Source organism: Sinohyriopsis cumingii, chromosome 14, assembly GCF_028554795.1.
Source record: "Sinohyriopsis cumingii isolate HCF-2022 chromosome 14, ASM2855479v2, whole genome shotgun sequence".
Lineage (NCBI taxonomy): Eukaryota > Metazoa > Mollusca > Bivalvia > Unionida > Unionidae > Sinohyriopsis > Sinohyriopsis cumingii.
In genome coordinates, this window is record NC_142974.1 from 6,117,295 (window position 1) to 6,261,473 (window position 144,179).

At 35.4% G+C, this 144,179-nt stretch overlaps 1 protein-coding gene and 2 long non-coding RNA genes across 3 annotated transcripts; 2 read left to right on the forward strand and 1 right to left on the reverse strand.

Moving 5' to 3' along the window:
* Nucleotides 1-3,376: 3,376 nt before the first annotated feature.
* Nucleotides 3,377-70,132, forward strand: LOC149783140 (tyrosine-protein kinase receptor torso-like). The gene is made up of 21 exons (XM_089931368.1): nt 3,377-3,456; nt 5,271-5,321; nt 7,035-7,101; nt 12,919-13,139; nt 29,298-29,427; nt 30,138-30,236; nt 34,271-34,338; nt 35,392-35,560; nt 39,593-39,807; nt 44,863-44,977; nt 45,825-45,884; nt 48,308-48,447; nt 50,138-50,345; nt 52,118-52,299; nt 54,152-54,251; nt 55,682-55,765; nt 56,464-56,549; nt 59,346-59,560; nt 61,051-61,188; nt 68,511-68,672; nt 69,096-70,132. The coding sequence occupies exons 3-21, from the start codon at nt 7,074-7,076 to the stop codon at nt 69,691-69,693; spliced, it is 3,018 nt and encodes a 1,005-aa protein (XP_089787494.1). The 5' UTR covers nt 3,377-3,456; nt 5,271-5,321; nt 7,035-7,073; the 3' UTR covers nt 69,694-70,132.
* An 8,001-nt stretch (nt 70,133-78,133) lies between these two features.
* On the forward strand, nt 78,134-82,589 carry LOC149783141 (uncharacterized). The gene is made up of 2 exons (XR_016413996.1): nt 78,134-78,519; nt 81,892-82,589. It is a non-coding gene; the product is annotated as an uncharacterized LOC149783141 (long non-coding RNA).
* A 6,677-nt stretch (nt 82,590-89,266) lies between these two features.
* Nucleotides 89,267-111,190, reverse strand: LOC149783142 (uncharacterized). Its single transcript, XR_016413997.1, has 5 exons — nt 110,801-111,190; nt 110,154-110,275; nt 99,311-99,425; nt 89,830-89,936; nt 89,267-89,377 (listed from the first exon to the last, which is right to left on the reverse strand). It is a non-coding gene; the product is annotated as an uncharacterized LOC149783142 (long non-coding RNA).
* Between the last annotated feature and the right edge of the window lie 32,989 nt (nt 111,191-144,179).

Sequence of the window (144,179 nt, forward strand, 5' to 3'; positions counted from 1 at the left end):
GCGTAGCAGTTCGAGTGCGACACTTAACACAATATGAATCCATAATATTCTAATAACATGAATGTAATTGATTTTTCAGCCACGAAAAAACGCGAGCAAGTAAAACACGTCGACGCACTACCAAATTCGATTAGAATGATAATCATCGGACCATCCGGTTCTGGAAAAACTCAGTTATTGCTAAATTTGATAATGAGATGGCTAAAATGGGACAAATTGTATTTAGTTGCGCCGTCCGTAGATGATCAGCGATGTTATAAGGTACTAAAGGAATTTAGCGATAATACTGAAGATGGCACAATAGAATTTATAACGGATATCAATGAAACTCCATCAGTAGAAAGTTTAGATGGCGATACTAATAATCTTGTTGTTTTCGACGATGTGATGCTGGATAAGCAAACTAATCCGGCCAGGATATTCTCGCGCGGCCGACACAAAAACACCGATGTGATTTACGTGACGCAGCGATATACGCAAATTCCGAAGGTTATTAGAGATAATTGTAATATTTTATCGGTATTTAATGGCGTTGATACTCACACGCTAAGGAATATACATCAAACTTGGTGCAATGGCGATATGGACATAAATAAGTTCAAAATTTTCTTTAGTCACGCTCAGGCGACACCGCACGGATTTGTCACGATTAATCTTCATGATCCGCGTAGTAGATATCGAATCGGTCTTGATCAAATTTACTCATAAAATTACAACCCCCATAATGAAATTATGGTCAATTACGGCAAATAAATTTTACAATATCCCCCCCCAAAAAAGCTGCCATTTTTTTTGTGTCCAAAAATGCAAATTTGGGGGGAATTTTTCAGATTATTTCGCGTAGGAGGCTTTATTTTTGAATTCTGAGGGTTCTACGGAAATTATTTGTCTAGAAGGGTTAATTTCGTCTGTGCCACCTGGTCTGTAGAACTTCCCTGCTGCTACCTGTAACCCAGAAAATTCGATTTACTATGCATCTTTTAGAATAATACAAATAAATACATTATATAAAAAATGGAAATGTGTACCTTAAAACAAAACTGTATTTTAATCCATGTTTCCAATTTTGCAAGAAGTTGTCCCACACGTACAAAATCGTCTGCTATCCAACGTGTCTACTTGCCGCTATAACATAAATTATCAACACATTCCTCTGCGTATAGTCTGTTTCTGAATTCTGTAGTAATTTTTCCCCATCAACAAGAAGTTGTAATCACATTACATCCTATTCATTGTTGTTTCTCTTCCACGTAATAGCTTATTTTTCATAAAATGTTGAACTTTACTAACTGTTTTACAACATCGGTTTAGTTTGCTTAATACCTCTAGCCATTTATTTGCATTTTTACGTTGAATTTTGTAAAACTAGCTATAAACCTGACCTAATTACTCAACTGAACTGCTGACAGAAGCAGTCCAAAGTAATATATTTCATTTCTGTAGCCCAAATGGATAAACGTGACATCTATTCAAAGCTATGCGCAGAATAGGCCGACATATCGCGAGTAAGGAAAACAGGGGGGTGGTATCCTCTGTGTCCAAAATTAATATTATTTTGAACAGAATATTCTGGTGACCATTGCATTGTTTCAAATGGTAAGCATTGCTGTGTTTTATTTTTGTCAATCGCTCGAATTCCGTATGCGTTTTGCTTCAGTATTGGAAACGAAAACCTTAGGTGCGCAGAAATGCCCGACAGCAGTGTATGTCACCAGCATATGTATCATCGCTACAGGAGGAACGAAACAAAAGCATCAACAAAAAGAACAAATCAAATCACTTTATTTCAATAACATCAGCCTCCGGCCCATAATACAACATTCTGTTTATGATATACACATTTGGAACGCATCATTTTCTTTAATACCGGAGACATATAAATGTGTGGTTTATTTCTACGCTTGTTTCTACACTTATTTCCAAATAGTAACAGTGTAACATAATTTTATTTTAATGGAGTTAATATAGCCTCTCTCGTGGCAAATGATCTATACAAGTAGTGTGATACATGAGCTACATAGTCATAATATTTTGAAGAATCAGTAATAGACTCTGACCAATTTTGAAAAGCAGTGTTTCAAATCCTTTGGGTGAACATCGAAATAAAAAATTTTCATCGTCAACATCATATGTTATCAGTATATATACAAAGCCATATTTTGATATGACATATCTTTACTCTTCGCCGCCCACGTGACTCTACTAACTTCGTTAGAGGTTTTCAAGACAATATAGCAGGCATGTAGATAACTATCATCCGATAATCGCATAATTTTAATCCAGTATTTTATACAGCTTACCATATATAATGCATACATACCGCATTCCATATTTCTAACTTCTAATAATGCGATTCGATCGGTTCATCTATTTTAAACAGCTCTTAAAATATTTTCTCAGGAAGCAAACTTAAATATGATTAAATACGAAAAGAACATGTGCTACAGCTGAGGTATTACACACACACACACACACACACAGATCAAACCATAATGTGTTGCTATGTGACAGACACAAGAACCTACACGTCCATTATTTCTGCACAACTTTGTATTGTTATATCTCTTGTTTTAAATTGCCCCTAATGATTCTGGAGACAAAAACTTTTCGTGCATTGTGTTTTAAGTGATTTGTTTTGGCTATGCAAGCTGCCTTTTTTCCCCAATAGCCCAAAACGATGGGAAACCGTTTTGAATTTGCGCCGTTCTCCCCCCCCCCCCTAAATATGTGTGTATGTGTGTGTGTGTGTGTGTGTGTGTGTCCACTAATTATCATGCGTATTATATAAATCGCTTTATTTATTTCATTATTTATAGGTCATAAGCTTGCCCCCCAAAATATGAAGGAAATAAAATCTACGTCAATACTTTTAAGTACTAAAATCACATTTTCTTTAATAATAATAATAATAATAATAATAATAATAATAATAATAATTATTATTATTATTATTATTATTATTATTATCATTATTATCATTATTATTATTATTATTATTATTCTTGTAACATACTCCGCCGACCCAGATGACATATAATTATGAACAAATAGGGTACAACCCCGAAAATAGACATTGTAGAATTGACGTACTGACTCTAGCAAAATTATATTAATCTTAAAATAATGATTTTTTGCATAAAGTTATAAGTCTTTCAGTGATATGCGTTACAATGCACGTACGATGGTAAATAGGCATTTCTCAAATTATCACGCAGAGGACACTCAATAGCAAAGCCAAATTCATCTTCTATATCGGCGCAAAAATGGCCGTCTTTTAACAAAAACTATTAATATTATTATTATTATTATTATTATTATTATTATTATTATTATTATTATAGTCATGGTCTGTGTGTTTTAATGTCTTTGTAGTACGGTACCCCGCCTACGGATCGGAGCATATCATTATATCGCCTATACAAACATTATCTCTGCGATTCCGCCTCATGTTCACAGGTAAGCATTTTGTTATCTTGAACATGGAAAGAGAATAGGAAATCGCAAATGTTGCCATGAACTGCAAACAAAATAATAAATATTGTTAACAAATCTTATGCAGCCGCTGGCTGTTGAATACAATTTTCTGAAAGCTATGAAATCTTTTTCCTTGTAGCTACGCATATATATGAAGCGGTTTTGGAATTCGATTTTTAAGTTAGACATCTGGAAACTTGACAAAAAGCAGACTTCCGTTTGTCCTCGAGCTCAAGGTCTTCCGCCTCGGAGTTAAACTGTTCTCTCCAAAAGAAACGTAACTAATCTTTCACTAAATCCGTGCAGTCCATTTGGCCTTCGATAATCATAAAGAACGCAGCAAAATAAGGGTTACCATATTTTAACTTTCAAAACTTATGACACTAAAATCTATGCAACCATAAAGTCTCATGAATCCTATGCATCATGACGTCTGCTAAAAATTACTAATTATTAGGTTTGACAAATATTTTTCGAACGCAGACTCCCCTATAATTAACAAACTGTTACTAAAATCTAACAATGCTCTAAAGCGAAGCTTAGGTTCAAATATATATCCAAGGTTTATTGCACTATCAACACGATGAAATTGTAATTGAAACTGTAGTCCATGTCACCAAAGATACTATTTTACGTCCCCGTGTTCACGTAAACTGATATATGGTCGATGATCCTAAGGTACTCATTGAAAATGGGGGTAGATGAAAATAACTAGACTGGTTGTGTGATTGTCAATTACTTTAAGTGCAAAGGGTTCTTTTCAATTCCAATGCATATTAACATGTTCAGAACCAAGACAGTTCCAATCCAGTCTAAACAGCATAAAAAGTTGTTTCCGTAGCCTTGCATCATAGGAAAAGTCGTGATGTCATACTTTTTGGAATATTTCCGACAGTTCGTCGTGGAGATTACTGCTGAAAATATTGACGTTCGATGAATGAGATCTACTGATATGTTTCAATTTAAAATTAGCTAGAAAGAAGCATCCTTGATTGAAACTACTTGCAAACGAATATCATCATTATTCAAACATATAGCCTCTCGAAGAAATGAAATCTGGAACGAAAGTTGGCATAATTAACACTTTAAATTGTGTTTGCTCAGTTGATGATTATGATGATGATGATCATCATGATGATGACGATTGAAGTCTTTGACTCGAACAGATCGCTTTTAAAATATGTAATATTGCATTTTCGTTTACTTTATAATTATTGGTCTTTCGCACATCGGAGATTAGAAAAGAAATTTGTAGCATGAAGAACCTAAAATATCCACGTGACATAATTATAACATATTACTATCTGCACTACACGAATCAGTGTACATGTCAATGAAATAACATTCTTGTAAGCAGTTAATGTATATAAAAACGTACCAGAGGGCTTCATAATCATCGCCATTCTGAAGATTTAGGTTCCGTATATTTTTTATTGCTTTTTTGTATGCGTAAGATTTTAATTTTCTATCAAACTTGCGAACGTGGTACATTATTATTATTATTATTAATTATTATTATTGCTATTGTTGTTATTATTATCATTATTGTTATTATTATTATTGTTATTGTTATTGTCATTGTTATTATTATTATCACTATTGTTATTGCTATTGTTATTATTATTATTATTGCTGTTATTATTATTATTATTATTGCTATTATTATTATTATTATTATTATTATTATTATTATTATTATTATTGCTATTGTTGTTGTTATCATTATTATTATTATTATCATTATTATTATTATTATTATTATTATTATTATTATTATTATTATTATTCCATTTCAGTGTCTGTCTGCATGCGAAATTGGTTCTGGTAACAGATGTGAAGAAATCTGTGTAAGCATAAACCAAAAGCGAACGATCAATTTATTAGAATATGACAGAAATAAATCAACAAAAGAAACAGACATACCAATAAACGAACAATAACTCAGATTTCTACAGAATAAGGTAGCATAGGGGTAAGCGTGCCGGACGTACAATCACTGGCTTAAAGTTCAGTGTTGCTCTGTCCAGTCAGAGTTGTCAGCTGTTATATCTTTCCGAGCGTGCCGGACGTACAGTCACTGGCTTAAAGTTCAATGTTGCTCTGTCCAGTTAGAGTTGTCAGCCGTTATATCTTTCCGAGCGTGACGAATGTACAATCACTGGCTTAGGGGGCAGGGTCCAGTTTTTATGTACAAATTTAATGCCGCAATCAGCGACCTATTATAAAAAATCATAAAAAATCAAATACACAAGTGAGGTCAAAAAGGTCCATATTTTTATATACCTATATTAAAACAAAGCATAAGAATAGTATTCACTTGACCAGAGAAGTCAATGGTAGTTCACAGCAGAAGAGGTTTATGCACCCCAACCCCTATTTTATACCTGCATTTTTCACATCCAAATGCCATTTTTTGACAGCATGTGGTGCTCACAGTGCAAACGCAAGCCCTTTCCCTGGATGAAAATTTTGAAAAACATTGTCTACTAAATAGTTTGATGCAATTCAGAATAGTTGTCATCCAAGCCGTTTTTGAGATACTCTAGTTGCCTTGAACCCACGTGTCTACTGCTATGGGAGGCTAGCTCTTCTTCCTAGCCAACTATTGGTATTTCACTATCAACATACTGCAGAGCAACTATGGAAGGTGTACATGCCTGACATCAATTTCAAGAACAACACAATCCCAAAACACCTAGTTCACAAATATATCCATATCTATAAATACTAAACAATAATAGCTGAAAAAGTCACACCATAGCCTTAAGTTAAGAAATTTGCCAGGGGCCAATTTATGAAACTGGACCCTGCCACCTTAAAGTTCAATGTTGCTCTGTCCAGTTAGAGTTGTCAGCCGTTATATCTTTTCGAGCAAAGCGATTAAGTTCCGGTGTCACATCATTTTAGAGTCCCTCATGTGTCGATGTGCCGTTAAATACCATCCAGTAACCCACCAACTATATATAATAAAGTATATGTAAACTAGAAGGTAATAGAGGATTGCATCACATTATATATGCTTTTCAGATATTCAATGAGCATTACATTAAAACGCATTCCAAAATACACAAAACTATAGTAAGTTGCTCATCACAGGAGATTGTTATTTTAACAGTACACAAAGTCTCGTTTCGAAACATGTAAGCAAAATGTTTAGAAACCTCCTTCTAAAAAAAATGTCTGAATGATTCTGTGGCATGCAGTTTTATCCGAAAGAGAGTGAAACTAGATCCGGGAGGACGCATTTTGAACGGCACGACGTGTATAATAAATTAGAGGATTTACAAGTATTAAGAAAGTAATGGTATTTAAAGCTAATACGTACTTCCTCGACCTCTGCCGTAAATAGTTCGCTATCGATTGCATATAGTTATTACCAATAAACAGCAAAAGGACAAAAATAATAGAATTCGATTATGATTTATATTGTCTCGTTATTAATATCCTTCTACTTCATACTGTACATGCATTCTCAACATTTCTTTGCTTAATACCTGACATAACAATTTTGTTTTAGGTTTTTTATTTGTTTACTTTCATGCTAAAATATATTTTGACAGACATCAAACATCTGCAGTGACAGTTGTTCCTTTCTGATAATGCAACGTAGCAGGTACCAAAACAGCGGTAAGTAGAAACATGTCTTCTTGACAATTGTTGCTGCCAATATATCGTCCGGACAATAATACTTTCTGTTGAAATAGTTTTAATATCTGTTTATTAAGTGCTGTGCAATAATTAAGTCATGATGCTCTCTCTCTCTCTCTCTCTCTCTCTCAATATGTGCTTGGTGTCCAAACCTGCTGCATTTCTGCATGCTCTATTTTGTGACTTGCCTTGGTTTTACAGTTTAGTTCCATTTTTTTAAACAGGGCAGATTTGTTTGTGCAAAATACTGTGGATTCACTATTTTACGTTGGCGACCAATTTTCGTTGATTTCGGGATTGCTACAAAACATTCCTTCAGACACCCAACAAATAATGTCCATTTAGCATAAACTCTCTGATGCTTAGCCAATTCCACTGACTTAATTGCTCGCAAAATGTATTTCTTTTGGGATAATTACAAAAACTGACATCTTTGAAAGAGTGTTTACAATAAATGATTTTGAGTCATTATTACAAGCATAGGATGGAGTGAGCGTAACAGTGCTCAGACATGACTAATGCTTCAAACCTAACAAGTTCTCGCTAATTTCACTTTGTACATTAATAAATAAGGACACATCATTCCATAATAAATTTGTTGTTGCTTATGTCTTTCTCCGAAACAGAATCTACGTCTGACCTCGGCATTCTAGAGCAGTCGAATATAAGATAACATGTAGGGCATAAGGTACAAAACGTAAAGAGCACTGAACTACAAAAACTAAACTTGGCATACGAATCCATAAGAAAGTCAAGAAATTTATTGGACCAACGTTTCATCTGCGTCGAATGAAAAATTAATAGCATCGATCACGTGTGTTGGCAGCAAGGTCCATTGTTTATTACGGGCGTCTTTTAGGCGCAAGCATTAACAACACGAAAAGAATGGCATAAGGACATTTAATGATGATCTGGTTTTGTTTGTTCGCTCTAGTTCCAATGACATGTTCTCCAGAATTTGTATTCGACATTGTCCTGCCGTTCAGAATCGCTTGAACGATGCAACAAGGCTAAGCTCCCAGATGTTCCGCATTTTTATTCTCTTTTTCTCCAGGTCCATAGGTGGGTTGGATTTTGAACGTGAGAAGACTGTTCGCGAACATTGCGTTAGAATGATACATTTCACGAGAACTTTAACTTGTCAATGGTTGCATAGCTTTTAATTTAATTTGAAATGTGATATGAATGCAAAGACAATCTGACTGCTTATTTGTTCTTCTGACATTCTTTTTCGCTGATAGACTGAATAGAACAAGGGTGGTTCTTTTCTTCCAAATAAACTGGACCCAATATTTCAGGTTCATTTACCATTGCTGAAGTTATGTTTAGTATTTCTTGATCAGAATTAGAAAATCACATCCATTTTGAGCTATTTCATTTGGAAAAGAGTTTGATTTATCCATTCCAAATGAGGAAATCATTTATAATGCATTAATTGGAGGTCCTAATCTGGTCACGTGTGAGGCGTATATTGAATATTTGGTTTCGATGGCATCAGATTATAAAAATTATTATTTCCAGCCGTATAAATGTCTTCTTTAATTGGTAATCAATATACAAATGTGTTTATACCATTCATTTCTATTCTAATGTATGTATTCCATCGTTAGGGCAACTAATATAGGTATGCCAATGTTAGGTTTGTGTACGCCACTGTTAGTAATCCAATGTTAGTTACCGGTCTATACAGCATTTTATTTGTGGGAATGGTCTGTGGATATCAAATCTTCTCATTTTTCCTGTTAGGTGCGCACATGTTATATACTTTATTTAGACCTACTTGCTGAGAGATCAAAAGTACCGTCTTCAACTTTGGGGTGGAGCACACCTTATTTTCAAAGCAACAACCAGGGTAGTGATTGGCCGAAAAAAAAGTGATTTATTTTTTACAAAAATAGGTTAAGCATAAACTGTAGTATAAAATTGTTCTTTAAAGATTGAAATAATTATTTATTAGTAGAATTGTAATCTACCTGGCTCAAACACATACAGGAACTTTAATTTGTTATTAGTATAGTAAGTGTGTACTTGCATTTTGACATAACATTTGTCATCTATGACATAACATTTGTCACCATAGACCGCTGTCATCTAAGAAAAATTGTACTATGAACCATACCACACAGGAGCATAAGCGACCACACTTCACAGTTATGTTTTAATGTTATGATAGATACGGCCAGCTCAAATTCATTAAATAAATGTAACTTTGTGATTCTTTGAGGTAATACTAAACTAATGAGTTTAGCTGTTAATTGCATCGCATTGTGTCCATAAGTCATTTATATTTGTTCTCTGACACTTCCAGGAGATTTGCTGACCAGTGAAGCATGTTCTTAATATTCAATAGAAAAGCTGTATATGGCCTAAACAGAAAATAACAGTTTCACTTAGTTCAGCAGCTTTTGCATAGTATTATAAAGCAAACAGGCAGACGTGGAGCGGTTCCGGAGTTGTTACGTTCACTAAATAGTTTAGTCATTTTATTGAAATGCAAATATTATCAGAAAATGTAAACTAATTTAACCTAATTTTAGTAATATATGGGCCCAGGTTGGTGCATTACAATGAAATAATGTCTTGGGCATTTGAGCTTGAAACTAATGCACTTAATTACATAAAAGATGAAAAATTGAAACATAAAGAAAGTAATTATTGTAGTGAAGCCTTGAATACACTCTCGGGATATTTTGCAGTGATAGTTATTCGTTCATGCGCTCAAATGCCAATAAACACGGTAGAATACAACGGCATATTCCGCTATCATGGTCTTCCTTTACTCCAGCTCCAGCGGTTGTGTGTGATTCCAGTCCAAGAATAATGTTGTGGACAATGGGCTTTTTAATGTCGTGGCTAGAATTTTCACATGAACATTGTTCGCTTCTCACTGGACAACAAATTTTTACAAAAGTCATGTTACTGAAATAAAATTAGTCAATTCTTATCAATTTTTATGTGCTGAACACGAATATGACAGTCAAATTGCAAAATTGGCTCTAGTTTTTTTGTAATCTGCAAGAAATTAATGTTTACATAACGAAATGCATTCCAATAGTAAAAGGTCAACTGTAATAGCCTACCTATAAAAAATCAAGTCATTGACTACATCTTAGATTTCTTCGCCTGTCTCTTGTACAGCTGTTCGGGAGCATCTCTGAGGAGTGTCCAGCAGTAGTCAGCCAGCATTGTAGTGGACCATTTTCCCTGGTATCTTTGTTCCATTGTTGCGATATCTTGATGAAAACGTTCGCCGTGTTCATCACTAACAATACCACAGTTGCTAGGAAAGAAATCCAAATGGGAATGAAGGAAGTGAATCTTTAGAGACATATTGCAGCCAAGTTTCTTATACTTCATCAACATGTCTTCTACTAGTTCCTTATAGTTTTCTGCCCTAACATTTCCGAGGAAGTTTGTAGAAACTAGGCGAAAAGCATTCCATGCTTGTTTCGCGTCACCTTCCAGCAAGTTGTTGAACCGGTCATCTTTGAAAAGCTCTCGAATCTGAGGACCCACAAAAACTCCCTCTTTAATCTTTGCTTCGCTGAGTCGAGGGAATTTTTCATGCAGGTATCGGAATGCTGGCAAAGTCCGGTCAATGGCTTTCACGAAGTTCTTCATCAAACCTAGTTTGATGTGAAGGGGTGGTAGCAAGATTTTCTGAGCCTCAACCAGAGCTGGGTGTTGGATATTCTTCTCTCCAATGGCTACATTCTGCCTGTGAGTCCATTCCTTCCTCATGTAGTGCATTTCCCTTGCTCGGCTATCCCACTTGCATAAGAAACACATGTATTTTGTATATCCTTGCTGCAGTCCCATTAAAAGGGCAACTACCTTCAAATCACCACAGAGGTGCCAGCTGTACTTGTTATACTCAATGGAATTCAGTAGCTGCCTTAAGTTATCGTATGTCTCTTTCATGTGGACAGCATACGCTACTGGAATAGATGGAAGAATGTTTCCATTGTGCAAAAGCACAGCCTTGAGACTCAGTTTCGAAGAGTCCACAAATAGTCTCCATTCTTGTGGGTCATGAGTGATTTTTAAAGCATTCATGAGGCCCTCAATATCGGAACAGAATATCAGATTACTTTCCTTTCTGAAGAAAGGCTCCAATTGCTGGTGGCGCTTTCGATATGCAGTAATTGTGACATCTTCTTCTAGAAGATTCCATTGTTGGAGTCTTGATCCTAGCAATTCTGCCTTGTTCTTTGATAAGTCCAAATCACGAATCAGGTCATTTAGTTCTTCCTGTGTTATTCTGTGTGGGGTTGATGATGCACCACAGTGAAAATCTGGATCACTGCATGCTGATGGACCAGGAGAAGAACAGGTCGACTCACCTTTGTCTTCGTCAGATGAATCAAGAGAATATTCTGCTGGAGGTTCTGGAATAGGAAGTCCCTCACCATGTGGAACTGGTCTCAATGCAGACGGAATGTTTGGGTAGACTATTCTCGACTTCTTTCGCTTCGTTATTCCGCTGGAAAGAGGAGGAACCAAGCAGAAGTAACAGTCATTTAGGTGGTTGCTTGGCTCTCTCCACACCATTGGGACTGCAAACGGCATTGATGACCTTTTGCAATTCAACCACTGTGAAAGCTGTGTTGTACATGTAGCACAGCATATATGCGGAGCCCAAGGCTTGTCTTGGTCACCAACCTTGCATCCGAAGTAAAGATGATATGCCTTCTTCACTTGAGAATTGATACTTTTCTTCTGGTTGGCAAATGTCACTTCCCCACAAATATAGCAAAAATTGTCCGCGGTATTAACACACTTTCGAGGCATTACTGTTCTTTATTGTACGTAAATGGATAAAATAATAAGTTTTATGTAACAGTAGCTTGAACTGTCTCGCACAACGTCTAAAATATTTTAAATGCTGAACCTATCTGATTGGGCTTTATATAGTACACTGCTTACGTCAGCTTCAGCAGCCGCCTGGCATTAGTATAATAGGCCTACACATGTATAGTACACTGCTGACGTCAACTTACTTCAGCAGCCGCATGGCATTAGTATTGCATTGCATCAGAAAATGATGCAATCAACTGTGGATGATGTGAGCATGATGGTATTATGCAATGTTACATCATTATTCCGGATGTTGCTGCAGTCCTACTGGAGAAATTTACACAGTGAAACATAGAAAATGAGGTATATGAATATCTTCAAAACGAGAGCCAATACAAATTTTTCACGGTTATATTCGTGTTCGGCACACCAAAATACTACAGATTAGGGCCTTTTCAAGTCAGTAATGATTTCACTGTTGACCAGTGTTATCAACAATCGAAGCGTTCAAAGACGCTTTCGTGGACCCACCCGACTGGGCCAGTGGTGTCTAAAGCGCTAGCCGTTACCAATCACTGTCATTTTACCTCTGTCCGCTTAAAAAAAATACAAGAACAACAACTAAGACGCTCTTAGTGTATTTCTTAACTCTGAGGAGTACCGTTCGCGAATGTTGTTATCGGCTAGGGATCTCACACTACCTCTGATGCGGGAATGAATAAGGGTTAAGACTGCAGAGGAAGAAGAACGTTCAATATTTGCTGACGATTTTTGGGGTAAGTTTCTCGCATTTCAAACCTGAAATCTAAACGCATCTGCAGCTGCAGCAAACGAATCTTAAAAATGTTGCTCTCTTGCCTCCTTGTATGTGAGGTGACGAGAGGAAAAGATATTATCCAGTTCTCGCCAATGACTTTGACTTTGGCATCGGTTATTTTAACATTTCATTAAGAAAAGGTCTTTTAAGGCGCCTTATAGTCAGTTGAATTTCAATTGCAGATGTTCCGAAAGCCATGACTGAGCACGAAATATCCGATCCACACGTTGTCTGCAAGCACACACCACAGACATATTTAGGTAGTAGTGTCAGTAATTCCACGGTTTACCTAACTTGGTACCTCATTAATGATGAAGGTGAGCTGTCACCTCCACTTGTCTTTGTGGTCAGTCTAAAGGAACATTTAAAGGGAAACAAGGAAATATGGACACCCGTACGAAAGGTAAACTTTATTGTGAATTAACTACATTGTGTTGTCTCATCGCTCTTCCATCAGCTTACCTTATTGCCCCAATACTTGTATACATTTAATTAGTTACCCATTCTGATCTACTTCTATATTTGCATGCACCTACGCAGATATATATATATATATATATATATATATATATATATATATATATATATATATATATATATATATACTCAAATACCTGAGTAGTTGCATGCAAATATATATATATATATATATATATATATATATATATATATATATATATATATATATATATATATATATATATATATATATATATATTCTCTTTATTGTATTAATACAGTTTAGCAATCTCTTTAATAGTGATATTATATGTATATCGCATGGTATGTATGTATGTATGTATGTATGTATGTGTGTGTGTGTGTGTGTGTGTGCGTGCGTGCGTGCATGCATGTATGTATGCATGCATGTATGTATGTATATATATATGTATGTTAGCAGCAGGGAAGGTGTACAGACTTTTTCGTCATTTTTCGACAAAAACCATCATTTTTCAGGGGGGGGGTCGGGGGGGGGTATCTCAATATTGTAACCTCCGTGACACAAAAATAATCCTCGACAAGGGAAGTTCTACAGACCAGACGGTTCCGCCAAAATAAAGCCTCCTACGCAAACTTTCTCCGTAGAAGCCTCGGATTTCAAAAATAAAGCTTCCCACGAAAAACAATTTGCGTAAATTCGATCCCGAGTGCAATTTTTGTGTGCAAAATATATCATTCTGGACAAGGAAAAAATACAACTTTTCGGGGGTGGGGGGTGGGAAAAAGATCGGGTGTCGATGAAGTTTGCAAGGAAAAGGCTGCGGATCCTAATTTTACCTCGCATTAAAACAATATAGTTGAAAATAAGATGAGTCGGAAAGCTAGTAGAGTTGGAGAGCCTCATTCTGCTAGATTAGCGCGAGAAGAATTAGCGGCAGTAAGGAAGCTCATTCCGACAAAACGATTATTTAAGAAAAAAGTTCGTGAGTACGATGATTCTCAATATCATATCGGTGAGGTATCGTCGAAATGGCTGAGTCCAGTCACCGGAGCAATCGAACAAGTAGCATTTGGCAAACAAAAGAAAGATAAGGAACTTATGGATATCGGGTTTATTCCTATGATGAGAGATATCGAACAACATACTCGAATGGTTCCGGATAAGTTGGATCAAATTCGTCTGGAACAAATACGATCGCGGCAAGAACAACCACAATTACCTCAAGAACAAGCGCAGGAAGAAGAACAAGCGCAGGAAGAAGAACAAGCGCAGGAAGAAGAAAAAAAAGAAGAAGAAGAAGGAAAGAAAGAACCTCGGGATATAATAAAAGAAAAATTTACCGAGGGGGGTTGGAAAACAATGGAAAATAAATTTGAAGAGTTTGGTAAAAACATTGAATTATTTGCTGTATTTGTCGAAGATGTTTTTGATAATAGAAAGGCGTTTTTAACGGAGGAGGGATTGAAAAAAATTAAAACACGAGATAGTTGGTATAATAATTTATTTCGAGCTAAATTTAATTTGCCCGAGGTGAGAAAAACCAACGCTGTTTATGCTAAATTTCTGGAATTTGCAAATGAAAGAAAAGATAGTAAAAAAACGGGGGTACCACAACAAACAACTCAACAGAAAACTGCGAAGTCCGAATACGAAGGTCTTCATAGAACTATCGAATATATTTTTAACAAAGATACGCATGAACAAATCGCAAGGGGAAGAAATTTAATAGATATTGCCGCGGATTATGATAATATAGACAAATATACAAATCCAAATATTCATGGAAAATACGTCGATAAAGAAAAATGGCTCGAATGGATATATTTTGCTAGTAAAAAACCTCCCTACGAACGCGATGATGTATTTTACAAATTTAAGGAAAAAGTAGAACAAAAAGAAAAAGAAAAAGAAGAAGAGTACGAGGATGTGGCGTCGGAGTGGTTTCGTGAGCCATCAACACCAAAAACAGGAAGTGGATATACCGTTTGTCCCGATAGCGTTATCAACGACGTATCTCGCCTCGAAGTGTTAATCGGAGGAAAACGAGCTGGAAATAACTCTCGCGAAATAATCAACGAAGCATCAGATATTTGTCAGCGATTATTCCGTGGTGGTGTAATTGATTCTTACATTTACAAAGAACTTGTCGATGAGCTCATCGATTAAAACAACAACAATTGAAATAACATGATTGTTCACAAACATCAACGCAGACCCAAGCAGGTCCGCGTAGTTAACTCTCGATTGCCCGTATACAAATATATCCACGGCAATGGACTTGGCGATATTGTTGGAAGTCTCGTTACGCGAGTAATACCTAAAATCGGACCCGTAGCTAAACAAATCGTATCAAAGGCAATGGGAAAAATTGGCGAGACTGCTGTTATTTCTGGTATCAAAAAAATGGCCAGCAAAGGCTATGATTTTGTCAGAGAAAAAATATCAAATTTAATGCGTAAAAGAGAACCAGTCAAATTGCCCATCACCAGTGAAATGCCATCCGAAATCAGCAAAATCATAAATGACGCAGCAAATAAAAAAATAAACGACCTAACGCAAGAGGTTGCTAACACAGAACTAGCACACGAAGTAGCAAAGAAAATCGTTAAAACAAATCTAGCAAATGAAATTGCTAACACGAGCTTCATTTCTGGTAGCGGTCTTCGTTTTAGATGATATTCTTAATAATAAATGTTCGCACAAGTGTCAAACGAAGTGTTCGACATGGACGAACCAGTAGGCAGAGATACATCGGTACGAGATTTCCAGTATTTCTCATATTTTGCGGTTGACCCAAATACGAGTACTCGCTTGGAAATTCAAGTTCACGATACAACAAGATATTTTCTTCCATCCGAGGCATATATCGAAGTTGTTGGGGAAATTATTAAAACAAATAATGTCGTCTATGATGAAAATTTTAAAGTCGGATTTGTCAACAATGGCATTATGGCATTATTCAAAGGCGCCACTTACATGATTGACGGAAGAGAGATTGAGTCAATTACGGATAATGTTGATTTAGCAACAACGATAATAGGCCTAGCGAGATACTCGGATGATTTTACTAGATCAGCCGGCCCTAGTATGATGTTCGCTAAGGATAACTCTGATAACGCTGATCATAACCAGTATATCGTCAGGAGACCGAAAAATAACGCTGCTAATGCTGACGCTGATGTCGAAAATATGATTATTAATACTAATGACAATTACAATCTTGGATTTGCTACGCGAAAATCTATGTTAATAACAAATCGAAGAAGATTTTCCTGCGCTATTCCGTTATCTCACATATTTGGATTTTGTAGGCATTTTAGGAAAGTTATATACGGGGCAAAGCATACCGTATCGTTTGTCAAAAAGGCGGATAGCAATGATGCTATCTGGCGAGAAGGTAGGATTGATCCCGCTACTAATTTACCGCATGTCGATGATGTCACAGATAATGGTGGCAAAGTAAATTTACTAAAATTTACCTTGTGGATGCCAGCGATAACTCCATCAATAATCGAAGAAGAAAAATTATTATCATTCATGAATCAAGGTGGTAAATCTATCATGTCATGGCTGACGACAACAACAGATTCCACGACTACTACTATTAACGGTGATTACACCTGGCGCATTGCATCGCAGCAAGGTACCTCCGCGCCAAGGCATATCTTTATTGCTTTCTTGCGTTCCGATAGATATCATCAAATGAGAAGTCACATGATATTTGATAAAATTGATGCAACAAACGTATCATTGAGAATAAACGGCCAACAAGAACCATCCGAGGAAATATCCATTGATTTTGCCAACTATTCGACGGCACGCGCGTATCATCGTCTGCTAAGTTTCATGGGTCGCGATCAAAATATCGATACCGGATTACAAATATCACAGTTGGATTTTAATAAGCTTTATCCTATCTACTATTTTTCTTTGGAACATCTTGACTTAATAAAGCAATCGGTTGTCGATATTCATTTCAAGGCTAGAATTCGCACAGCAAATATTAGTCACAAGGTAGTTGCGGTGCTCCTCAGTGATAGAACAATGATCCTGGAAGGCATTAGTGGTAGAATGAGAATCATCGATGCTCCCGTCGAACGAATGTGAGAAATTCCAAATTTAGATGAAGCGATTATTAATATGCCGTACGATCACGTCAGTGTAACTCTGACTCCGGGTCAGATAAAAAAGCTTCAATCAGCAACAACAGCACGAAGAGGTTTAAAATTAACCTTGAAAAATGATCAACTTCACGGTGGGCCTAACAAACTATCGTTAACTAGAGGTCAACATGAAAGATTTACCAAAGCCAAATCGGCGAATTCCAGTGTTCATCTAAATCTTTCCATAGGCGCAATCAAAGATATGGTAAAAATAGGAGGATTCCTCCCTTTTCTACTACCATTAATAGCACCATTAATAACAGGCGCATTATCAGCAGCGGCTGGATTCGGGACTAAAAAATTATTAGAAAAAGTCACAGGAGGACGATATGGTAAAAAAAAGAGAGGAGGAGATATCCCGGGTATGGAGGAGGGGGTGAAAAGTTTTATACAAAAAACAGGAGCATTTCCTCCCGCCCTTCTCGCTCTTCCACTGATCATGAAAGCGATGCAGCGACGACAACAAGGATCCGGCCTAAGGTTAGGAAGACCGCCACCAATATACGGGTCCGGCCTAAGATTATCACGCCCTTATCGAATTTAGATCTAATCGACGAAGCAAAGAAAAAGAAAATAAAATTTTTCAGAGGCGTGTTTATGCGAGATCAACTACCGGACAAACCAAACCCTACCGAAACAGGAATAATAAATCTCGATGAAAATTCCGGCCCTGGCACGCACTGGGTTACCTACGCGATTAATCCTCGCGAAGTTATTTACTTTGACTCGTATGGATTAGCTCCACCAAATGAATTTATCAAGTACGTGTCAAAATTAAATATTCCAGTTTGGTATTCGACACTTCCAACACAAACATTAACGGATCCACCAATATGCGGTCCAGAATCAATAAATGTCCTTGATGCAATTTCAAAATCATCCAACCCTTATCGCAAAATTTTATTTGAATATACCGTAGATAAATATCATGGTTGACATTTATGGTAGATCCCTCTATAGGAAGAAGAAGAAAAAAGAAATAGAAGGCGTCGATATATCAAAATTCGCAACCAAGAGTGATATTAACGATCTCCTATCGCTGTCAGAGATAGATCCTGGCGAGGTTGCTATTTTTCAAAATACCGAAGGGCGATTACAAACTAGCAACATCAAAATAACTGATATAATCAAACGGGATGAATATAACGAGCGTATTAATCAATTTACTCAATTATCGGATTCGGTAACAAAATCCATCGCTGACGTCGCCAATCTTGTCGCAAAATTACCATCGAAGGCCGATATCGCGGATGTAGAAAAATCCGACAAGGAACTATCAGCAACATTGCTGCTAAAGGTCGATAAAGCAGCCTATGATGATGTTCAAGACAAATTATCAAAGAGACTCAACAAACTAAATAACGATCTTAAAAAACTCGATGATGCTTTGGGTAAACTTAGCAAAAAAGTTGACGAAAATATAAAAAAATCAGCTGATACCTCATTTGCCGCAGATCAGTTAGTAAAGAAAAAGGTTGATCAGGAATTACATGACGACCTCAGCGATAAAGTAGGAAAAATCAACGAGGATATCGCTAAGATCATCGCCGACGTTACCGAAATAAAAACCACAATGGAACAAAAAGGCGATAAAATATTATACGACGATCTCAGCGAGAAAACAAAATCCATCAACGATAATATTGCCCAAATCAACAAAGATATCGAAGCGGTTCGTGGATTAGCGAGTCAAGGTGCCAACGATGATCTCACCGAGAAAACAAAAAAACTCAACGAGGATATCAACCAAATCAACAAAGATATTAACGCGATTCGTATATTAACGAATCAGAAGATCGAGGAGAAAACAAAGAAAATCGGCGAGGATATTACTAAAATCAACGATGATATTAACGCGGTACGCCAAATCGCAAATGAAAAAGTCGATAAAACATCACACGATGACCTCCACGAGAAAACAAAGAAAATCAACGAGGATATTACTAAAGTCAACGATGATATTAACGCGGTACGTCAAATCGCAAATGAAAAAGTCGATAAAACATCACACGATGAAAAAACAAAATCCATCATCGATGATATTTCCACGATACGCCAAATCGCAAATGAAAAAGTCGATAAATCATCACACGATGATCTCCACGAGAAAACAAAGAAAATCAGCGATGATGTTACTGGTATTCTCGCGGATGTTACCAAGATAAATACCGCAATAGGAGAAAAAATCGATAAAAAAATCATCGATGATCTCAACGAGAAAATAAAATCCATCAACGAGGAAATTACCAAGATAAATACAGCGGTAGATGAAAAACTCGATACATCAGATCTTCATGACACCGCTTTAAATATCAACACGCGGATTGATGATCTTTCGACAAAAATTGATCTAAAAGTCGACATATCATTGTATGACAGAGAGATTCAAGGCATCAACACAAAACTATCATCGTTGAATATTCCTGCGTTGGCGCGTATTTCGATACCTGATCAGGTGGTAACAAAAAACTTATCTTGCCATGTGCCGTTTGTGTTACAGATGACTATTCTTGTATGGTCTATCACAAATAACGGATTTGATTTCACCCCACCGATTCCTGGTGTATATCGAATACATGTGATTTGTTATGTAAAATTTAATGTAAAATCCAAACAACTTCGTAAAGGTAGTATCTATCAAAATTCCGGATTTATTATTGTACCATTAGATGAGGGTATTAAAATAACATTCGAACTAGAACCACCAGACAGAACCACCACAGAGCCAGAGAGTTATTTTCTAATTATCGAATATTTATCGGGGTGGAGTGAATTTGGTAATCCGCAATTGGCTAGATAAATTAATAATAAATGACCGCATCAGATTACCGTTATAATCAGGCGCGATCATGGCAAGATTCGTTAAAAAAACTCCTCGACGATTATCAGATAAAAATAAAGAAATATCAACGAAGGTTAGTTACCATTGACGTTGCTGTTTACGCGGTTTCCGCGGTAGTCGCTGGCGCAGGAATAATTTTATCCGCGGTAACAACAATCGCGCCAATCGTAGCAACAATAATAATCTCATCAACAACAACAATCGCTGGCGTTCTCAATATCATCGCGAAGAAAATCTCATCATGCACGAGTGAGAAATTATCATCGTACAAAAACAAACTAACCAAGATCAACGACGCGTATTCGAAATTATCATCGTTACTCTCGGAGAGTCTCAACGACGGCGTTATTTCTGATCTAGAATTTTCTTCGATGATTAGCATCTACTCGGAGATTGAACAAATGAATATTAATAATGTCCGAGCTAGCCCAGATCGCGACAAACACAACGCCGCCGACAACAACGCTAATATCGCTAAGTTCAACGAAACCGGAATTTAGCATTAGTTTTCCAACACCAATCGAAGTTAATGAAATTGCGCTAACACTATTGCGCGTCTACAACAGCTGGCCTAATATCAGATCGAAATCATTTGGCAGATTATTGTCAAACAACTCGCTTGTCATCGCTAATAAAAGACGCGCCGATGGAACACCCGATTGGATTCCCATTAGCATACCAACAGGCAGTTACGAAATTGAGCAGATCGATGCGGAATTCGCATACAGAATAACAAATATAACCGGCGATGCTACTCCGGGAATAAAAATATTAGCACACGAACCATCAATGTCGTCTATCATCGAGGTATCATCGCCGTATATGGTAGATATATACCATTCGTCAATTAGGACCGTGCTGGGTTGGCCTGAAATTAACCCGGCAAAACCAGAAAAACCAGCGGTGTTTATTCCCGGCTGGCACGAGGAGGTTTTAGATCCACCTGAACCAAAAAAATCTGATTTTATCACCAATGAAGGATCTTACGAAACAGCAATCAAACACAAAGATCTTGTCGAAGATGCCATCATTCTCATGAATAATCATAAATCCAACGCGCTGTTTTTTGCTTTCACTGTCCAAGATAAATCTTTTTCATGGTTGCCTCTTCCAAAGGTCCCTTCGAATGTTGTTGAGGTAAATGTTTTACAACCAAGACGAGCAAAACCAATAGATGGTATCTTGGTGAAAAAAACAATCGATGATTTTAACCAAGAACATAAATTACAATTAATCTTGCTAAAAAAAATCTTTCAAGATTGTATCTTGGAAGAATCAGAATCATGCTATAACCTTATCATCGAACGAATAAAAATACTTAACCAACTCGCATTCGACGTTGAATATTATCATAGCATGTTTATTCTATCGATAGACGATGATATATCAGTCGCTGATTATGAATTTCCCGCGAGTAGTTTTCGGTTGATCAGGAATTCGGGAGAAAAGCAGAAATTTATGGCATTATTCGGATTGACCGAGGAAACACTACTAAATTATAAACTTCCCGATTATAATGTTGATGAAATGAGAAAATCCGTCACTGATGCCATTGATGATTTATTTCCAAAATTGTACAACGCGTGGCTAGCTAACAAAATAAAAACAAGATCGATTCTTCAGCATGATAATAACGAAGTTGGCCAAGGGCGACATCGCTCGCCGGGTATCGTTAATATAACGGAGGTTATCGCGATTTATCTTCACGCGGATATTGTTGATGGCAGTTACAGTGTTGATCAGGATGTGTCGAAACAAGCGCAACAGGGATATGTCTTGTATTCGTTTTCACCTACCGTTTCTCCTGGTTATTTGATAATAAAAGAGCCGGTTAATCCGTTTTATCTTCGATGCTACAATCGGTTATTATCAAATATAAATTTTAGACTAACAGATCAAAATGAGAATTTACTTGATATACGCGGAGAAACATTAAATATTAGCCTGTTGGTAAAATCGTTAAAAAAAATCAGAGATTGTTAAATCTGTCCACGGGAAAAAACAGGCCAAAAAAATAAATAAAAATCAGGGAAATTTTCAAAATTAATATATTTTTTTGTTTTTTTTTTGTGAAATCAGGAATCGGAAGATTCCCTAACTTTGTTTTCATCGACAAGTTTTTTCAACTGCCTGACACGCGAACTTGTAATTTTTCGTGACTCATACGCGTCTGATAAGGTCAATCTAGCTTTTTCTACCAGCGTAGATAATTTAACGAAATCTTCGATTTGACCATCGCTGACTGTAGCTAGCGACTGATACATCGCGATTTGAATTTTCTTTATTAGTTTGTATTCGGATGGCAGCGTATATTTATATTCAAGTTTCCCCTGAATAATCGCCTCGAACTCGGATCGAATTTTATTTATATCTAGATCCGATGGAAGATTTATTTTTTTCTTCAGATCATCGATAGCTCCAATGATATCGTTTATAGTTTGTTCGTCCATTATATAATTTTTGTAATATTTAATTATTCTTCATCACTCCCCGAATCAAATACCATTGGTACATAAATGAATTTGAGCCATGCACTGAGATTATATGAAAAAGTCGCATTGATTTTCCCCTCAACCGCTCGTTGTATTGTGGCGGAATTAATATTATAATATTTCGCAGCAGCAGTCATCGACTCAAAATACATCTTATCGCCTGTTGATTGATTTATCGATTCGACGGCCTTGGCATATTTCGGATGTCTACCAGAATTACCAGCCCTTGAATTTTCACTCGGAGTTACTGCGCGAAGATTGGATATTTCGTTATTGAGTTTATTTCCGTCAATGTGATCGATGACAAATCCAATCTCTATTGGTCCCTTGTGACATTCATATACAAATCTGTGATTGAGATAATTTATTTTTCTTTCTTTTTTGTTTTGGCTGACGGTAAACATAAAATAACCCGAATTATTAACCTTACCAAAGGGATATTTTGTTCTGGCATTTCTGACGGTACCATCGGTAGATGCTTCGTAACCCTTGATGGTTGGGTGTGATTTATATTCGTGCGTGATTTTCATTGCAGGAATCGTTGATTTGTGATTCATATACAATATTTTGTTTGTTTAAATCGTAATTTGCCTTGAATCGATTAATATAATCTTCTTCACAAGATATCACTGACGAGGATCTTTTTTCATAATATCGTCGTAATTCCCGATAATTTTTCCCTCCACAGGAGAAACACAATCGTGTCTTTCCTCGAATGCCAACTTGACAAACCAAACATCGCTGTGGTCCTTTACTGCCTCGTCGAATTGCGTATATGTGAGCTCCACAATATTCGCCTCTACAGGATTTATCACATGATTTTGTTGATCCAACCGTTATCCATTTGCATTGATTCATTATAATTTAGATATTTGTCTAAAATATAATAATGGATGCATTTGATCTTGATGAGGCAGAATATATCATTCCTGAAGTTGATCGTGCGAAGAAGGAATTTTTCGATGATGGAGCGATTCATGTTTGGTCGACATGGAAAACTAACTCCGTTGATGCTACGATGAATCAGGAACGAGCCAAGAAGATAATCGAACATATAAAAATCGAACACAAGGAAGAACGATTCATCTTTGGAATAAAATTTATTGCACAAATGCCCGATGATACTTGGGTCATTCGTGATAAACGAGATCCCGTGCGCGGTGGTAAGAAAAATGTTGTTCTTGATAAAAATTCGAAGCCAGGATTATTACTGGGAATTGATGGTCCTTATTATGCTAGAGCTTATCCTTCTAGTGCTGTTGTTTATGGAATTTATCGGCTGAATAATAATCCTGATGTGAAAAATCTACCTGCAATGAAAGAATCACCGATGATAAACTGCGTGGCTGAGCGCGTTATCGAGCATATGAAAAACGCTCGTCGTGGATCTGGCTTGACTCAATTAAGGTTGGATAAAATTAACTCATGGGCGAAGACAGTTGTTGATGGTGCATCGATTGACGATGTTGCTGCATTGAGCAAAAAACTTAAATTTCCTATCACGGTGAAAACACTATCAGGAGAAATATTATATTCGTCTCCGTACAAATCTCGAGGAGTACCAATCGAAATTGTTGATCATAATTCGCATGCGTGGTCGCAGTCGGTAATGATATTTCCTCGGGATCGCGCTGTTAAATTTTATCCTGTGGAATCCACGGCAGATACCACAGATGCCATGTTCAGGTATATCAAAATATTAGCCGCGTCTGATCCAATATCGGTCTGGTTATTTTCGAGTGAAGAAAAGTATGATCAGTTTATCTTGCCGCGGGGAGATATTTATCGAGATGAAAAATTACACGAATCAATGAAAAATATCGCGGTGAAATATTCGTCAAATCCTGATCAGTTATTAACGAACTGCTTTACGGTTCCATCTGTTGCTGCTCATGCTGCCAGAGAGAGAAACTCGTGGAAACCTACGAGGAATGAATATCTCGCTGATATTCAACTTAGTTGTATCAAATACGGCCATGGAGGATTGTGGAATACCAAATATTATTTCGAAGATATGATTTCCGTTGACATGAGCGCATGCTATCCTGGAAGTTTCCTTGGATATGGCGATTGTGCAGATTATTTTGCTAAATTTGGCCATCCCACCAGCGAGATGACGAGAGTTGCGATTAACGGACCATTACCTGATTTTGTCATGACAGGATTCGCTTATGTAACTTCATTCGAGTTTGCTGAAAATTTACATAAAATTTGCTATATTTGGTTTGGTCGGCATTTATCTCAGCGAAGATGGGTCCCTACGGTTTTGTTAAGATATATGCTGGATTCGTCGATGTTAATATCGTTGACGGTAAGCGAGGCGATTATATCGTATAGGAAACAAATCGAAGTGTGGCTGCCGACAGATTGTGAAAATGCGAAAGATATCGGAAGAAAAATAATTGGCAAATTTACTCAAGGAGGATCAGTTGATCATAAACATCGCCACGCTAGGTTGTTTATTAATGATGCCGAGATGGATTTTATTATCGCCGATACAGTGTCGAGAGGAATATTCTGCAACAGAGAAAATATTATTATTGATGGAGAAAAATTGGGTACCGTAATCAGTTACCTCGATGGAGAATCAGCGCAATATACGCATCTGAGATCGTCGATGCTAGCTTATGTAAGTATCAATTTGCTATCGATGATAAATAAATTTTCTGATATCGCGGCAAGGGTTGCAACTGACTCGTTTTATATTGATAAGAAATATCAGTGTAGGTTGGAAAATTTAATCACCGATGGTTCCTGGGGGACTTGGAGAATAAAAAACGAGGATATTCTAGATTATTGTGAGGACGCCGATGTTGAAGATTGCGATAAATTTCATCGAGATAAATGCGAGGAAATATCAACAGCTGCATCCGCATTCGATCCAATTTCACGAAGTAAATTCGTCTACATGAACGGTCCTGGCGGTAGTGGCAAAACAACACGAGCGATAAATTTATTTTCAAATTCTGATATGGTCGTACTGACTCCAACTCATAGATTAGCGCGAGAAATAAGACAACGCGGCGTTGATTCTGGCACATATCATAGTTATTTCAAATACAGCGGTGGATTGTGGGATTCAGCTCGCATGGGAAACAAATATATCAACAAAATTATAATATTTGATGAAATTTGCACGGTAAATTTAATCACGCTAAAATCATTCCTGGTTTGGCTTGAGGGAAAAAATACCGCCGTGATAATGTGCGGCGATCATGGCCAGCCTGATCCTATTGATGGCGAATCTCCTCATGAGTGGCTCAGGGATTTCGTTGATTATTATGAAGAAATCGACGCTGATTATAGATCCGATGATAATTTACTAACCGAATTTAAGAAAATAATTCGATTACAACCGAATAAGTTTCAATGTGACGTGATGAGAAGAATAATCGACGAAACTCCGATGGATATTTTTCTAAATTTGTGGCGTCCAGATCATTTGATTGTTGCTAGCAGGAAAATTGTTCGTGATGTTATTCAGGAAATGTTATTCAAGTTGCATTGTGAGAAATTTCCAACATTACAGGTGCCGTTGTGTTACAGGCCCGCTGATACCAGGAAACAAAATATCAGTGTTACTTTGCCATGCGGAGAAGAAAAAATATTAGTTTTGAACGATATTATTTTCGTTGATATTAATCTTGTCAATGATGCGATAAACGCAGAAAGATCACCATGGAAACTTGGATATGCAACAACGATACACTCATCGCAAGGATTAACCGTAGACGGCCAAGTTTGGATCGTCGATGATAGAATTTCCTGGTCAAATTTAGTTTATCTAGCCGTGTCTCGAGTAAGAAAATTATCTCAGTTAGGTAGAATTAGATTTTACATTAATGATGCTGGCGGTAGTTGAGTATCTTTCGGTATTATTTGTAATTCCTCCTTGGTAAATCCTCGTTGTGGCGCTAGCGAATCTAGAAAATAAATTGCTGGTCTTCCTGATGATCTTGTTACGGCTGATATTTTATGTGTCGTAACGCTCCAAGTTGGATCGGTTGCTCTTTTTCTTCCTCCTTCGGCTTCTCCTTCCTTATATAAATATCGGACCATGACGCTACCTAGCACAGGCGGAATAGTAGAATCTCGCTTTAGTGGTATATTTGTTTTTGTAATTGCAATTGCGGGTTTCATCGATATTGTTCGTGTTACTTCGTTATTTAGCGCGTTAATCACATGAGGCAATCTTGTTACCCAATCGTGAGATCGATTATCTTGGATGAATTCTCTCGCGTACTGATATCCAAATAATCGTTCCGCTAGTGTTTTGTTGAATCTTTCAACGATAGCCTGATTACGATGAACACCAACTATGCCACGTCGGATTTTAACATTATTCTTCTTCATCAATGAAGTAACCGCACCGAGGAATTCTCGTCCTGGATCAATCTGGAGAAGCTTCGGCCATGTTAACGGAGATCGTGAGTAAATTTTCTCAAATGCCTTTGCAATTTCCGTTGCTGTTTTATTTGATAATGGTTCTGCTTCCTTATATCTGCTTGCAATATCAACAATGGTAAGGACATATTTGTATGTAACTCCGTCAACGGTATCATGAGGAAGAAACATTAAATCAGCCTGATGAACTTCGTTGGGTACGCTGACGGAAAAACTCGCATATGGTATTTTTTTAGGTGGAGGAAGATATATTTGCCAGATTGCCTGTTTCGATAGCCATGATGCAGCGATAGATTGTTTTACTTTTGCTGCCTTGGCAAGTTTGGCTATTGCTGATTTTCCTCGCCAAAAACCTCGCGGAGAATAATATATTTGTTCCATTATAATCTACCAGCGCCGAATACTAATTTACCTTTCATCCCTAATTTTACCGCCAAGGCTGCTGCTTTTTCTCTGATATTTTTATTGGGTATCGCGTCTATTGCGTGAATTAACCTGACATCAGCAAGATGCCGTTGTTGTAAATCAGCGTTACGATACGCAAGATCGTGATAGTAGCATGCTTTATCGATGGCATTTACTGGATTTTCATTTTGTTTGGGTTGATTATTTTCATCGAGTCTGATGTCGAGCCTTGTTCCGGGTCCGCAGTAATTGTATCCTGGCAGATGTTTTTCTCCGGGATATTTTGCCCAGGGCAACCCTGGTAACTTTGATAAGAGGGATGCGATGTCTCCTCCGATTCTTCTACTTTTTTTTTTACAAATTTGAACTTGCGAGTCTTGCAAACTGCGCATTCGCCCTTGATTGCGTTCCTGTTATTGCGTGTGACGATTTCGATTGGATTTAGCGTAGCCGTGCGCGTGCGACACTTAACACAATATAGATCCATGTATTCTAGTAACATGAATGTAATTGATTTTTCCGCCACGAAGAAACGCGAGCAAATAAAACACACCGCGGCGTTACCAAATTCGATAAGAATGATAATCATTGGCCCGTCTGGATCTGGAAAAACACAATTGTTATTAAATTTGATAATGCGATGGCTGAAATGGGATAAATTGTATTTGGTTGCGCCATCCGTTGATGATCAGCGATGTTATCAAGTATTAAAAGAATTTAGCGACAATACCGACGAAGGCACGATAGAATTTATCACAGACATTAATGAAGCTCCATCCGTGGAAAATTTAGATGGCGATGTTAATAATCTCGTCGTTTTCGATGATGTCATGCTAGATAAGCAGACCAACCCGGCTAGGATATTTTCGCGCGGCAGACACAAGAACACCGATGTGATTTACGTGACGCAGCGATATACACAGATTCCGAAAGTTATTAGGGACAATTGTAATATTTTATCAGTATTCAATGGCGTTGATACTCACACGCTGAGAAATATTCATCAGACTTGGTGTAACGGCGACATGGACATAAATAAATTTAAAAATTTCTTCAGCCACGCTCAGGCAACACCGCACGGTTTCATCACGATTAATCTTCATGATCCGCGTAGTAGATATCGAATCGGTCTTGATCAAATTTACTCATGAAATTGCAGCCTTTTCCTTGCAAACTTCATCGACACCCGATCTTTTTCCCACCCCCACCCCGAAAAGTTGTATTTTTTCCTTGTCCAGAATGATATATTTTGCACACAAAAATTGCACTCGGGATCGAATTTACGCAAATTGTTTTTCGTGGGAAGCTTTATTTTTGAAATCCGAGGCTTCTACGGAGAAAGTTTGCGTAGGAGGCTTTATTTTGGCGGAACCGTCTGGTCTGTAGAACTTCCCTTGTCGAGGATTATTTTTGTGTCACGGAGGTTACAATATTGAGATACCCCCCCCCCCCCCTGACCGCCCCCCCTGAAAAATGATGGTTTTTGTCGAAAAATGACGAAAAAGTCTGTACACCTTCCCTGCTGCTGTATGTTTGTATGTATGTATATATGTATGTATGTATGTATGGATGGATGGATGTGTGATTACCTCAGCATACTTTTTCACAGCTAAATGCCATTTACTCTGGTTGATAACCCTTGTTTGGTTTTACCTAGTACATGTGCATGAATCGAGAAAATTAAATACATGCAGGTATTTGAAATTTCCAGAAAAATACTGTATTTCCACCTACTGTGGCAAACAGTTTCATTTTTAAATTTCACCTTTATAGAGTACTAGGGTTTTGCCAATAATTATTTATTGCAATTAAGGTAACTTCCTCGTTGGAACCTATTTACATGTTGAAAGAACAAACCACATATCAGTTCCGCGTGACAACTGTGACGTCAACTGGACTCGTCAATATGCCAAAAGTAACACCATGGACAACAACTTTCGACGGTAATAAAATTAAGGCACGAGAGTCTTTTCTGTCACAATAAATATTTAATTACACGAGGAGGGTTTACATTAATCACTCATAAACTCGCATACTTTGTTTTTTATTTACAAAATATGCCACTTACAGAACAAATATTCAACATGCTGGCGATAGTAGTCGAAGAAACATTAATTCATGCAACCAATGACTGTTTTCTGAAAAATAGTCTTAAGCAAAGCATGCATGAAATGTGATATCTCCCAAATAGACATCATATCGCCTGATAATCATATTTTCATTATCCCAATGTATTTAACCATCATAAGCTAATAAATTCTTTATGGGTGCGATTTATTATTTTTGGTAATGATTTATATAACAAACAATATCAGCTATATTTGTTTTACATATATGATTACCATTGCAAAGTAAATCCAGTTAACATAGATCATGACGCTATTTTGGCTCTCAAAATTTCTTAAAATTAGTTGTGAATTAATTGAATTAATTACTTCTTGGAGTTTTTACGCTGCGACAATTAATAAATATATCATTCAAAATTAGAAAAATAAAAGACAAAATGTTGGTTGATTGCGATTGTTTGAAAGAGGCGTGTTTAGTCATACAATTCAAAATAAAAGGCCAAGTGATTTGATTGTATTTCAATCTAGTCTAACTTGTCAGTCTGTTGTGGGTTTTGTCATTACTGTCTTGATATATTTTTTGTTAGAACACGTTCCACTACAGACACCACGTTATGCTCGTATCGAAAAGCAAGGCTTCTTGGACATGAAACCAACCGCAACCATCAGCTGGGATCCAGGAGAGGGTAAAATGTGAAGCAGATCCCTTTTCAAAATATTCATACCACGTTTCTGTATCTTCCTTTTTTGTCTTTTTATTATTACACACTTCTTTATGAAACAGTCTTCATGAAAAACTGTTCCAGAAAAATAGTCTGAGGAATACAAGTCTTCACCGTACATGTAATCCATGGAAAAGATTTATTTCTTTCCGTTAATTAAATGGTCGAGACTTAGCATACCTAATATCTTAGTAGGGAAAACAATTTATCCTGGTCGGCATAAACTTTGACCTTTGACCCCAACCTCTGACCTTCATCCTGGACCAGTGGCTTCAACATTTGACAACTCTGAACCACTTGACCTTTGCATAGGTTCTGACCAACCTAACGTCTAAGCTGTATTGAAAGTGACTAACCTTAAACACATAGACCACTGCTCAACAAAATAACTGAACCAGTAACCTGATAATATTTACATAAAATCATAGGCTACTGGTATTAAGTACAGTTGTTATAAACAAATCCTCAAACCATTGGATTTCGTCCTAGGCCACTTAACACATTAACCCCTGGTGACGAGTGTACGTGTCAGGAGGCAGTAGCCTACTGCAGAGTTCTGTAGCGTCAAGGTCATGTATGATACACTAAAGTGGGTGGTATTATAGAAAGGTAGACAGATGTAGCTCTATAATGATACCAAATAATCTGGAATTTCTCGTTGCACTACAAAATAGAGAGTGGAAAACCTCATTTTTTGGAAACGATTTTTTTCTACCCTAAATTCGCCCGTGGTTGGAATCCGATTTTGTGTCCGGATTTTAGACTTTTTTGGTCTCGGATCTAGGGCAGACCGGTATGAACTGCAAACAGACAGATGAACCTTTGCAAAAAGTAGGATAATATGGGCATTTTGGAATAAAGATTGGTCTCGATACGAAAATAATGGGTTCGTTAAGCAAAAACAAAAAAATAATAAAGAAAAAAATAAAAGAACTCCAACTTTTACCCTTCTGCTCATTCGCGAGATAAAGATAAATAGCCAATGAAAAACTATGTTTCTAACACAACTAGGCAGTATGTTATTGGAAGATCACCTGAAGTTGGCATTTTAGGATGTATTCAGAAATAGCTTTAGAAATGTCTTTTCTACTCGAATTTCAGACGAAAAAGACAAAAACCTCCAGGGGTTAATGTGTTAACGTCTGACTTGGAAACTAACCGTTGACTTTTAAAAACAGTTTTATGAAAACAAGTCAGGGCCAAACGTCGTCTAAATAGTTGTTAGAAAATAAAAGCATAAAATGATACGCCAGCACCTATCGGCCATTTTTTAAAACTAAATAATTAATCCAGTTACCACTACCACATGTGTATCTTACAATTATGAGAATGACCAATTAAATTAAAAACAAATCAGCATTATCTTTAGGCAATATTTTTAACTAATATGTGTGGACCAAGTGGACCATTATGTTGGGGTCTTTAAGTTTCACTACTTACATCTTGATATTCAGTTGGTCTTTTATGCCCTTTTGACACAAACCAGCCGATCATTTGTGCAAGCCATATAAAAATCTTCTTCTTTTCTATTTTTTAAACACATCATTCATCATATTCGCACAAAACGTAGTATGTAAGGGACATCTCCAACTGTTTGAATTGAAAAACCATGATGTTGTGAATAAGAATTAACATTGTATATGGTTTTCAAAATTCCCACCTTACTGCCTAAGACCTGTCAGCTGTGGAGAGAAAAAAACCCAACTATTTTCTTACAGAGGAATGACCACAATTGTTTGTATATCGTTTTCCAAGTTTTCCACAATCGAAATGTTGTTCTCCTTTGTGCGTGCATCATTAATCATACTCATGCAGTTTGTCCTTTTTTTTATTTTATTTTGTTTTAATTTCGGGCTTTCTATTTCTGTGGAGCTATTTGTGTATATTTCATGTAGCTAACTTTAAGCAGTTTGGTGGCACTCGTCTTTATATCCAACATATTTTAGGCGGATACCGAGGTTAAAAAGTGTGACACCTGGGCTATTAACCATTTATCATATGTTGCTCATTTGTTATTGCTATAATTTCGAGTATAAGTGAAAACTAGATACTACTGTTAGCTAGCGTAGATAAATAGGTTTTCTAAAAAACTAATTTCTACATTAAATCAGTCCAGTTCCGGAATATAGTTTTATACGGTGTATTTGTCTAAGCATTATACATATATGCAGGTAGTTTATGTATTTACTTATACAGCCAAGAAATGAAACTTACCCACAGTGCATGCATTGTGTGCAACTCAGCGTCATTTTGACAAGTGCAAACTTTCTTACCGATTCATTTCAGTTGGTAAAGTCATCTACATTACAAACTCCTGTCAAAAGATATTGACAAATAGATAGGTATTATTCAGGAAGCAGCCCCTAGTTCTCTCTCGTTCTTTATATCAGAATGGTTATCGGATTTCATTTTCTAGATCATAAAAGTATCTTTCATAAAACAAGGTATAAAATACAGTGTGAACAAACATTATGTCGAGACAGGTTTTACATTCTGTCAAGACACGTCTTCAAAATTTTATTTTATCGGGACATTCGCGCTAATGATTTTATACGAGATTTTTGTACAAAACAGTTTGAAAGCCATCAAACATATATATATATATATATATATATATATATATATATATATATATATATATATATATATATATATATATATGTCTCTGTGTGTGTTTAAAATAAGCATAGACTAGGTCTGTAAAAGCGAATAAATATGACATACATACAGATTTTGAGATGAACCAGACATAACTGAGTTACAATAGTCCAGTCTTGAAAGTACTAATGAACACACAAGTATTTTAGTGGCATCAGCTGAAAGATATTTGCGAATTGAGCTAATGCGTCTAAGCTCAAGATATGCAGCCTTATTAGATCTAACGGTATTAAATCCAACCAATTTAGAACTGTAATATCTTATATCGTCCATGTATTACTCGAATATACTAAAACTACAAGACTCATTCTACAAGAAACACTTACCATGACAATCCTCTGAAAAATTGATATACTTAAATGCTGTTTTGTACTTTTATCTTAAATCTCGATAACACTCCATCGCATGAACTAAATTATTCTTAATTTCGCCAGGTTTTTTCAACCAGAAATTAATTCCAGAACGATATGTAATGCATCTATCATTTACATTCAATACCTCACATCTTTATTATTTTCTCTGGTGCTATTTCTTGCTCTCTAAGGCACTCGATAGTAAACTATCGCAATATTTTAACAAATATGCATCTGACAATAACTTTGATATTTTACTAATCTAGCATTTACAAAACTTTCATATGCTTTTCTCGTTTGTCTTAAATTTATTTTACCCAACTCCTTATCGATGAAATGTCTCGCATATATTTACTTGAATGTTCCATTTTCTATAATAAATCTTAATTCCTGTTTGCAGGATTTTTTTAATTCCATTTAAATTTGTAGTGATGCCACTAATATTTTGTTCACAATTTAGTAACCTTAATTATTTCAAGTTGATTTAGAAGTATTTAAATGGTATACAATGGCGATAGGTGGCATTATAACATATTTAAAACAAAACGAGCGTCGAGAGTGTGTTCCTTGACCTATCTATGCACCAATCAAATTAGAGCTTTCATGTTTACACAAAGGGAAAGGTTTGTACTGTACAAATCGTTTCTAACTCTCCTTACCATGAAATATAACGCTTTATCTGATTGGGTTACTAAAGTGAGTCGACTGGGAAGTCCTATGGACGGCAGAACATAACGCTTTATCGGTGCCCCAAAGGTTCTACTATTATGAGTAAATCTTGATGCTCAGAATGGATTTCTTTTTAAGCATGTTTTGAAATTTACGAAGCTGGAAGATAATTAATGGGGCATGAGAAATAACTTTTATTCGATACTTGACTTAAAGGAATATATAATGAATATCACTGTAATTATAAAGCCAATGTCTTTTATTCTCAAGGTGATGCAATAATTATACAAGTTTATAGATAATCTTGCATTTTCACAGAGCCACAATGTTTCTTCAAACTTTTCTGGATGACGTCGTATGGCAGGCTTGGCGTCGAGGAGATACAGGTAAAGTACTACAAGCTAAAAGAATGCCAACATTTACTCTCTCTCTCTCTCTCTCTCTCTCTCTCTCTCTCTCTCTCTCTCTATATATATATATATATATATATATATATATATATATATATATATATATATATATATATATATTTGTATTGTATAGATTGCAGTGCTCTAATTTCGTCATTACAACAATCTCTCCCGTTTAAATCATACGTGTCTTATATTTATTTAATCAGTATGTATGAAAACAAAAGCTCATAAAGAAAACATGCAACTTATCAATTTGCAAAGGGGATTGTGCATACTCATAAAATGCACAGAATTACATTTTGTAGCGGTCACACTTGGCAGGTATGTAATGAATTCATTCACTCGGTCAACACAATACTACCTGTAGTCAATCTTATCTCCGTTTAAAGACAAGTATGTATATTTGTCTGTGATATAAATAAATTATATGCATAGAATGTACGCTGTATCTTTGATACGCCACTAGTGGCATCAATTTTAATGAACATGTAACTCCGCAATCCTTTCATTGAAAAAAAAATATATGTATTAAATTCGATTGACTAAAATAAACCGATAATACTGTAGAGGTAACATAATTCCTTGGTTAAGTAAAATAAGCACCATTTACAGCAAACCTCCTCGGATTTATTACAATTAGGTATCATAAATTGAGAGTGAACTCTCGTGATACGATTGCTAAAACGTGAATATTGCAATGTGCCGGTTCATGTATAAAAAGCTTGTGCTAAGTCAGCAAGATAACAGGAATATAATTGGAACTGATTGAGTGGGTAAATGTAGCGAACATTTCCATTGGTCACAACGTATTAATCATGTGATTAGGTTGAGCTGCATTTATTTATGTATAAACTCTACGGAGAGTTATTTTTTGCCAACTTCTATAATGATCACGTGGAAGGAAACTATATATATCATAATTTCATTTTCCTTCAGCGACTTCGCATGGATTTTGGGTTTTGTAGAAGGCGGGGCAGAGTGTGCCGTTTCATTTTTATGATCTACTCCTTTATCTGTATGTTTCAGGCACCACCAGAATTCAAGTATACAATGAAGTCTCTGGAGTTTGGAAGCAAATATACCGTCCGAATTCATGCATACGATGAAATGTTTCGGCACAGCAGCACTGCCTTTTCCTTAACCTTTGTCACGCCAGAATGCCTAGAGGCAACTCAGTTCAACTACAGCCTCTGTGGTATGTTCACAAAAAAAATATTTTCGTTACATTCTTTTTGCGACTGATATTACATGACTACGTGCTATAAAAGCTTGAGAGAATGATTTAACTCTTGTTCATGATTTTTAAGACCTATCTATTAAGTGAATATGCATTTTTTAGCTTGTGCTCAACGGGACTCATTCCCGCTCTTGTTTATTTAACATGCAGGGAAAACAACAACAATTTTGTTAATTGTATCTTTATCTATCAAAGACATTCAGTATAACTTCACGGTCAATGATCAGTAGTATGCATAGTATAATATCAGGACCATACTTAATTATAAAACTCTTTCTCTTCACCAGCTGCGCGCAATAAAATAAATTAATACATAATTAGTGCGTGAATTTAAGAGCTCCCCAATTATATACTTCCCTATACTAGACTAATTGTACTCAACTGTTTCGTCTCACAAACTTTCAAAAAGCATATGGTAACTAGTTATAGGTAGAAGTTGTAGCAGAGTAAACAATATGAATGGCAAGTTAAGCATAACTGTGTGATAATTTATACGATTTAATGGATTGACAAAACTATTGAATGTAAAAAAAAAATGGCTAATTAACATCATACATGCATATTTCTCGAGAAATCAATAGAATAATTTCATAATCACCTGGATAAACAGTGAAGCAATTGTCTGATAACTATGGCAACTGATACAAATTTATTTCGACAACGGTGGATTCCTTTTGCATTTTCTCTTTCAAAATACTCACAGGCTCAAAAGGTAGCCGCACGAAGCAAGATAGCATACCATGTGCTTTTAGATCATATAAATCTTTGAAGAGCCACAACGGATACAGTTTAATAAACGAAAGAGGTTTACAACCTCAAATATATGAATTTGCAAGACAAGGATAGCATTTTTCTGCTTACTGAGACAAACCTACTGGAAGATTTTTAAAGAAACATAAGAAGAGAAAAACAAAATGGGTTGAAGTTTCACCAAACTTAATTCATGTATTCCATAATAACCATCACAGAGGACAAAATATGACTATATTCAAGCAGGCAAGGAAGATAATAAATTAAAATATAGATGCATTTATTTGGTTACGCGACAGCTGATATTTACATAGAACCTAAATTTAAACTCGATGAAACAGACATAATTTCAAAATATAAAACAATTTTGAGGAAGGTTTCTTTATTCCTAATGTTCCCAAGGAATGTTTCAAAACAAATTTTAGTTTGGATTCGTTTGTTTTTTTCAGCGTTTAAGATTATATTGTTGCAAGGCGAGAAAAGGTTCTTGCCTATGACGTGTGACGAACCCTCTGATTCAGACTTTTCATAAAGGAATCGAACTCCCACCATTCTTTCCACAAACTGAATGAAGAAATAGCTAATGTAATTGTTGATCTTTTGTTGTGTAGACAGTTTTATGCAACATTAATAGGATTTGCGGTAACATTTTGAAGGAAAACTTTGTATGTACTATGTATATAGTAATTTAGGCATATTATAATCCCAATGGGATCAACGTGACAGAAAGACATTTTAGTCAGCCAAGACATTGAATGCTTCGATCATCATTTGGATCATCAACGTGACAAAAAGACATTACAGTCAGCCAAGACATAGAATGTTTCGATCATTATTTGGATCATCAACGTGACAAAAAGACATTACTGTCAGCCAAGACATTGAATGATTCGATCATTATTTGGATCATCGACGTGACAAAAAGACATTACTGTCAGCCAAGACACTGAATGATTCAATCATTATTTGGATCATCAACGTGACAAAAAGACGTTACTGTCAGCCAAGATATTGAATGTTTCGATCACTATTTGGATCATCAACGTGACAAAAAGACATTACAGTCAGCCAAGACATTGAATGTTTCGATCTTTATTTGGATCATCAACGTGACAAACAGACATTACTGTCAGCCAAGATATTGAAGGATTGAACAAACAAATTGAAAGGAGGAAATCAAATTTGAAGATATAATTACACAATGCGTTGGAAAGAAGTTCTATTTTACGGAAGCATACAGCAAAAAAGGTTACAAGTAGAGAAGATAATTCGACGGAGGGATCATGTGCCTTCGGAACAACTCTCGAATATTTTAATTTGGAAATCTATATTACAGTGAACAACGCATCTCAACCAAACAAAGATTTTCTCACCGAAAACACCCAGAAATTAGTAACGTACGCGTTATCAACGTTCACACTAAGAAACAGTGTCTAGGTTGATAAGATAACATAAAATGTTAGCAGAGTACATGGTAGTGATGATGAATCAGCTTCTTTGCAGCACGGTAATTTACCTATAAATCAGCACAAAAATTGTTAGATGTCAAGGAAATGTATATTAATTTTGTTTTGGTCATGAACGAAGAAGTTAATCAGATCCAAATGTAATTCATTTAGATTCTCCTGATAAGTACAAGCTGCTAGTCTCGCCGTTAGACATTTCCTCTATCACGCTAACATATTCACAGGGTAATGCATTTGTTTCATCAGTCAAATCACGCTAACATATTCACAGGGTAATGCATTTGTTGCATCAGTCAAATTACGCTAACATATTCACGGGGTAATGCATTTGTTTCATGTCAAATCACGCTAACATATTCACCGGGTAATGCATTTGTTTCATGTCAAATCACGCTAACATATTCACAGGGTAATGCACTTGTTTCATGTCAAATCACGCTAACATATTCACAAGGTAATGCATTTGTTTCAGCAGTCAAATCACGCTAACATATTCACAGGGTAATGCATTTGTTTCATGTCAAATCACGCTAACATATTCACCGGGTAATGCATTTGTTTCATGTCAAATTACGCTAACATATTCACAGGGTAATGCATTTGTTTCATGTCAAATCACGCTAACATATTCACAAGGTAATGCATTTTTTTCATGTCAAATCACGCTAACATATTCACCGGGTAATGCATTTGTTTCATGTCAAATCACGCTAACATATTCACAGGGTAATGCATTTGTTTCATGTCAAATCACGCTAACATATTCACAGGGTAATGCATTTGTTTCATCAGTCAAATCACGCTCACATATTCACAGGGTAGTGCATTTGTTTCATCAGTCAAAACAATCTTGTCATCATAAAAATTCAGTGCTAGTTTATTCATTTTGATGCTCCAAATTTCATCATTCTAGGATCTGAGTACATTGATTTTATGATAATTTTGACATTTCGAATTTGATTTTCTCACATAATTTCATTTCATGATTTGTCGTTGTGTTCTCACAGGCGTCTCAGTCTTTAATGTGTCTGCTGCAAAACAACAATAAAAATAGGAATACCGTGCAATGTATCTTTTAAAGACCACCAACTTTCTTCTTCATGTGTGGTATACCAAACGCTATTTTGGTAGACACTAGTGTAAAAAAAAACTTGATGTTGTTTCACATATCTATATAAACTTTTTCTGTAACAGCAAGAAAATAAAAATATTATGTGTCAAGCATAAATACGCTCATTGTGTCACAACTTTTTCAGTTTGTGGGTCTATTCATGGATTCGCCACTTAATTAATTCATTGGCTGTAACGATCTCTGTAAACTGATGCTTTTTGTTCTCAAAAATGACTAGCTTATGTATTAAGACATTATAGTGCAACCGGGACCGTTATGCACGACTTCCACTAACATGATACAATACTAAAAAGTTGATTGGACGAGGGAGCCTTCATGTGACTGTTACAGAACTACGAAGAACCTAATGAGACGTGTAGGATCTACACAAAATTATACGTAAAACAGAAGGCGTAGTCCCATAATGCACATTAGAGATAGCTATCCAGGAAATCATACACTCATAGCTTGACACGGAGATTTTGATTTTGATTTTGATTTTGATTTCGTTTTTACCAATCGAAAAAGTCCTCTCTTTTAAAAGTTCGTTTTTGATAGGCTAATAGTGAAACCTCAATTTCAGACTCAGGCTCAGGGTTTTGTTTTCTCTTGGTGCACTTTTAACGAGAGCAAATTCGTTATTTTCCCAATATTTATTTGCAGCACCTGAACCGCCGACTAACATCAGCTGGACCAACTTGGGAGTTTTTCAGGAAGGTCAATCTTTATTCAACAATATCACTATAACATGGGATCCACCGGCACACGCGAGTTCCATTAACATGATACAGTACTACAAGGTTGATTGGATGAAGAAGCCTTCAATACAGTACACAGCGAATGAATTACCGCATTACGGCACGGTCACACTTGACAGAGTATGTAATTATGAGTAGTATCTAAATATAGTAGTATATAAAGAACAATTAAAACAAAGAATCAATTATATATATATATATATATATATATATATATATATATATATATATATATATATATATATATATATATATATATATATATCCGTTTTCTACCCAAGAAAGAGCCATAACCTTACCGTCAAATCCCAAAAAGAAGGAAAACAATCCAGTCGTTTTCTGATCTTCGGTGTTTCTCGGTTACAACTGAAAAAGTGTGAACAACTCTGCCATAGTCTCATTTGATATACAACACAAATGAGTAGCATTCTCTTTGAAACAAATCTACATCCTCGAATTCCAACAATCTCTTCAATCCCGCTTTAAATAACAGTCCTATTAATGATGTATTTGCCCATTGCTAAGTCTCTATCCGGGACTCTAACAATGCTTAGTCAGAAAAAACTGGTGATATTTTCCATGATGCAGAATTTGACAAGTGCATTAAACATTAATTTTACATATATGGGTCTGATAACCCCACGCATCGAAAAACTTGTGTTATTAATAATGACAGTAGCGAATATTAGTGACCTTTTTTCTAACGCACACTTCATACAAGAATCCGGATCATAACGTGATGCTTCTATTCGCGTCTCGTTATAACTGGATTTTCTGATGCTTACAAATGAACGCGATCTAGTAATCTATATATATAACTTTACGCATCAACCAACTCTAGTGGGGTCAGCAGAACCAAAATTATTCACAATTACTAGCACATCGTAATTGATTAGGTCGCATCAACCTACTTGCGTGGAAATATATGACAACGCCAATAACATCATAAAACTGATTATACTTGCAACAACCTACTCGGATACGACAAGACATAGATACAACTAAAATGTAATTAGCACAAAAATACAAAGAACAGAAAAGTAATAATTGAAAAATTATTTTCATTATGAATAATTGCACAAAGCTACATTGTTTTAAAGTCGCAATTTTCAAGGAGGTCACTTCTTTGAAAACTTTTTCTGTCCTTGTTTCTATCAAAAACATATTTCAAAAGTTCAACATGAAAGAATAAATGTATTAATTTGTGTTTCACAAAAGATTAAGATATGCATTGCCATGAAATATATTAAATCAACCTTGTTTTAAACTTTATCATCTTCTTCGATTCAGTATCAGTACTACAGTCACTAAACAAAGAAAGTTGGAAAATCCATTATTGGCCATCATTCTCATCAAGTATACTGAGCTGTGTACCTCTCACAATATAGTATACTGTTGGTTACCTAGCCATGTTGGTATTAGAGGTAATGAAAGAGCAGACAGCGCGCCTAAAATAGTCTTATCTCTACAACCATCTGATTATAAAACTCCATACACTGATTTTAAACCTAATATGAAAATCCTTATTTAGTAAGTGGCAGGTGTCCTCTAATTATACTGTCAATAACAAGCTCCTTATTTAGTAAGTGGCGGACCTGTTGTAATTATACTGTCAATAACAAGCTCCTTATTTAGTAAGTGGCGGACCTGTTGTAATTATACTGTCAATAACAAGCTCCTTATTTAGTAAGTGGCAGGTGTCCTGTAATTATACTGTCAATAACGAGCTCCTTATTTAGTAAGTGACAGGCTTTCTCTAATTATAGTGTCAATAACAAGCTCCTTATTTAGTAAGTGGCGGACCTATTGTAATTATACTGTCAATAACAAGCTCCTTATTTAGTAAGTGGCGGACCTATTGTAATTATACTGTCAATAACAAGCTCCTTATTTAGTAAGTGGCGGACCTATTGTAATTATACTGTCAATAACAAGCTCCTTATTTAGTAAGTGGCAGTTGTCCTGTAATTATTATGTCAATAACAAGCTCCTTATTTAGTAAGTGACGGAATTATACTGTCAATAACAAGCTCCTTATTTAGTAAGTAGCGGACCTATTGTAATTATACGGTCAATAACAAGCTCCTTATTTAGTAAGTGGCAGACGTATTGTAATTATACTGTCAATAACAAGCTCCTTATTTAGCAAGAGGCGGACCTAAAATAATTATACTGTCAATAACAAGCTCCTTATTTAGTAAGTGGCGGACCTATTGTAATTATACTGTCAATAACGAGCTCCTTATTTAGTAAGTGGCAGGTGTCCTGTAATTATTATGTCAATAACAAGCTCCTTATTTAGTAAGTGGCGGACCTATTGTAATTATACTGTCAATAACAAGCTCCTTATTTAGTAAGTGGCGGACCTATTGTAATTATACTCTCAATAACAAGCTCCTTATTTAGTAAGTGGCGGACCTATTGTAATTATACTGTCAATAACAAGCTCCTTATTTAGTAAGTGGCAGACCTATTGCAATTATACTGTCAATAACAAGCTCCTTATTTAGCAAGTGGCAGGTGTCCTGTAATTATACTGTCAATAACAAGCTCCTTATTTAGTAAGTGGCGGACCTATTGCAATTATACTGTCAATAACAAGCTCCTTATTTAGCAAGTGGCAGGTGTCCTGTAATTATACTGTCAATAACAAGCTCCTTATTTAGTAAGTGGCGGACCTATTGTAATTATACTGTCAATGACAAGCTATTTATTTAGTAAGTGGCAGGTGTGCTGTAATTATACTGTCAATAACAAGCTCCTTATTTATAAAGTGTCAGACGTATTGTAATTATACTGTCAATAACAAACTTTTTATTTAGTAAGTGGCGGACCTATTGTAATTATACTGTCAATAACAAGCTCCTTATTTAGTAAGTGGCGGACCTATTGTAATTATACTGTCAATATTAAGCGCCTTATTTAGTAAGTGGCGGACCTATTGCAATTATACTGTCAATAACAAGCTCCTTATTTAGCAAGTGGCAGGTGTCCTGTAATTATGCTGTCAATAACAAGCTCCTTATTTAGTAAGTGGCAGGTGTCCTGTAATTATACTGTCAATAACAAGCTCCTTATTTAGTAAGTGGCAGGTGTCCTGTAATTATACTGTCAATAACAAGCTCCTTATTTAGTAAGTGGCGGATCTATTGTAATTATACTGTCAATAACAAGCTCCTTATTTAGTAAGTGGAGGACCTATTGTAATTATACTGTCAATGACAAGCTATTTATTTAGTAAGTCGCAGGTGTCCTGTACTTATACTGTCAATAACAAGCTCCTTAATTAGTAAGTGTCAGACGTATTGTAATTATACTGTCAATAACAATCTTCTTATTTAGTAAGTGGCGGACCTATTGTAATTATACTGTCAATAACAAGCTCCTTATTTAGTAAGTGGCAGACCTATTGTAATTATACTGTCAATAACAAGCTCCTTATTTAGTAAGTGGCAGACCTATTGTAATTATACTGTCAATAACAAGCTCCTTATTTAGTAAGTGGCAGGTGTCCTGTAATTATACTGTCAATAACAAGCTCCTTATTTAGTAAGTGGCAGACCTATTGTAATTATACTGTCAATAACAAGCTCCTTATTTAGTAAGTGGCAGGTGTCCTGTAATTATACTGTCAATAACAAGCTCCTTATTTAGTAAGTGGAGGACCTATTGTAATTATACTGTCAATGACAAGCTATTTATTTAGTAAGTGGCAGGTGTCCTGTAATTATACTGTCAATAACAAGCTCCTTATTTAGTAAGTGGCGGACCTATTGTAATTATGCTGTCAATAACAAGCTCCTTATTTAGTAAGTGGAGGACCTATTGTAATTATACTGTCAATGACAAGCTATTTATTTAGTAAGTCGCAGGTGTCCTGTAATTATACTGTCAATAACAAGCTCCTTAATTAGTAAGTGTCAGACGTATTGTAATTATACTGTCAATAACAATCTTCTTATTTAGTAAGTGGCGGACCTATTGTAATTATACTGTCAATATCAAGCGCCTTTTTTAGTAAGTGGCAGACCTATTGTAATTATACTGTCAATAACAAGCTCCTTATTTAGTAAGTGGCAGGTGTCCTGTAATTATACTGTCAATAACAAGCTTCTTATTTAGTAAGTGGCAGACGTATTGTAATTATACTGTCAATAACAAGCTCCTTATTTAGTAAGTGGCGGACCTATTGTAATTATACTGTCAATAACGAGCTCCTTATTTAGTAAGTGGCGGACCTGTTGTAATTATGCTGTCAATAACAAGCTCCTTATTTAATAAGTGGCGGACTTATTGTAATTATACTGTCAATAACAAGCTCCTTATTTAGTAAGTGGCAGGTGTCCTGTAATTATGCTGTCAATAACAAGTTGCATGTGAGCAAACCTACCTTAGGTGAATGTATTGATTCCCGCTGAACCATCCGTAAAAACGAGGTCGTCATTGCAAGAGTTAAAATTCGTCATACTTTTATAACCCACTCGTAGATATTAAAGGGTGAAGACCCACCTGAGTACTTTGTTGCAATACACCCTTCTCCGTAAAGCACTTTCTAATATATTGTTTTGATCTCCAGCCTACACGCGGCCATCACTGTAATGTTCAGCGCATGTGCCATGTATTCTGAATTTATTTAATTAAGTTCGCATGTACTTTCACATATAGCGTGTGTGGAACTCTATTTCGCTGGACCTTTCATTATCTAATGACCTTCTATATACACAATGTATATTTTCAATTGATAGGAAATATTCGCATATTATCCTCACCATCTTACCGTAATGTTTGAGTATGTCTTTTGCTCGATGGCAATAAACCTTTTTGATACATAAATCTTTATATAAAAAAGCCCTTATTCTATCGCAATATAGCCTCACAGTTCTGGTGCGCCGTAAAATCCACGACCAACCAACTAAAACACTGACCTGAGATTCTCGCTGAATTCCATTCTTGAACTGTTGTCGAGGGCATATGCTTACAGACAAGACAACGTCTATATTTTCAATATGATGCGTGCCCAATTCTGTACTAATGGAGTTCTTCTAAGTATTTCTGTATTATATATGTAACCAATGGTTGTCTGAAAAAAAGTTTGAAGATATCATAAGAAGCAAATATTTATATCCAGGCGATTGATGGGTTTTATGATAATTTCATTCTTTACATCTTCTTCAGAACGTCTCCTCAGTGAACCTTACAATGCTCCATCATAAGAACATCTACATTCTTGGTCTTTCGGCGGAATCAGAAGGAGGCAATAGTCGCAGAGAACAATTTTCCATTAGACTTGGTAATTTATTTGACTTGGTAATTAGATTAGACTTGGTGATTCCATCAGACTTGGTAATTATACATTTTAAGTATTAGAAATCCAAATATATTGCAGTATTTTCTAGATACGGTAAACGTTAGGTAAAGTAAACACCAATAACTCGAATATCCGAATTCACTTTAAACAAGAGTTCAGTCTATGTATAATATATTTCATGTCGCCTTATTTCCCAGGACCGCAGTACAACAGCTGTTGCCAGCTATTTTACCAGTAAGATTTCGCTGATGAATTAGTGACCACACATAACGAAACCTTAATTTCACACAGACAATCCTTTTCTCTTGCATGAATTATTAGTAGGTCTTTTCGTGCCGCATATTAGCATTTCACGCCATGCAATACAAAACACGAACAAACACATAATACAAAAATGTATTCAGATCTCTATACACCTATAAAGAAAACTGACCAGAAAATTCCTTTTGTTAAGGAATTAGAGAGAGTCAATTTCACAATGCCAATCCATGATGTCAAACGTCTCGTGTACATTATGACGTCAGCTCCTAGAAATTGGCAAATTACTCATGCTGAGAAATTTCTTCCCAGGACCGACTCCCGTTAATAAACAAATAGGCGCTAAAATATAACAACGCTACAAAAAATGGAGACATAAATACAAATAGCACCTGCCCTAAGTTTACTACAGTATATATGTACGTATGCATGATTTTATAACTATATCGAACAGCATAATTAATTCCGTGCGAACTTCTTTTAAAGCTCGACTTCGCTCATTAAAGTATGGATTTTTCACTTGAATATAAAATGTCCTTAACTACTCTTGTCAATATTTTGTCATTTATAGAGGACCCTGAGTATGCTAACTACTCGATGAATGATCTAGGATATCTCAGTAAACTTAATGGTAAGTAAATTCATGATATATATATATATATATATATATATATATATATATATATATATATATATATATATATATATTTGCGCCAAGAATTGTCATTGTCACTTTTTTAGTTGAATCATCCTACAAATTATTGTACTCACCCGAAATTTGAATTGCTAGCATAACATTTTTGAATTATTTTTAAACAATTACGAAAAGCATATATATCTAGACAGGATTGAATTATGTAGATATTACATCAGTTGACTCGTATAAACGGTACAATGACCTTTAAAGCAATTCAAATATTCACACACACACACACACACATCCACACAATGTGTAATTGTAAGCAATGATTAAATAGTCATCAATAAATACTTGAAGATAATTTTTCTTTTGACGAAAATGGGTTCACTTTTGTTGGCAATACGCAGAAAGACGTACAAGAAATGTACCAATTAAGCAGCAAGTTAACTTTGCCCTGACGTGTTGTTTACTGTTTCGAAATGAACGCAGGTCGAAGCACTGATCGTGTACGTTTCGTTCCCATTGTCAATATATATACAAATAATATTATTATACAGGTAAGAGAATTTTTAATTCGTAGTCTACGGAAATTCGAACCGAGGTTCGCGGATAAACGGCACCCATCGCCTTGCCTGCACACACGAGCCAATATTCCCTCACGACTAAGCACACATCACCAAAAAATGATGGTACTCAGTCGATTGTATGTGCACTCGTGTGTAACAGACACACTCGCATGACGATCTAGTAATTGATTCTCATATATCTACAAAGTCATTCTGGATTCATATGAAAGAAATCAAGAGATATAAAATGAATTATAGAAAACTTATAAATATACACCAGACAGAACGGAAAGTGCCATCCCTTGATTCCTATAGAAGCATGATTGATAATAGTAGGCAGATTTAATATATATATATATATATATATATATATATATATATATATATATATATATATATATATATATATATGGTTACTATTTAATTCACAGAGTTTGCAGTCCAAACGTCCAGAAGAAAATGACCTGAATACACAGTATGCTTACGATTACTGCGCTCTAATATTAACCTTCTCATTAACAGAACAGAATTAAAATAATTAGGTGTATGCAGAAAAGCACATAGTCAGTATAATACATAATTCGGATACAATTCGCTGCTGCAGACATGAACGAATAAATGAGTTGATAATAGCGGTAAAAACCTGTTTTCACATAGATACTTGGGGAGGGGGATGGGAGCGGGAGAGGGAGAAGATAATCGAACGTTAATTGCATTGTGCACATATTTGCCTCATTGTTGTGAGGTTATTAAATAATAACATCATCATTATGATGTCATTAAATAATAATAACAACCTTTCATTATCATGAGGTCATTAAATAATAACAACCGCATCATTTTGAGGTCATTAAATAATAGCAACCGCATCATTTTGAGGTCATTAAATAATAGCAACCGCATCATTTTAAGGTCATTAAATAATAGCAACCGCATCATTTTGAGGTCATTAAATAATAGCAACCTCATCATTTTGAGGTCATTAAATAATAGCAACCGTATCATTTTGAGGTCATTAAATAATAGCAACCGCATCATTTTGAGGTCATTAAATAATAGCAACATCATCATTTTGAGGTCATTAAATAACAGCAACCGCATCATTTTGAGTTCATTAAATAACAGCAACCTCATCATTTTAAGGTCATTAAATAATAGCAACCGCATCATTTTGAGGTCAGTTAATAATAGCAACCTCATCATTTTCAGGTCATTAAATAATAGCAATCGCATCATTTTGAGGTCATTAAATAATAGCAACCTCATCATTTTGAGGTCATTAAATAACAATAATAATCTCATCGTTATGAGGCTATTAAAATGATACTGCAATACTATTTTATATTTAAACAATAACCTGAAAAATATTTACATCTATTCAGAATTTTAAAAAATTCTTAACTTTAAGGCTGCTAAAGAAAATAACATTAAATCTCAGGAATTCGTTCCATTTCTTAACTGCTCGCAACTGTTTCCTAGAAGATCCTACCACGACTTTCAATGACAAAGTGGCACTAAGACCACATTGACACTGACATTGCATTAATGTTCATGCTTAAACGATATTGATATACCTGAGAATGAAGGAATACATTGTATGTGAGACCTTTATGTCACGATTACGAAAGTGAACAAGCTTCTTTTATTAACTGAACGGACTGGGGGTTAGGGTAAGTTGAAATTTTCTTCTTCTCCTCATTCTTCTTCATCTTCATCTTCTTCTTCTTCTTCTTCTTCTTATTATTATTATTATTATTATTATTATTATTATTATTATCATCATCATTATTATCATTATTATTATTATTATTATTATTATTATTATTATTATTTACCTTCCCTATTCAGGAACTCTGACGGTGGCAGAAATAACGACCATTATTCTTGTGCCATGTGTTTTTCTTTCGACTCTTCTGATTATCATTTGTCTAATCAGCAAAAAATCCAGGTGCAAGCACATCACGGAAAAGCCCAAAGTCAAGCATATGGTATTATTATTATTATTATTATTATTATTATTATTATTATTATTATTATTATTATAATTAATAATAATAATAATAATAATTATTATTATTATTATTATTATTATTATTATTATTATTATTATTATTAAATAAGCATCATGAAGTAATAACATACGAAGTTATCACGCTGAACTAAATAATAAACATTTTATATTTGTGTTAGAAATTATTAAAATGAGCTGCGTGGGGATACATAACTTGCACAAAATCTAGAAATATGTTAGAAACGTCTAAAACAGTTTTTGCAAAGTGCATTTCAAAATGTAAGAGCCAGATTGACACCGAATCGCTGGCAATAAGACCCACAGGGTTCGATTCTGAGAATAAAATAGCTTATAGCAACAACAGGCAATGAAGATAAAATACTTTCGCCAGAGCACGGCAACTAAAGACGGGTATGTCTGGGTAGGTTTCTTACCCACAACTTGTTTATTCTGAGCCTAGCATGTTGACCATTGAGCAGGCGTAACTCCCACATATCAACAGACACGTTCATGAACGGTTAATTACTGTACAGGAACACTATGAATCTGTTAAAGAACACCATGGTAATGTTAAAGAACACTATGAATCTGTTAAAGAACACCATGAATATGTTAAAGAACACCATGATAATGTTAAAGAACACCGTGATAATGTTAAAGAACATCATGAATCTGTTAAAGAACACCATGAAACTGTTAAAGAACACTATGAATATGTTAAAGAACACCATGAATATGTTAAAGAACACTATGAATATGTTAAAGAACACCATGAATATGTTGAAGAACACTATGAAACTGTTAAAGAACACCATGATAATGTTAAAGAACATCATGAATCTGTTAAAGAACATCATGAAACTGTTAAAGAACACCATCAATCGGTTTAAATAACACTACGAAACTGTTGAAGAACACTATGAAACTGTTAAAGGACACCATGAAACTGTTAAAGGACATCATGAAACTGTTAAAGAACACCATCAAACTGTTAAAGAACACAATTAAACTGCTAGAGAACGCAATGAATCTGTTAGAGAACACCATGAAACTGTTAGAGAACATCATGAATCTGTTAGAGAACACTATGAATATGTACAAGAGCACCAATACACTGTTAAAGAAAAACATGAAACTGTTGATGAACACCATGAAACTATTGAAGAACACTATAAAACTGTATAAGAGCACCAATACACTGTTAAAGAACGACATGAAACTGTTGATGAACACCATGAAACTGTTGAAGAACACCATGAAACCGTTAAAGAACACTATACAATTTATTTATCTTGCTCTCTATTAATTTCACAATTTGGGGTACTGGTTACTTTTAATTTATGCATTAACTTCTTTATTGCTGGTAAGCTATGACTGCCAAAGTGCTTGAAAAGAAAATGAAAATCGTGAAATATTTGTACGGTCTTTCAACAAAGAAATGACTTTGTTCTATTCAGCTGAGGCGTTTTCTTACAACTGCCGTAGCCTAACGAACACACTAGTTTTAGGACAAACCTGTCACAAAATCATTTTAAACTTAAATATCCCAAATAAATCCTATCGTCAGCATTTATTTAAACTCGAGTATTTATGCCATCTAGTTAATCCAAATTACTCCCATTAATTCCAGACTGTCCATAATATCTGAATCATTTTCGGTCAAACAGGAGTGGTCTCCCATCTATGACGAGTTGTCACAGCACATTAATGTTCATGAAGATGTATACAACGACACTATGCAAATTGAATTCGATCAGCTTCAGTTCCGAGAAGAGCTTGGAGAAGGCACTTTCGGCAAAGTGGTAAAAGCAGAGTTAAGGAATAATACTGACGGGGCAGCAACGATGAATGTTATTGCTGTGAAAACGTTGAAAGGTCAAGTATTATTAATACAGATATTTTAAAATCGACTTTAAATGTCATATATCATTCGGCTATGAAAAATGTGTGTTGCGACAGTAACCTTCTTGTGCAAGCAAAATTTCCAATTTATTCAAACTACATGCATGCATACACACACACACACACACACACACACACACACACACACACACATACATACATACATACATATAATTCAAGGAAACATATATGTCAGTCAAATTATTTGGTTATCCACTATTCTATCACTAACAGGTTTAATACCAACCAGATATACTTGCATTTGATGAAAATATATGTATAGTATGTACGCAGTATCAATGATATACTGCTCGGTGCATACATGTTTCATTAAAAGGAAACTCTGCAAGCCTCATTTCTTTAAAATGAAAAATGTATGCATCTCGTGGTATATATATATATATATATATATATATATATATATATATATATATATATATATATATATATATATATATATATATATATATGTGTGTGTGTGTGTGTGTGTGTGTGTGTGTGTGTGTGTGTGTGTGTGTGATTATCCCTTAATGTTATACTCATACTCAGATTTGAGTGGTAAATCCCAATTAACAATATGATGACAGTTATTTATACATTACTTATGAAAAGCCTGGGTGTGATTGATGATAATGAATTACCATTTTTTGAAGGGAATCATTCATAAACATCAGTCAGGATTATTAACATTAGGGACATGATTGCTAACATTAGAGTCAGGATTGTTAACATTAGGGACAGGATTGTTAACATCAGAGTCAGGATTGCTAACATTAGATACAGGACTGTTAACATTAGGGACAGAAATGTTAACATTACAGTCAGGATTGTTAACATTAGGGACAGGATTGTTAACATTAGAGTCAGGATTGCTAACATTAGGGACAGAATTGTTAACATTAGAGTCAGGATTGTTAACATTAGTGACGGGATTGTTAACATTAGGGACAGGATTGCTAACAATAGAGTCAGTATTGTTTAAATTAGAGTCAGGATTGTTAACATTAGGGACAGGATTGTTTAAATTAGAGTCAGGATTGTTAACATTAGAGACAGGATTGTTAACATTAGGGACAGGATTGTTAACATTAGGGACAGGATTGTTTACATTAGGGACAGGATTGTTAACATTAGTGACAGGATTGTTTACATTAGGGACAGGATTGTTTACATTAGGGACAGGATTGTTTACATTGGGACAAGATTGTTAACATTAGGGACAGGATTTTTTACATTAGGGACAGGATTGTTAACATTAGGGACAGGATTGTTTACATTAAGGACAGGATATTTATCATTATGGATAGGATTGTTAACATTAGGACAGGATTGTTAACATTAGGGACAGGATTGTTAACATTAGGGACAGGATTGTTTACATTAGTCAGCACTGTAAGTATTTTATTGATAATTGCTTGACATTATATAAATCCAGGACATTTCTCAGAACCTCTGTCAAGCATAGGTGATAGAGAGAAAAGGGAATCAATATGATTATCATATACCTCCACAGCTACAATACATCAAATTGTAAAGACAGCAATTCTGACAATGCATCCCACAAAACTTGCAATTTGTATATCTTTATGTGGCATGAAGCATGGATGATTTATGAGGTGTGGTTTCTAATGTCAGATAATTGCATATGCTACACTAAATCAAGCAAAGTAAGTGAGAAGAAATATTCGTGTGATATTTAACAACTTAAACGTTCAAATGTGTTTAGTAATTATTTGCATTCATAGATATGGCGACTGAGGAAGAACATCGAAGCTTGCTAAGGGAGATTGAGGCAATGAAAGCAATAGGGAGTCATCCCAACATTGTCACCATAATCGGATATTGCACATGTCCCACTGTATGTCTAGTGATGGACTACTGTCCTTTTGGAGACCTTAGAAATTACCTGATAAAGTATAGAGAAAAGGTATTATATAATAAAATGTATTTATATGGCTGAATGGTGAAGTTATGTACTCCTATCACAAACATACAATTGTGCGCGCATATATATATATATATATATATATATATATATATATATATATATATATATATATATATATATATGTGTGTGTGTGTGTGTGTGTGTGTGTGTGTGTGTGTGTGTGTGTGTGTGTGTGTGTTTACTTGAATCACAGCTGGCCTAATTATGAGGTTTCTTACAATAGGGAAAGATTAAGTAATGATGCTGATTTTTTGTCAAGTTGATATTTGAATTATGACACTTTTTGCAGGATACATGTGTGTCTTTGTGTTGAATTTACACATTGAAGCTTTACATGTGTGTATTTGTGTTGAATTTACACATCGAAGCTTTACTTGTGTGTATTTGTGTTGAATTTACACATTGAAGCTTTACTTGAAGCCAAATAATAAATTACAATATCAGTAGCATATAAAACTCTTATTAATACAATGGGAAACTATTATCTATTATATTATCTTGGAATTTCTTTATCGCAAGCATAGGTTTACATCAACGCTTTTTAGCTGCGAGTCAACTAACCACAACAAAATTACAAATCTAAACAATTAACCACCCATCCTCAATTAACAGTTATGTTTTATGTGCAACTTTTTAAATCTTTTTCAGAGTTTGACTATATATATATATATATATATATATATATATATATATATATATATATATATATATATATATATATATATATATATATATATCTGTGTGTGTGTGTGTATTTTACATGCTTTTTAATTTCTTGTGTTGAAACATCAAAATGAATAAGCATATGACAACTGGCTTGAAGTGAAATGAGAAATAGATTTCCTAGCTGTAAAGCTGCTCATCGTGATCTGTCTTAAGAAAAAATGACAGTGCAAACAATGGGCTATTAAAATACTCATGCTTTATCCGATAAGAAAACAAATTATATATAACAAGCAGTGAATACGCGCAATAGTCATTGCTTGGGGAAAATAAATTTCTGAAATTTTGTTTTCGATGCTATTTAATATCACGGATATGATCTCTTTCGAACTCAACGAAAATAAATATTATTCATACGACTCTATAGTCTTAAAATGTAGTATAGGGACAGAAAAGGCAAAACCAACAAGTTTTTGTAAACTACAGATAATTCAGCTCTCCAAGTTATGAATTGAAAATTTAAGAGGACCTTATAGTATTAAGTTCCATCACAATTCCGAACGTATATTGTGTTTTGAATGAATTCCAGTATTGAATGTGATGATGTGCCAATAGTCTTGGATGAGCTGACATGCCATCATCCTCGAAGCATCACAACTTTATAATCCAAAATGTCCTTAAATAAATTCACAATAATCCCTAAATAGTGATTTAATCTGATATGTTAAACTCAATTTGCAACTGACTACAACGAAAAGAGTGATATATCAAAATAAGAATGAATAATTATGATTTAACAACCTAACATAAAACCTAACACAAACCTGGATGATCAGGATGTGGGTCATTTCCCCATAAAATTCGTACACACGTGTCTTTCTAGAACATGCTAAGGTCAAAAAAGGCCATGTAAACACGTGTATAAATATTATCTTAAAGTATAAACCCACAATCATGGACAAAAGTTGACTATGCAATATGTTACTTATAAATGATCACTACAACCTATAAAGCATGGATGAAAACTAAACACATAATACAGATATACATAACACTGTGTTTTAAATGCATTTTTTTACAAATCCTATCTTTACCTCATTTCACTTATTGTACTGGCAAAGACTGAATTACAATGTTCACATTAGCTTGTTGCAGTAACTGATTTCAGGTCCATGGAAAAACTTTCACGCCAGTGAGATATTTACACACCCATCTGAATATGTCTGGTTGCCTTGAGAGTGGAATAAGTCAAGCAAGTGAATCTACAGGTAAACTGTCAGAACAATTTTCACCAATATAAAAAATGGGAATTGTCATGTTCTCGTTTCTTGTTATGATACCCTTGTTTGAACAAGCGGGAAATGTACAGGCTTAACATTGTCAACCGCTTTTGCACCTGTATGTTCTTCCTATTCAGGCTGTAATCACTATATTATCACATTTATTTACATCGATCTTGCACTGCAAATGCATTTAGGTATAAAATTTCGTCTGGCACCACAAACTGTGTCGCTGTGATCAACCTTTAATGAATTATTAGAGCTAGTTTAAAAAGTCAATTCCTGGCTTCATTTGCAAAACCTTTTGCATATAATGCCAACACATTGACAATGGGAAGACTTTAATGGATAACGATGTGTCGCAATTTAAACTTGGTCATAGTAAATAAGCTTCCAGGAGTTATTAAAACATGCTTAAAAGCCATGTTTGTGTTCACAACTCCAGTTTAAGCTGCATTGGCATAAATATTTCAATGAAGGTGAGCCACACGCCACAAATGAGCAGTTGTATCCTAATTTACAGGATGTATTCAGTGTTATTTTCAAGCTTTGTCCTAATGTCAATACCATTTTTACCTTCATCACCAATTTTGCAATGCACTACATCTTAGGAATAATGTGTCACACACCAAACCACAGTTGTTGTAACCTTCTACTGAAGTTTCTTCCAAAATATATCTATTGAAACTCAGGTCTTAAATTTGTAAGTAATTGTCTTTAAAATTTATTTAACCTTATGCAAGAAAACTTGGGTTATCGTGTGAGTGCTTGTTCAATGTCAACTCTAGTAACTCAGCTTGTAATTGTATCTTCCATGATTCTGGTACAATTAGCATTGTTTCATTTGTTATCTATTCTGCTATGATATAATGTTGGGTTTCATATTACGTGGAATTCAATTTTGTGACGTACCGTAGCTCAGAGCCATGTAATTTCGCTATGTTTAATCAACAACCCCTCTGTTTGAGGATGTGACTTCAGGGGAGATCTTTGTTAACATTAAACTTGATGACAAAAAATTATCATACCGTGCGTAATTATCTTACCGTTTTATTTTCACAAAAATACGTCATTACAGTTCGGAAAACTGGACATATACTCAACAAAGAAACGAAAAACTTGAGTACTGCGAGCACATGACCTTGAGCCCACACATAAAAATATGAACTACTACAATTAAAGTTTTGATGCAAGAAGCGTTTATATTTCGCAGATTGTGATATAATTTTAACATGCTTGAATAGTATATGTATTTATGGAGTCCGGTTATGGTATCGTACTGTACGTTGTCAAAGACCTGACATTTTTTGGTTGAAAATAACAAAAATCTAAAACTTAGGTTGAATATACCTGCAAAGGGAACATTAATTCGTCACATATATTTTTTCTTGGTGGCGTCATATAACTGTATTTTGCAGATAATGCTTCTTCTGTGAATACATCTATGGACATAACAGCAAATCTTCCCTCAGTGAATGTGCCGGTGAAAACAACAGATAATGGTGCGTTTCAATTTTGATCTCTGTTTAACATGCTTTTTATTTATATACTCTATTCCAGTGTTATAAATATGTTACCTCATCAATAGGTTTCATCATGACGTTATGTATGTATGCATGTATGTATGTATGTATGTATGTATGTATGTATGTATGTATGTATGTAACATTTTTTAAACAAAGTAGCAAGAACTTGGATGTTGGTTTAGTATCGTTCAAACTGTAAGCGTCGTCGATATTTTTATTCTGAATGGGACAGAACCCTGGTTCCGGTTGATAACAATGTTCTTAACTCAGTGTCAATTTATCGATTAGAGTTGAAATTTTAACTCCCATTTTGATTATTCTCAAATAAGAAATAAGATGAAAATAGTCTGGGAATTAATAATGTAATGCTGTCAGAATTAATGATTTTCCAAAACCAAAAACACGTCACAGCATTAAGGATTCCTGCTACTGTAAAATGGCATTATGTGGAAAAAGTGATGAAAATATATCTACAAAATATAATTGCCAGTTCTTGAAATTAAACAAATCCATTTTATAGTAGATCCACCAAAGTTCATAGCTACGATAAAGTTTGACATATGGAAACCGCGCACTTTTGCGAATAAAAATATGTTTACAACATTGTTGTTGTCTATGTGGTTCACATCTGCTGTCATTGACAATAAAAGTGACAATCGATATTTGTGTTTCAGATGACGCATCAACAGATACGGAGACTAAAGATGTGATTGACGAAGTACAACTTTTGTCTTTTGCAAGGCAAATAGCAACTGGAATGGTATACTACTACTACTACTACTACTACTACTAATAATAATAATAATAATAATAATAATAAAGATATTCCCTTTGACATGAAACATATCGCTACAGTTACTACAAGCATCGCATCGCTGAAATATGTTTTGCCTTTCAACAGAACCTAAACCAGGGCCTACTCTGCTGGAGTAAAATATACAAGTGTGCATGCAATACTTGTGTAAAACTAGAATGCACAAGATTATTTCACAGGACTACAATAAGACTCCGGTAAACTAGACATGTACAAGATTATTTCACTGGACTACAATAAGACTCTGGTAAACTAGACATGCACAAGATTATTTCACAGGACTACATACAAACTCCGGTAAACTAGACATGCACAAGATTATTTCACTGGACTACAATAAGACTCTGGTAAACTAGACATGCACAAGATTATTTCACAGGACTACATACAAACTCCGGTAAACTAGACATGCACAAGATTATTTCACTGGACTACAATAAGACTCTGGTAAACTAGACATGCACAAGATTATTTCACAGGACTACATACAAACTCCGGTAAACTAGACATGCACAAGATTATTTCACTGGACTACAATAAGACTCTGGTAAACTAGACATGCACAAGATTATTTCACAGGACTGCATACAAACTCTGGTAAACTAGACATGCACAAGATTTTTTCAAAGGACTACATGCAAACTCCGGTAAACTAGACATGCACAAGATTATTTCACGGAACTAAAATAAGACTCTGGTAAACTAGACATGCACAAGACTGTTTCACAGGACTACGTACAAACTCCGGTAAACTAGACATGCACAAGACTATTTCACCACGTGCAAAGTGCGGAACACTAGAAATGAACAAGATGATTTTACAGGACAACGCTTGCATGCCAATATCTGGCTTTAAGCCCTCTTGTGGAGCTACGTTTTTCATCGGAATGAATATTTAATTTCTGACGTCATCTATCAGTTGATATTTGTGTGGAACAGTATGATAGGGAATGTTCTTCCGCCTACGTAAATCGTATTTTCAGTATCACAATTTGTGTTATCAGACATCTGTACGCTTATTTTACCAAATAATGTATTTATTATTTTATTAATAATGTCTATATTATTATTACATCTGTTATCTAAGTGGGTATATATAGAATTTTGGAATTTGGAAAACCCATGCTTAGGGTATAGGTGAATCGCGCCAGTTTAAAAGCTAAATCTTATAGGTGCAAAACTCAGCATTCATTTTTTTTTAATGTCACGTGGTTTAAAATCAAGCAGAGTCGAATTATAACCTACAAAAACTCAGAATGTATTTGGATGTAATGATCTAAATTTTCTAAATATATCAGAACTGGTTAATTATTTTTAATCTTGAATTCAAAGTATTATGTCAAACATTCAGAGCACATAATTCCTGACGATGCTTTAGCTCGAATTCGACGTGTTATACCAAACATCCAGAACAAATAACTCATGACGGTGATTTAGCTCGAATTCGATGTGTTATACCAAACTTTCAGAGCACATAACTCGTGACGGTGATTTAGCTCGAATTCGACGTATTATACCAAACATTCAGAGCAGATACCTCATGATGGCAATTTAGCTCGAATTCGAAGTGTTATGTCAAATGATCAAAAAATAAGCAGCTTTGAATAAATGTTTTTTTTTTTATATAAAATTCTAGACAACATTAAGTGCTACTGGGATATCTCCCTAATGATGTGTTCTGTCGTGGATCTCGTAGATTGTCTTCTTTTATGAAATTATTCAGCGGGAGGGGGCGCCAGGGCAATTCTACTTGAAATAAAACCTGTATGTATGTATGTATGTGTGTGTGTGTGTGTGTGTGTGTATGTATTGTTTTGTATTGTATATATATATGTGTGTGTGTGTATGTATGTATGTATTTATGTAGATATTTAATGGCACATAAACGCATTATTCATAGCTAAATAGTGCCGAGTAAGTTTAGGTAGCCACATAAAGGTATACAAAGAAAGATAAAGGCAAATATGGATAAAATATACAGAAAACATTCTATGTTTTTTTTTTTTTAAATAATGAAACGCACTCGCTTGAAAGTCCAAGACCTTCTCAGCTGGATGATCATCACGGGACGCATCCAGGGCAAATGGTTGCCTTTCATTAGTCGAGTCTTAGAAGACTCAGGAAAGTACATCAGATCCATTCAACATCAAATAACTGCAGGATTCCATTCCTAAGCAAAAACCTTAAACAAGTCAATAGGTCCACACAAAAAGGTGCAAACTACTTAATTTAATGTACCAAGTGCTCTTGTTTTTAGAAGCTAGTGATTTACAATTTTAATATGCGTAAATATTACATTTGTTGCCTTAGTCCGGTTTTGATGTGTTGCGATCTATAGTTCCGGTATAATGTTTACAATCCGTTTCCGATGTCTGCAGTCCGGTTATGATGTTTATAGTGTCCAGTTATCATGTTTATATATTTCGTTTAATATATTCATTGAGTTGATTTATGTTGTTTTGACATACGTTGTCATAATCGGAGCATTTCAAAAAAATAAAAATATGACTGCGAGATAGTTGAAAATGCCGCAGATAATCACTTATTTTCGCATGATACGGTCATACAAATTTGTTAATCCTTTCACTACATATATGGCCATCACAGATAATGGCGACTTGCAATCTGATCTGTGTTTAGCATGGTATATATATATATATATATATATATATATATATATATATATATATATATATATATATATATATATATTAATTTATGTATGTTCCTAATGACTTCCAGGAATATTTAGCCTCCACAGGGTTTGTACACAGAGATCTTGCGGCTAGGAATATTTTGGTCAGTCACAAGAATCACGTGAAAATATCCGATTTCGGACTGACACGTGACATCTCCGATCGCGGTTGTTACCAACCTACATCTGGTAGACGGGTGCCTTACAAGTGGATGGCTATCGAAGCACTGTCCCACCAATATTTCACAGTTAAAAGTGATGTGTAAGTCCTAATAAATTTGCTTCCCTTGCCCAGATACATACAGATAAAAGGTTCTATTTAGTTAAAATGTTGTCTCGTTTTTTTAAATTTATTTTGGTTGTCTGCTTGAAATCCATTTATGTATATAATACAGTTCTACGCTCTAAGTTAAATTAAAGCAGGTTTTTTTTTTAGTTTTGTGCTTTCACACTTTGAGGAATGCTTCAAGTCAGAGTCTTTTAGTCCAATATTCCGGTATTCATAATGTAATTCGAGCTTGAATATCCAGACTGGCTATATAAAGTACTGAGTATGATTTCTCTAAACTGTCATTTTGCCTAAAAGCCAGATTTCATGATTAAGAAACACATCAAAATAGTACAGCCATCTCTCTTAGCCTGAGATTAAATACCTTGTAATGTTTCAAATGACGCCCGGTATTAAAGAAATGAGTATATCGAGTTTTATTTGCAATACACGTTATAATTTAAAAAATGTATTAAATTTGTACACTTTATCATATTCCATCTGTAGGTACCATACACCTTATGACCTGAGACTGATTGCGCATGCCATTCTTAGCTTTATATTTTCATTATGACATGGCACAAATCTCAAGCTAAAAGTCTTGGATTTACTGTCCCTGTCCCAGTTTCACCGATGTATGTCTTCCAAAATTAGTCTGAAGCTATTTGATTGGTCATTTTTAAACCTTATTTACATTTCAGCCAAACAGGTTAAAAGACTCTAGACATAAGTCAACGTCATGGTCATTTAAGCTTATATTACGTTCCACAGATTTTGCAAATATTCACTTCTTCGTACGTATGTCGTCTCCTTGAGCTGCAGGCTTTGTCTTTAAAGATGCTATATAATGGAATGTGACATCTTTCATCTTTTATAGTCCACAACGAAATACTCTGTTAGAATATCTGGTGGTTTTACCGCATTTCATTTCAAGACGGACTTATTATTCGCCCGTTGAAGTCCAACTCGTAGAATAGCCAATTGCTTCAAAATTAGCCGCAATTTTGTATGTTTCCCGGGCCACTGTTCTGACAAAAGAAGTTACGTATGTCTTTAATGATATGTCAGATTTACTATTCTTTCTTCTTCTTTGTCTTGCCAAAGTTTAATGCAAAACCTAACGGGTTACATTTGTTTAATTTCGTCCCTAAATTTGATATGTATTTACGTTCAAAAACTGTGAATTTGCTCTGTGAGCAGTGTCGCATTTTACTACCGAATGACTAAATAAAACTGAATCTTTTCAACATAACGTTTCTGAAATCTTATATTACACTGTCGGATCCCATAATTGTAAATGTTGTAGCTAACATTATATTTAGTAATTAAAACCTGTACAAAATGCGAAGCTGTGTAGCGGACTTATGTTGTCATAAACCAATAAAAGCACTGGTTTATAGCGCATTGATTAAAGCTAAAGTAATAAGTTTCCAAAGAAAATCGACAAAATGCAGCTATCTATCAGTATTATGTTTCATCCCAAGGTGGTCCTTTGGGGTTGTCGTCTGGGAGATCATGACCTTCGGAGGCTCGCCCTACCCGAGTGTTCCCAATAAGGACCTTCTAAAACTCATGTTGACTGGTTACCGAATGGAAAAGCCTGAAAACTGCACTCCAGAACTGTAGGTATTTTTAAAAAAATTTGTTTACTGGTTGGTTGGTTTGTTTATCTGTTTGCTCTTTGTTCATTTTATGAAGGATATTTAGTACCGAATTAATTGGAGTAAAGTGTCTTGTCTATAGGCAATGAATTTATCGTAGTAAAGTGTCTTGTCTGTAAGCATCTAATTTATCGGAGCAAAGTGTCTTGTCTGTATGCACCGAATTTATCGGAGGGAGGTGTCTTGTTTATAGACATCGACTTTATCGGAGTGAAGTGTCTTTGTCTATCTGCATCAAATTTATCGGGGTAGAGTTTCTTGTCTATGGGCAACGATTTTATCGGAGTGAAGTGTCTTGTCTGCAGGCATCAACTTTATCGGAGTAAATTATCTTGTTTATGGCATCGACTTTATTGGAGTGAAGTGTCTTGTCTATTGGCATCGACTTTATCGGAGTAAAGTGTCTTGTCAATAGGCATTGACTTTATCCGAGTAAAGTATGTTGACTATAAGCGTCGACTTTATCGGAGTGAAGTGTCTTGTCTATGGGCATCGACTTCATCGGAGTAAAGTGTCTCGCTATGGGTATTAAATTTATCGAAGTAGAGTGTCTTGTCGATAGGCAACGATTTTATGGGAGTAAAGTGTCTTGTCGATATGCATGGACTTTATCGGAGTAAAGTATCTTGTCTACAGACATGCCTTGGCGGCTTCTCTGAACATGATTCCAAACCGCAACCCACTCTTTGCAACTCAGGCGTTCTAACCGCAAACCCCTTCCAGGTATTACTGCATTAGTTGATGGCAGATATTTATTGCTTCGTAATGTAGTCTATATAAAGAAAACCATTTAACGTGTTTTCTTTGAATTTTCTTGGAGATTTGCTGACCAACGATAAATGTTCCTTGCATTCGACATAAAGTAGTAATTGAGCTTCAACAATAACTGTAACGTCCTTATTTTCAGGGTTGACCAAAGTTTGTACGTCTTGTCCGCAATTAAACACGAATCCAGGTTTAAAAAAAAACAAGCGTACGGACACTGTTTGACTCCGTTACAAGGAAAAAATGTCATCCCCAAAAATCTAATGTCGCCGTAATAATTTTCTACATCTTCTCGTAAAATCATCTCCTAAACAATAAAATGGGAAAATATTTAATTTCCAATTGTCTAGCTACATTTTGAAAGTTGATTTAGGTCTTAACCAAAGCGAATACAACTCCGCAAAAACAGATCATTCAATACACTCAATACACTCAATACATTCAATACACTCAATACACTCAATACACGCAATACACGCAATACACGCAATACATTCAATACACTCAATACACTCAATACACGCAATACACGCAATACAAGCAATACACTCAATACATTCAATACACTCAATACACTCAATACATTCAATACACTCAATACACTCAATACACGCAATACACGCAATACACTCAATACACGCAATACACTCAATACACGCAATACATTCAATGCACTCAATACACTCAATACACGCAATACACTCAATACACTCAATACACCCAATACACTTCTAAAGATATTATCGACACGATATGTGCATGGTCACTAAACATAATTAGGACGACATCGTTGATTTCTTTGAAATACGTTTAACAAAAACATTAGAGCACACCACACACAAAAAAAAATCTGCGCTCGTTCAATGATAAGGGTTTGATCTGACGGCGATGGCCCCGTTGTATGCTAAAGTATCTATTTCCGTGTTATGAGCGGTGGTTGGTTATCTTTTAGACGAAGCCTTTCGGGACAATGAAAAGGATCGTTCATTCTAGAAGGACGTCAATACTGCTTCACTTGTCCGTATGAAAGGTCGAAAATTGACGTCATTCCAATCCAAGAGGTGGATGAAACTCCACTGTTAGTATGGGCCTTGGTAACCTCACCTACCGTCAAATCCTAGTTATACTATGACGATTGACTTGCTTTGAGTTACAATCTTTGATGAATAAATCAGACTTGTCAAAAACTGAAAAATCACAAGCTCTCTCACAATTATTGCAACATCAGTCACTTCACTAGAAAGTGGTAGACAGCAACATTCACTTGTTGAAGAACCTTCGAGAATCTGACAAAACATAAAGAAACGTACGATAACAGTTGGACAAAAATAATACTAGATTTACGAACTAAATATATCATGGGACGCCAGTGCCAGATTAAATGTGAATGTGTATGAAATTAGATGTCCTGAAAGATATTACATTCAGCGTCGACGTACCGTCGATACAAAGGTCGGACGTTATGTACCAGACCTGTTGAACGTAATTTCACCCACAATAATTAGTTCGATCTTGCATGACTCTGAAGCCAAATGATAAATGGGTACCGATATCACACGTGCAATTTCCTAATTGATGGCGTTCCTTCGTAAACGTATGCGTGAACAAAACCAAAAATAAACCAAACCTTGCTTCCTTGGTATGTGCTATGTTATGTATGACTGTGTATGTGCGTATGTACTAAAAAGCCTGACTTTGTGTATGCGTCATGGTGTGTTGGATAGTAAAAAAATGAGCTACCCCGTTTACTTTGTATGTGTAATGCTATGTTGGAGAGTAATTCTAAATATATAAGTCAGCCTGTCATTACCTAGCTTGAATAGCAAACGATTATCTGTAACTAGGTAGAGAACTTATTGGTCAAGACAAAATGTGTCACAATCTTTGTGTGTACAAATGAATATGGTTTTTTTCAGTCAAAAATGTTCTCCTTTAATACTTCTGTCCACGCAGTCATCCTCATGTTAAATTCCCATTGGGAGCCACAAACTGCTGATGTTAAATTGCCATAGGACACCATACCATCCCGCACATGTTTAATTTCATAAGGGTCATACAATGGTTCATTAATGAAAATTTCCTTTGAGGCCTGCATGGACACCACACCGCTAATGTTATATTTCTGCAGGATCTCATAGTGTCTCCCTGAAATGGTAATACCTGTTAGGCACCACACTAAACCAAGACCGCTAAATTTAAAGTTACAATATGTCTCCATACCGCCTCAAATTCTCTGTAATGTTGATTACCATGCATACTAATACCAGACCCAGACAGCTTTTGTTATTCCAAATTTGCAATTATGATTTAGCATATATCTTTGTCCTGTCTCCTTATACCATTCATGCAACAATTTCAACACAGATAGTACCTAATTAGATTTTGTGTGTACGTTTGTTTTAAATATTTTAATGCTGTGAATATGTTCATAATTAACACAAGTAAATAATCTTGGTACATCTTGAATTTATAGTTTATGCGGTGGTTTTCAACAATACTGTAGAAAGAAAGAAGGAAATTATACGGAATTCAATTAGTGTATTGACGCCCTGAATGACAAACAGGGGAAACGTTATGTAAATGTGTATATTTTGATATCCAAGTGTCCTGTATTCATTTATTGCTAATTTACAGAAAGAATAAAATGGTGACAAACTCGCTTTCTTGACATTTTTAGGTTGGAAGCGTCAGATTTAGATAAGATTTATTTCCTACAAATACACTTATATTACACGCTAATTTTGTGACATGGCTGCATTGCTTTAAAAAATTATTTGAAACTTCATACGGAGGCAAAGTGAACATGACGGTATAATTGTTTCTTAAATTATTTATTTTTTCATCATTCGGGCAAAACTAAAGTATGTGATATAATTCCTCCAATTTGACTGGAAATTATAGCATTGTTCATGTTCTGTCACCAAAGTTATGTTAAGTTCCAATACGTCTCCATACCGACTCAGATTCACTGTAATGTTGATTACAGTCTATCGTGACCAAACAAAACCTGGGAAATTTCTTAACTATTTTCTATGGACAAGAGTTTGATTTTTCCATTGACTATGACACATACGGATGTGATGTCTAATACATTGGGGTTCGTGGTTTGGTCAATAGTAAGAAAATATACTACATGGTTGACTCTGAAGGCAGCCGATTTTAAATTGCATTATTATCAACAGTTTACATATGCAGTTGAAAATCTAGATACAGATGAGTTAGACAGTCTGTTTTAATTCCAACGTGTGCATACAATGATTAGGGGGGCCCCGAGTGGCCGAGTGGTCTAAAGCGCTCGCCGTTACGGATCACTGCCATCTCACCTCTGTCTTCGTGGGTTCGAGTCTCGGGTTCGGCCTATGTGGGTATGTGAGAAAGCTTGCCAGTAGCTTGTCGTGGGTCGGTGGTTCTTTCCGGGGTTTTCCCGGGTTCTTCCTCCACCATTAATACTGGCCGCCATGTATAGCCTATCGTGTGCTGAAAAATGGCGTTAAACCCTACAACAACAACAACTAATGATTAGGTTCTGTATTTCCATATTAATGGTGAATGGGTCTCAAACTTTATCATATTTCACCATGGATGCATACAAGTTATACACTTTCTCCAGACCCGTTTTATGAGATATTAGAAGTACTGTTTTAAACATTGTGTAACATGGATGGATTTTATGAGAAATCAGAGATAATGTTTCAAATATTGTGAAACATAGATAGATTTTATGAGATATTAGAAGTACTGTCTTAAACATTATGTAATTTGGATGGATTTTATTAGATATTAGAAGTAAATTTTTAAACATTGTGTAACATGGACGGATTTTATGAGACATCAGAAGTGCTATTTAAACACTGTTTAACATGGATGGATTTTATAAGATACTAGAAGTAATGTTATAAACATTGTGTAACACTGACGAATCCTATGAGATAAATTAGACGTACTGTTTTAAACAATGTATAACATGGATGGATTTTATGTGATCTCAGAAGTACTATTTTAAACCATGGATGGATTTTATGAGATAGTAGAAGTAGAGTTTTAAATATTATATAACATGAATATAGATTATGGCAATTAGTTGTCACATTTATTAATTTTCTAAAGTCAAATATATTGTGTAAAAATGTACTTAAATTGAATATAGATGATAATGTTGAGATTAACAACAAGTGTACTAATAGCTAAATCTCAATGCCTTTCTTGTCAAAAACTTCTTGATAGGATACTGGTTTCTTAAGCTATCTCATCTTTAACCAAACATGGCACATGAAGGCATTCTTCTAACCTGTACCTGAATGCACAACACACATGACAATATCGTACTCCTTTTTTCACTTTATTTTTAATTTTGAGTAAACGAAAATAAAAATGTCATCTTTTAGCGTGAAATGATTGGTACGAGACAATTATAATCCGTGGCGTTTCCTGGGTATTATCCAGTACAAGGACCTTGAAAATGTCATGACATATTACAGAAGGAAATAGTTTCTAGGCAAATAGAAAAATGTCGCTTATAAGGCTCCAACACGAATGTAGCTTTACTGTACCACTGTCCATCCATTCGGATAAAGTTTGCCTTTAGAACAGTTTCTCGGTCACTTGATGGGACATCGTGTTTCATGAACACGCTTAAAACTTTAACATTTTAAAGGATTAATTACGTCATGAATCTTTATATCTATTACGTTCTTCATTAACAGCCGCAGCGAAGCGATTTCCATTCATGCATAGTGTGTAATTGCAAGTGATTCCCATTCATGCATAGTGTGTAATTGCAAGAGATTTTCGTTCATGCATAGTGTGTAAATGAAAGTGATTCCCATTCATGCATAGTGTGTAATTTCAAGAGATTTTCATTCATGCATAGTGTGTAATTGCAAGTGATTCCCATTCATGCATAGTGTGTAATTGCTAGAGATTTTCGTTCATGCATAGTGTGTAATTGCAAGTGATTTTCATTCATGCATAGTGTGTAATTGCAAGTGATTCCCATTCATGCATAGTGTGTAAATGCTAGAGATTTTCGTTTATGCATAGTGTGTAATTGCAAGTGATTCCCATTCACGCATAGTGTGTAATTGCAAGTGTTTCCTGTCCATGCATAGTGTGTAATTTCAAGAGGTTTTCATTCATGCATAGTGTGTAATTTCAAGAGATTTTCGTTCATGCATAGTGTGGAATTGCAAGTGATTCCCATTCATGCATAGTGTGTAATTGCAAGAGATTTTCATTCATGCAAAGTGTGTAATTGCAAGAGATTTTCGTTCATGCATAGTGTGTAATTACAAGAGATTTTCATTTATGCATGGTGTGTAATTGCAAGAGATTTTCATTCATGCATAGTGTGTAATTGCAAGCGATTTCCATTCATGCATAGTGTGTAATTGCAAGCGATTCCCTTTTATGCATAGTATGTAATTGCAATATATTTTCATTCATGCATAGTGTGTAATTGCAAGCGATTCCCATTTATGCATAGTGTGTAATTGCAAGAGATGTTCATTCATGCATAGTGTCTAATTGCAAGCGATTCCGATTCATTCACAGTGTGTAATTGCAAGAGATGTTCATTCATGCATAGTGTGTAATTGCAAGCGATTCCCATTCATGAATAGGGTGTAATTGCTAGCGATTTCCATTCATGCATAGTGTGTAATTGCAAGAGATGTTCATTCATGCATAGTGTCTAATTGCAAGCGATTCCGATTCATTCACAGTGTGTAATTGCAAGAGATGTTCATTCATGCATAGTGTGTAATTGCAAGCGATTCCGATTCATTCACAGTGTGTAATTGCAAGAGATGTTCATTCATGCATAGTGTGTAATTGCAAGCGATTTCCATTCATTCACAGTGTGTAATTGCAAGAGATGTTCATTCATGCATAGTGTGTAATTGCAAGCGATTCCGATTCATTCACAGTGTGTAATTGCAAGAGATTTTCATTCATGCATACTGTGTAATTGCAAGCGATTTCCATTCATTCACAGTGTGTAATTGCATGCGATTTCCATTCATTCACAGTGTGTAATTGCAAGAGATTCCCATTCATGCATAGTGTGTAATTGCAAGAGATTTTCATTCATGCATAGTGTGTAATTGCAAGCGATTTCCATTCATGCATAGTGTGTAATTGCAAGCGATTTCCATTCATGCATAGTGTGTAATTGCAAGCGATTTCCATTCATTCACAGTGTGTAATTGCATGCGATTTCCATGCATGCAAACTGTAATTGTTTTTAAAGCTTCATGAATTCATTAATTCTGTAAAAGAATAATAAACAAAAATATATATTTAAATATTGTTTATAAATACTGTCCAAAATACAAGAAGGTCGCGTGAATACACAAGAATTTCCTTTTGGCGGTAGAAACTAGATATAAACAAGAATATCTTGTTCGCTCCGACATAGTATGTGATTTTGTCCAGTCTATGTAAATGTTACAAAAGCTTTCTAGAAATCTGCAATAATTTATATATGAAAGAAACCTTACAGGCTGTAGTTATTGTTTCAGATACCAAATACTATTGTCGTGTTGGCATCCTATCCCGGACTGTCGACCAACATTCAGTCAGCTGAGAGAAAACATAGAAAACATGATGGAAACAGAAATATCATGCACAGAGTACCCTGTCGCGGTCAGCGGTGATGTCTTCCCGAATGATTCTCTACCAAGGTACGTTCCATAAAGTCTTGTTTTTACAAGGTAAAATTATTTTAGTGTACGGTTTATAAAGAGAACACGTATTTCTTCTCTCCCAAACAATTTTGCATGGTATGCCTATGATACCGTGAATGCTGTAGGAGACTTCTACAAATAAATCATAGCTCTCAATTAACATATAATATATCTCCTATAATTAGAATACACTTTCTGAGCGAATCTATGCAGTCATGTTACAGAGACTAATCTTTAGACAAAGATCGGAAATGTATGTACTAGAAATTAAATCAAATTTGTACTTCATCAAGCAGACCCTTCCGATGCTTAGAGAATAACCTTTGGCTTCCCTGGGTCCCAAATCAATTAATAATATTAGTAACAATAAATAGCTCTATTTTGCTTACTTTCACATGATTCGTGTCCTTTGTTTTGCAGCACGAGGTTTTGGGAATCTGGTAGACAAAGGACTGAATCTCACAATAGTAACGAATCGGTTATTCCAGACTCAAATAAAGTTTCATGCCAGAAAGGAGATCTTAATGTAAATTTGGGGAATGCAGAGGAGTCAGTTTTGATTCCATGCTCTACAGAGAACTACAATGTAATAGTCCCATCCTTCGACATGAAATTACCTTCATCCGCTGAAGTTACATTATATCACAGGTATTCATCGGAAGAGGAAGGCGTTGCAGATCATGAGGTACTTGAAACTGACGATGTTTGTAGCGAGCACAGTGCAATGATGAGCGCCATCTCTGATAGCTACTTGAATGTGAACAACTCGTGCAATCACAAGGCATCAGCAAGAGATCAGAACAAACATGTATGCATTGCCAGCCAGACTGAAGGCTTACAAAGTAAAGCTTCAGTGAAAAATATCTTTAATGAATTAATAAGCAGAAACGAAAATTCGAGATCACGTTTAAAGTTATGTAATTTAAAATGTCGGTTTCATTCTTTAAATGCATCAGATGTTGTGTACAAAGTCAAAGGAGAAGAGATAATAATTCCGTTAGCTGAGGACAATTGCTGATAATTTTGATGAAAGATAAATTATTTTTTTCAAGTGCCAAGTAAATTGTGCCTTCATTTATCCATTCTGCACAGAAGTACAAGAAAGTTGTCTTTGAAAAATCCATAATTGCTGGTGAATATTTTCTAAAATAAACTTTGATTCATGATGTCTTGTAGATGTTTGAATACTTAGAGAGCTGATGATAATTGAACAAATTTCACATACAATAACAATGGAAATTTATGTATACATATACTTTTCTTATAGGTTACTGCATTTGCATGGGAAAATATGAACGAGTTTTCGGGATGGAAATACTGCACGACCTCGGGAATGCGATATATCCATCCGACAAAACGAATTCATATTTTCCCATACAAATGCAGTCATGATTTTTATTATATGCTCATATTTGTTTAACTACCCAAGGCTTAATAATAAAATACATTACAAGAAACAGTTTATTTGATTTATGCTTTATTCCAAAATAAATTCATAACCGTAGATTCTTCAACACGCAATAGCATTATTCATACGCACATAGCTCCACCCACCGACCTTTTAACTTCATAGCGTACCGTGCGCTCAGGCACTCATTTGAAAAAGAAATCCCATTTAGCTCTATCTAAATTTGAAATTTAAAGTCATATTATGAATGACTGTGCCATTGAACAAAGTTCCCAGCTAGTCTGGAATGGAGGAATTTAGTTTTTCTGTCAATCCAGCTAAATTCTGAATATCTCCTTTTGGTTGTTTTTGCGCACGATGTACATGCGACATGAGGGACTGGCGTTGACGACAAGCTGCATAACTGTTCCTGTTCTGCCATTGATATTTTGAAAGCGTAAGCTGGAAAAATATGAAAGTTTTTCAAGCTAAAGAAAATGCTGGATTCAACATTGTTTTATAGAGAACAATTTTTTGTTTTGTTTTGGAGTGCGGTAATACTTTGTAATGCGTTCTTTTGCATACCAGGACCCAGCAGCGTGGAATGAATTGCCCACTGAACATAGACACAAAGACACGGTGATCCAATTCAAGAGTGCTCTCAAAACTCACTTATTTTGACTGCAAGAACAAACTTAAAGACCTAATAATGTTTCCTACCTTAAATATTCTCAGCATGTGTTTTATGTTTTCTAATTTCATGGTGTTTGTGTTTGTAATCATATCATTATATATGTTTTTGTCTTATAGGTCTTGTCTAATGTTGTCAAGCGCTTAGAGCTTCTAAAGATTAGGCGCTATATAAAGTCCTGATTATTATTATTATCATTATTATTATTATTATTATTATTATCAATGTGATTTCGATTCCAAAAATGTAGTCTGGATTATAGTCCTACATATTACAGTATATTTCCGCGATGTGGATCATTATATGGAAAAAAAGTTAATTCTTATTAGCAGAAAGAGCCCACACAGTACATTTTGAGGAGACTAAAGATGCAAAAAGGCAAGGAGATTTATTCTCATTATTATTACCAGTTATAGATGACATATTGTTATGCCCAGTCACTTGCATGATCTTTGTTGGAGGGACACCAGCTTTCGACAGGGTTGTTACAGTAGTCTTCCATACTGAATGGCTGGTAATTCTCCCCTGGATCTCTGCCCTTTCTGCGGCTCGTTTCATCCGAGTTCCCAGTTGATTAACCCCCATTTGTCTCGGATAATACCTGCAATTTTTAATATTTTGTCGAATAAAATAGATTTTTTTATTTTTTAAATGCACACGTTCATAAAAATCTGTTTTCTTACATTTCTCAAGGTTGGTTGATGCATTTCATTGTGAAAATTGTTTGGCATGTACAGAGTATACAGTTTATTCAGGATTTTCCCCATATTTTTTGTTTATTTTGTGTTTATTTTGATATAATTGTATTTTCATTTATTCCTTTTATTGTCGAAAATAAATTGTACGAATATATTTTTCTTTATTTATATTTTTATTTTAAATAAAGACATTAAGTGAATCTTTATAAATATAGTTACCATATCTGGGAAGTTTCTGTCAGTTTCTGGATTGGAATTGATGTCAAATAAAAGTGTCTGTCAGCATCCATCATTTCCTAGGGCCTTTTGTTTCAAATATTGCAGGTAAAGATGAACTGGGTCTCGCTCCGTTGCTGTTCCTGAAGATAAAATGCGAGGTATTGTGGATCTGTAATCTTCCTTCCCAGTGTCGTCAAAGGTTTTGCTATCCCTCTCAGCATATTAAAGAAATTTTGTACCGGTTGAATCTGTGAAAACTGATACATCTCCAAACTTTTATTTTCTGTTCTCGTCTCTGCCTCTAAATCCAAACATTTCTCAAAAAAATGTAGAACAGAGACAATTGCAAAGCAGTCGGCTGAAAATAAGCTACTTCGTCAATGTGGCTTATCGGCTCTGGTGCTATTGCTTTTCTTCCAAAACCAGCCTTCTTCATTTGCATTTTTTTTAGAATTTAGTGATTCGATTGATTTCTGAAATGGACGGTCTCTAAGAAAAACGGGGTACTCTTTAGCCTTAAGATGCCATTCTATGCTGTTTCTTATGGAATCTAAAGAGCATGGCTCATACTGAGAACCATTGGCTTTGCGAATCGTTATAAACATTTCGGTTAAATACGTGTTTAAATTATCCGGAATGATATTTTCAATGCAGCGTGTCTCACGTTTGTTATCATACAGCCAACGCTACACATTTCGGACATCGCATTCAGTTGCCTGCTTTGTTATAAGTTTCTTTTGTGATTCCGCAAATTCATCCACATTGTCAACTTTGGCATCTCTACTTTCAATAGGCTCAAACAGCTGGTTTACTTCATCCACGGACAAATAAAATAAATCAAAAGTGCTGGCGTCTGCGTCCATTGTTCGTTTACAATAGGAAGTAGTTTCTTTATGCATGTGAATACAATATGTGCATGCAGGCGAGTTCAGTATCAAGTACTATTGCATGATTCTGACAATGTAAAGTTAACGGAGAAATAAATGAGCATATAATAATTTATTTTATTATTATCTGTCATTGATGTAAACGCAAGTAAATTAAATACGTGTTTATAATTGCCAATTATCTCCCTTGAATAATTTTATATTTAGATCCATACACGTAACTATTTTTTGGGGTCTAATGTGCTTTAATCTTGTAGTGGAGATTTATTCGACCAAGCATGGAGTATAGATATACAACACCGTGTCGGGTAATTCTGTATGTTAATTCTGAGCAACGATACGTTATTTCTGTAACGTTTGGATCACGTATTCCCACAAATGTCTGTGTCGATGAATGAATGAATGGATAAATGGATGCGTAGGTAGGTAGATGAATGAAAGGAAAGGTTGGTAGCATTAAACCTAACTATCATGGAAACATTCATCACGCTAAAACTCGGGCACTTAAAAGCAAGGCATTTAAAGTGTTATTGACCGAAAAAAAAACAACTTTTATTGTCTTTCTCATTACTTTGGGTTTTTTGTGGAGTCTGAAAAAAGTAAGTAATTAAGGCCTAAAGACTGATTGGTTCACTGACAGATTTATTGATTGATTGGTGTTTATCGGCAAATAAAACATACTAAAGGCTATCGTGCTGAGGCAATTGGAGTAAAGTATATTGCCCAGAAACACGCCAAGATGGCCGACTCTGCCAGGATTCGAATTAATGCGAGTTTTCAAAATCTCGGAAATAGTCATCTTACTGTTTCTTTTTAACACTGTTCGATTTGGAATCGGATAGTGAGAATCCAATAGTGAAAATTATCCCGAGACGGATCAAATAATCGCCTTTCTGGTCCCATGTTTGGACACGTCAAACAATATTCTACGGTGTTCAAAGGACAGACATCTCTGCCAATATAGTACTCGGCTGCAACTGCAAATTCATCGACCCGGATATGCCATGGTATGGTGAGCTGGCAGATCTAAATATATGCAGTAATACATAATATAGACCCTAATCTGCCATCGAATTATGGACCCCGACTTGTAGCAAGGATAAACCGTATACGGCTCGTAAGATATATATTTGTACATGTTGCTTCACTAATCTTGCTGTTGATAAAAAAAAATTATATTATATTATATTATATATTGGTTTTCATATATTTCCTTTAAATATGTAGATATATTTAGCAACGAAATAAATAGCTTTCACTATTTTAGTGTCTATTTAGTAGCATATGTCTATTTGGTCAGTATTTTCAATTTACATAAAAGCCATTTAAATACCGTAATTTATCTTCTAGATCTTTCATTGAGAGAGTTATCGTCGAAATAAAAACAGTATATAAATCATCTAACCGTTCATTAATGACCAAATTTATACGTTACTGTTTCTCGTCTTAGCTGAACGCTAAAAGTTGTACAGTTTGCATAAATCACTGTATACAGCCCTGCCTCCGATTAACCGAGTAGAGCTAGCCTATTTTCAAGAACGGAATGGTTATTGTATGCGGTATATAATATATAACTGTGAATTTTCTTTTCTAACCTTGGCAATGGATTATACCTCGAGTGTACACTAGACAAAGGGAGATAACATATTCTATGTTACAAGGGACTCAACTCTAGTTTTCTTTTGGAAAGTCTCGAGTTTAATTTTCTGCGTTACTGCTTCAATTTGCAATTTCCAAACAGCTTGGTATGGACAGTATCCAAAGGATCAAACCGACGGTCCTTCTTCAGCGTTGTATTTATTTTACGGATCTCTTATGATATCAATGTACTTTATAATGTTCTTAGGACGTTTTAAGATTTCTGAGGAGATTCATTCTTAATCGTCACATGATCAAACAATTTCTCTAATATTAAGACCAAGGCGAATACTAACTTTAGATTTGTCAACCGAATGCTGAGTTTAAATTTATTTTAACATGACTACGGTGGAAATTTTTTCATTCTCAGAACCCTCCGAAGATAGAACCTTCAACTGCTAAACTTGTGTGTTTACTGTTCGTGTAGGCTATACATTCGAATACACATAGCTTCAAACTGCAGATAGTGCACACGAGCATAATCGGTAACATAACATGGATATATTTCAAAAGTTGGCTAGCGCCCATGCAGCATTTTAATAGCTAATGAAGCCGATCTTCCGCCCAGAACGCATGTAATCTCAAGCCGTGCATCCACCCAGAATAATAAAGTAGCCACTTGTATTCCATTCGGAAGTCCTCTTCAGATATTACGTTCTTCTGAAAGAGTGACTGGTGTAATGTGAAGCTGTTATCATTTGCAACATGCATAATGTAGAGAATGTTGGCATAACTTTATGCTGCTTTCATGTACTGTTGCTGAAATTGCTTTACACATTTAACTTGTGGAAATTGTATATGATCTAAGCACACCGATGACTACAATTACGGCTCTCTTGTGCTTGAAAAATCAGCCTGAATAAGTCTGAAGTACAATATATTTAACTGGTATTCAAACATGGAAAAATAAGATTGCAAGGGTATACAATACTAGATTCTGAAAGTACACTGAATGAGTTATAAATTGTAAAAAAAAATGTTTAAATAAAACTCGGCTAGTTTTTGTTTTACAAAAACATTTACATTTGAAGTCATGAATGAAAACGACAAAGGGGAGCTAGCAGTTTTTGACAGGTGTAAATTTGAATTGAGGCCAAGCTGAATACTCTATAACCCAAACAAGACCCATCAATCATGCACGAAATAAAAAGAAATTATTTTAGAAATACTTAAGAATACAACTTCTTTGTTAAATATCCAGGATAAACAGTGAGGAAAACCTGGGAAATTCTCTTTCGTTAAAAATCTAACACAGTGCAAAATACGAAATTGTATCGCGCCACCTTAGCATCTCGGCGAAGAAAGTCACATTTTAATGGAGTATATCAGAACATTCCAAATAACATGGAGAAGTACGTCGCCTTTCACTATGGAAGCAACAGCTTATTTAGCAACTGGTGGTTTTATGTGGGTCAAACCCTCCAGTACTTGAATCATTTGCAGCTGCTGCATACAACCGTTATATCCTTGAAATCGGCATCTAGTTTCCTGATGACCTTCATCACAAAAAATGGCTACTTGCTAATGAAGCTATAAGCGTTTCAGATGATTGGATTGTTACCTGTTTAGGCTTTTACAAAAAGTAACAAGAAAAAAGTGAAGACAACAAGCTATATGAAATTTAACAAATAATTTATTTCGTTAGGAAAACAATCCAAGAATTAAAAAAGAAGTCATATAATAATAAAAATTCCTGACGAACTGACTTCGAATCCCGATGAAATCCAAAATGGAAGGCGATGACGTATGTTGTGGTCAGCGTCATACTGACTTGTCAACAATTCTTTGTTGAATCACATAAAATAATATTCCATTTTAAATTTTGTATACATTTCGATAAATGTCATTGTCCAAGAATTAATTTAGAGCACTAGTAATTCCAGGAAAAAGAATAAATTTTCTTTAAAATAAAATAAAATAATTAGCCCAAAAACTGGTCACAACATAAAACACCTGGACGTATCCAGTGTTAAGGCAAGAATAACTATTATTTCTCAAAACCTCAACAATAATCTATCTATAACGGAAAACAGTTGACCGGATGTTGGTCAACCCTCTGTAAAAACCTAATTGATACATGTTATTTAATATGTAGTCCAAGTATGGTCTCAATTCCACTTGATGAATCTTATTCTGAGAAAGGATTAAAAACAATATATAAAAAAGTTGTTTACTAGAAACTTTCACTGGTTCTGAATCAAGGTCAGTAACTAGATCAGCATTAGATACAATGTTTCTATAAAGTTGTTTACGTCAAATATAATTTAAAAAATCAGTCAAAACTCAACTCTATTCCAGCAAAAGAAAAAAGTTACATTACAATAGCAAGTAATGGAATAAAAGATTTGAACATTTACCAACAGATAATTAAATACAATCAAATATAAATTTAATCAAATATACATAACAGGATAAGCAGCATTTCAGAGGAATGGCTATATAATGTCCATTACCGAAACCTCCCGCTGTGCACTTGCCTTTGCAATGCTCCTCATGATTGAGTGGTAAAAAAATGGCATCTTATATAAATCTGACTACAGTATTACGACTCGATAGTCTTACAATAAGTAACAAGATAGAGCAAGCACCATCAGGTTTTTTTTGGGGTGTAAAATTGAAAATATAATTTATTTCCCTAAAACACAAAGTGAAAAAGTAAAAATAACTTGCAGCATGGTGAATGAAATTCTAAACAGTTCTATCAAGTCCTCAATGTTCTATGAATTGCATCAATTCTAAAAGTGTCGAGTAATCCGAATTAGTTCCAAAGGTATTCCTAATGATGTTCTATAATATACTGATGCACTAACCATATAGAAGAATCACTATAATATAATACCACAAAATGTATTTTAAATGGATTAACGGTAAATCCGCAAAAGCTATTATATATCCAAATGTCTTTAAATGAATGTTACAGACTGGCAATAATACTAGGAATGCCTAATTCCACGTTATAGTTATCTTGTATAGATAACTAGGTCATAATACGAATGGAGGCTCATAATAGTTATATAATGATTTGAATTGGTAAACGAGATCACGTGGGTTACACTAGCTAATCAGAAAGTAGGTCAGCATTATCTGTGAAAACGTCCATAACCTCCATTCACATTACATGATGTTTAAGTGAATTAGAGTGCAAGTTTATGAAAATTTATGAATGAATATGCTTATTACGATTACAATAATGGCATCGTCTTTAAAATGCAAATCTACAGTCATAAAGAATATTATTATTAAAATAGTATTAACCCAATAACCCTTACAGACTATATTCATGAGAATAATACACATTATACACAGCAACATAACTACTAACCTGGCAAAGCCAGAGTCTGAAAAAAATTATTCACGTTGGTTAACAACTCTGTATTGGGAAGAACATGGAAAATGTAAGAAAGCAGATTCGGTTATATCTTGTGAGATTTGAAGGTGGGGGAGACAATCTGCGTCGCCAAATTAAAGATGTCCTCCTTAATAGTCGGAGTGCGTATGGCTAAAATGACATATGTAAGACCAGAGCCATCTCGAGGACAGTAAAAAGGAATGATTTCTAGCATCTGATCTGCTTAGCGTGCCTCTGAATGAGAAAGGACGTTTGACACTTCGTGTCCGCCATTCTCAGCGGCCATCACAAAATGAGGTATACGGCACAAACAAGACAAGTCCCAATCCGCTGAACACCAAAAATCGGGTTTCAGTCGGACGGTATTTCTACGCAACCATATGGTCACTACCTCTCCACAATACAGTAACACACCTGGCGGAGTAACACCGTAACCACCTATTCGGTTATTGGCAAGCATGTTATTAGGTAGTAGCTGAGTTCCAATACATGAATGATGGTATATAGGTGGCTTATCTGGGATGTCAACCTCTTCCGGTTCATATATATATATATATATATATATATATATATATATACACGTTTTAGGTGCGTTGTGGGCAGTCATCCCGAAAGTGGGTTTACGGGAAGGACATGATATAGTTTACATTTCAAATCAAAATACATATACATAGGTTGTATTTCTTACATAGTAATTATGTATATGTTGAAAATAAGTATATACACTTATGTTATAGTCCTATTCATGTTTTCGGTTCGTGGGCAGATATATATATTTCATGGGCAGTTTTGACCTTTAGGTTGAAGATGACAAAGTAACTGCCCAAAAATACGTTCACGAAGAACAAACATATAGCATTCTGCCCGTGAATACGGTCACGGGAACAATATATAGCGTACTGCCCACGAATACGTTCACAAGTAACAAATATATAGCATGACTTTCCGGTGTGCGCGCGCAAAATGGTTGTCAAGGTATAACGGTACCAATTGCGCAAGTCCAGGTGGGCGGAGCTTAAGGTGTATGGAACATTGTATTCAGAATTAAAGAACAAAACTAGCTGTGATTGGTGCATTATGTAAGACTTGTACTTTCTGTTTGGCTTAAAAAAAAGTTGAGCCTCTTGGCAACATGTGAGTTTGTGTTAATTTCTATCTAGATCATATTTTGTATTTTTTATGATTTTTTTAAAATATGGTACACATGACTGAAAATGTGCTTGTTGTGACTAGATAACTCTTACCCCTGTCTAGTTCCAGTAGAGTTATCTCTCTTAAATGCAATGGAGTACCTGGTTATGTCATTGTCAAATTGACAATCTAGCATTGTTCTATATGACAGCGTGTGACATGCATGCCCAAGTAGGACAGAAAGTATATTTATTTCACAAAACATTAGCATTGAGGTATATGGAAAAACAATTGGTACCGTGATACCTAAAGGAAAGAATAGCCTCACAGTGTTTCCATAGAAACGCATACATGTGGGCGGCATTTATGAACTATACTAGTTTGATGTAGGAAAACAAATGTATGCTGAACACTTTTGGTCAAATATTGAAAGTTCTTTAAGAATAAAATGTATGAAATCTTTAGAAAATAGCACAAGATGGCTTTGGATGGGGACTTTTGATAACTATAGCTATGATAGATATAGACTTGTGTTACCTGATGCCTTTATGTATGTGCTGTTACCTCCTAGATTGGAATGCATGCAACAAAATAAGTTATGTAAACATAATATAGTTGATTTTGGCCAAATATTGGCTATTGTACCTGCAAAAGATGAAAAATCATGTGTACAAAAACAACTATCTTGTTCTTGTAAGGCATGCCATAAACCAGGATAGAGAACATTCTAAGTACACTTGTAGATAGATCACTTGTACCATGTGGGATGTTCTGGCATGAGTAATTTTTAGGTAATTTATTAAGGATTTGGTATTCCTTCCCATTTTGATTTGAATTGTCCTGCTCTAATTGTCCCTTTTTTTTTTACACTCTCCTGCTTTGAAATTGTTCATGTAGTTAGTTCAGTTCTCTTGCATTCCCTTTTGTTGAAGTAGCAGTGAATACCAACAAACAAGAACAGTTTCCTTAAGTCAGCATTTCCCATTGGCACTTGTATAAGCCCAATTATAATCTACTATTGACTTTCAATTAATCCTATTTCTTTCTGTCAAGCTGCTCCTGTGGAATTTCCATGTTTGGTCCAACATTACAGAATGATAACCATTTTAGTCACACAGTGCGTATTCATTCCATTCAAATCCACACTGTTCTTGAAACTTTGCATCCCATCGCAAGAATCCAAATTGGCATGAGATGATATCTGCATGGTTATGGAAGGCTGCACTCTACATGCCGGCATTGTAGAAAATATGAACTATGTGATATGAAAGAGCTGCGTCATCTTAGAAATTAAAATTACATGACTCTTGAGGTCTCCACTAAACATAAGAGTCTAAATGTTAGGTTCTCACTTTGTCAGTAATGTATTTTGAGATAATTTAATTGCAATGAAGTTAATACAGGTTGTTGATGAACTCATCTATATTACATGGATAATGTATTCAAGGTTACCACACCTTATGTATATCATTCAGTTATCTCCCTTACACCAGTCATAACATTTCAAGGAAATAAAATCTCACATTTTCAGTGACTGATTATGAAAATAAAGAGAAGATTTGTGAAGTATTATATTAGCCCTCAATCTTGATGCAAATGTAAGTAGAAGCAATTTGATAATTTCAAACAGTAAAGTTTACAAGTTTAAAAACTGATAAGGTATGTTCTGCTTGGCTCTGAGATAAGTTTCTCTCTATCTTATGACAATTATTATTAAATTCTTATGTAGAAGAAATATACTTTATATGTATCTATATTATCTAAATTATTCACCCTTTTATATTAGATGGAAATGAACACAACTTCACTTGAAATTTGGGTCCTGTAAGGGATGTTATAGCACAGTTGCCTTTGGGCTGTCCTTGGACCTGTTGGGCCCTGCCCCATATATTTGTCCAAGGTAAGGTCATCAAACTTTCACTTCTCATTTTTCGCATTGCTGATTTTGCCACCTTTAATTCCTTTATCATAAGCTACCTCTCCCTTTTAGATAAACACTTTCCTCCTGTTTTTAACTCCATTTGATGTGCTATACTTAGTGTTTATATTTGGCATTTTTCTGTATTTTATTCCCCTAATTTCACCTCCCAATCCAAACATAACCACTTAGAAGCTGCGATTTACTATATTTGGTGACTGACTGGCTTATTGAAACAATTTTATTCACATTACAAAGGAGGAAAGCTTACTATTTGTGTTACAAAGAGGATGGGTAGGTGGACCTTTGTGTGAGGACTGGTGGTTAGTGACCTCTTGTATCTGTAGATAGTGTAAAGTGGTCAAAGCTTATAGTTTATAATAAGATTGGGTCATGTCCACCTGTCTCTGATGTTAAGTTCTGCACCTACCAAACAAATATAAATTCCTTTCTTTTAGGTGAATTGTACATTTTGAAGTAGGACAGGTGCATACTATTTGGTACATTGACCTTTGACCTAGTTATTACATAATATGATATAATGTGATTTATCCCATATCACCTATGTGAAGTTCAATAATTGCTGATATGAATAAGATACAACTCATAGTTGAAAGAATTCATTTTATTTCAAAAGATGATTTTGATGGTGAAGCAAAAGTATGAAAACAATAGTTCAAACAGCTCAATGACATTTCTATACACATTCATATAAGACATAGGTTAGTACCTCATCAAATTGTTTTTCACAAGTGAGACTAAGTATATTTGTTACTTATACAGTCCCGAACTATTTCACAGATTATTGGAAAAATTAAGGTTTGCTATAGGTATAACGGTACCAATTGCGCAAGTCCAGGTGGGCGGAGCTTAAGGTGTATGGAACATTGTATTCAGAATTAAAGAACAAAACTAGCTGTGATTGGTGCATTATGTAAGACTTGTACTTTCTGTTTGGCTTAAAAAAAAGTTGAGCCTCTTGGCAACATGTGAGTTTGTGTTAATTTCTATCTAGATCATATTTTGTATTTTTTATGATTTTTTTAAAATATGGTACACATGACTGAAAATGTGCTTGTTGTGACTAGATAACTCTTACCCCTGTCTAGTTCCAGTAGAGTTATCTCTCTTAAATGCAATGGAGTACCTGGTTATGTCATTGTCAAATTGACAATCTAGCATTGTTCTATATGACAGCGTGTGACATGCATGCCCAAGTAGGACAGAAAGTATATTTATTTCACAAAACATTAGCATTGAGGTATATGGAAAAACAATTGGTACCGTGATACCTCAAGACACGACGATAAACATTAATCTATTAAAGCATCCTTTGCAATGGCCAGCGTACATATAGCGGACGTGAGGTTCGTTTTTCACAGCTTGTTTGAAATAAATGGATGATTATATATCCAGTGTAACAACTTGTCTTGACAGCTTATGGATGCTAATGTTTGACATTTATTGTGAAGATGATTGTTCACTGCTTGTTGATGAATTCGTAGCTTCTGTTAATCGATGCTATAGCTCAATTTAACTGTCATACACTGATATGTTTAAGTCTGCTTGCACAGTTAACTATGCAGAGTTATGGAAATATAACAAATTGGTTTTAATAACTTTCAGAGTTTGTTTTACTATTACTCAGTATTTGTTTCAAGTACTATAAAGGCTGTGATAGGTTGGGTGGCTTAGATTACAAATCAGGCCCTTCTCACTTGGGGGGGGGGGTGGGGGGTGGGGGTACTGCCCATTATGAATATTACTGGTCCTAGATGTCCAACCTGATATTTATGACATATAGGTTCAACATCTTACTGCCAGCAGAAATGGTGTTCTGTAGTATTTTTCCCAGTCAATAGTTTATGGATATATTATGTCATGTACTATGCTTGTTTAATTCTCTCATCTCAGTTCTGACGTTACCATTGAATGCTATAATGTTCCCAGACATCCGGTATTCTTGGTTATTAAAATTATATATATACACAGATAACTGAAGGTGAGTTCTCATTATTCCCTAACAATTGTAATTAGTGGGGCTGTAGCAATTGATGGTCTGAGAATTCAAGTTAACTGGTTCAAAACTTGGGTAAACAACAAACTGTTTTCTTCCTTTGACAGGCATCATAAAGTTTTGCATCTTTGTCTCTCTGATGACTGTGGTACACAAGTTACAGACTTTGCCTTAGAATGAGCCTGATTTTTGATACTTGTTACTGAATGGGGTGGGGTAGGGAAGTAACAAAATTATTAAAGGTGGAATGTATGCAAACCATGCTGGAAATAGATATGTGCCAGCAACTGCAACATGTAAGCTTCAATCAATTTGGAAACTATAAGCTTTATCCTGTAAATATTAACAGTTCACACCCTGTATAAAAGGTGATTTTGTGTTTGATTAACTGGAACTGTTAATTTATTATGTTAAGGAATTTATTGTTTTAACCCTAGTAAATGTAATATAATTAGGTCAAAAGTTCCAGTTTGTTTATTGTTTCCAGAGTTGATTATTGTAACTGGAAGAACCTGTTTCTAAGTGTTAAATGAAACGAAAGAGATATTGTTTACTCAAGTGATATAAAATAAAAGTTTAAAATGAACTGAAAGAAATATTGTTTATTCAAGTGATACAAAATAAATGCAAAAGTGTATATTCATTAAGAAGTGTATTGTCAATTGCAAATAAATGAAGATTTATCTTATTTTGTTCTTTACTTGTGTACAAAATTATACCTGGATTGGGCAATAATTACTTGGACTCCATTTGGAAAAGAAAAATCTATATGTCCTAAATACCTAATGTTCATATCATAATGCTCTTTTAATGGATGATTATGCTTTTCAGCTGACGTTACCATATTGCCAAGTGAACTAATAGTATGGCCTTCGGTGTGGCCCACTAATCACATTTGTAAATGAATTATGCATACAATAGAGAAATAGCTCTTAAAATATCTTATGAGTTGAACAATGTGTGTACAGAAATAAACATGATGCAAATCTTTGAACTTGTATGCCACACATGCAAGTGAATTGGTGGTTTTCATATGTAACTTGTGTACTCTTATGGCTTTTGTCTATATTACTTTTAGCCATTTCTATTCACACACCAGAACACAACCTTTTTTGTCTGATTCAGGTACTAATGCAAAACTTATTTCAGCTGTAACTGAAGTATACAGAATTTTTCCTGATGTTGAGGCCTACTGTGTAGACAGTATAGCTGTAAGTCATCAAATCAAATGGAAGACAACAGTGTGCAGTTGAAGAAAATGATTATTACCCAGTACCATTTAGAGTTATCTTAAAGAAAAGTCACAATGCACACTGATACAAGTAGTTTTAGAAAATGCATTTGTTCCACATACATTTTAACTTAACCCAAAAGTTCAGTCTCTTGCCTAAAATTCAATCAGATGTATGCATTTATTCCATAAAACACAAAGATATAATGAACCAAATCATTTTCATTATTGAGTTAGGTAGTAGGCTATGTTAAAGAGTGCAATCACTTTATCGATTTTTTTTTCCATTACATTTTTATTTATTATAAAATGACATTTCTTAGTGGAGTGCTAGCAACTGTAACTTGAGGAATATTTTGTACATGCTGGCCTAAGTGTCATGAATATACTGTGCTACATTTTGCTTTATTAGGTATAATACTATCATGAGACTTGCTTGATTAAATCCTGAATTTGTCAGTTACACTTACAAGTCCACTGGTAGAATTTAAAATCTGTGACAGTTTGGGAACTTTTTTTTGCAGTAACTGCAAATCACTTTGCCTTCACAGTCAATGAATTCAAGCCATTGATAATTGTCAAACCATTGTGACTGAAAATGTGATTGTCTCTTAGTTGTGTCCTATTTGATAATTTTGCTGCCACAGAGTCTGGATTGTGTCTCTGAAGAAATAGTTCATCTAGACTCTGTTGCAGTATTACATTTTATATGTTCAATTTAATGAATTTTCTTTCTTTGAATCATTCTTATGTCATAACTTGCGAAAATAGTTTAGTTAACAATATTTATTCAAACAGAAAAGATAACCTCACCTGACAAATCATCCTACTAAAGTGATCATGGCATACACTTTTATCTTTGAAATTCAAATATTGCCCACTCGTTAATTAACATAACTAATATTGCACATTGAAGGTGATCATATGTATCATCAGTTTTAAAAAAATAAAGACATAATACTATCATTTAATCACTGCATACAGGAAACAGACACTTGTGTCTGTAAAATGCCTTTCATTGGATTACTTTGGTTTATTAAAACCAAACAGCAATCCACTCAGGATTTTCTAGGATAGATACAAAGAATATATTATGGTCATTCAGAACGCTATCAATACATCAGACCAGATTGTTTTTATTATTATTTAGGCAAAATAACTTAGTAAGTCAGATGGCAAACATGAGGATGGTGATAGGTTATGTGGAATTTGCATTGAATCATCTGATCCCAGAAGATTTGATACAATGTCACTGGCTGTGGTAATCATCAAGTGCAGTTGCACGGCACCATAAGACTTATCAAGATACCATAAGCTAGAAAGATGAAGAAAAAGAAAAACGATGACCCAAAGACAAATCCTGCAAACTGTGTGCAAAAATGATTCCACAGATTATAGATGAAAACTTTACTATATTTAGCTTCAAGATATTAATAAATTCGGATTACTTCCTCCAGTCTGCTACAGTAATTCATGCCCATTGCACTCATAAATTGATTATAGTCCTTGCAGTATTTTGTGTGGGCCACAATATTTTAATTGATGCAGCTGATGCTCCATTCTTCAGTTCAGTGTTGATTCAAACATAGCAATGTCCCTTTGGGATGTGTGCATAAATAAAGAATGCCTGTCCCTTCATTACCACACTTGTTGAATTTATCGTGTCTCTCTGAAAACTGTACCATGTGAGAAAGAATTTTATAAACAAACTGGACATAAGTATTGCTAGACATATACTCAGACCTGAGACTTCATAAAAGACTGCTTACTTGTGAGGCATTATTAGTGCTAGGGCTTGAGGTAATAACTTGCTATATGTTTGGTAAGGCAAAATAAGGGGCCTTATGACTTAAATTGAAACTGTGAAAAAACAAAAGGTTCAAATGCAATAAACTTTTGTTTTTCCTCATTTGTTATATTACAGTGCCATGAAAGGTCATTTCTTTTATCTTTTTAATCCCTTGCCAATTTTAAGTCATCATCACTAACCAAGTCTCTAAATCAATTCTTGGCATATTTAGCTAAAATGGTGTCTACTGTTCCATTATATCATTGATTGTTTAGCTTGCTTGTATGGAGCTTAACACCATTTTTCAGGACATCATAGACTTTACATGGCAGCCAACATATTTATTGGAAGAAATCAACACACATAACGCTACTGGCAAGCTTTCTCATATACACACATTGGTTGGACTAGAGAGAGTTGATTAGTGATGTGTATGCCTAGACCATTCTATAATCCAGGGCCCCATGATTGAATACAGCTTAAAGAAATTAACCCTAATTCAATTTCCTTGTTGCATTTAAATCATAACACCCACCATGCAAAGTGACACATGTCTCAAGATTTTCAAATTTGTATATGTTTTGCAACTTTTAATTCTGAGTTGATGCATGTGGATGTGGAAATTCAGTTACTGAATACTTAGCTACTTATATAAGGAGCTCTCACACTGGTAAAAGCATGCAATTGGGATTGTATTTGCAAGAGGGCAATTAATTGTTCAAAATACTGTTTTAGCTAACTACATATGCGAAGGGTTGATGTATAAAAAAGAGGATCAAGAAATCCTAGCTGGTAAAGATAATTGTATCCAACTTGACAGAAAGTGAGAAGGCCTTTTAATTTTGTACAGCAGTTTCATTAAGGAACCAACTATAATACCATTAGAAGTTTATGAGCAGCAAAAACCACATTTAGGACCAACTAGACATCAAAACCATATGCATAGTTCCATTTACGGCCAACCAGACATCAAATAGGTCATCTAGTGAAAGCACAATGTCAAAATGACCAGCCATCTAGGAGAAGTAGCAAGGAAGGGGTTTTCCAGATGCCCATTAAAACAGCCATATTGGAGGTTAGATTGGCACTATTTTCATTTACGTCCAACTAGACATAAGAAGTCTTTCACTGATATGACGATTCATTCAGGAGAAGTAGTTATACCAAGATTTTCAGGATGGCCACATTGGTGGCCTTATAGGATGTCTGTACAGCACCATAATTCTCATTCAGGACCTGCTAGACATCAACATAAGTATTTTGTACACATGTTGACACGCTGACACAATTATCCATTCAGAAGTAGCGATAAAAAGTTTCTTAATATGGCTACTGTGGCAACCACATTGTATGTGTGAGTGGCACCATCTTGTTTTTTCTTCCAGATATTTTCACACAAATATCATATTTAAAGATAACATGAATTCATACAAGATCTTGTCAGTTTATTTCATAACAGATTTTTCCCTCATATTAATATAATCTTTTGAAAACATTTATACATTATAGTTCTAGAAATTTTTCATGCTCTCAGAAACTATTAAAATCACAGCAGAAAGTGTTATATCTTTATTCAGCACTGAAAAATATTTATGAACTCTTAAAGTTTTTTCCCCTATATTAACTTAATTTAATGAAGATTTTCAGACTATAACCTTTCCATTGGATTTATTTTTTCAAACATGGCGTAAAAAGTATGTTATAGTAACCAATTTTTACATTGCCTTCACCATTGCAGAAATCTCTATAATCAATTTCCTAGTAAAGAAAAGCCAAGAAAATAAATGGACAGTTAATATTCACTTCAGGATCACAGACCTGAGGCAAATATGTCATTGTTAAATCAAACATTTTTATTGTGTTTCCTTAGACCTAAATATATATATATACTTGCTGTTACTCTAAACGAAGGCTGGTGATCCAGTTGATAACCTTTTGGGGGTTTTAAGGATGTCTTTAAAATTAAGGCCTTAAAAATGTTGAGATCTTATATTAAAAATGACAATTTGAGCCTTGCAGATTCATGTCCACAGGTGCCCAAATAAAAAAAAAAGGGGGGGGGGGGTGCAAGGGGCAAGCTTGTTGGTGTGTTATAAAATAACTGACTTATCATCGGTGTGCTGACAGGTGATGTGTAATTAAATCACTGTTGTAATATTAATAATGAGTGAGTCTGCACAAAGGAATTTCATACAGCTAAACTAGCTCAACAACTAGAGGCAATTAAGAAATATATCCACATTCGTGATTCTGTCAAATGGCAGATACAACAGCATCAGGAAGCTCAAGTGGCATTTACAGAAGGTAAAGAGCTGCTATACTTGTTATCTTTTTAGGGATGTGCTTGGATTTTGCCCTCAAGCTGGAGCAGTCATAGGATATATAATAAATCGCCACGGTCAGAATTTATCCCCAAGCTGGGGTAATCGATGGGTAAAGTCTTATCCACAGTCGGGGTTTTATTCAAGCTTCAGGTGCAAGTTTTTGTGCATCTCCATGCCCTTGCATAAAACACAGTTACACGTTTTTTTATATAGATATTTTTCAGTTGTAGACAGGAATAATAAGTATTTGCGAGTGTTTGAAATGAATGGGTTCATTATGAATTGAGTGGCACTACATTTCAAAAGCAAAATTGGATTGAAATGCAAGAACTGTAGTACGGAATTAGTGTTGGTTCTGGATCGTAGAATGGAATTGTGTGTGTGTGATTGGATTTTTAACGTAGCTTGAATAATTTTTCAGTCATATTGCTACGATGTCTGCAGTGTGGCAGTTTATAGTGATGTATAGCACTGGGGCATCATGCTGCAAACATGTAGTATGATGTTGCACCCAGTCACATTATCCTGACACCAGGCCGATCAGTCCTAACACTAACCTCTTAATGCTGAGCGTCTAGCGAGGTAGCTGTTAATACCATTTTTGTAAGTCTTTGGTATGACTTGGCTGGGGTTTGAACCCATGACCTCCCGCTTCTGAGGCGGACGCTCTAACCACTAGGACACCGGAGTGGTCAGAATGGAATTGTAACAATTACAATGGAAGCAATTTGTATCATGCTTGTTGGGGCATTCCTCACTGATGGCTGTCAGTGACATCATCATGGGAATGTGTAACAGCCACATTTTGTAAGAACAAGGTGTAGTTGGTGAACAATACAGACACTTTTCTGCCATTTCCACTGGCATCATCTCATATGATGTTATTTAAAAAAACTTCCTACAACATACTCACAACATATAAAACCTATATGCAAATCTGATGAAAGCTGCTTGTGTTTCTGAAACACATATTCCATACTGGTGGCAAGAATGTCCAAATCTACATTACAAAAATGAAAACATTACCATCCATCTAGGAGTTGCAAATGTATGAAATCCTCCTGTTGGGTAGTTTTACTAACAGGCTTTACAGCAGGGCCTTCCATTAGATTTAAATGTGGCAGGTAAGTTGACAAAGTAGGTAGGGGGGTTTGGGGGACCTACCCCAATGGGGATAATTCATTTTTTTTTTAAAGTAGCATGGTGTAAAGTAAAAGTAGATGGGCTGATAAGGAATCCACTGAATTTACAGACTAAAGGTTCAGACATTTGTTTTTAAGAGAAAAATGAAAGAAGGAAACAATACAACAGATATTTTAATATGACTTTAATGTTTATTTTCTAGATTTAATTAAGATTATGAATCAGAATCAGTCTCCAACTCCACTGTAAAGTTTATCTATTACTTCTTCTGCTCAGGCACCTGCAAATTAAAACAAAATTGTAATGCTTAAATAAAGTCATATCATCTCAGCACTAGTTACATATGCATAAGTCATGTTAATCAGCATTATAAAAATGTATGAAATTTTCTTCACTGCACTTGTGCTTCCCTTACTATCGTTAAGCCATGATACAAGATAACTTTGCACTTACTTGTCATTTCTGGCAAGTGGATGGTGCAATCAATTTGCACAAAGATGAATTTATTTCATCCAAATATTTCATGTGAATAAAAATTCCAAATGGAGGCACTTGTCCGATCAGACAAGATATATGCATATTGTAGTTAGCTGGACTCTAGCTCTGATAGTCCTGGGCAATAGGATAAGCTGATTTTGTTATCAGTTTAGAAATGCATCCGCTTTGCAAATACTATGCTTTAAAAGACGAAACTGAATCCAATATTGATGAAATAAGAGTCATTTGGATTACCTTGTTTTTTATCATTCTGCGTTGGTTGGGTGCATAATTGAGGGTCTCTGATATGGTCTCTTCCATTCCATTTGCCTTTGCTTTGCCATTAGTTTTCAAGCAGGCTTCTGCATGAGTAATACAATGTTTTAAAATAAGTTTCACAACAAAGGATGCATTGCATTTTTCTAAATGCCAGCAATAATCAATGGAATATTTTTAAAACATGTATTTTGAAATGTGTCTCAAGTTACTTTATCAATTCATTTAAAAATCTCTGGCAAGTCACATGAAAAACACAATTTAAATCAAGCCATACTTACTTATCAAAGACTTTCTCATTCACATCCTTTACCTCACACAATAAATATCAGCAACACCAACATTAAATTCACACAATCAGTACAAAACCTAGGTGTTACTCTGGACAGTACTCTCACATTGCACCAACATGTCATGAACATATGCAAGGCTGCGTATCTTGAGCTGAGACGCATCAGCTCCATTCTCAGATATCTTTCAGTTGATGCCACTAAAACACTTGTGTGTTCATTACTGCTTTCAAGACTGGACTATGGTAACTCAATTCTGTCTGGTTCATCTTAATATCTACTGCAGAGACTTCAAAAAGTTCAAAACATAGCTGCTTGGATCATACTTAGAGTACCACAATCAGAGCACACCTCCCCGCTGCTCTGTACCCAACACTGGCTATCCATTCGATCCAGAATCAAACACAACATTAGTTCTCTGTGCTACGTTTCACTGACAGACTCTAGTCCAACATACCTATCCGACCTCACCTATGTGTACACACAAGCAAGATACTTACACTCCTCTTCCGACAATCATATACTCATTATTCTCACTATGAAAACAAAGTCACATGGACAGCATTCTTTTGCATACCAGGGCCCAGCAACATGGAATGAATTGCCCACTGAACTTAGACACAAAGACGCAGTGATCCCATTCAAGAGTGCTCTCAAAACTACTTATTCTGACTACAAAAACAAACTTAATGACTTAATAATGTTAACTACCTTAAATATTCTCAGCATGTTTTTTATGTTTTCTAATTTCATGGTGTTTGTTTTTGTAATCATATCATTGTGTATGTTTTTATGTTGTCTAATGTTGCAAAGCGCTTAGAGCTTCTAAAGATTAGGCGCTATACAAAGTCCTCATTATTATTATTATTATATTTAGCTTGGATGAATATTTTTTAAATCAGTGGCCATAACTAAAAAATGGGATTTTGTTTTATGATCATAAAAGTATGTTGGACACCATCCATGATGTACAATGCTGTCTGACATTTCTATGCACCTAAGGTTTCCATCTCAAATATTAAAGCAAAATGCATACCGAATTTGACAGATTGATGAAAATAAAAAAAGCAATGCTTACCATTTGAAAAGAGGCAATTGTCACTAGAATATTCTATTCAAAATGATATTAATTTTGGACACAGGGGATACCACCCCCATGTTTTCCTGACTCGTGATATGTCGGCCTATTCTGTGCACAGCTTTAAAAGATGTAATGTTTATCCATCGAGCTATAGAAATGAAATACATTTACTGTAGACTGTTTCTGTCAGCAGTTAAGTTGAGTAATTAGGTCAGGTTTATAGCTAGTTTACAAAATTCAATGTAGAATGCCAATAAATGACAAGATGTATTTTTGCAAACTAAAGTGATCTTGAAAAAAGATTAGTAAAGTTTAACATTTTATAAAAAATAAGCTATTATGTGGAAAAGAAACAACAATGAAATAGGATGCAATGTGTTTACGTCTAGTTTTGGAAGGTACCGTCTCTAAGGTACCGTCATAATTGTACCGTAGTTTAATGGGTGGAAAGGCCATTGAAAGGTAAGGGCAGTGCGGAGACCATCGAGTATGTTCCAGAATAGCTGAATCTTTGTAGATACATAGATCCATTCGTAACTTCAGTCCGCAAGCGAAACACTGTACTTCGTATCCCAATCCTGACTCGGGTCCGAAGTAGACAAATCCTGTTCTAGCTAAAACATACGAAGAAGGTAATCCTTCCCTATCCGTAGGCCATTTTTGAAACATGTCCAATCGACGGGCACAATCACAATAGTCAGGTAAGAAGACTGGAAAATGGTAGGGTTTGAACTTGGAGTTCTCACTGGATTTCTCACTCGATTCTTGCTGCGGCGAAGTCATCCTTCTGGTGGGTGGCTATCCTCTTACAACCAATGTTTTATACCGACATGTCCATACGGCAAAGTAAAGTGGGTGGGAAGCCGCACTCGCTTCTGCTACACGATTTGATAGACTTTTTCCAAGGGTCGACTGACGATGTGGTGTGTGGGTAAACGTACAATCTTGTTGGGTTGATAGGTGGTCACTATCTCTAGACTGCAAGGCTTCTTTCAATATGCCAAAGTTGACCACTCGACTGGTACGATAATTCAGAGTAAGTCCTTTCACTTTACACTTCGTGTGCACTTCTCCTTGTTTGGCCCAGTATTCGTAGCCGTAATTTTTGGGACCACCACTAACGAAACTTAGAATCTTGTCATCGGGGTGCTTGTCTGTCCAGGCTCCTAAACGGTCTCCTTCGATGTCAGGGTGCTGTTGACTCGGGTGATCGATATAAATGCAACTGTCCATGTCAAAGTACAAGACACGTTCCCCTAACAGTTCTAAAGCTTCGTACAATTTTAAGCGAGCATGAGCTGTCATGTAAGCTGCAATGATGACATTTCCAAAGGGGTCATCTTCTACAAAGTTCAGATCTTCTTCGTAATTCACCAAGATCAAATCCTCACGAACGACGTCCACGTGTTTCATGAATTTGGCTTTGTCGTGAATCATCTGAAAGTAGCGGGAAGGTTCGGTCAAATACTCCGTCTTGGGTAAACACGGTCATTGTGCCATTTTACCCCCACAAGCAATTTAACATCACTTTGGCAAACGATCGCCTGCCTTCGTTTTTCTCAATGTGATCTGAAGTAATGCCTTCTTGTGCCCAGAATTTCTCTCTGAATGTCTTTTGGTCTTCGGGAGTGTGACACCAGGACAGATAGCCACTGGCTTCTTGCTCAGTTTCAAAAAGGCATCCACGTAGTCTGCGAAAATGCCTTTCTGCGTGGGGTCACCCTTGTGGAATTATTGTGTCTTGGGAAAGTGGCAAATTTCGTACACTTCTAACAGTTGGTATCCCATGTTCAGAGCTTTGAACAATTCTACGCTGACCCATGTCCCCGTCAAGGCCCGTTCTTCCTGGGTGTGATGACAAGGTTGATCTTGGTTGCACGTTTCAGCACAAGTACGGCACAAAGGAAACATAAGTTTGCCTTGGCAATGGCGAGGTAAGACGGGATGGTATAGGTTCGTGGGAGGCAAAACTTTGCACTTGATCAAGCCTTCGTATTGTCGAATGTTTTTTAGGTCGATGTGTTCGGTGAACAATTGTGGGTGCCCTGCAGGAAAGCAACAATATTTGCACACGTAGGGATACAGTGAACACACGTCCAAGTATATGATTTCTTCTCCTTTCTCTTTGTCAGCTTGGTACAGCAAACAGGTGGCATTGGTCCTTCCTCCGTACAAACTATTACTTGGGTTCAGGGGGTCCATGAACTGGTAACTTTCCATGAGGCGTTTAAACTCGGGATCGGTGTTCAAACGGTGATTGTATTTGTGTTCCCACATTTCCACCACTTGGTATCCTTCCTGTTCTAACTTTAGGCGTGGCTGACAAATGGCCTGGTACAAGTCTTCCATGGTTCGTTGTAAGAACTGATTTTTAGTGCCGCGGTCAGGGTAACAGACGGGACATCCGTGAAATAAGCAACCGTTAAACTCGTACATGATCTTGGGGTTTTCTAAGTCCCAGCCATTGACCGAATGCATTCCGATGATCTTTCGCCCTGTCCGTTGCGGGCATGCTGAATCCATTTGTCTTCCTTGTCGCACAAGTAATGCAACCAGCATGGGGCTTTGACCGAGTATTGACGTTTGACATAGTTGGTCGTTTGAGGACTGATGACAGCCACAGTGTTTTCAAGCATGAATCGTTGTCGGTAGACTAAGGAACACGCTTTGGCAATGGTGCAAGCCTCTTTTAAATGATCAACCCCTCTGTGTTCCATGAACAGTTCTCGAAATTTTCCACAGCATCGCCGTAAAATGTCCATGTCGGAACGACGATACTTTAGCATTTCTTCCTGAAAGTCGAAAGGGTCGGAGGCGTGAGCCTGGTACCAAGCGTAGAAAGTTTCTCGTTCGGTACGCATGTTGTCAGGGTCGTAATAGTGAGCCTGAGGCAAATGGGGTAGAACGGCGTGTTGATTGGCTTCTGTATTGAAAAAGTGTGGAAAGTACCCTTTAGCCATTTCTGTCATTCCAAACATTTTAGGCATTCGACTCAAAGGCATGGCTAAGTAGCTCATCGAATCTTTAAACTGCACTTGTCCCACTTGCATGAAAATGATTTTGGCTCCGTTCAAAGTGATTTTAGGATGCTCGATGCCACGTTCCGTATAACATCTCAAAAGAAACTGTCCATCATATCCGGAGAAATTGTGAGCCATCACCGTGGCATGACAATGACAATCTCCATAATAATGTTCGATGTCCTCTTGGCTCCACGTCTTGTCGATGGGGTCTAAGACCCATTGTGTGAAATCGGCTAGTGTGTTCGGTCCTTGAAAGATTTTTTCACGCCCTCCAGGAATCTTACTGCAGTGAGGGCAATAACTCAAGATAGGTTCTTGAATCACTTCTCGCACGCTCGATGAGCCACGCAGAAATTAGGAATGTGAATACTGATCTCTTGCATGCATTCGAAATCGAAAAAGATGAAATTGCCTTTCTTCTTCTTGTGACCATCCTCTTTCTCTGGTTGGGATTGGTATTTTTGTATGTAGCATTGGTGTTCCAAGTCCACAATGCAGTGACAAATGTGACATTTTTTCTTTCCTGAACATACGTGTGCCTTGGTACTGTTGATACATAGACCTTGTCCACACATTGGGCACAATCTCAGGAGTTGACAAGCACATTTCTTCTGTGAACCTTGCATCTTCAGATGTTGTTGGTAACAGGCAGGGCTGACAAATGTGCGCAGACAAGCAGGACAATGCACTGGTTCTTGCCCTTCGCTCAGACAGGGTTGAGAGGCCAAACATCCTGAGCATTTCGATCCACAATGTTTGTGTTGCTCTCGATTATTATAACCATCATAAGTCACATTTCTCACAGTAATATTTGTATCCCAGGAATCCAGTGATAGTGGTAATGGTATCGAAATGGTCATCGTGATGATAGAGGTGAATGTATTTTCCATCCTTAAAGTCTTTCCCTCGAAACAACAGAGACCCGCGCACTTCTTGAGGGTGCACTTTCAAGGTGTATCGTGGAGCTAGGGCATCTTGCAATTTTTGCATCTCAGGAATGCCACAGGATGTGTCTTTGGACAGGCATGCTTGTTGTAACAGAAGTTCTGCTTCATTTCGTTGTTTGGCTCGGTTCGATTTTCGAATGTTCTCCCAGGCTCTTTTCCATTCTACCGTGTCGTTCTTGTCGGCATAGGTTCATCCCACCACGATGGCTCGGGCTAAACACATGTGGTCTTGAAAATTGTTAATTTGGACGAGACTTGTTTTGGTAATGCGAAGGTTGTTGACCAATAAGGTCTTTCTGCATTGTCCGGTCCCTTGAGGAGGAGAGACGTGGGTCATGTCCAGTGTGGCTTTTCCATCGGTGATGTCAAACTGGTCATTAGATTGTTGCACGTGTTGAATCTTGTCCATGACTTTGGAAGTGGTCAATTCTGCAGGGCTGCTAAACTCGATCCAAACAGGGGATTTCAAGCCGTCATGTTGTATGGAAAGTCTCAAGCGATCATCTTCTTTGGGTTGACATTGTCGCTTGAGTGTGGTGAGCAAAGAATCCCACATGTCGGTGATGAACCCTTTTGCTTTCTCTAACAGTACTTCAGACTTGAAATCTTTAAACTTCACTGTGTATTTGTAAGCCGTAGTTCTAAATTTTCTAGAGGGACGCTTTTCCGTCTCTCGAATGTCATAGTACTTTTCAGGGTTGACTAAGGGTGGTAAACTTTGTTTAGAGGGTTTGGATTCTGGTTCACTCATGTCCTCTTCAAAATCACTGGCATGAATTTGTGCCAAGACTTCAGCCCTAGTACGAGGCGATAGATCACGTTTCTGCCTCTTACTTTCTTCTTCTTTCTTCTCAAATGAATTGGATCATTTCATCTCGATAGCAAAAAGTCAAATGACTAAAGTTTAAACACCATGGATTAATTTATAGTCATAGCAGACCAGCGTATATAAAGGGTATGTGTCTTGTCCTTTCACTATTCATTTCACTCTCAAACTGAGCACAACAATGGAAGAGACTACCAAGATTGAACGTTTCATCAGAGCTTTGCGAGGGGTCATTAGAAAATTCTCTTCAGACCAGCCGAGGGACTACTCTCCTTCCTTTCAAGATAAAAGTCAAGATACTTGCTATATCTGTCAGAAGAAAGGGCATTGGTCTTCAGAGTGTCCAGACCGTCAAAAAAGAAAAAAAAGGGGTTAGAAGAGACAAAAGTCAAGATACCTGTTATTATTGTCAAGAAAAAGGACATTGGTCACCAGACTGCCCAAAAAAGAAACAAGAGGAGTCAGAAGAAGAGAGGGATTCTTCAGAGGAAGAGGAAGAAGAAGAGGAAGAAAACAGACAGGTGAAGAAAAAGAAACAGGAGAAGAAAAGAAGGGAAGAAAGTGAGGAGGAAGAGGAGGAAAAGACTATGACGGTGAAGAAATTAAAAAAACAGAGAGTGAACAATGAGACAGAATAAGTCTATAAACTTTTTAAAGTGCTCTGTTGTGAATTGTGAATTGTAAATATTTATAAAAGAATAAATTAATTATAAAAGGTAAGTGTCTTTGGGTTTTGATTTTAAAATAAGAACCTACACTCACGCACACTCATACACAGACAGGTACTATTGGGTAAAATGTTTTTTTTTAGTTATTGGCAATTGAAAGCCTATCTCTTTTCGAGAGACGTGGATGGCCCTGAAAAGGGCCTTTTTTGGTGTAAGGGGTGAGTTTAAACAATCAACTTTAACTGTCTTAAGCCTTTGCCATGGCCAAGGCCTACTTCTGGACTGCGTACTGTTGATGATGATTTCGTTGAAATCACTAAGGATGGTGCAGTAGGCGTAGTCACAGGGTTGGAGTGTTTAGCTTGGGAAGGTCGTATTCTCTTCGGCCGTAATAAAGAAGTCTGATACATCTGTTTCAGACTTCTTAACTAAAATGTCTAACAGTACCGTGACCGTTTGATTTTGACACCCTTGTTTCTTTGCTGCTGCGTCTTCTTCTTCTTGTTTTTTTCTTACCTCTTCTTCTTGCTGCTGTTGCTGTAGGAGAAAAGCTTGTTCCGCTTCCTTTTGCTGTTGTATAAATTTCTCCAATTCTTCTTTCTGTCTCTGTCTAAAATTTTCCATGTGCGGTAATGAAGGAGAAGGTGACGAAGGTTCAGGAACAAATTCTTGCAAGGTAAAAAAATCCACAAAATCCCAATTCACCTCTTCTGAAAGTAAGTCTGGGTTCCCTTGGGTAGTCTCCACCATCAGTGCACCCAAACTGATCGTTTTCTGAGTTTCCGTCATGTTGAAAAACTGTCGCTTAGATTGACTACGCACAGGCGCTAGCGAATCTATATAGACTATGTGACGTCACAGACTGCTCTCTTCGGATTGGACGTGGGCTGACTGAATTTTGTAACGCGTGTTTGGATTGGTCAACAAACTCAATCCGTTTCAATCCTTCCTCCCCCTATAAATAAGTACAGTTCACTGCATTCCTTCACCTGTTACTCAGCACCCCAACATGTGGACCGATGTACAATCTTCAACGCTTGTGTCTTCGATGATGTTCCGGACGGACATATCAATGTATGTCCGATCCAACTGGACAGTTATCCACAGGACAGACACCAGCCTGTGGATGCGAAGAATCTTATGTGGAGCATCAAGGATGCCTCAAAAGAGTCTTAATCTATGGTCCTGCAGTCAGGCACAGCCTAAGGTCAAGAAGAAGATGTCACAGATGCCCTTTATGTTAAGGGTATATTAACATAAAACCAAAGGCCCTTTTCAGGGCCATTCCTATCTCTCGAAAAGATCTTGACTTTCAATTGCCTACCCCTTTTTTTATTTTTTTGTTTAAAAAAATAATAAAAAAATAGAGACCCCTCCCTGTTTCAATTTTCGCCTGTTCCATTTTCATAGACCCATCAGGTCGGGACCTTATTAAAATAGGGTCCCGACCCTGTTCCATTTCCCCTAGTCCCAAGACAGTCCCACGATTTATTCCCCATGTTCAATTTCCCTTGTCCCTAGAGTGAATAGTTTTTTTTCTTTCTCCCATGTTAAATTCCCCTTGTCCCTAGAATGGATATTTTTTTTTTTTCTCCCATGTTAAATTACATAGTCCCCAGAGTGGATATACCCTTTTTAACATGGAAGTTCCCTAGTCCCTAGACCGTCCCTATTCACTACTACCATTGTCATTACCAGCCTGAAACCAAATTTAATGCCATTTGTATAAATTCATTTCAAATAAATATTATGATATAGTTGAAGTGTAAAGTCAAGCAAGTATTCTGTTTGCAGATTTTACATTTTAGATATTATAGTAAAGTCATATTTTCTCTTGTTTAGTAAACTTTATTGCAACTGGTTCCAAAATAGTAAATCTTATTTAATGTTCATTCACCAGAATAGGTATTAATACAATCCCGAATTAACTGTATGGTACTAAAATATACCCTGATCTTGTCTGAGATTGTAATATACAGAACTATACCTCAAGACAACAATAATATATTGAATTTATATTGTATCAAGACTGTCATGGTTATGAACTCCAACTTTATTCAGGTTTTTTCATAATAAATGATCATCTTGTGCTATGGTTGAAAAGAAATCAAAGTTCAGTTTAACTCCATTCTCTCCACATTTGTAAGTTGTTAAGAGGCATACTCATCCTCAGTGTTATAGTAAAATGTAATCTTATTTGGATCAATCTTGGTGGTGTAATATATGAATGGAGAAAGAATATTATCATCCAGATTAAAATATGTTTTATTGACTCTACTAAAATTTTTAGTTGGATATGGGTTATGGAGCCTGATGTGTACGAACAAAGCAATGTGTACCATGACCTTTTTAATTTAACATTTTAAACTCCTGCAGAAGAAAGAGATTTTTTAGATCCATTAATCTGTATTAACAAAAACATTTCTTCAGTATGATTTTCAATTACTTAGTATTGACAAAACTCATATTTTAAAGTTGTTGTTTTTTTGTGTTTGGTTTGGCCTTTTATGGTAAACCAACACAAGTAAGTTATTTAGTGCCAAGGCACTTTAAGTATAGTGCCTTGCCCAAGGACACACCATGGTAGCTAACCCAGGTTGGTCTGATGGTAGAATTTGAACCTACCTTATTTCACAGGTCCAGAAAGCTAACCACTGAGCCACTACAGCTCCCCATCTTATAGTGGAATGCTGGTATACTTTATGATCAAGAAGGATGGGTTGGGGTATGCATGTTGCATCTGAAAAAAGTGATGGAATTTTTGTTTACATAATATTTTAGTCATACAATATGAATCATTTTCTATAGATTTAAGATGTATCAGATCAAGTTAAGAAAAATCATATATTCTGTTTCCTGGGAATGTACTAAAATTCACTGTTATTGTTTGATTTTTTGGTAGTAAGCTTACTTGGTATTTTTTTCTTTTTAACTTGAATACCTAATTTGTTAACATCCTATTCTAAATCTTCAGAGTTCTGTCTATTAAGTGACAACTGTTGATACATGTAGGGAAGTTTTTGTTTATATCTTTTGATTTTTGTGATTCTGGAAGTTGCAGTATTTGTTGTTGTATTATAACCATTTCAGTAATTTAATGAATGCAGAGTATACTGCTCTATAAATGAAATTTAAGTGAAAATAATGTAAAAGTATGTTTCACTGCAAATATAAATTGTTTAAAATAATATATCATTTATCATATGACTATTCAATTGTGGTAACTAGTATTCCATCCAATATCTATATATTAAAATATGTCTTTTCATACAGCTGGTGATCATTTAGATACAAGTCCAATTGAACATAATCAAATTATCAATGCAGGTGTTTTTATTAGTAGTAGTATTGCAAGTATAAGTGTTAGTATTAAGATTTCATATACAGGTATGATAAGTGTATCATAATGTTTAAATGATGCTCCTTGTTACAACATAAAATATGTTCATTGAAACAAATGGTTCACTGGTAAATTGGCAGCAAAGGTCTTCACTGAATTATGTTGCATAAACTATTTTACAATAAAACATATATGATGCATCTCAATTATGATGAATGTGAGGAGGAGGATTAATAATAATGCAATTTAAGTTATCTTCATAACATAAGTTCTAGCAGATGTGTAATTTTTATGTGGTTCATCATCAGTTTGAAACTGGTCTGTGATTTCTGGATCTGGACATACCTGGTCCCCTGCTGTTGTGCTGCTATGGTCTTTACAGTTCATTAGGATATCAGTTACACTTGGTTTACATTTAGAACCCCATGGGATGGAATGCCCAGTTTGAAACTGAGAGAATGGTTAATTATCCATAATATAACTCCTGCAGTTATTATTAGGTTTGATATCAAGGTCTTTCTTTAAAAGCTTTTCAACTCAGGTTCTGTTCTACCATACAGATAAATAAAGTCAAATTCAAGGCTTTCAGATTTGTCCAGTTTGTTTCATGTGTTGCGGCAGACAGACTGTATATTGCCACTGTACCATATAAATATCAGTGCTTAGTCTGCTCTCAGTTGCTGTGGTTTGATTAGTTACAAGTGACATCACATGTGACTAATTATTGACCAATGTAATGAAACTTATATAATTAGAAGGCTGTATTTAAAAACTCTAAAGATCTTAAAAAGAAAATTGGATCGGGGTAAGTAAAACCTTTTACTTTGACCATTTGGCTAGAAAATAATTTTCAATAAGTTTAAATTGGATAATAGTAATATAATAATTAATTACACAAATCAGAATAAAAGCTATTTGCATATCCCCTTACAGCTGTTGCTTTTTCATAGTACTAAGTAGAATAAAGTATAGTTAAGACAGATAGCTTTAAGCTAGAATTAAACTCAAATAAATTGCAAGAAATCAAAACAAACCCAGGATTAAAACTAAAGAAATATCCCGTCATATATACCTTACATCAAATAAAGAAACTCAAGATGGATAACAACAAAATTAATGTCACATCATCAAATAGTTATCTCAGCTGCCTGGTCAACCTAAAGGCAGATAAACTAAGGCAAACTTACTCCGAAGCAGTCTCATCCCCCCTAAGAGAAAAACGACAGATACAGTTCTTAACGCCAATTTTCAACTCGACCCCAACTGACTCGATGAGTAGACTCTACCTGTCACCAAGCGTAAACGAGAATGTGGACAATCTACCGAGTAACCGCAAAACTACATCCGACATGAGTACCCAAACTGAGGAACAATACTCAACAAGCACAAAAACAACCCAGACCACACTGGTTAAAAACACTAGCAGCCAGGGGACTCAAACTGAGAACCTACTAGATGAAACAGAACGCCCTCACCCTACCACAAATAAAGCAGTCACACACGACTCAACAAAAGGTAAGAATAATAGGAAAACCAAATCCCAAATACCAGTTAGAAAGAATAAGGAACACACTAACTGTCAGAATACAAGACCCAGCAAGCCGGTTATGGACAACGAAACAAAGTCAGCTAAAGAGACAAACACCAGGGGAAAAAAGACCAGTCTGCAAAATATCCAAAACAAGAAACACCCCGCTGAACTGACTCTCTTCGTCAAGGGAGTAAATTCCAAAATAACGAAGTTAGCCTTTAAAACCATAGCATGGCAATTGAACAAACATCACCAAGGAGAATTCACGCTTAAAAGCACTAGAGACGACTTGATGATAATCAAATGCACCACTGAACAACAGATTGCCAAATATATGGAAATTGAAAGAATAGACCAAATAAATGTTCAGGTCACTAGACACAACAGAACAAAACAACACATAGACCCAAACCCCCCAAAAACACACAACAAAGGAGTCATATACGTATCAACTCAAAATAAAACCAATGAAATAGTAGACTACATAAGGAGTAAAGGACAGGAAGTAGAGAAAGCAATCCGCCTAAAAACAAGAAGGGGAAAGGATAGCACTGCAGTGGTACTCTTTTTTAAGGGCGCCTGTAACCCCAGAAACTATCAAAATAGCCGAAAAACTCGAGGCTAAAAAATTTTTTGCTTTCAAAAACAAACCACGGTTCTGTGGCAACTGCAAAAATTGGGGGCATTACTCTAAGAGTTGCGGAAACCTATTCCAGTGCAATCAATGTGGTCTTCACCACCCAGACCGGAAAACATGTAGCGCCACCAATCAGCACTGCGCTAACTGTAGTGGTAACCACAAACCAAACCACGCAGAATGCCCCAGGGCTCTTAGAGAAGCCCTAATAGTCGAATATATGATCTCCCATGGGGTAAACTATAAGCAGGCCAAAACAAAAATCAGGATACCAAAAACAAAATAAATAGGTAGCACCCTCACTGGTAGGAAACACGCATAAAACGAAAACAACAGTAAATTAAACAAACTATTAAGACTTTTTGCACTAGAGATGGATTCCAGAGCAGAAATCAAAATATGGCAATGGAATGCACGCGGCCTTAGGGCCCACGCTGACCAACTAAATAACAAAATACTTGAACAGGAAAGAAAACCAGATGTTATATGCATACAGGAAACCCACCTAAATGATACCTCACTTATCCCAAACATCATAGGCTACAACACCAAATACCTAAAGCATCGATCCCCCACAGCAAGAGGAGGGGGGTTAGCAACCTTTGTTAGAGATGGAATTACATCAGAAATGCATAAATTAACAGATAGTAGACCGCCCAATGACTTCGAAATACAGATAGTCAAAATAACCGCTCAAACTAAGCAGGTACTAATCGTTAACCTCTATGAAACAAATGAGCAGCGCAATTTAAGTGCAGACGAAACAATCAAAATGATTAAAGACTGTGGAGAATGGGTGGTAATATGCGGGGACTTCAATGCGCACAATGAACTATGGGGGAGTCAAAAGACGGACATTAAAGGAAAAATTGTAGAAAAATGGGCACAAAAATGCAACTTAGTTTTTCTAAACAACGGAATGCACACCCGGATAGATGACAGAACAGGCCACACATCAGCAATAGACCTATCTCTATGCACACCAAGATTAACAGGCATTTCTGATTGGCAAGTTGATGAAAGCGACCCTATGGGAAGTGACCATTACCTTATAAATATAGAAATACAAATTAGAATACCTCAAAATAAAGCGTCCTTCACACCAAGATGGAAATACGAACAAGCCAACTGGATTAGGTTCAAACAGATAGGTGACTCAATCGACCCAGAAACCATATATCACCGGGACATTGACACCTTTAATGACAAATTAATAGAAACCATTAACACAATGGCCCAAGAAACAATTCCTAAAACTAAAGGAGTAGCACCCAAACCCACGGTGCCCTGGTGGAATAATGAATGTAAAATAGCAATTAAAGAGAAAAAAAGAGCTCTAAACAAATTCAAAAGAACTAAAAATAATAGGGACTTTAACTACTACAAGGAAAAGGAAAAAACTGCCAAACAAACTATTATGATAGCTAAACAAAACTCATGGAGAGAATTCTGCTCAAAACTAGATATTAACACAAAATCGAAGGAGGTGTGGCAAAGAATTAAAAAAATGAGAGGCAAAACTAAATCAATAACCCCCAACATACCTGGACAAAACAACAAACATAAGGCAGAATTATTCGCAAACTATTTCGCCAACATGTGTAGCAATACCAACTTAGAGGATAAGTTTAAAAATCATAAAAGGCAATTTGAGGAAAGCAACTCTGACAACATAAAGGAAGCAGGAAATAATGACGGCCCACTAAACCTTCCGTTTACAGAAGCCGAATGGAGAAAGGCCCTCGCCGGCAAAAAGACCACATCCCCCGGGGAGGATACTTTGGGGTATGAAATGTACAAGAACCTACCCAAAAAACTTGTCACAATTGCACTTAACCTCATTAATAAAATATGGGAAACCGGTACCATACCTATAAGATGGAAAAAGGCAGTAGTGGTCCCGATTCTTAAGCCTGGAAAACCCTCAAGCGATATAAAATCATACAGGCCCATATCACTAACAGACAATATATGTAAAATAATGGAAACTATGGTAAACAACAGGCTGAAATACCATTTAGAAAGCAAAGGACTACTAGCTAATACACAGAGCGGGTTTCGCAACTACCGAAGCACAATAGACCAACTCATGAGACTAGAAACCGCTGTCAAATTAGCATCTAGAGAAAAATTTTAAAAATCCAGATATGTTACAGCCATCTTCTTAGACATGGAAAAAGCATATGATCTAATGTGGACTAAGGGACTGATAAGTAAACTTAAACCATACGGAATAACTGGCAATATATACAAATTTATTGCTAACTTCCTAACCGATAGAAAGATACAAGTCAGACTAGGACAAGACTACTCCGAACGATACAAACTGGAAAATGGCACGCCACAATGAAGCGTAATCAGCCCAACTTTATTTAATATAATGATAAACGACCTGGAAACAGCGGTAAAACCCAACCACCTTGACTTATCCCAATTCGCCGATGACAGCGCCGTATGGAAAACTGGCAACCCAGCCAGCAGAGAAACGACCAAGCACTTACAAAAAGGACTAAACGATATAGGAAATTGGACAGATAAATGGGGATTTAAATTGTCACCTCTAAAAACAGTAGGCATAGTTTTCAATCCGGGAGGTGGCCACCCCCCACCCACTCCAAACTTAACCCTAAAGGGGGTACCCATCAAATTCGAAAAACAAGCGACACTCCTAGGTATGGTATTCGACCATGAACTCACGTGGGCAGCTCATATCCAAGAACTCGTAACGAAGTGCAAACGAGACATCAACCTCCACAGAAACCTCAGAGGGGTGAATTGGGGGGTTGATCAAAAAACACTCGTTACCCTATATAGAGCACTTATAAGAGCAAAATTGGACTACGGTTGCCAGGTATATGGAGCGGCGAACGCCACGTTACTAAAGAAACTAGACACAGTCCAATCAAAAGCGCTAAGGGTATGCACCGGCGTCCTAAATGGTACCCCCACACAAGATATCTTAATAATAGTAGGAGAACCCCCGCTAGACCTAAGGCGGAAGGAATTGATGCTGCGATACTCGACTCGAATATCAATACACCAACCCAACCACCTCACGCTACAAGCCCTCTTAGCATGCGACAAACCATTCGATACAAAAGGAAAAAATAAAAAAATACCTAGTGGGAAAATAATTATAGAATTAAAAAGGAAATTTCAAATCGCAAATATCAACCCAGAAAAAATAAGGTACTACCCAGACCCCCCGTGGACCTGTCCCACACCACAAATAGATCTTAGCTTACGTAAACTAGGACAAAAACAAAATGACCCGATAGGACTAAGAGCATCAATACTAACGTACATTGACAACAAATACGAGACATACACGCAAATCTTCGCAGATGGATCAAAAACCAAAAATCCAAATAAAACTGCAGCAGGGATAGTGATCCCAAAATTAGATGTCGCTGTTGGAAAAAGACTCCCAGACCAATGCGCTATATACACGGTAGAATTCATGGCAATACTAATGGCATTAACATACGTCAAAACATACCCCACAACTAAGGCAGTCATTCTAAGCGACTCTTACAGTGTACTACAATCGTTAGCAACAGACCAATCCAAGAGCAGACCTAATATGATTAATCATGCAAGATCGCTACTTAAAGAGATTGAAAAAAACAACAAACACGTTGAATTCGTATGGATACCCTCTCACATCCATAATCCCAGGCAATGACAAAGCAGATGCAGAAGCAAAAAACGCCACAAACGAACCAAAAGCCCAAAATATAGCATACAGCGTCACTGAAATCAATAACATGGGACAAGATCAATGACGTGGCAAGAGCTATGGGAAAAATCGGATGCAAACAGTCTAATACACACGATGATGAAAAAAGTAAGTAGAAAAGTCGAAAGTCCGACCTTCAAAAATCCATACGATATAACAATAATAAATAGAATAAGAACAGGTAAAACACTATTGGCAGGATGCGCAGGGAAACACATAAAAAGGGGACCAACCGAAAACTGGCCCTACTGCCCAACTCCAGAAACAATCGCACACTTAATAAATATATGCCCCAAATACAACCAGGAAAGGGCCGAACTAAAATCTCAACAGGAACAAATAGGAGAACGGTGGACATACCCGGAGTTACTTGTGGCAAAAAACAATAACATAGGAATGACCTATAATAACATCATGACATTCATTAACAAAATAGGCAAAAGGGGACAAATCTAAACCGAATGAAGGTTGGGTATAAAGAGAGACCATGTAAAGAAATTAAAACCAATAAACCTAAAAGATCGAACCAAAAAAGAAAAAAACCAATCAAAATATTACAAATCACTGTTTGGGAATTGTGACGGCCGGCTCGGGCTAGTGGGTTCACAGACTGACACCGCCGCTCATAACCCGAACAATAAAAACCAGATAAGGACGAATATCACAAAATCACTGTTTTGGAATTATAATGGCATGCTAGGCCCTGTAGGTTCAAAAAAAAAAAAAAAAAAGAAAAAAAGGAAAAAAAAAAACAAAAAAAAAAAAACAAAAAAAAAAATATTAAAAAGTAAATCAAAGACCAGTCAAAATATTACAAATCACTGTTTGGGAATTGTGACGGCCGGCTCGGTATCGTGGGTTCACAGACTGGCACAGCCGATCATAACCCGAACAATAAAAACCAGATAAGGACAAAATATTACAAAATCACTGTTTCGGAATTATAACGGCATGCTAGGTCCCGTAGGATCAAAAAAAAATTAAAAAAATATAAAAAAATAAAAATAAAAAAAATATACATTAAAATAAATCACAAATAGCTAAGCTAAACAAAAATAACAGGTAAATAGCCAAGTGGTCAAAGCGAAGGGAAACAAAGGCAATCAAACCACCTCCCTCGAAGAAAACATCTCACGGCGAACATGGCAGTATCAAAAGGACGAGAAGACCAAAATAGAAACGGACACGGGATAAGGCAGAAAGAGCTGAAATAAAGAAGAGCAGGAAAAGGCACAGGATGAAGTTAAACGTCCTAAGGCAGTAAAAGAAGAAAGAACAGGACACTTGCAGACCTTGGGGAATGAAGGCAGAAACAATGAAAAGAGTATGCCTCAAATAATCAAACCACCCCCACCCCCCAGTATGAAAAGAATTGCCTTCCCGAAATCAAACAAAAGAAATAAGGCCACCCACCCCCCCACATCTACTTATAAGTGTGAATGAGAAAGTGAGCGTGAATGTGTGTTGTCGGGATATGTGGGAAAAGCAGAAAAACGAACAAAAATGTCTATAGCCATCACACAAATATAGCATACACACTCCCTACCCACCTTTTTTTTCTTTTCTTTTCTTTTTTTTTTTCTTTTTTACAAACAAATTTTACCACATAGGGCTTTCATTCTGACCCACGAAAGCCCTCTTTTGACCAACAACTTACTGGCCCTGAAACACACTGATTGGTTTAAAGCCACACGTACGAAATACTTAACCAAATTGAGATCTCCAAAACAAAATAAAGGGCTACTAAAAGCCTACTAGATGTGAAAAGATTTTCGGAAAATTCAAGTACGCAAAGTACACAAAATTTAATAGACCTTACAAAAGATAGGAAAATTCACAACTCAGGAATATCTGAAGCGTATGTGACAATCACATGTTTGGCAAGATAGTACAGGAATAGCCCAATAAATATAGGGAACTGGGCATTGATTGCAACGAAAATTTCATAATACTGCTGCTGGTGTGCTTCGGTTACTGCCTGAAATGAGAGAGGAAGGAGATGCAGGATGCAGAAACAGACCACCAACGGAGTACAACGATGGAGAAGGTTGCAGCGATGAGAGCCTGGGCGGGACCTTTTGGGGCACCTGGGCTTCGGCTTGCTTGCTTGGGGGCATTGTATAAGTTAATCGCTAAATTCAAAAAGTACACAAACGTGTACAAACTAAACAGTCGCACATACCGAAAGGTGCACGTGACTTTAATCCAATGAATGAATGAAATGTGTGCTAGAGGGTAGGGTTAGCAGTTATACTCCCAATTATGTTTGTGATGAGCAAAAGCAGCTGCACAAATTTGAGCTTTTAGTTTGGTTCTGGTAGGGTCAAAGGATGCAGGTACATTTTACATTCATTTTTTACTAGAAATAGCTATTTTCAATATTTTTCTGTGACAAGGCAACTAAAAGAATCAGTATGTGCCTTATGCATGAATAAAGTTCACTAGTACTATAACAAATTAGCATACTTTTCATCACCCCTCTACCATCAAGATTTTTTTATATTTACCTCTGTAGCAGACACAAATAAAAGTCGGCAGCTCATTTGCAGACTAAGTTACGCATATGATCTCCAATGCTCATCTAACTGTGACAGGCAGTCACCAACAAGCCAACCTATTTCCATGCCTAACTCAAAGTAAATCTGAACCACATTATAGATTTAGCTTATGTGTAAATTTATAAATGCTAGGCTTGTGATAATTAGGTTCATGCCTTCTACCTTAAAAATTAGAGGGATGTCAAAATACGAAACTATCCAGTGAGACCTATGATGTTAATTTTAATCCCTATGGGATTTGTGACATAAAAAACCCAAATGCTTTATGTATTAAAAGGTAACTAATGGGGGCAGGATCTGCAGTGAATCAATGGTTAGTATGCTAGACTCCTGATAAAAATGTTTGTGTTAAAATCCTGTTATCAAGTCAACCAGGTTACCTACTGCAATGTACCCTTGCCTTACTCCAATTCCCTCAGTACTCAGTAAACAACTAGTGTTGCTGTACATAACAAAACCAGTCCATATTGATTTTACATATTTTACTAAATCCTGACAAAAATAATTCTCTAAATAAAGAATGATTAATATGTGATGGTCTCACATGTAATCAAACTCTTCCAAGCTTTTAATGATATGAACCGATTTATCAATGTTTATCAAATTTGCATGAAAAACTATTTCTTATTTGTCATCAAATATGTTCAATGTTTTGATCATATAAGCATTTCTGCTACATTAGATCAAAATAATCTTTTTGTCAGAAATAGAGCCCTTATATTATTTGCAAGGTCAACCAATCAGATGCAGAATTTGAGTTTAATATGAATGAATATTTTTTTTACAAAATTGCTCTTTTGCTATATCTTGATGAGATAAATCTATTCACCAAGTCTGATGAAATTAATGAGAAATAGTTTTAAGAGCAGTAGCAAGAATGGCTAGTGAGATGTAGAACCACCACATTATATGCATAGATTTTGCTTATAGCCTCAGACATACAAGCAAATAATTAAACAAGTCAGATCTAAATTGGATCATAAACACTGTTGTGCAAATCATAAGAAACTCTGCCAATCAGATGCAAGGTCACTTCACTACCATACCTTTATCACACTCATAATAAGCATCATTGTGAAACTTGACTCTATAAGCCCAATGGCCAAGCATGATCAAACTTGAATCAGCAGTAGTGGTTATAACCTCATGTATTTGTATGCATCTTCACTTCTTCAATCTAGATCTCATTTATATAAGCATGTATTCTACGTTTAGTAAAAACTGCACTACATGTATAAATATTGCATGCGGTGGTAACATACTCAGATGAAAGATCACCTTATTATTATTAATGGTTAACACTCATCAAACTTCAAGGACAACTTAATGATTTTAGCCTATATTGTGGAAGTATGGCTTTTAGGCTGGTTAAAAAACTCAACTAATCTTATACATGATCACATGTATATACTTGGATTTTGCTCATTATTAGATTTATCCAAGATGTTGATTTAAGCCCAAAACCAAGTTTTATATAAACAAATTGATCAGAACTATGGACTCCAAAGTAGCTAATTTCTTACTGTTGAAAGACAGAAGGGGATGTGAAATAAATAACACACTCTGGACCATTACATAAACCCACTTAGCCTTTTGACCAGTTGAGATAAAATATCAACAATAATGTTAAATAAGATTGATAAATTATGTTTTCTCACATTACCTCTAGCCCTTTTCAACATGGATGGTATTTTTCTTCCACATATGTCAGCTCTTAATTAGTGGCCCTTTCCCATCATGAATGTTGTAGGTGAAACTCTCAGAATTAGGCTTTTTAATTTATATCTGTAGAAGAAAAAAAATATTGGTCTGCATATATCAATGTCACCATTTCTGTATTAGATTAAAATACCATATGTGTGTGTGTGTGTGTGTGTGTGTGTGTGTGTGTGTGTGTGTGTTAATTTTAGAATTTAAGCAAACTTGTCTCCATGTGTTTATTTTAAAACTGATGATGATAACACATAACAGGTTCAATGGATAAAATGTTATTTCTTACTTCTTACAACTGCTCATTATATCTGAATTTACATTCAATGTTTGTTTTAATTAACATATTTGGGATATTGGGCAAATTATTTATTTTGTAGCTTATCATTATATCATTTACCACTCTTTTATCATTCAAATATGTAATATAGTACCATTATACTGACTTCATATTCTATATGATATCCCAGCAATACATATTAAGCAGATAAGTGCAAATAAAAATGTTCAGAATGTAAAATTTACTCCAAGCTCAAAGAAGATCAGCAAAAGATAATATCCAACAAATTACCAAACAAAAAGCGAAGTTAACGCAGTTACCTTTATTATGACGTCTCCAACACCAACGGTACTGTACAGCTACGTCTTCTGAGTTTTACCGTCATCTTGTCTTTCAAACCAGAATTAATTTCTTGAGCTCTTACAAAATGAAGAAACTTTTAAATACTATAATTTAAGCAGCTTCTTTACATGCCATCAGATAAATTATGGCACAGTGTTATGTCTGTCAGCAAAACGCAACTTCACATTTGGACGGCGCGCTGTGTGGGCATCGCCGACACAGCAACTGACATGAATTCTCTATTAGCAGACAATGATTCGGAATAAATCCTTCGCAAATCTAACATTCTCGATTTTTCATAGTTCCACTTTTCATTGTTGCATCTGTTTGATTGTACAATTGCTAATGATGTTCAATGAATCAACTTCAATTCATCTGCTGTCTGAAATCCCGGTTCAGTTGGTATTTTCTTCCGCGCATGATGCCGTGTAAATAAAAGATACGGTCGACATTCAAAGTGGTTTAGGTTAATTTATTATTTTTCTTTATTAAGGTCATTTGCAGAAAGTGTTTCGCTAGGGTGAGAAAAAAAAATATAACAAAAAGAAAACTTTCTTTTCCAACGCTAATACTGTATATATTTCAATTTGTGATTGATGCTATAAATAAAAAAAAATGATAATAAAGCATTTTAGCCCGTGGCTTCGGCACGGCACTCGTTTTTGTGGGTTTTTTAAAATGTTGTTAGTGTTGTTTTGGGGTTGTTTTTTGTGTGTGTACCACACTAAAAAACATACCAGGTATTAGGCCTAACGTAGGAAAAGAAATTATCCTCTATTTATTACTATTCTTACTGTCAAATGACGCAAAAGTGATCAAATTGCTATTAAGATTTTGTTTTGTATAACACTTACCGCTCGTTTTCCTCGAGATAAAGCAGCCACTTCAAAATGATTATAAAATCTGTGACAGATGAAAAACGTGGTTTAAATAATTCGTAATCGCCTGCCTTAAAATACTGTAGGAATTTGCTAATGTATTTCATGGCCCTCGTTTGAATAGATACCAACGATCATGTATATCGACCAAATTTTGTATATTCCTGCCCACAATCATGTATTTTGTATTAAACCGTATATTACACGAGCGCTCTGTGGCAAACTCGGGGGGGGGGGGGGTCTCTATTATACCCAGAGGCGTAGCTATGATATTTTGCGCCCGGGGACGAACTATAAAATTGGCGCCCCAGCCCCCTCCCCGTTTAATCACATTTTTGAATATTACCCTTGTTTACTTATTATAATGTAACGTTGTAAGCCTCATTTTGGCGCCCCTGTACCTTGGCGCCCGGGGACATATGTACTCCCCTTCCCCCCCCCCCTCTACGCCTCTGATTATACCTGCTGTATCAGTTGAGAAATATATTGAACAGATCAGGCCCCAATACTCTCGCTCTGAAAAACATTAAAATAATTATATGCAGAATATCGGTAGGTCTCCCTCTTGCCGAAAATGTCAGCACCATATATATTTTGCAAGTAATGTAATGGGTATAATAACACACACACACACACACACACACACACACACTTTTTTGGGAGTGGGGGGGGGGGGCAACGGACAGATGCCCCCATTTCCCAAAAAAAATAAAAAGTATTTTATATTTGTGTATTTCCCCCTCAGATGTGTTCTACGTTTTATTAAAACAAAATTTTATATAAAAAATTTAGTTTTTAGAATTTTTGATGGGGTATTTATGTTTCCATAGTGTTATCTAAAGGGTTGTTCGTCCGAGTCTGGTTTCCCTCACCTTGCTCGAAGTTCATTCCCTTGAAATGTTTTGTAACCTTTGCTATATGTCGCCTAGGTCTCAGTGTTTGCTATATGTAATGGTGTTATATTGTGTGTATGCTATATTTTCTTTATGTTTGAGACAGCAAGTATAGATCAAATATCTTTCCCAGTTGTATTTCTTCCTTTATGATGTTATATTGTATCTTTTAATTTGTTTTATGGTTTTCTAATTTTGACGATGGAATGGTGTACTATTTAGACTTTGTTTAAAAAAAATAATTTCCTATTTTATTATTCGAGTGATAATATGTGTCGTTCCTCATAATAGTCTTTAAAGATGTTGATAGGTAGGTTACGCTCGATCCAAGGTTCACGCTTCTTTATTCTCTATGTGTTTTTCCTGGGTCGCGTTAGGCCTCCTTTATTTAGTTTATCTGATTATGCTTTATTGAAAGATCCAAACGTATTTATGAGACCACATTATTCTATAGTGGTCAACCATGCAGTGCGGGAGAAGTTAGTAGGGTTTTAAACTAAGTGTTATACAGTATGTATTTGTGTCTTTATTTTGTCTGTTTATGTTCTACATTGGGTGTTTTCAAAGACTCATGATGGGCCTATGCACTTCACTGAGCCCTGTGACTTAGCCCCATGATGTCATCGCCATTTACTTCCCCCTTATATTTTCCCTGTATCCCTTCCTATATATGTCTTTAGAATTTTCTTTCAGAGAAAGAAGAAAAAAAATTAAATTACAAAATTCTTTTATTTTTTTCTTTCTTCCTTTCTTCCCTTTTCTCTTTTAAAAAAAAAGTTATATGGGTTTCTTTGAAATATTTGAAATAGAATTTGAAATTTTCTTTGAAATATGGCTGTTGTGGGGTGCGAGGAGGGGGTATGGGTATGGCATCAGCTCGCAATTGCGCTACGCGACCCTTCGGTCTGTAATACCTATTCCTCCCTCCCCCTCTCTCCCCCAATTCCAACATCAATTGCGTTATATCAACCTGACGGTAAGTATCTATTCGTCGTAAGACGTACTGAGTTCTTGTTGTGGTTAATATTCTTATTTTTACCACGTATCTTATTTAAAAATCTTTATCACCTGTCCACAGGATATCATCGTAGTTACTATATAGTCTATACATTTTAGAACGATTTTGTTTTCGTAGTCTAAATCTATGAATAAAATGTTATTTTTGTTATACTTATATTTTTTGCAAATTTTCATTATTAACTTTATCCTATTATGTTTAGATTTATCACATTGGACAATCGTATGTAGTTTGGTGAAGTTCGCTGTTTTACATAAAGGGCATTTCGGCATTATCCTCAGCATACGATGTTTGATTGTTTCTTCGCCTGTTAGCCAGGTGTTGTGCAGGTATTTAAAAATTATACTTTGTGTTTTGACAGATCTTATTTTCCCCAATTTTTCCAATTTTTTGTCCAATTTACCCCCTCAGTTGTCCTGCTCTACTCTACATTTTATATTTTTGGTTACCTCCTCCCTAATCCAAGCGTGACTTTTACTTATTAAATTTTGCATAAATCTGTTTTGTCTCTATATTTTAAAATTAGTTCTCATATGTTTGCGTGGCACTTCGATTTTTTTATATTAATTTGTTATTTTTGTATATCTCTGGTCGGTTTCTCAAGGTGAAGCCGAACCAGTAGATGTACGGTGCTTCTCACGCTGTAGCCGGGTCTGAGTGCATTTTTTTTTTAATCTATTGATTATGTTAGTTAATTATAGTAGTAGAGGGCTCGGCAACCCCAAGCCCCCTCTACTTTTGGCCCTATATAATGTCTCTTTTTTTACGTAATGCATTTTATGATTCCATATATAATCTATTATTTCGTTGTCTGTTTTGTTTAAAATTGTATTATCCATATCTATGGATTTAATTATGTAGTTAATATTTGAGTATAAATAAGTCTTGGCCACTTGGGCCCGCTCCATGATAGGTAATGGCGCCATGGCCAGATTTTCACATTTTCTCTTATTTTATTGATAATATGTTCATAATTTTCTACAGCTTCTTTTTTTTTATTACCAAAGTAAACCCCTAGAGCCTTTACAGTGTCTCTCAGTAAGTGTGTGTGGGGGGGGGGGGCGATAATCCAGGGTGGTTGCCCCTCCAGTTAACTATTTTTAAGATTTCGTGCTTGTTGTGGTTTATTTTGGAACCCGACGCTTATAGCATTTCCCCTCTCTTATAAAGATGTTGCAATCATATGCATGTTAGAGCATTTTTTAATTCTTTTTTAGGTTTGGTATTTGTATGCCTTGTATAATCAGGGGCGGATTAAGGCTCACTGGTGCCCTAAGCACTGACAAATCTTGGCGCGCCCCTCTTTTCCACGTACACCTGAGAAGATAACCCTAGGGTGTACCATGATCAAGAAACAGAACATCATGATCAATTTGCACTAGTTGTATCAGTTTTTTTTACAAATCTTCATTCTTTTTTCTTTCTTTCTTTTCACCCTTTTCTCAACTTTGTGGTGCCCCCTTTGGCCCTGGTGTCCTATGCACGTGCTTAGTCTGCTTAATGGTTAATACGCCCCTGCTTGCACATCTGGGTTGTTTCTTATCGTGTGACGTAGGATTTATATTGCCATTACGTATTCTAGCATTGATAGTGGACATCCTTGTATCACTGATCGTTGTATTTCAAATTCTTTCGTGCATTTCCCGTTTAATTATCCCAGTGTGTAGGATTTTGGTCCATTTTGGAAATTGGGTCCGAAACCAAATTTTTTAAAAACATTCTTTATACAGTTTTGTTCAAATCAGTCGAAAGCTTTCTCCTGGTCGAAGAGTACCATAGCACTCATCATACCAGTTTCATTTATGTAGTTAATTATAGTTTTAATGTTTAAAATATTGTTTTGTATATCCCTCCCCCACAAGTTTGATTTACATTAATTATCTTGTTTATCCTACTCTTTACTGTATTTGTTAAAATCCTACTTAAAATCTTATAGTCCGTGTTTAAAAGTGATATAGGCCTCCAGTTTTTAATCTCGTCTCTATTCCCTTTCCCTTTGTATATAATTGTGATAACTCCCTCCCTCATAGATTTAGTCATTTTATTTTTACTTAAAACTATATTATTATACAAAGCGTTTAAGATCGGCGTCAGTTCACCGTGGAACTTTTGGTAGAATTCCACGATGAGTCCATCTTTCCCTGGTGACTTTTGTGAGTGTTGATATACTTTTTGTGATTTCTTCATCTGAGATGACTTCATCACATTGGTCTCTATGTACTGCTGATGTCATCTCACAGTCGACATTTTTTAAGTAGCTGTCGATTGTGCTGAAGTATATGTTCTGTGTGGTGTGTGGTGTATAGTTCTTTATAATATTTGGAAATATTATTTAGGATATCTTCTTTTACAGTATGGGTTACATTGTTTATTTTGATATTGTTTAAAATTGTATCACCCCCTTTTCTAAATTCTTCTCGCTTATATACGTTTTTTGCCTCGTTGTAGATCTCTGTAAATTTTCCCGCCCTTATTATTCTCCCCTGATTTTCGTCTTCTTCAACGATTTTAATTTTGTCTGTCAATCGTTTTTTTTTCTTTCTCCATCGTCGTTTGTTGTTTTGCTTAGTTCTAATTTGAGTTCGTGTTTGTCTTTTTTTTCTGGGGTTTTTCCGCCCTCTATTTGAGTACTGAATATTTATTCCTTTTATTTTGTTTTTTAAAACATCCCAATCAATTATTATATTAATATTTTCTTCATTTTTGACGGTTTCAATTTCTTTTTTTAATTATTATTTCGACATATTCTTTGTCATTTAAAATCTTATTATTTAGTTTCCATAGTCCTGACCCACATTTTTCTATTTTTTTCATTTTTAGGTCAATAGTGAGCATGAAATGGTCTGATAGCTTTTGGTTGGTTATTGCAGTATTAAAATATATTAATGGATCATAAAAATTTCCGTAAAATTTATCAATCCTGCTAGACTGGTTTAATTTATAGTTACCCAGTTGAAATCTCCCCCTATGATTAGATTTTCCATCGAATATTGTTGTAGGTAGGTGTATAAGTTTTCTTTAAAATTAGTTTCTTGTTTCTATTAGCTGGCATGTACACATTTATAATATGCCAATTAAACATTTTAACACGTAGCAACCGTCCCTTAAAAAATTCCCCCCTCCTCAAACCTTTCCCAGCTTTTTAAAAATATTATTGTTGCAACCAACTCTAATATCATTATTTGCAAAATTGTTGCATATCTTTATTGCGTTAAGTTTGTCTTCTACTAAAATTTCGAACTCTGGCTTAATTCTATAGTGTGTTTCTTGTATCATTATTACACCAAAGTTTGTTTCTTTGGCTACTTTGTCTGCTTTCGCTTTGTCTATCCCATTGCTGTTGATAGTAGCGATCCGGAAATTTGTTTCTTCCATTTTTGCTTTACTCCCAGGTGCCGCATCACTTTTATATAAAATTTAATTGTATATATTTCAGTTAAAGTTATTATATTCCATTTGTTTTTGTACACACACACCAGCACGCTCGACAAAGAGCGCTTGAGTAATATACAGTTTGATACATCCTACATGGTAGTGGGCAGGAATACATATATAGGTCGTTATCCTTCTCGACCGAAGTAGTAACATTGTTCCAATGCTAACACTCGACGTCCTCGATTTGTGCTTCATCGTATTTGCAGTCTATACACTTAAAGTTACAATGGAAAAGTGTACATGAACATATTTATACCATAGACAGACCCTTGAAGTACTACTTTTTTCGGTCTAAAACTGTCCCAAAAAAAAAAGAAAAAAAACCCAGCATGTAATAGTTCATTTCGATACAGTTGCACAGAGCATTTGACGTTCATTTTGATGTCAATATATATTGATATCGATTAAGTGCGATTTGTTTTCAAAGCTGTTTTATTGCTGGTAGTGCTTCTGTTTTCAAGTTCGATATATAATATACCCATGGAGCAGTAGTAATACAGAAATCAGAACAACAACCATCATCATCATCATCGGGAGTATTATTATCGTATATGTTGGTCACATCGATGATCATTAATAAAAAGCGGTTGAAATATGAACAATATTCCATCTCTTCAAATAGCAAATAACTAAGCAAAGTGTGTGTGTGTGTGTGTAATTTTTAACGTAGCTTTAAAAAAAATGCAATCATATCGCTACCATGTCTGCATTGTGACAGTTTATAATGATGTCTAGCAATGTGGCATCATGCCACAAACATACAGCATTTTGTCCCACCCAGTCACATTATCCTCACACCAATATCTTAATGATGGGCGCCAAAAGAGGCAGCTGCTAGTACCATTTTTATGTCTTTAGTGTGATTCGGCAGGGGTTTGAATCCGCGACCTCTCGCATCCAAGGCGGACGCTCTGTACAGACACTGCACCACCTGAGCGATCGCTTAGCAAAGAATGTACGATACTGTTTCCTGTTGTTCATAACAACTCGACCTGGAGACCCACCTGACGGAAAATGAAAGCGCATTATAACGTTATAATATACGAATCCGGAATTTTTTTTGATTATTATAATTTTCAAGAAAGTTAGTGCCTTTTAGCATTTGACAAAGTGTGCTTGCAGTTGCATACTAAGGGGAGGGGGAGTTTACAACATACTTCGATGCTGACTACTGATTTGAAGCATAAAATTAAAACTAAACAACAGCATAACATGTTTATATATCTTATTAAATACGTCTTCATTTGTCTTTCCGTGCGCCAAAATGCCTTCCTACACGAACATGTTCCATATAGGTAAATAAGTTGTACCAGTCGTAAACAACCACCCATTTCGACATATATGATATCAATTTATAGGTTTCTCATCAGTTTAAATCGATCTGTGCAAAAAAAAAAAAAAAAAAAAAAAAAAAAAAAAAAATAATTAAAAAAAATGTGTGAAAATGAATAATAAAAAAGTTGCTATTTGCGACTCATTGTCGCTTGCGACTTTACCGATCTTCGTATCCTTGATGCTTCCATCCTTCCCGTTTAGGGATGGTAGCACCTACTTGGATGCTAATACTATAGATTTGAAGCATATAATTAAAGCTGTACAACAGTAAATAATATGTTTATGTATCTTCTTATTAAGTACGTCTTCATAATGTATGTTCGTGCGCCCAATGCCTTCCTCTACGAACGGTTTCGATATACACGAATAAGTCATACCAATAGTAAATAAACACCGATTTTGACAAATTTCATATTAATATATAGGTTTCTCATCTGTCTAACTCGATCTGTGCCAACAGACATGTGTGAACATGCAGAATACAAAAAAGTGTACTTTTTACTGAATATTGGGTTCGACTTTACTGATCTTCATATCCTTGCTACGTTCATATACCGTTCCCGTTCTGCGATGGTAGCACATACGTCCATGCTAATACTATAGATCTGAAGCATAGAATTAAAGCTGTACATAATTATAAAATATGTGTATGTATCTTATTAAGCACGTCTTTATCTGTCTTTCCGTGTGCCTACATCTGACCTATACGAAAGTTTTCCATATGGGCGAATAAGTCATACCAATCGCAAAGAACGATTTTGACACGTTTGATATCAGTTGATAAATTTTTATCAGTCTAAATAGATCTGTGCCAATATAAATGGGTGAAAATGCAAAATAGAAAAGTTGGTATTTTTCACTCAGTATCGCTTGCAACGTTACCGATCATCGTATCCTTGCTACGTCCATCTGCCATTCCCGTTTTGCGATCGTATCACATTTTTTCGATGCTAATTCTATAAACCTGACACATATAATAAAAGCTGTTCAACGGTAAATAATGTGTATGCGTCTTATGAAGTACGTCTTCATTTGTACGTCCTTGCGTTTAGTGCCTTCCTAACCGAATATTTTCCATATAGGCGAATAAGTCATACCAATCGCAAACAACCAACGATGTTGACAAGTTTGATATCAATTGATACGTTTCTCATGATTCTAAGTCGATCTCTGCCAATAGACATGTGTGAAAATGCAAAATAAAAAAGATTGTTCTTTTTACTGAATATCGGGTGCGACATTACCGATCTTCATATCCTTGGTACGTGAAACTACCATTGCCGTTTTGCGATTGTACCACATATTTCGATACTAATACTACAAATTTGAAGAATATAATTAAAGTTGTACAACAGTAAATAATATGTGTGTGTATCTTATTAAGTACGTCTTCATTTGTCTGTCTTTTCTCCTAATGTCTTCTATACGATCGTTTAACAAACAGGTGAATAAGTCATTACAATAGTAATAAACACCGATTTAGCAAAATTTGATATCAATTGTTAGGTTTCTCGTCAGTCTAAATCGATATGTGCCAACAGAAATGTGTGAAAATGAAAATAAAATAGTTTGTATTTTTGACTCGATATCGGTTGCGACTTATACGTGCCTCTACCATTGCAGTTTGCCACGGTACCACATATTTCAATTTTAATATTATAGATCTCAAACATATAAGGAAAGCTATACAACAATATATAATATGTGTATGCATCTTATAAAGTACATCTTTGTGTGTCTGTATGTCCGCTCAATGTCTTCCTCAATGAGCGTTTTCCATATAGGCAAATAAGTTATAACATTAGTAATTTTTTAAAAACGCGATTTAGACGAATTTGATATCAATTGATAGGTTTCTCATCAGTCTAAATTGATCTGTGAAATATATAAATGTGTGAAAATGCAAGTAAAAAAGTTGATATTTTTTACTTGGTGTCGCTTGCGATATTACGGATCATCAACGGATCATCATATTCTATATTCTACCTACGTGCCTCTACCCTTGCCGCTTTGAGATGGTACCATATAATTCGATGATAATCATTTGAATGTTAGTGCTCCTAGATCTTTACAACACGAACGTTTATCTTAGAGTCGAATAAGTCATACCAATCGTAAGCACACACAGATTTTGACAAATCTGGTATTATTTGGTAGGTTTCTCATCAGTCTAAATTGATCTATGCCTACAGAAATGTGTGAAAATGCAACCTAGAAAAGTTTATATATTTTACCCAGTATCCTTTGCGACTTTACCATTACCAATCTTCATATCCTTGTTACGTGCCTCTAGTATTGCTGTTTTGCGATGGTATCACATACCTCGATGCTGATACTAGTGATATGAAGCATATACTTAAGCAATAAAACAGTAAAAATTATGTGTATGTATCTTATTAAGTACATCTTCATTTCTCTGTCCGTGCGCCTATATCCTTGCAACATGATCGTTTTCTATAAGGCTAAATATGTCATGTTAATCGTAAAAAAAGCTACAAAGATTTGGACCTATTTGATATCCAGTCATTGGTTTCTCATTAGTCTAAAACGACCCGTGTCAATATAAATGTGTGAAAATGCTACCTTGAAAGTTGCCTTTTTTGTCTCGGTATTGCTTGCGACTTACCGATCTTCATATCTTTGCTACCCGCTTCTACCCTTGCCGTTTTTTGATGGTTTGTATATAACCAAATAAGTCATGCCAATTGTAAAGAACCACCGATGTTAACACATTTGATATTAGTTTATAGGTTTCTCATCCTCCAAATCTTTCTGTTTTTAAGAAACGTTTTTCTAATTCAACTAACGGGTCATCACGCTAAAATTACGCTACTGACAAATGTCACCTTAATATCCTACATACTAAACTTAGACAAGCAGGTAGTCTCCTGAAATCCGACCTTTACATGGTGAATTTAGTTAACTCTTTCACGTGTGCATGTGCTTATGATAATGAAGAAGTTGAACACTTTGTCTATTGCCCCTTACCTAATGCCAAAGATCCCAGCTCTTTCGCTCTACCTTTCAATACACTTCTTGGTTAAGTCTAGATTTATCATTGAAAAGTGACGTGACTACTCACCTACAATAAGATGTCTTTCTGCTTGTGTGATGACCCGTTAGTTAAATTAGAGAAACGTTTCTTAAAAATAGAAAGATTTGGAGGATTTCGGATATCATCAGGCAGAGAGTTCTAAAGACGAATCGTATATGGTAAAAGGTCGTGTGAAAATATAAAGTTTGGTTGAGATTGGTGTGATACTTTGAGAGTAACGTAGACGATAATTAGATGCCTCATATCTCCTTTGTGGAAGAAGTTCGTTTAAATAGTTAGGTACTTGAGTATTTATAATCGAATACATAATGCATAATCTCTTCCTTTTCCTTCGTTGTGCAAACCAAGCAGTTTCCGCATAAAGAGACTATCTAGAAGAATTAATGGGTATAGATCTGGAACGATCCGTGCATCTTCCATCTGATTTTCCCCCCTTTATTCTGATCTTTCCGAATCTTCAATAGAACAATTATCCCAGACTCCAGAAGTATATTCTAAGGTTGGACTTATGAATAGTGTATATAATTTAGCTGAAGTCAACAATTAGTCTGCATTTAGATTGTAGTGTTTTATCTCCTTTCTTATACATCGGTATGTCATACGCTAGCTTGCACTGTGTTAGGAACACGCTGGCTGGGAGTGATTTATTTAAATGTATTTGCAATGGAACATACATTTCTTCAACTATACTTGTACAAGTTTATTACTTATTGGATTGGTTCCAGCGGTTTTGTTTAGGTCAAGACTAGTTACTACATCTATAATTTCTTGTTTATATATAATGATGGCAGAAATAAAAGTTTCATTTCTAACTTCAAAATGCGGTAACTGTTTATCATAATTTTTTAAACGTGTAACATATCAAACTTCCGAGTTCAACAGGTCGCACTTCTCCTGATCACTTGTTGCAAATTTAGATGATCATTTCGTACATTTCAGTGGAGGTAATAGGTTCCATGTCTTTGTAGAATGTACTTGTTATCTCATTATTTTCCAATAAGGTCGAGGATTTGATCCGATGGCAGGGGTTGAACCTGCATCCTTTCGGTCGCAGGTCTGAGACGCTAACCACTGAGCCAATGTTGCTCCTCTTAAGATTAATATACCCATATGATATTTTCCAGTATCATACGTAACTATATGATACGTTTAATAACACCCAGTAACTCAGCAAATGCCGGCATGACGACATATGAATTGAAGGTGTAATGACGAATGCAATTTAAAGTCAATTATGTAACCTATTTTTATGCTTTTTATTGAATATCATTTCTGTCATGTGATACACATAACATAATCTTACATTTAAGTTTATTTAAAATGAAATTTATGAAATTCGTTAAATAGTTTCAATCTTTTGCGACTCTCGTGAAAAGATCCTTCATTGCTGTTCATGTAATTTTACATGTCATTATATTTCTTTATTGATTTGCACTTTGGTTACAAAAGAGACAACTTTTGCAATTTAAAACTTATTTCATCTATACTACACTAGTATAGCTCATGAAATGAAGGCAGTTTACTTGGCCTCTAATTCATCTATAGGGAATGATACCTGCGGGAGACTGCTCTATCTGACCAGTGTGTAACTATGGAAACGGTAATTTAGTGACCTCTTCTCCAGCCTCGAGCTTTAGGTTAAGACTGAAATTCGCTGTCTTATGTAATGTTCTGTATCTGTAGTTTAAAGCTGGGAGAATTATACAAAGAGAATAGCAAGTAAACCCTTCTGTAAATGGAGCAAACTCGCACTTTTACACTGTAAAACTAATTTATCTTACAATCATTTATGAATAATTAAAAATTACTGAGTAGTAACTAAGAATATATAAATTCTTTAGATGGAGACCCAAATTTCATTTTTTAAATTATCGTATTTTTTATGTTTACTTTCCAGATACATTTTTAAAAAAATTCTCAAGAAAATATGAAATCTGACAAAAGATAACGAAAGTCTTATTATTTTGATTTTTTGTAAAGAGCAAAGAAAGAAAACTATTAATGACATAAGCTTTCATCATGACATATACACACTAGCCTCCACAGAAGTACCTTTATGACAGTACGGTTAAAATAGAAATAAATATGCATATACAGTTGTAAACTTTCCCGATTTATGACTAAACATTTATACTGTGATAGGGTATTCTTAGTAAGTAAAATGTGTATTATACAATGAATGAATAGGAGGTATTCGATGAATGGACTGCACGCATTTCAGGTGCAGTGGCTACTCAAGATTATTTACTGATGCACAAACTAGTTATAGTTGTCATACTGGTTGTCATTCCAGGGATACTGACAGTCAGTGATTTCCACCTTGTAAAATCTTTCCTCTAGGGCGGACAATAATAATAGTTTCTGAAGCTGATTTTATTAGCAATGGTTTGCAAAATAACAACAAATATCCTTGTGTTTTATCAACTCATTATGGTTCCGCTGCTTTGGTAGAACAAAAAGGAATGTTCTTTATTGTTTTATGAATTTTATGCCCTGTGACAATGGCCAACATTTTGTAGGTCACGATCACTTTGGCATAAACTTATTTTATGCATGGCAGTTGGAAACTACGAAAATCTTCTTAGAGGCGAGCTGTATAATCGGCAGTTACATTGTTATTCTGAAAGAGTTCTGATAACTAAATAAATAAGTAAATAAATAAAAACACCATCTTTTATCATTAAAAGTTGCCAAGTGTTGTTTATACATTGTACGTGGCGTAATTCGTAAGTTTACTCGGCATATTTTCAACTCGGTAACGCCTGGTAACGGTCATACTTTTACCTAAATATGTGGGTCCTTTGAGAGCATCGTAAATGTATGGAGGAAAAGAAATAATTGTATTTTATGCTCATCTCAAAAGATTTGTTTGTATTTCTGCGAAATAGCCATGCCTAACCAGATAATAGCACAGACCCCCCCCCCCCCATTGTAACTACAAAGCCTTGAGCAAGTGCGAAGTTACCAGTTAATTTTATTGTTTGTTTCTATTTTTCAAGTTGTCTTCGTGTGTGCGCGCGTAAATTGAAAGCTTGTTATTACCAGTCAATATCGTCAATCATATTTGCTCCATTATTCCATGCAGATAAGAAAGGAACTAATTTTGTGTTGAATTTGTGCCCCCCCCCCCATCCCACCCCGCCCCGGCACGGTACAATAAACAAACACTTGATTGAAAATAAAATAAAAGAAACTAACCTTGCATTGTTATAATGTATTCCTTCTTTTTTCATCATGCGAAATTTACAGAACAAAATATATCAACGAACTCCGTAAATGTAGCGGATGCCGGCATGCGTATGCATCCTTACTGTGTGTGTATCGCTAATGTCAGATAAAAAAAATATCGCAAAAGAGACGAAAATATCACCAGATTGCTTGAAGGCGCCTGCCATTCACGCATGATAAGTTTCAAGGTGCAAACGGACCAAGATTATATTGTATCCAGGTTAACTATACGACGATATCTCGCAAATAAAAAAAAAAAAATCATTATTTTAAAGAACATACAATGTGAGTGCAAATGATAATCTTTCGCAGGTATGAGTTACGAAAGTATCATGGGGGGGGGGGGGCACCAGACAGATGACCCCCACCACATAAAAAATAAAGTGTTTTCATGTACTCTTGTATACCCCAAGATGTGTGTGCTTGTTTAAAGTTTAAAAAAGGAATTTTGATCAAACTTTTAGTTTATAATTAGTCCTAGTGTTTTCTAAAGGGTAGTAGTCTGAAACATGGGTCTTATTCCCATTTTCAGATTTCATATCCTTGATTTTTAGTGATCTTTGTCAAGAATTTTCTATGTTCCGTGTATGCTATGTGTATCAATGCTATGGTGTGTGTATGCTATATAGTCTGTGTGTAGGGACAGCAATACTATGTCAAATTTGTCTCTGTTGTCTTAATATATATTTTTCTATGGACTTTTCAAATTTATTTGTTTGTCCTGGTATAAATTTAGTTGCTTTTGAATTAATTTGCAATTTAGAATTCCGGCGAGATGAACGGTATACTACCATTTGAAATTAAAATAAAACCTTTTGTTTTATGTGATTGACTATGGTGTGGTGTTTCTCACATTAAAGTCTATTTTCAAAATGAGGTAGGCTGTATTCGAGTCAGGGTCCGCACTTTCTTTCTTTATTTATTTGTGTTTCTCCCGATTCGAGTTAGGCCTCCTCTCTAGTATTTAATTTATAATGTAAAAGAAGTAAATATCCAACCCAAAACCCCTTAGGAAGCTTTATACATTTACTGGTTTGGTTTTAGCATGAAAAACATAAGTGACATCTACAAAAATAATAAACTGGTAAAAAGACTAGAAACAACAAGGACCTTTAGAAGTATAAAGGAACTTTTATGTAAATATAGGGAAAATGAGGAACTTTGGGGAATTGAAACTAAGGAAACATATAATTGGATAAGGGAAAATTTAACCTCTAAAATTAAAAATAAAGTAGAGGAGGAAATATCTCGGTTAATTGGGACAGACCTTAGAGGTACTGGACCAACATCGGCTCTCCAAAAATACAAAGCTTGATATTCAAATATCTACACGACATATGCATACATGTAAATTATCTCATGTGCAAATGTGAGAACTTCACAAAATATCATGCGATGGCACAGTGCGAGTTTAGGAAACAAGACAGGATACAATTAATTATGGAGATATCCAAGAAATAAAAATACAGAAGAAACCAAGTTTTATATCAAGACGGAAACTTTAACAAAACTTTAATAGGAAAAATAACAGATAACATAACTAAAACCATGATGGCGTGTGACCAAGTCATAAACATAAAAAAAATGAATAGGCAAATTTTTTTGTAATCCTTTCAAATTAATTAGAAAAAAGAACTTCTAGGAAGATTTGTGAATGGGAGGGACGGGGCTGCAAAGGGTGAAAAGAAGGGGAGGGAGATGGGGCAATGGATAATCTCCCCTTAAAGGGGACCATCACAAAGTGAACCCTTGCCCTCATACCCCCACCCCGGATTGGAATCTGCTGTAGCCGCCACCCTTTTAGATTCTTATAAATTTTCCTAAACAGCTTCAGTTTCTTTTTATTATCCATTACAATTAAAATTAAATAATTAAATAGACTTTAATTATATTACGTAAACTATCACAAATCCTAATTATCGGGACAGAGAAACTATATGGGAAAAGAACGAGATAATGACGTCATGGGGCTATGAAAGAGTCGGGAAAAACACCTCATATAGGAAACTTTACATACATACACGAAAACAAAGGATCTAATAAGTCTCTCTTCTAATTCTATTTGCTCAAAATGTGCAGCTGTCGCACTGCACGGTAAATCCCCACTGTGTGTGTGTATGTGTGTGTGTGTGTGTGTGTGTGTGTGTGGGAAGAACAACCATTTTTAGAGATTTTGGCAGAAATCCAATAAATAATTTGAGACGGCCTAACTCTAGGTGAGAGAAATACAAGCAAATAAAAAAGTGTATGGACTCCAACTCGAGTACAGCGGATTTCAATTTACAAATCCAATATGTGAATAATGACACAATATATTTGCACACACAACACATTAAGTTTTTTTTTTCTTAATTAAATTATAATACACCGTTACTTAGCCAAAATTCAAAAATATATTAAATAAATAAAAATAAACCTTTTCTTGATCCGATTATAAGGTCCTAAGATTACTGGGGAGATTTGGGAAAAAATAAAGGCTATCCCAACATGGAAGCAAAATATAGCATACACAAACTATAGCATATATATATATAGCACACACGGGATATAGGCGACCTCTAGCCAAGGTCAACCAAGAGTATAGGGAAGGGATTTCAAGTCAGGTGATGGAAAGATGGAAACCTATTCGGAGAAACAACCCTATAGATAAAACTAGGTTTTAAAAGAAATACCCCGTTAAAAAGGAGAATTAAATTTTTTTGACCTAAATTCTTTTGCATAATATAAAACATACAACACATGGGGGGGGGGATAAATACACATAAAACACTATAATTTTTTGGAAAAGTGGGGTGGGGGGTCTGTCTGGTGCCGGCCCCCCCCCCCCCCCCAGTACTTCGTCTTGTGGGGATAAATGTACGTCATTTCCTGCTGGCGTCCTCTATAGGTGGAAAATCGTATCTAAGTAACAGTGATGTATACTTTTATTTCGAGAAATTAAATTATTTTTTCTGTACACTTTATAGGTTTTTTTTGGTTCTTTTTGTTCAAGTATAACTACTTTTAATCATGTTATGCAAATCTGATGTATAAAGAAAAATGTTGGTGCATGGCCGGTAACTTTTATACGTCATGGCAACGGAAAATAAATTCCGCGCATGCGCATTTTGTGTGGGAGCACCAAAAAAAAACCCACACAAAAACAAGCAATTTACTAAAACAAGCCATTACGTGAGAACTTGGCCTGAAAAGAGCAAATATAGGTACTATAAAATATTGCTAGTCTCGGATTTGACAAGCCTTAGTTTTTTATGCTGATGAAACATTTTTCAGTAGAATTTTTTTTCCTACAGTTTAAATGCCTAATTTTACTGTTTATAATCATACATGTTCAAATGTACTGGTCACATATAACAATATCGTCGAAATATTAACTGATACCATGCTGGATTTATATAGAATGTCTAAATAATCATAAAACTAAAGGTGTAATTGATTATAACCAATATATATTTTTTGCAATAACAAGATAATGAGATCCGAACATTGACCAAACAGTACTTAGAGAAATTCAATATCGATTAGTTCATCCTCAACCTCCAACTGATATACTTTATTGCAAGGGGTAAATGGTACCGTATTGAAAGACGTGTTAGGATAAAAGATACCGTTGTTAAAGAATATCCTGACCGACTGAGATCTTAACATCGTACATCATAGCTGCAAACAGTGCAAGCCAATATACACATTTGCATTATGCTCACGCAAGAAATATTGTATCAACCAAATGGGTTTCTTGACCGAGCGATGTCAAGCCCTTGCGCGAATCCCGCTACGAGTCATAGGTTTCCCCGATTCAAAGGAATCCTGTACAACTACTTTTGCAAACTGGAAAGTCCAACGCGTCCAATCTATCAGTAATGTTACTCTAATTAATACATGACCACAAATCCCAACTTCCCAATTGTATGTCAATGTCACAACTGCAAAGCTTCTCTTCGTTAACTTTCCGTAACTTACCGCCAGTATTTCACGCCGTGAAACTATACAACTCAACAACCTAATACAGGGAACCGTTTTTACTACGCCACCTTAGGCCTTTTAAATCATGATTTTTAGCTTCATTTCGCCTGTAACTTTGTAACATATTTACCACCACAGCAACAATAAATGGCGCCCGCCGACGGCGGAACAGTCCTTTTCTGTTGATTCCATTGTATAATTTACCAATCTCCAGTCATAAATACTGCACCTGGAGTCACACGATCAATTCACGCAATTAGATTTGAATAGGGACTACTGAGTGACAGGGATACTCATGCGGCTCTTACCTGAATTCACCAAAAGTAAACCATGTCATCTTGAAACTCACTTACACTTCACTCCGTAACGTTTGCCCCTAGTAATTGGCTAATTATTTTGGTCTAAAGACTATAATCCCAGCACCGACTTCCCATATTCAAGCAAGTATATAAGGAATCCTTAAAATGGAGAGCGGTAAACAAATGCGCATACTCCAAAATATATTACAATATTATACATACCTTGGAATTTTATTAACTATTTTTGTTTACATATTTTCATTGTACTCGTGGATGGGTAATGTGATTTTGCGTTCTGCCTTGCTTATAAAATGTATTGTCTTTGGTCAACAAAAGTTGATTTAGAGAGGATAAGAAAAGAAGTTTTGTTAAACGATGATGGAATTAAATAAACACTGGGGACAATATCGTACGTTGCACATAAATCGCAGAGATTAATTGAGATTTTGCTTAACGGTCAATCAGTCCGCACTCGAAGTAGGGAAATAAGCGAATAGTGCAAAAGCCGACCATTGTCTGATAATCGACGTACATCTGCCACAGCCATATATTGTAAAAATCCCATTACTACAGGTAAAAAAGAATTAACTACAACTGCTTCTTTGGGGCGTCATGTGTGACCAGTGTATATTAGTACTGTGTTAGAAAAATATTGCGACAAACCAAAGTAAAGAAAACAGTCACTTTTATCAATCAGTCCATATCGTTTTACAAATTATACTGAATAACTGACTTCAGTAGAACTCAGAAGAATGTATTCCTGTAAGCACATCACGATTGCGGTGTTTGTACATTTATATAAAGTGGGATCATTTTACAAGCAAAGTATACATTTAAAAATTAACACTACAAATGAGACAACGCTTAAGTACATACGGATTATAATCGTGAGATGGCAAAGAATGGTTCATATGTTGAGAGGTAACCAATACACCAACAAAATAAGAGTTTGTAAGAACATCTTATTTCCTTCTTAGATATACTTAGCCATAATGCAAATTGTTTCCTAATATGAAACATGTAAACATATTCCGACCATGCTGGAAACAAAAATAGTAAATTTAATTTAGTTCAGCGTAAACTGTAAGTTAGTTCTTTCCTTTTGGCATGGTGTCTGAATAAAAAAGTATATTTCTCAAATTTGCTAACCACTACACTGTCATTATGTAATTAGATACCTAATTGATGTACCATGATTGTATACATATATCTATAAATATATATAGTTTTGTGGACATGTACGGTTGAATAATACCATCCCGTGTTTGTGTAGGGAAATGCGTACATCACAATCGCACTCGTAAATTTGAATCAATACCATCTCATGAATGGTTAGGGGCCGTCCATTTAGTATGTACGCATAGAGGGGTGGGGGGGGGGTAACCCAAATGCATAGGCTTGAGCATGGAGGTATACTGATAATATATGTACGCATTTAAGGGGGGGGGGGGCGCTGAAACCTCGAAAATAAGTTGTATAATACGTAACCTGTTCGACTTGGTTCAGTAGGCTTTTGCATTTTAGCGGACATAAGACAAACTTGTCCCACCCAGTCACACTATCCTGACACCAGGCCGACTAATCCGAACACTAACCTCTTAATGATCGGCACCAAAAGAGGCAGCTGCTAGTACCATTTTTATGTCTTTAGTATGATTCGGCCGGGGTTTGAATACGCGACCCCTCGCATCCGAGGCGGACGCTCTATAGACACATTGCACCATCGGAGAAGTCGCTTAGTAAAGAATGTACGATACTGGTTCCTGTTTTTCATGACAACTCGACCTGGAGACCTACCTGATGGAAAATGAAGGCGCATTATAAGGTTATAATATACGAGTCCATAAATACATAAATATTTTTAAATTATAATTTTCGAGCAATTAGTGTCTCTTAGCATTTAACAAAGTCTGCTTGCAGTAGCGTACTAAGGGGAGGGGGGTTACAACATACTTCGATGCTAATACTACTGATTTCAAGCATAAAATTAAAGCTAAACAACAGCATATAACATGTTTACATATATTATTAAGTACGTCTTCATTTGTCTTTCCGTGCGCCAAATACCTTCCAACACAAAGATTTTCCATATAGGTAAATTAGTTGTACCAATCTTAAACAACCATATATTTCGACATATATAATATCAATGTATAGGTTCCTCATCAGTTTAAATCGATCTGTGCCAAAAAAAGTCGAGAAAATTAATAATAAAAAAGTTGGTATTTATGACTCATTATTGCTTGCGACTTTACCGATCTTCATATCCTTGATATGTGCATCTACCCTTCCCGTTTTGCGATAGTAGCACATACTTGGATGCTAATACTATAGATTTGAAGCATATAATTTAAGATGTACAACATTAAATAATATGTGTATGTATCTTATTAAGTACGGTTTCATATGTCTGTTTGTGCACCCGATGCCTTCCTATCCGAACGGTTTCCATATAGGTGAATAATTTATACCAATAGTAAACAAACACAGCTTTTGACAAATTTCATATTAATATATAGGTTCTCATCTGCCTAAATCGATTTGTGCCAATAGACGTGTGTGAAAATACAAAATAAAAAAGTTCCACTTTTTACGGAATATCGGGTGCGACTTTACCGATCTTCATATGCTTGCTACTTTAATACACCCTTCCCGTTTTGTGATTGTAGCACATACTTCGATGCTAATATTAGAGATCTGAAGTATAGAATTAAAACTATACAATATTATAAAATGTGTGTATATATCTTAATAAGCACGTCTTTATTTGTCTGTCCGTGCGCCTAGATCCGACCTATACGAAAGTTTTTCATATGGGCGAATAAGTCATAACAATCGCAAAAACAACGGTTTTGACACATTTGATATCAGATGACAAATTTGATTTTAATTGATATGTTTCTAATCATACTAAATCGATCTGTGCCAATAGACATGTGTGAAAATGCAAAATAGAAGGTTTTGTTCTTTTTACTGAATATCGGGTGCGACTTTACCGATCTGCATATCCTTGCTACGTGAATCTACCATTGCCGTTTTGCGATCGTACTACATATTTCGATGCTATTGCTATATATCTAAAGCATATAATTAAAGCCGTACAACTGTAAATAGTATGTGTATGTATCTTATTAAGTATATCTTCCTTTGTCTGTCATTTCGCCTAATGTCTTCCTATACGATCGTTTTCCATACAGGTGAATAACTCATAACAATAGTAAATAAACCCCGATTTTGACAAATTTGATATAAATTGATAGGTTTCGCATCAGTCTAAATCGATCTGTGATAGTAGAAATGTAAGAAAATGCAATATGAAAGTTTTGGTATATTTGACTCTGTATCGCTTGTAAATTTAACAATCTTCATAACCTTGATACGTGCATCTTCCATTGCCGTTTGTCTCGGTATCACACACTTCAATGTTTATAGTATAAATCTGAAGCATACAAGGAGAGCTATACAACAGTATATAATATGTGTATGAATCTTATTAAATACATCTTGATGTGTCTGTATGTCCGCCCAATGTCTTCCACAGCGAGCGTTTTCCATATTGTGTATTGTTCCACTTCCTATTTTTACACTACCTAATTTTGACCTAGTTTAATAAACACCCATTTCTACAGAGGACACATCTGTCGCAGCCTCGACATTTTTTTACACTTATCAGCATTGAGTCACTCGGACAAAAAGATTTGTCAAAAGTCATATCATTATTATTAATGAAGTGAAACAAGGACACATACGATGAAAAAAATAATACATTTCTCCAATTCACTTTTTTCCAACCAGGAAGTCCTCTTAAAATCTTTACCAACTATTCTGACAAGGCAAATACAATTCGTTCCATACCAATCATCCAGTCTGCTACTCAACATGTGTTAGCTATGTGACTCACAGCTGATAACTGCATCTCCATCACCTTTTTAGAATTGTGTTTTGTGTTTTACGTGAATATGTCATTACTGATTTTCTGAGGTGGTTCTTGGGTATTTTACTTTGGAGTAATGAACATGAAACACACGTTTATGGTATATTTCATAAATAAATCAGCATCCTCTACATTACTGCTAATTTAAATAAAATTACGTGTATTACTATTAGGATGTTTCTCTCAAAAATAGGCAATTTTACTTTAATAGTAAATTTTCAAACGTCCATTAAACTAATCTTGATATTTAACTTATTTTGACAAATTAATTCTTTCTAAATGTCTTCTGTCTCCTATTATTTGCACTATTAGAGAAATAAGTTATGAAGTATGCAAAACAGTTTTGTACCTTAAACAGTACATGTACATTAAAGAATTGGGGTTCTGCATATTCACAATGCCATTTAATTATTGCAAGGATGTTGTACACTAAATCCAGTATTCTTTTATTATAAGTAAACAATTGTATTATTATACCATCATGATTTTCCCCCAATTTTATTCTTTCAGCTTTTCCAACAAAATATCTGTTCCAAAACAAATTTTTGATAAATATAGGAACAAATTCTGAGTAAACACCATTTTTCTTTTGTTGTCGTTGTTAATGGTAGACTGAGAGAAGAAAATGCAGCAGCATATAATATGAACTTAAGTGAAGTTATGAACTTACTAAGCCTGGATTTAAATAAATGGTATCACTTGTATTTCTAATGACAGCCACAATCCTCTTAGTTTGGGCTCAAGACCAGCAATAGTGAATAGAGGTATTTCGAAAGACATATAACAGCTCACTCATTATAATGTTACTAATTAGCATTATTGAAAACTTCTTAGATATCAAAATAAATAGTATATATGTATGGTGCTTGTTGGCGACATTGGCAGATTATTCACTCCACATCCTGGTTCCCGGGCAGTTTTGATCTCTCACAATAATAATCACGGACATAGTGGCTCGTTACAAAGAAAATCAACAGATTTGGGTTCTAACCTGTAACACTATTAACATATTATATTGTTACAGGTTAGAACCCCATCCCTTGATTTTCTTTGTAACGACCCCCTGTCATCATGGGCAGTAAATTTGAAACATACTACTTCCGGGTCAATCTATTTTTAAGGTGCAATATATACTAGTACATAATGGGAGGTAACTCAAGTTGTGCTATTCAATTCAATTCATTAATGAAAAAATGGAAATAAATAGGTAAAAAGGCAATTATTTATTTTGCAGATGAATATTTATCGAATATTTAACATTCAGCAGCATAAATATGCATTTATTTTATTGATATTTGTGGCAAGAGTGCAGAAAAGGACGACGTGCTTCGTGGGCAGATGGAAATCTGCCCACGAACTTTTATCTGCCCACGAAACCGTCTGAGGACGACAAAACTGCCCACGACCCACCTTAAATAATAGTATATATATATATATATATATACCGCAACAGGTTCACTAAGGCCAAGATTTTCATTTCCAATCTTTCAGAGAATCATTAGCTAAATGTTTGGTAAGATCTGCGATGAAAGGTAACTTATTATTCGGAGTCGGTAATTAATTAACCGATTACTGAAATAATGGAATCGAGTTATTGTAGTCAAATGGGATATTCGAGCGGTATAGCAGCGATTAGCAAACTCGTTGATGCAGCAAATGTTTCACGGTCTGCTGCTGAAAATGGCTAGCACGATAGGCAAAATGGCAAATTAGCTACCACCACCTTAACAAAATCAGCATGCACATTTTGGTATCAGTACAGATAATGAAGTTAATCAAGCAAATTGTTTTTATTTTTACCACATGATACTATTAAAATTGGTAGACGTCAATCAACATACAAATGCGCGTTGATTGTCATGCAAGTAGGTATAAAGAGACAGAACCGTTATCAACTAAAACAGCAACTGATGTTTCTTCTGCTTTTGAGCGAATTTATCAACAAGGACCCTTACGACGGCCACATTTACTACAGGTTGATCCTCGCAAAGAATTTTTTGGCACAGTATCATCTCTGATAATATTTTTTTTTATTAAAAAGACGTCAAAATCAGTAAAGGACATACTGCAATACATCGTGATCAGGCAATTATTGAACGATTTAATCGAACATTTGCTGAGCGGTTATTTAGATATCAATAAACAAAGGAAACAATTCAGAAGGATACGAGATCTCGCGAATGGGTTGCAAGATTACCAAGTGTGATAAATGCATTAAATGATGAAATTACTCGAATAACTTATATGAAACCCGTTAAACCGATTGCAACAAATATAGACCAATACAACAACATGAATTTTCAAAACTACCAGTGTTAGGCAATGTTACTGTCAGGTATTTATATGAACCCGGTGAACTTCAAAGCGGTAAAAAATGAGCGACTCATCCTATTTGGAGTATTACGACACATAAAATATCTAGCGTGGTAAGATCCACAGGTAGACCTGTAATCTACAGACTAGATTCAACTGCTCCTCAACGTGAATTCGTACGCGAGCAATTACAAGTAATTCCTGAAGACACACAATTACCACCGCATTCACTTTTGTAAACTAGCACCTCGACGTCGATTGCATTCAAGACCGGTCAGCATCACATTTTTGCTTGTATGACCAAAATTAATATTAATTCAGTCTACAATAAATTGTCTTGGATTATTATTTGAATACTGCCACAACATTACTGTGTTACAGCTAGCACAATGAGTATTTTGTTGTTGTTTCAATGGCATGATAAATTCAGCATCAAGATCAAAGTCGGGCTTATTTTTTCGTCACATTGTTTATAACTAATTTGTTTCTTACTATATCATTGTCAATAACATCGATATTACCAGTAGTTTCTGTAAGATTTATGACAATTCTCAGCAGCTGAGATATTTTATTTTTCTTACTCGAGACATTGCGAGATAAACTAAATTTGACCATTCGATACGATCATCGACGATCCAAACATTTGTATCAGAGATGGTTAATCCTTGTGATGAATGAATTGTCATTGCGTATGCTAGCCTCCATAGAGTTTTGTCCATTGTTAACGCGCTTTCAACAACATTAACAGGAATTAAGACAATATCATTTAATATAAGATTTTGTTTTTCTGATGATCTTGGTATATCAACATCGATATTCTGCCGTTGCGTATCAACCGGTCGGTAACACTATGGTATGGGTAGATTTGAAACATTTTCTTAATGTAACATAAATCAATTTTGTTGAAGTGTATCACTAACTATCTTTCTACTCGCAAATATCAAATCATATGGTCTCCATAAATTCCAAGAAATGTTAATAGGAGTTTCTGAAATTATTTCACGCATTATTTCACATTGAATTTTATTCTGTTGTAGTCTGATTAATTTCTTAACTTCTCTTAATTCTGGATCAAGTGCTCTATGATAATCAGTTATTTCTTCATAATAACCTACAAAATTACTCAGCCATTAATGTGGAGACAATCCAACAAAAGGTGGTGGTTGACCATGATCCCCACACATTATCACATCAGTATTTTTGTCAATAACCAATCAAGAAATATTTTTAACGTTTCTAATGAAACAGTGCATATTTCGTCCCAAACGATAATCCTTGGAATATATTTCTCTCCCATTCGTTCAGGAGTTCATTTATCTTCCTTCCATCGAATGAATTTATGATAAATGCATGATTTAATATTTCTTTCTCTAAATTCTCTTGCGAGTCTATGTGTAGGTGTTAATACAACTATTTCTGAACAAATGTTAAAGAATAACTCGATCACACGAGTTGTTTTACCACAACTAGCAGGCCCATTGAGATGAACTTTTTTATATCTAGCTAAAGGATCAAATATAGATGATGCTGATGATAATTGTGATATCTTATTTTATTTTATTAATAAATACCCTTAATTTCAACGTAGGCGGATTCAGAATAATAAAGTATGTTTTCTTGTTTTATTCTCCATTCATCCCATGGTGCATAAGTGCCGATATGTAGTTGTTCTAGCAATCTTGTATTTTTGTAATGATATAAAATGAAACCGTGGTGACCCTGACAGCAAACTCAGAATCTCTATTTATCATTGATAATAAATGTATCGATACGTACGAGAGCATTGAAGATCTTAAATGAGTAAACTGCGGTGACTCACCATCAATATAACTCACAGCTGTACCTTATTCGGCAAGAAAACTGTTTCTAGACTTATAAATGTGTTTCTATTCGTTGTGTCAGCAATTATAAAATCTAGTTCAGCATAATCTATAATTAATCTTGTACGATGTCGTTTATGATCATATGATCCTCCTTGGGTTAATTTATCGATTATTTTTCTGCCAAGATCTTTTGCGATTTTATTCACAAAATCAGCGATATCGGATTTTTATCATCGGAATATTTCTTTTGTTGTGGTAACCAAACTTCTTTCTATGGGAGATACGATATAATTGCTTCACTTACTGTTAACAGTAATATTATTTTACATCGAGCATATACGGTAATAATACTGTTGGTGCGAACAATTTTTCTGAAAAATGTTTTCCAAACCAGATGGTTTTGTTGTGTGGTTTAACGCCATTTTTCAGCACACGATAGGCTAAACAAGGCGACCAGTATTAATGGTGGATGAAGAACCCGGGAAAACCCCAGAAAGAACCACCGACCCACGAGAAGCTACTGGCAAGCTTTCTCAATACCCACATTGACCGAATCCAAGACTCGAACCCACGCAGACAGAGGTGAGATGGCAATGATCCATAACAGAGAGCGCTTTAGACCACTCGGCCACTCGGTGCCCCCCAAACCAGACATAGCAAATCGGGTGAGGATTTTCGGCAACTTAAATGACTTTATACAAGCGAATCCAGTCAAGTCAAAATCTGGTAATGGTCCGTGTATCGATACTCGGATCATTTCGTGTCTGGGATGACCAAATCGTTCAAAATACTTGGAACACTTTCCCATACCAAGAAAACTTCCCGGATAACATGAACAATATCGACTTAAATAACATCTCTATAATTGTATTTAGTATTCCATAATCGATCGTGTCCGTTTTCGACATAGATGTGTTTTATTTCTTCCACGAGATTTTCTTTGTAGAAAAATGAGCAGCAACTGGTCTATTTGGACGCAAGATTATTCATTTCTTCACGGAATGATTCTGTACCATAAATAACGCCGTTAGGCCGTACAAACTGATCATCATTTCCATTAAGTGAACTTTGAAATAACCACACTGATACAGGATGGTTTTTACTTATTTCATTAATAAAATCAAGTATATCATCGTTATAAAATTCAACAGTTCGATTTCGTGGAACTATTGTTACTGCATTGGTCCAAGCATATGCATTATATACTTTGATAAGCATAAATCTCTCTGGTTATTGGTCTTATTTTTACTCGGTATCTTAGTTTCTTTCCTAGCTCAGCGACGTCTCTGACAGATGCTCCGGTATCTTTAACTATTTCTCACCACTCGTTTATTATTTAACGTCTTTTTTCCGTTAAACAATTTCCACTTATCGCGTTTGTAAAATGTACCGTTACTCGTTCGGCTTCACAACTTAGTTTTTTTTAAATATAATCGGTTTCAGATTATTGACGCTAGGTTTATCATTTATCAGATAAATTCAATAAATAACCGCTGTTACAGGATACGGTCTTTCTTAATACAGTCTGTCACTACCAGTCAGCATTAATGGTTTGGAATTTTTACTTTTTAATTTTTTCATTGTGAAGGACAGGATCACGTTTGTCATTGATAATCCAAGTATTGTTTGTTTCTGATAATACAATAAATTTTACTCTGAAAAATATTTTTGATCGTCGAGCTAGGTAATAATCGTTGTTGCTGGCTTATCGTTCATTGTAGCGTCGATAACACCGTCGGTGTTGTGCATGATTTTAAACGTCGACCACACATGAGATGTACCACTTTAGTTAAATTCTTCCTTGGCGCTATGAATAGTATTAATCAAACTTTTATTCGCCTTCTCAACCAGACTTCGCATCAGTAATTCGGGGGATATTCTGTCAAGATTAAATTTATCTTTGGAAGGCTTAATTTCAGATAATCTCTCAAATTCATCCATATTATAATTAAGACAAGTATATATATATATATATATATATATATATATATATATATATATATATATATATATATATATATATATATATATATATATATATATATATTCTTACAATGATTCAAACAAAGAACTAATGCAGGTGGCTTATGATAGGTTCTGCAACTCCCTGTAACAAAGCTTGTGTAAACGAATTCTGTGGACTTCACTTACAAAGTGTACGGAGAGGGAGTTTAGGACTTAAACCGTGTCTGAAGTGTGCTGTTGGAGTTAGAGGAAACACGCAGTTTTGTATGCACTGTGTGGTAAAAATTCAGAGAGCTCAAAATATGTTATGATAAAAAAATAACACTAATAACAATGACAAACGTACGAAATGTAAAAGATTATTTAGCTAGATTTTCAAAATAATAATTTAAACAAATGATATTATATATAAATGGAGCAAAAAGAATTTGTGAGAATTCCATCATCAAGAATTATGAAGCATATCGTGGTGGTATGATCAGAAACTATCGACTAAAACAAACAGTAGGAAATAACACTAATAATGGGTATCTCATATTCAATACAGGGAAAAAAATGTATCTTTGGCATAGGTTCATATTTGAATGCTTCAGTGGATTAGTGGAAGAGGTATGTGATCGATCATATAAACGGTATAAAAATCGATAAGAATTTGTGTAATTTAAGCATTGTTACATATAGTCAGAATAACAAATTCGGAAATGTCGGTTATAATGATAAGAGCGTGAAATCAGTTGTAGCTACAAATGTAGGGACTGGTGAAGAAATAATATTTCAATCGATGTATGTAACTGGAAATTATTTTAATATTTGCAGGCGTTCTATCCATTTAGTCGCAAATAAGGTAACCACATCAGCATTTTCCAAAAATATAAACAAAATATTACTTTTCATTATTATTGAGAGAGATAGCTGCCAAGCTAAGCTATCTACGGTAGGGTAATTAAGTAGTTATCTCGATTATAGTATCAATTATTCATTTAATTTTTTTGTCATCATTCAGTAATTAATTAATTATGATAATAGAGTTATTTTATCATCCTCGACATGTCAAGGGAGATTTCTATTCTGTATGGGGGATAACTCTTGTGTCTTTGGTAGAGTAATTCAGTAGTTCCCTCCATTTGTTACTGCCAATGACCCCAAGAAAAGATGTAGATTTCTTTCTCCGCTGAGATTAATTTTTACCCATCGTGTTGCAAATAATATAATCAAATCGGTATTTTCAAAGAAATGCAAACAAAAGTATCCTAGTTTAGGGTATAACACTATCGTAAGACAGAGTAATTTAATGTTTGGATGACTTCGTCAATGACAAAAGTTCCCAGATTATTCCCCTTGACTATCAGCGAAATAGAGACTCTAATCTTTTATTTACTGATGGGTGATGCGTTTTGGTTGTGCTGTAAGAAACAATATCCTTCCTTTTCTAAGTCTGTCAGTTAGCTTGCTTCTTTTATATTTTTCAGCGATTATGATTAAGAAAAACACAGCAAAAACCAACCACACCATTGTCTGAACTATTTTTTTTGTATATTTATTATGCAAAAGTATAATATATTTTCAACACTCATGTTGATCGAGGTAGACAGCAAAACAGTGATGGACTCTTGCTCTGTCTTAACTATACAGCTCCCGTACAGTATAGTTGATAATTATAAATTGGAATTGTTTGGCCACAACAAACAACAGAGGGGGCCAAAACGCGAGTCGAGTGAAATATGATAAAATAAATAAATGATGGACCCTCACTCGAGTACAGTCCGCCTCATTTCAAAATTATGCTATGAGCGACACATATAAGCACGCACATAAAACACTAGGCTTATTTTTTTCTATTGAAAATAGTACACCGCTCAGTTGCCTTTTCAAAAATGATTAATAAAGTATAATAAAAAGTAAAATAAAAACTAGTACTAAGGCAAACTGGGGAAATTTGACTGATATGCTGTCTCAACACGGAAACGAATATAGCATTCACACACATAGCAATGCTCATATAGCAAACACGAGACTAAGGAGACCTTTAGCAAAGGTCAAAAACACGAACTAGGGAAGCAAATTCGAGCTAGGTGAAAGAAACTTGGCTCAGATGAACGCTCCTATAGATAACACTAGGAAATATAAATACCCCATCAAAAGTTTAAAATAATTAAATTTTTGATTGAAAATTCTTTTTATAAAAATAAAACAAGCAAAATACCTGGGAGATACACTTACACATAAAAACAATTTTCACTTTTTGGGGAAATGGGGGTGGGGGCATCTGTCTGGTGCCAAAAAAAAAAGAAGAAAAAAAAAAAAAGAAATAAAGCAAAGCGTGCAAGGCAAGGTGCCAAGATGGCTGTGAGTCATAGCAGTGATCCCTGCTCCAACGGTAAGAGCCATTAAGGCTCTTGGCAAAAAAGAAGCCTCTAATTGGCGCCTTAGAGCTGGGACCAAACGAACAACTTTACTTCTAGTCTGGGATTCAAATATTGAGGGAGAGGACCTAATCTTTGTCGTATTGTTTAGCTAAAAGGAAAAGTATATATTGGAAACGTAAAAATGGGAGGGAACCCGCCATTAACAAAGCGCCTAGCCACCCTGATAGCCCGGCTACTCACTCGAGCGGAAAACAAGGACATCAAAACCCGATACAGGCGCCCCAAATGATTGGAATTTCTACAGCTACCCAGACTAGCAATCAGCAGCAGAAAAAACGGAAGTATGCAGAAACACGGATGGAAATTACTACCAAGGATGTTACGACTATTACTTAGACTCTGTCAGAAATGGGAAAAGAGCACGCAGAAGAGATAGCAGTGGAAGGAGAGATAGCAGTGGAAGGAGAGAACACCGGTGAGGATAATGAAGTGGAGATAGAGCAGATTACAAATGAGCAGCGAGCTGAAGAACTGGACCTGCAGGACACTCTAATTGACTGAAAAAAGAAGCAAAAAACTTTATCAATTCTGTAAAGTACATGGCCTGGGGATGACTTAGAAAGAAGAAAAAACATACCCAGCAGCAGTGGTTATTCGCTCAACATATACTATTGGAGTACTATCCAAAAGCCTATGAAGAATCTCCGCTCACTGTCCTGGTTAACTTCGCTCAAGCGTTAACAGAAACGTACGGATATGAGGCACTACCAGTAGAGACGTATGAGGAGCAACATACAGCGGCTGAGACCTGGGATTATGAAAACTGCCGGAAGACCTTCAGACTGCTGCCATAATCAAGATTGCCTCACAGGGGAGAAATTCCAATATAGGGCTTTCGTTGTGACCTTCCGAAAGCCCTTTTAGGCGAATAGCTCTGGCCCTGAAAAGAAACAGATTGGAAAGCTGCGAAATAACTTATGAGTCGTAACACAATGGAGATCACAAAAATTGTATGGCTACTAGAAGCCTTATCGATTGGTTAAATGTTTTGAAAAAATACAAGTACGCATAGTACACCAAAATTATATAACTGAACAATAGGTAAATTCACAACTCAGGAATATTTGATTCGGATGTGACTCTCACATGTTTGGCATTAAGTTAGGGACAGCCCGATAGATAGGGAACTTGGTACTGATTTGATATAATTGTAAATATTATAAGGTTGCAGCCTCGGTAGCGGAAGGAGTCATTTTGACGCATTGCTTTCGGGTGCTTGTTTGGTAGGCATTGTCTTAATAGCGGTTAAACGCCTAAATTAAAAAGTAACGATTTTGATGAAGGTATGTTGTTTAACGTGCGTCTAATACGTATTAAATTAATAATATGGCATAAAATAAATTTATATATACCAGCAAATAGAAGCAAAAACGAAGTTTTATTGAAAACCATTTTACGTATTTACAGGAATACTCAATGGGAAATTTAATTCTAGGGGGTGATTTTGACTGGGTAGGAGATGAAATTGATAGAATATCTGATTCGGCAACAAATGATAAGCTTTTTCGAAAATAAATGATAAACCTAATAAACAAACATAAAATGTGCGATATATATATATATATATATATATATATATATATATATATATATATATATATATATATATATATATATATAGATAGATAGATAGATAGATAGATAGATAGATAGATAGGAAACTGAATATAATAAGAAGAGTATATACCTATGAATACAAACTTGGCCAAGCAAGCAGACTAGATCGATTATATGGGACACATTTTAATCCAACAATAGATAAAAATGCAAAAATAACTGATTTTAAATTATCTGATCACAATATGATGTTTTTTTAACTAAAAATAAAAAACAGATGTAAGTGGGGACCAGGACAATGGAAAAAAAACTATAAGATTTTAAATGACGTATAATTTACAAATATAATAAGAAATGAAACTGATGCCTTTAAAAACATAGAGACTCTCGATATAATAAAGAAATGGGACATTTTTAAAGAAACTAATAAAAAGAAAAGCTATACAATATTCAATTACAAGGGCAGAGAAATTAAACAAAGATTAGATTCAATTAAAAATAAATTTAGAGAAAACAACGAATGAAAAAAAAATTGATACATACAATAAAGGAAATAGAAAAAGAAGAATTCCAGGGAAGAACTATCAGGGCGGTGAAATTCACTGAAATATACAAAAAAGCGAAGGGTCTGCACAAACGAGAAGAATTGTTGTTGTTGTTGAAGGTTTTAACGCCATTTTTCAGCACACGATAGTCTGACTATACATGGCCGCCAGTATTAATGGTGGAGGAAGAACCCGGGAAATCTTCGGAAAGAACCATGGACCCTCGAGAAGACATTGGCAAGCTTTCTCACGAAAAGAATTGAGAAAAGGGTGGAGTGGAGATAAAATCTTTGACAAAATAAAAGTAAATAGTGTAATCTATACAGAAAAATCGGATATTTTAAATAGTATTTTCTCTTACTATAAAGATTTATATACCTCAGAATGCATCGATCATAATACAATTGAAAACTACCTATCAAACATTGAGTGTGAGATGATACCAACACAACACAAAAACTTGTGTGCTGATGTCATATTGGACGAAGATATCACGAGAGATATCGCTACACATACGAAATAGAAATCATCAGCGAAAGACAGGCTCACCGCGGTCTTCTACCAAATATTCCACGGTGAACTAGTTCCGATCCTGAATGCTTTATACAATAATATTCTTAAAGCAAAATTCATATGTCTAAATCAATGAGGGAAGGGATTATTACAATTATTTTTTAAGGAAAAGGGGAT

Bases quoted from the DNA above. Each gene is read 5' to 3' on its own strand.
- LOC149783140 (XM_089931368.1), top strand. From the start codon at position 7,074: ATGCAACGTAGCAGGTACCAAAACAGCG. The intron at 29,428-30,137 runs GTAATAAAATTA...ATTTTTTGTTAG, and splicing joins ATGGACAACAACTTTCGACG to AACACGTTCCACTACAGACA. The intron at 52,300-54,151 runs GTATTATATAAT...AACTGATTTCAG, and splicing joins TGATAAAGTATAGAGAAAAG to GTCCATGGAAAAACTTTCAC.